Source organism: Alosa sapidissima, chromosome 5 (genome assembly GCF_018492685.1).
Source record: "Alosa sapidissima isolate fAloSap1 chromosome 5, fAloSap1.pri, whole genome shotgun sequence".
Taxonomy (NCBI): Eukaryota; Metazoa; Chordata; class Actinopteri; order Clupeiformes; family Clupeidae; genus Alosa; species Alosa sapidissima.
Window position 1 is genome coordinate 5,118,861 of NC_055961.1, and position 136,991 is coordinate 5,255,851.

General features: G+C 43.1%; 6 protein-coding genes across 15 annotated transcripts in view; 3 read left to right on the plus strand and 3 right to left on the minus strand.

Moving 5' to 3' along the window:
- Nucleotides 1-11,963: 11,963 nt before the first annotated feature.
- LOC121709069 lies at nt 11,964-37,105 on the minus strand. Its single transcript, XM_042092133.1, has 8 exons — nt 36,966-37,105; nt 36,405-36,590; nt 35,370-35,696; nt 34,364-34,780; nt 15,560-15,661; nt 14,995-15,129; nt 12,708-12,733; nt 11,964-12,607 (listed from the first exon to the last, which is right to left on the minus strand). The coding sequence occupies exons 1-8, from the start codon at nt 37,030-37,032 to the stop codon at nt 12,536-12,538; spliced, it is 1,332 nt and encodes a 443-aa protein (XP_041948067.1). The 5' UTR covers nt 37,033-37,105; the 3' UTR covers nt 11,964-12,535.
- On the plus strand, nt 22,498-31,409 carry LOC121709065. 2 transcript variants are annotated; one of them, XM_042092119.1, is made up of 12 exons: nt 22,498-22,509; nt 24,260-24,415; nt 25,083-25,167; nt 25,272-25,421; nt 25,514-25,665; nt 25,780-25,916; nt 26,027-26,120; nt 26,261-26,372; nt 26,480-26,706; nt 26,814-26,985; nt 27,866-27,993; nt 28,602-31,409. In XM_042092119.1, exons 3-12 carry the CDS (start codon nt 25,086-25,088, stop codon nt 28,917-28,919), a joined length of 1,572 nt encoding a protein of 523 aa, XP_041948053.1. In that variant the 5' UTR covers nt 22,498-22,509; nt 24,260-24,415; nt 25,083-25,085; the 3' UTR covers nt 28,920-31,409. The 2 variants fall into 2 exon arrangements, with proteins under 2 accessions (XP_041948053.1, XP_041948054.1); XM_042092120.1 differs by lacking the exons at nt 22,498-22,509; nt 27,866-27,993 and having other exon boundaries at nt 24,184-24,415; nt 28,602-28,775.
- Nucleotides 37,106-38,691: 1,586 nt separating the features above from the next.
- Nucleotides 38,692-47,425, plus strand: faxdc2 (fatty acid hydroxylase domain containing 2). Of its 2 annotated transcripts, none has more exons than XM_042092138.1 (9): nt 38,692-38,830; nt 39,193-39,242; nt 42,199-42,287; nt 42,498-42,601; nt 43,105-43,226; nt 44,308-44,513; nt 44,946-45,051; nt 45,668-45,834; nt 46,115-46,301. In XM_042092138.1, the coding sequence occupies exons 2-9, from the start codon at nt 39,195-39,197 to the stop codon at nt 46,284-46,286; spliced, it is 1,014 nt and encodes a 337-aa protein (XP_041948072.1). In that variant the 5' UTR covers nt 38,692-38,830; nt 39,193-39,194; the 3' UTR covers nt 46,287-46,301. The 2 variants fall into 2 exon arrangements, with proteins under 2 accessions (XP_041948072.1, XP_041948073.1); XM_042092139.1 differs by lacking the exon at nt 46,115-46,301 and adding an exon at nt 46,342-47,425 and having other exon boundaries at nt 38,694-38,830.
- Nucleotides 47,426-56,042: 8,617 nt separating this feature from the next.
- Nucleotides 56,043-97,015, minus strand: larp1 (La ribonucleoprotein 1, translational regulator). Of its 4 annotated transcripts, none has more exons than XM_042092110.1 (20): nt 96,309-97,015; nt 79,819-79,880; nt 79,544-79,609; nt 76,539-76,610; nt 75,352-75,505; nt 74,555-74,689; nt 73,359-73,511; nt 67,675-67,840; nt 67,306-67,450; nt 66,822-66,996; nt 64,252-64,409; nt 63,287-63,670; nt 61,249-61,372; nt 60,722-60,927; nt 60,257-60,363; nt 59,322-59,479; nt 58,948-59,092; nt 57,742-57,851; nt 57,491-57,618; nt 56,043-57,199 (listed from the first exon to the last, which is right to left on the minus strand). In XM_042092110.1, exons 1-20 carry the CDS (start codon nt 96,694-96,696, stop codon nt 57,083-57,085), a joined length of 3,153 nt encoding a protein of 1,050 aa, XP_041948044.1. In that variant the 5' UTR covers nt 96,697-97,015; the 3' UTR covers nt 56,043-57,082. The 4 variants fall into 4 exon arrangements, with proteins under 4 accessions (XP_041948044.1, XP_041948043.1, XP_041948046.1 ...); XM_042092109.1 differs by having other exon boundaries at nt 63,287-63,685; nt 96,309-97,004; XM_042092112.1 differs by lacking the exon at nt 76,539-76,610 and having other exon boundaries at nt 96,309-96,995.
- A 15,125-nt stretch (nt 97,016-112,140) lies between these two features.
- On the plus strand, nt 112,141-124,119 carry zgc:56585 (uncharacterized protein LOC393297 homolog). Its single transcript, XM_042093495.1, has 7 exons — nt 112,141-112,447; nt 112,613-112,736; nt 119,842-119,948; nt 120,891-120,987; nt 122,323-122,399; nt 122,633-122,796; nt 123,869-124,119. Exons 1-7 carry the CDS (start codon nt 112,355-112,357, stop codon nt 124,008-124,010), a joined length of 804 nt encoding a protein of 267 aa, XP_041949429.1. The 5' UTR covers nt 112,141-112,354; the 3' UTR covers nt 124,011-124,119.
- Nucleotides 124,120-126,169: 2,050 nt separating this feature from the next.
- The window catches only part of LOC121708396, a 38,517-nt gene continuing 27,695 nt past the window's right edge, over nt 126,170-136,991 (minus strand). For 4 of the 5 annotated variants that reach the window (XM_042090992.1, XM_042090994.1, XM_042090995.1 and 1 more), the window contains 3 exons: nt 132,224-132,474; nt 130,632-130,791; nt 126,170-127,390 (listed from right to left, as the gene is read on the minus strand). In XM_042090992.1, the coding sequence (XP_041946926.1) occupies nt 126,966-127,390; nt 130,632-130,791; nt 132,224-132,474 (836 nt within the window). In that variant the 3' untranslated portion in view covers nt 126,170-126,965. The remainder of the gene's footprint in view (nt 127,391-130,631; nt 130,792-132,223; nt 132,475-136,991) is intronic. The other variant, XM_042090993.1, reaches the window with a different exon arrangement.

Here is a 136,991-nt window from a genome sequence, read left to right on the forward strand (position 1 = left end):
TGACGTAGCATAGAAGCAACTGTGAGACTGTTCTCAGCGTCACGAATTGGCTTCGATGTGAGTGGTTAAAGTAGCACGTCAGTAGATGACGGACAAGTGGCTTCCAATGATCCAATCATATGCAAGGATTTTTGATAAGGCCCATAAGGTCCAATGGATCGATCCCAGATGGATGAGTGGAGCTAGGCGGAACGAAAGTCATCTGGCGAGAGTCAGGTTACATTTATTCATCTTCCGCTGTAAAGAAGTAAAAGATTCTTGAGCGCTGTAGCTGCACTGAAATCATTGGTCGGTATATTGTACAATTAATTATATAGTAAGTTAGCCTGGCTAACGTCAGACCTCATCTCATTGAGATGCGGTCTGGGAACTACACATTCAGTCTTGTATTTGAGACGTTTACGAATGCCCAGAGCCGTTTATTGGGCGCTACTAATGTCTATCAAATGCGCTGTACGTAGCTCATAACCGCTTCGGTGTGTCGTCATCGTCTTGCTGTCCCCCCTCTGTTCTGTGATTGGTTCCTTCACTCTAAAAAATACTGGGTTATTTTCTCAACCCAAACACTGGGTTGAGGCTGTCAGGTCATTTTGTGGGGTTGTTTTTACTCATGTTGGGTTATTTTCTGTAACCCAGCTTGTTTGGTTGATAGTTTGGGACAGTGTCCCTCCTCTCCCCCACCTGATGTTGAGTACAGCACCTGGGTGACTTTAACACAGCTGCATAGTTATTTGAGAGTTTGAAAAAAATAGTTATTCTTCCAACCGTCCAGTCCAGCAGCTGTCAACATTCAATGGAAATCAGGCGATTTCGGAAGGTATGTATCTTTAAGCAAGCAAAATTATGCTTTTTTATGTCAGTAGGGGAGAACCGGCACAATTGTAACACTTTTTTTTTTTCAGTTCAAACTCGATTTACACAAAGACGATAGACTTGAGAGCTGTGAAATTTGACCAGAACAGAGTCGTCTACTCCATGAAAGTTGAAACAGAATTTAAAAAATATGTTATAGTTTGTCAATAATTTAACTTAACAGCGACATGTACCTTTGTTACAACCTTGACGCAGCCATAAAAAAGTGCGTAACCAGATAAAACCAGTAAATGTAGTTTATAAACGGCTTATTTTTTACATGTCTGAAGCATTTGGTCCAACAGTGATATTTGAAGTTGCTGTTAACTTTAATTGGGTGATCGCGGCACAAAAATCATAATCCAGACTCAAGAAAGCCTTCCTCAGAAATCAAATTACTCTCTTACATCCTTAAAGGAGCAGGCACTCAATTAGACCACCACCAAAACAATGTAACGACATTAAATAATATTAATAGTTTAGCTCACAGGGGTGATAGTGGCCTATGCCATGAAGGTTTCATTTTTAATTCATAAAAATGTCTCGGGGAAAACAATGATTTTGTGATGTTGTGTAGGGAAAATGGTCCATTCATTGTGCCCACTCAAAAATTGTATTTGCCCCCCCAATCTGAGCACTCTGGATCCGGGCCTGCCACATATTTGTTAATTCTGGTGTCTTCTTTAGTAATTCTAATCTTCTTTCATCCTTTAGATCCTTTCACTTTCTTTTTTTGGCCCCACTCGAATGCTTTCTTTGACTGGACATTTTTGCTAGCTATTTCTGTGTCACTCTGATTTTTGTTCCATTGACTCACCGATGAAGCTCCCTGAAGCCCCCTAGAGGCGAGGCCCGGGGCTGCAGCCCCCTTTGTTAAGCCGGCCCTGCACAAAATAGTTAATATTTATGCAATCGCTTATTTTGCATTATATATTTTCAATTAATTAACATTACTTTGTAGAAATCTGCTTTTACTTAGCAGATACTTATTGTAAATTGTACCAAATTTGTAAATTATTGTAAACAAAAAGGCCAAAATAAATTGATCAAGATTCCATTTATGAAAGCAGTAAAATGGGAAATATCCAAGGGGGGGTGAATACTTTTTATAGGCAATGCATGTATTGGTACAGTAGGGTATGGACTCGGAGTAAACTAAAATTCTTTAATAACACAGTTCAAAGAGGAAAGGCAGTACAGCACATCATTATGATCGGCACTTTGTGTAGAAATGTACACTTGCACAGCATGCTGGTCCAACAGCTAAACTCTCTCTTTTAGCGCCACTCAGGACAACACTATATGACTTAATGGTATTATAATCAGTTGATTAATAGAAGCCTATAACCTATTTTGCAGTTATGACATATGCACACACACACACAGGATGGACAATCCCAGCCAGCTGTTGCAGAACCATACACCCCCCCCCCCCCACCCCCTCAACCCAACCCATCAGTCACATGACCACAAGGCTACAAGCTAGTGATGGAACACACAATATGATATACGAGGAATCTTGTGTGTGTTTTTTTAGAAGTAAGTGATTGGGTCCTGCAGGGTCTTGTTTTTCTGTAGGCCGTCGAGCTCCAACTTAAGGTCAGCGTAGGGAAGGCTCTGCAATACTCTGATGTGGATGTAGTCATCTCCACCCACATGCACCTGCAGGCAGGCCCGGGGTGGGTAATCGGGAGAATTCCCGGCGGGGCCGCTTCACTTTTGGGCCGGTCAAGGAATAACATATTGACATTTGTCACGTTAGTCTATCTTCTCTTAAAGTATGGGCTACTCACAATCCACAATCTATGCCTGACACCGCAGCCTCTGCATGGATTGTAGGCTACCATGTGAGGGAGTTCTCCCCTCCCAAAAAGAGTTGGTTGGGTCCATTTAGCCCGTCTTTTCCAAAAAGTTTTCTCAGATAGGCCTACTGATAAGCGTCAGGGAGGATGGATGGTATAAAGAGAGGTAAAAAAAGAAAGGAAGGCATTGGAGCAGGATGTTGCCAAATGTGCCAAGCTTCCAGAATTTTTAAAAGACAGACACTGGCAACTGGTAAGAGAGATAGCAATAATTAGCAACGTAATTATTGGGTAATATTGGACATTGAATAGCTGGACCAGCTGCCCACACAGCTCTCACTCACATCACTGCCAGGGGCCACCTGGATCAGTTTACCTTCGGGGGAAATATATCCACCTGATATCAGTGTTTAGTGGACACATAGAGAGTTGCAGAGCCCTGGCATGACTTAAAACAGGAAGCACTTCTGAGTCTAAATCAGAATGTAACTAATCTAAATCAGATTGTAACTATTCTAAATCAGATTGTATCTCTTCTAAATCAGAATAATTCTTCTATTCTAGATTTTAACTCATCTCAATCAGAATGTAACTCCTCTAAATAACAACTATTTTGAATCAGAAATTAGAATGTGATTATTCTTTTGTTGTTCTTACCATTCCTGAGCCCAGTCAAGCAAAGAAGCAAACCTACACACAGTACACTGGTCATTCTGGCATATCCAAAAGGTAATGACATGAGATGATCTTGCCTGAGCTGCCTTTGTGTCTTTTCCTGCAGATGATTGAAGTTTCCACTGCCAGTCAGGCTGCTGTACAACTATACCACAAACCACAAGTTCGACAGACGCACAACTACTCCATATGTGCAATAAACACGCAATCCACTTTATAATGCATTACTGTACTGTACTGTACTGTACTGCACTGTTCTGTCCTGTACTGTATTACTGTTGTGTTACTGTAAAGAGAAGCAGATTCTGTGGATGAATGCTAATCAGGCATCATGTGGACAGTTTGGTGGCATTAAAAACATCGAACGGTGTCTCCTGCTCTCACCACACTGGCCTGTGATGATGCGTGGCCTCTGTGGTCAGTGGGTTTGTTGTTCATGAAAGCCACACTGCCTGTCTCTATACAGGTGTGTTGAGCAGGAAAGCCACACTGCCTGCCCACAAGCACATGTGTGTTGAGCAGGCCTTAAAATATCTCTGCTCTAAAGTGAAGTAAAGAAATGGGGGGGGGGGGGGGGGGGCATCTAATAGGCTAGGATAATACAGGTTATTCATTCTATGTTTATGAGTTAAATGTAAGGTTATAGGCTATACTGACATCTTTACCGGTTAAACATGTTCTCTTGTCAAAGCAGCTGTGTCATGAGCTCTCTCTCTGCCTGGTAACACGTGCTGATTGAAGTCTGATGACCTCCACCTGTTCCTGCTCTGCTCTGCCTCACCCTCGTTACCTACCAGCTGCACTGCATTCACCACTCATCATGCCCTCTATATAAAGCCTTGCTTTTCAGTCCACACTTGTCAGATCGTCTGCAACCAGCACCAGTTACCTGCCTGTTTTTGAAAACGCCTCTGACTCTTTGCCTGTGATCCCGGACCCGCTCGACTACTTCTGTGTTCTCCAGCCCCGGTAATCTTGACCTGCCTTCCGTCCCTCTTCTACGAATACCGCCTAGTCCCTGACTGTACTGCTGCTTCGTTTCAATTGCTGTTGTGTGTGTGTTTCCCCCAGGACTTCCCGGATCATCCAGCTCCTGCCATCGCTGTTCGGCTACTGGGGGAACACACACACGCAGACTCTTGGAACTCCTGTACCCCCCCCGGAACCCCTGAAACCCCCTTAACCCCCAACCCTTAAATAAACTTTTGAACGTGACGCTTTTGTGGTCCTCGTCCTGTTTGGTGTCTGACAGTACGATCTGACCAAACATGGACCCAGCGCACGGTCGAACCAGCATGGAAACCGACGAACCAGAACCACCCACCGCCATGCAACGCCTGGAAGAGACAGAGAGAGAGGTAAACCGCAACACTGCTGACATTGCCTCCCTACTTCAAGCCGGCTTGAGCCAGCGTCAGCAGTTCCAGCAGCAACAGCAACAACTTGCAATGATCATTCAACTTCTCACCAACCTTTCTCCTCTGCCTGCTCCCACCGGCCCAGCCCCAGCCAGCCTGCTCACCGGCCCAGCACCCGAGTCTCCTGCCCAGTCCACTGCTACCGTGGCTGCCGGAGCCCCAGAACCCAGGATCGGCAATCCAGAGCGGTTCAGCGGCGACCCAACCCAGGTACGGGCGTTCCTGACGAGCTGCCGTGTCCAGTTTACCCTGCAACCCAGGACTTTTGCCACTGAAGGGGCGAGGGTCGGTTACGTGATCACTCACCTGACGGGCCGAGCTCGACTCTGGGGAACGGCGGAGTTCGAGCGCCAGACCCCAGCATGTGCAACCTTCAACCTATTCGCAGAGGAGATGCTCAAGGTATTCGATTTGGAATCCACAATAGCCGAGGCATCTCGGATCCTGATGAGTATTCGCCAAGGCAGAAGGACTGTTGCGGATTACTCCATTGACTTTCGAACTGTGGCAAGTCGGAGCTCCTGGAACATGGAAGCATTGGTGGATGCTTTCCTCCACAGCCTGGCGGACTACATAAAGGACGAGCTGGTTTCCCATGATCAACCCCCCACTCTTGATGAAGCCATTGGCTGTCTCTGGCTGTCCGCATCGACCGCAGGATCCAGGCCCGCCGTCATGAGAGAGGGCGCCAGAGTCCATCCACCAGCACACGGAGTGTCCCAACTGCCCTTCTGTCCGCACCTGCCACACCATCTAGCCAGCCGGACCAGTCTGAACCGATGGAGATCGGCCGCACCTCCCTAACCCCTGCAGAGCGCCAGCGACGCATCACCTCCAACTTGTGCCTGTACTGTGGTGGTGATGGTCATCGAGTCGCCACCTGTCCAGCAAAAGCCGGAGCTCACCAGATGTAGGAGGAATCCGGATGAGCTCAATGAACATTCAGCCCTCCATCAGCCGTAAACCCCTCATCCAAGTCTGTCTTCACCTGTCTGATTCCACCCACACCCTGGCAGCCCTGGTGGACTCTGGCGCAGAAGCAAACATTATTGACACAGGACTTGCTCGTCAGCTGGACTTGGAAAGCCATCGCTTGTCCACTCCTGTTCCAGCCCGGGCCCTGGACGGTCACGTAATTGGCACAGTTACCAGCATCACAGCCCCCATCTCAATGATGGTGTCAGGAAACCACCGAGAGACCATCCGCTTCCACCTGCTCAGCTCTCCAGGCCAACCCCTAATCCTGGGCTACCCTTGGCTCCGTCTCCACAATCCTCACCTCGATTGGGCCTCCGGAACTGTGAAAGAGTGGGGAAATGCCTGCCACCTGACCTGTTTGCGTGCTGCCTCGCTGCCCCCCGGCTCAGTACCCCCCAGCACTGCCCCCGACATTTCTAATGTCCCTGAATGTTACCATGGCCTCCGAGAGGTGTTCAACAAGACCAAAGCCACATCTCTGCCCCCACACCGTCCGTACGACTGTGCCATTGATCTCCTCCCTGGGACTGCTCCACCCAAAGGTCACCTCTACTCACTATCCCCTCCTGAAAGAAAAACTATGGAGGATTACATCAGGGACTCCCTGGCAGCTGGACTCATCCGCCCGTCTTCCTCTCCTGCTGGTGCCGGGTTCTTCTTTGTGGGAAAGAAAGATGGTTCTCTTCGCCCCTGCATTGATTATCGAGGTCTGAATGATGTCACAGTGAAGAACCGGTACCCTCTGCCTTTACTCACCTCTGCTTTTGAATTGCTCCAGGGATCCACTATTTTCACCAAACTGGACCTTAGAAATGCTTACCACCTAGTGCGAGTAAGGGAGGGTGACGAGTGGAAGACTGCATTCAACACCCACACCGGCCATTATGAGTACCTGGTAATGCCATTTGGCCTCACCAACGCCCCAGCGGTATTCCAGGCGCTGGTGAATGATGTGCTGCGGGACATGCTGAATAAATTCGTCTTTGTGTACCTGGACGACATCTTAATTTTCTCCAGAACTCTGTCCGAACACACCCGTCATGTCCAGCTGGTTCTTCGACGGCTCCTGGAGAACTCTCTCTATGTCAAGGCGGAGAAATGCGAGTTCCATGCTCAGACTGTGTCATTCCTGGGATACATCGTCGCTGAAGGCAATATCCAGATGGACCCCGCAAAGGTCTCGGCAGTTACCTCCTGGCCAGTTCCGGGGAATAGGAAGAAGCTGCAGCAATTCCTCGGTTTTGCCAATTTCTACCGGAAATTCATCCGGAACTACAGCTCCGTCGCCGCTCCCCTCACAGCTCTGACCAGCATCAAACACCCCTTTTTCTGGACCCCAGAGGCCAACACAGCCTTTCATACCCTCAAGGCCCGGTTCACCACTGCCCCCATCCTCCAGATGCCGGATTCAGACCGGCAGTTCGTTGTCGAGGTGGATGCCTCAGACGTGGGAGTCGGGGCCATACTCTCTCAACGGGCAGAGGAGGACAACAAGTTGCACCCCTGTGCATTTTTCTCTCGCCGGCTTTCACCTGCAGAGCGCAATTATGATGTTGGAAACCGTGAGCTGTTGGCTGTCAAGCTTGCCCTGGAGGAGTGGCGTCACTGGCTGGAGGGGTCCACAGTTCCGTTCCTGGTCTGGACCGATCACAAAAACCTCGAATACATCCGCAATGCCAAACGTCTTAACCCCAGACAGTCCCGCTGGGCCTTGTTTTTCACCAGATTCAACTTCACCCTGTCATACCGCCCAGGTTCTCGGAACACCAAGCCGGACGCTCTCTCCCGTCAGTTTCATAAGGATGACGCCCCTTCCCAGGAACCTGCATCAATTCTGCCTGATCCCTGCGTCGTAGCTGCCCTGACCTGGGATATCGAGGAGGAAATTCAAGAGGCCCTCCGTGACCATCCCAGTCCCAGTGCATGCCCAGACGGTCGTCTCTTCGTCCCAGATAATTTGAGGTCCCGGGTCATACAGTGGGGACACAACTCCCGCCTTGCCTGCCACCCGGGCTCCGCCCGCACCTGCCATCTCCTTGCCCAGCGCTTTTGGTGGTCGTCTTTGAGAAGGGATGTCCGAGAATTCGTCCGTGCCTGCCCCACCTGCAATCAGAACAAGTCCTCCACTCGGCCCCCCGCTGGTTTACTCCAGCCCTTGCCTGTGCCCACACGACCCTGGTCCCACGTCTCCTTGGACTTTGTAACTGGCCTCCCACCATCAGGTGGGATGACTGTCATTCTCACTGTGGTTGACCGGTTCAGCAAGATGGCACACTTCATTCCCCTCCCTAAACTGCCATCTGCCAGAGAGACTGCCCAGGCTGTTCTTGATCATGTCTTCCGTCTACACGGGCTGCCCAGGGATGTTGTCTCTGACCGAGGCCCGCAATTTACCTCTACATTCTGGAAGGAGTTCTGCCGTCTTCTAGGGGCCACAGTGAGTCTCACCTCTGGGTTCCACCCCCAGTCCAATGGTCAATCCGAGCGGGCAAACCAGGAGCTGGAGAAGGCGCTGCGGTGCATGGTTTCTCGCAAACCCCAGGCTTGGGCACAACAACTGATGTGGATAGAGTATGCTCACAACTCCCTCACCTGCTCTGCCACTGGTATGTCACCTTTCCAGTGTGTGTATGGCTACCAGCCCCCCCTGTTCCCCAGCCAGGAAGGAGATGTGTCCTGCCCGTCTGCCCTCGCCTATGCCCGCCGTTGCCGTCGTACCTGGTCACAAGCTCGTGCCACGCTACTCAAGTCAGCTGTCAGCTATGCCACTGGGGCTAACCGCCGAAGATCGCCGGCACCCGCCTACCGTGTTGGCCAGAAGGTGTGGCTGTCAGCCAAGGATCTCCCACTGCGGGTGGAATCGCGTAAACTGGCACCTCGATTCCTCGGCCCGTTCCCTATCCAGAGGGTCATCAGCCCAACCGCAGTCCGGCTCCAGTTGCCAACCTCCATGAGGATGCACCCTACTTTCCATGTTTCGAAAGTCAAGCCGACGCATGAAAGCCCGCTGGTCCCCGTGCCGCTTCCTCCTCCTCCTCCTCGCCTCGTTGACGGTGGGCTGGTGTACACCGTTCGACGCCTGCTTCGGTCCAGACGGCGAGGTAGGGGCCTCCAGTATCTCGTCGACTGGGAGGGCTATGGACCTGAGGAGAGAACCTGGGTGCCAGCCAGTCGGATTGTGGACCGGACACTCATCGCCGACTTCCACCGTCTGCATCCTGATCAACCTGCAATCCGTAGGGGCCGCCCCAGAGGGGTCCCTAACCGTCCTGCCCGCCCGGCTTCCTGTCATGTGCCTGACCCTGACCCTGTCTCGGTACCTGTCCCGTCTTCTGTCCACGACCCTCCAGCTCCCTCCGAGGATGAGGATGTTCACTCGGACCGCTCGGAGGAATTCTAGCCCTCCACCGGCTCCCCTCCGCCCTCCCGACGTGGTGTCACTCTTGGGGACTTCTGGGGCCGTCCCTTAGGGGGGGGGGTTCTGTCATGAGCTCTCTCTCTGCCTGGTAACACGTGCTGATTGAAGTCTGATGACCTCCACCTGTTCCTGCTCTGCTCTGCCTCACCCTCGTTACCTACCAGCTGCACTGCATTCACCACTCATCATGCCCTCTATATAAAGCCTTGCTTTTCAGTCCACACTTGTCAGATCGTCTGCAACCAGCACCAGTTACCTGCCTGTTTTTGAAAACGCCTCTGACTCTTTGCCTGTGATCCCGGACCCGCTCGACTACTTCTGTGTTCTCCAGCCCCGGTAATCTTGACCTGCCTTCCGTCCCTCTTCTACGAATACCGCCTAGTCCCTGACTGTACTGCTGCTTCGTTTCAATTGCTGTTGTGTGTGTGTTTCCCCCAGGACTTCCCGGATCATCCAGCTCCTGCCATCGCTGTTCGGCTACTGGGGGAACACACACACGCAGACTCTTGGAACTCCTGTACCCCCCCCGGAACCCCTGAAACCCCCTTAACCCCCAACCCTTAAATAAACTTTTGAACGTGACGCTTTTGTGGTCCTCGTCCTGTTTGGTGTCTGACAAGCTGCAATGATCTTTGGTCCAAAATTAGCAATCTAACTACTGAAAAAGGTAAAAACCTCATAGACAACACCATCTGGCTGATAAAAGTATTGTTATACTTACCCATGCACTGTATTTTGGTGATTATTGGTGATTCATAATTGTGGCACATGTGTTGAATGGTTAAAACAACAAGAAGAACAAAACATGTATTTCTTTATGAGAGATTTCCTTTTCTCAGAATGGATTTGCTTCCCTTAACTGTTGGACTTTTCCCTCATTGTTTTTATTGTGGGACTATGATAAATCACCAAAAACATGATTTTTGTATTACTCTTTTACTCAATTCAGCCAATAAATGTCATAAAGGCCATGTATAATATAGATTAGTGCATGCCATAAATTAGTGTTTTCAGCTTGTTTGAATGGTTACAAAAACATTGGAATTACTAAAGGCCAACTATTCTCAGAGATATTTTGACGTAAATATCCTATATCTGGACTGTGTAGTTATGGTCTGAGACTTTTTTTTGTTTTCATTGTAAACTCTGTCCACCAGATGTCACTAGCTCATCTCAACAAACCAGGCAAATCTCTTTTGGTGGTCCCTATAGGCAGCCAAGGCTCCGGAAACTGGAAACAAAGTGGGGGCAGCCTGTCCCTCAAACAAGAATGAAACCCTGTGTGGAGTTTCTCTGGGCATCCTGAAGAGAGGGGTGCTACAATACCTCTCTGGTGTGTTTCATATGGTCCTTGGTTAAATAATGTGCGTTGTTTTGGATAAAAGCATGTGTTAATAACTCTAAATAAAAACATAAACATAAACAAACGCAACTTCCTGCACCGTTGCTGACCTCACCTTTAAGCTAACAGACCTACAGGTTTACAATGGGGTAGAAACGCCTATTTCGTAACATAAACTGACTGTTACTGACACCTTGCAAATAACCTCAGACTTATTTTTGTGATTACAATAACTATAGGTCATTGGAATATACTGTGTCTATTTCTTAATAACCTTTACAAAACCTAAGCAAGAAAAGGGTAAACATAACATTAACGCAAATGTATGAAGACATTCTCAAAAATACTGCATTTCAGGAATTTCAGGAATAACATTTCACTCTAACATGTCCAAAATAAAAAACAGAAAGAAGAATATTGAGCATGACTTTATCCACTGTGAAGTTTTCCATACTTGAAATGTATGCAAAATATTGCATATTTTAGTAGATAACAGCTCATTGACACATTTATACATAACATTTCGGAAAACCTGCAATACAGAAAATGATTGACTTAATTTTGTGGGGATATCTATTAGTTAATATTTTTTAGTCTATTCAGCTGTAATATATCTGTGCATATGCATATAATTAACATACACAGGGTGGTAAAACACTCCAAGTACAATGCTATCACATATTTATTAATTCTAGAATGGTATACCTTGTCAAAAAGCAATGTGAGATGTATTATTATTCCCCCCGAATGGTTGACCAAAATTAGGGGGTCTGGCTCCAGGACTATAACCACTAGATGGCACTAAACAGCCTATGCTGAACTGTAACTAAAACCAGAGACTTTCTAATGAGGAGACACAGCACTCAAGAAATCCTCCATAGAAATGCATGGGGCTAGTTTGTAACATGTCTACACATATCCCACCCCTTCCTCGGCAAAACGTTGACATGTGAATACATTGAGCCAATCATATGGTGTGTTGTGAAGACATCGTGCCAATCATGTGTAGTGAGCACATGTGCAAGATTGGTGTCGTGAAGCCTTGCGCACGTGCATTTCTGCCGAATAGGATTCCCGATGAGTGCCCAAAAAGCGTTGCAATATGGCCGCCGGGTGGAGGGACTTGCCTAAAAGGACTTTGGTAAAACTGCCTGAGGCTGAACACTGTGATGCTCAGGCATAGACTACCTGTGATCCGTTCCCTCTGATGGCTGCATTAACATGAATTTGTGCCGGATGGTTTTTTGTTTTTTGTTTTAGCTTTGCTTCTTTGCATGTAACTGGATTGATTGATCGATTGATTGGTTGATTGATTGATCATTCATTTGTTCATTTAGTTATAGATAGATAGATAGATAGATAGATAGATAGATAGATAGAGATAGATATATAGATACTTTATTGATCCCCAAGGGGAAATTCAAGAAAAGTTATTTTAAATCAAGTTATTGCTTGATTAGTATCATGTAATGCTGCATATTCCTTTTCAGTCTTAAAAAAACATCATCTTAAAACTATACCAGGCATAAGACCCACCTTTGTTATATGTAGTTAGATTCAGTTAAGCTTTTGATACATGGGTATGCAGGTTACATCAGTATGTTTGGATATGGTTGTATAGGCGTTAACAATATGTTGAGTTGTACAAGGCTAACCACTGTTGTTCATTGTAAAGTAAATTACAACAATGCAGTATTTTCTCTTGTTAGTTATTTTGGTGATGAGTCAACATTGGCATTATTTCACATCACACTTTATTTCACTGAGTTTATGTTTTCTTCTTCTTACACGCTGTTACCAACTGTTAATACTTACAAGGGCATGATGTGCATCATACAAAAACGGCCACCATAAACAGAATAAACAGGATAAACATAATAAAGCTTAAAATCTAAAGTTTAAAATATTGCTTAATATTGCATACACTGTACCCAAACTATCAGGCTTTGGACACCACATGGCTACTCAAGAGGATTTACAACTATAAGGGCATAAACCTGCAGACAGAGTTCTGAGTCAGACTGCTCACAATAGACGAGATGAGTCTCTGTTAACTGCATGAATTCATCTTCAGTCCAGCGTATATGACTGTGACATCCTCCCCCTCAGTGCCACCAGCAGTCTAAACAAACACAGATAAATCACCATCAGTTAGATAAGAGAGCAGTTTACCTTTGCTTAGATATAGATATACTGTACATAGACACTGGAGATAAACTCACAGCAGGAGGATCTGTGGGTGCAACATCTGAAAAACAACAGAAAAGAGTACAGAAGACATTTTACTGAATTATAATAGATAATATAATTAACTAAATAATTAAGTTAGTTAAATAACTAACCATAATATGATGAATGTGTTATGATAATTGTATACAAACATCATGTGCACATATTGACAGGTTATAAATATGACATATTGACATAAACATGAAACGCTGTGACAGCCACAAAATGTACACAAATATAAAGATAAACGCAGATAAAACTGTGTGTGTGTGTGTGTGTGCATGTGTGTGTGTGTGAGTGTGTGTGTGTGTGTGTGTGTGTGTGTGTGTGTGTGTGTGTGTGTGTGTCTGTCTGTGTGTCTGTGTTTGTGTTTAGCTGCTTTCAGACACAACCTCCGCAGTATATGTAGAGCTTTGTCAAACGGAGGTCCAACCCTTCGGGTGATTCAGACATAATGCTAACTTGCTGACCTTATGCGATCATATATGTGAACGACACACACACACATAAACAGAATGTCCGTGTAGTTGAACTGGTTGAACGTGGTTGAACACACTCATGAACAGAATATCTGCATGTTCTTCGCTTTGTTCAGACACAAGCTCATTTACATAATGTCCGTCTGAAATAGGAGGGGAGTGTAAGAGCCGGCTAAGTTCGGACTTCCAAATGGCCGGTTATGTTGTTCAGATATACGGCCCAACCGCTTGACATACACACTTACACATAGGTCTGAAAGCAACGTTTGTGTATGTGTGTGTGGGTGTGTGTGTCTGTGTGTGTTTGTGTCTCTGTGTACTGTGTATGTGTGGGTGGGTGTGTGTGAATGTGTGGAATGTGTGTGTGCAAATGACTGTTCACACTTTCAAGTGTTTCAACCCATTGATTGATGTCTTTGGAAATGCAAATTAATTTACCCTTAAGCATTAGGTAACTGAATCTGATGTACCGGTATACAGTATATACTGAAGACAAAATTAAACTAAACCAAGTAGACTTTAAAAGGACTTTGCCTTGAACGTTGACTGTGTTTGTAGCATATTAGACACCACAACACACTCGTCTCTATATGTGAAGATCAGACCAACTTCTCCAAGTGTACATTCAAGACCTACAGGGAATTCACATGTGAGTCCACACTGCTTTATCTCCAGGTGAAGGCCACAGAAAGCTTAATATTCTACAACCCACAGGGGCCCTTAGCTGTGACATAATGCTGCTTAAAGACCATGATTACATGCACAGTCATCTCCAACTGACCCTACAGAGTCCAATCCAAGCCTACCTCTCACAAAACTATTATATTATTAATGTTATTAATTATTTAGATTCTAGATTTAGTATAATACAGCAGCATTCTAGAAGCCACCCCCCTGGCTGCTTCTTGCACAGATTAGATTGTTGCAACTGTATAGACTACAATGCAACTATGCTTTACCTTTGTTGATAGATTTAATCAGACTGTGATACCTGATCATTTGTATTAAAGGTTGTATCAGCGATTTCAGGCCCAAAAAAAGCCCAAACATAAACGACCACATTCATCTAACCTTTCCTAACGATCCACTAGCTGCCTGCCCCATAGGCCGTCAAAAAAAACACATCTCTGTAGGCAGCCTAGGCTCCGAGATCTGTACACAAAAACAATTGCTACCTACAAGTGTTGCCAACCACTCCAAGGCAAAATAAAGTGTTCCAACCAATAACCGATGAGATGCACGTTTAGGAGAGTTTCATTTGCACGGGAGGGAGGGGGAGGGAGTAGTGAGCTAACTCTCTGTTTTGTTTGAACATCAACAGAAGTGACGTTACCCCGCAATCACTGATACAACCTCTAATTTCTTCCTCTTCACATAATTATTTCATTCATAATTGAATTATTCCAGTCTCAGTACTATAAATGTATATTCACTTGTCAAACAAAGTGCAGACAGAAGTGACCTCTCTCCATAGCTGTTGTATAACAATAGTACAACTGTGCTTTACCTTTTCTGATAGACTAACAATGACTTTGCTCACACTTTTTTGTTTGTTTATTAACAAAACAATACAGTTTTTAACCAATTATGTTCAAACTCTTGAGGTGTAGCAATCTACAACTTATAAGTGTATGACAAACTACATCACTGTTGCTTCATAGTTTCAAATGTGACATATGTGTGTAGCTGAATATGAAACTGACAGTTCACAAACAGAAGGTGCCAAATTTTGAGAGGTTTTTTTTCTGTTGATTTAATTCAAACTGAAAGTTTCAAGTGTAGCGACAGAAGAGGAACTAACCTTTGCTCAGATCCTCAGTAGGTTTCCTCTTGAAATGCACCGATGCGTACGTCACACTCCCTCTGTGGGGCAAAAGCCCCTCAGCACACGCCTCTTCATCTGCTGTCCTACGCTCATCCTCATCCTCACACACTTCTACATCGGAAAAACACAACATCAACTTATAAGTTCAAACTTAACACACACACACACTCACACACACACACACACACACACACTCACTCACTCACTCACTCACTCACACACACACACACACATACAGAAACACACACACACACACACAGAAACACACACACACACACACACACACAGACACACACATGGACGAGCACACAAGATGCACTGTCAAATGTCAAATGTACGAGTTACATAAACAGTCAATTACATTTGTAGACCACCCAAATTACCAAACTGAAGAGTAAAAATAAAACACAAGATTTATTCAGAAGTAGAAGAACATTTGGTTGAAAAAAAGGAAGGCCTCAGAAACTTAAGGTTAATTGAAGTAAACAAACCGAAGAGGGAAGTAATTATACGCAGGAGCACAAAATAAGAGCATGAGTACCTTTATCTGTGCGTTTCCACAGCAGCAGAGCAGTCAGAGCCACCAAGATGACCACAACCAGGCCAAACACACTCATGACACAGACATGTGGGACACTCACTCCTGCAGGGGAACACAACAGCACTATCAGTCTTAGTAATGATCATCCGTACGATACAGCACTGGGGCAGTAGCAGTTACTATGAGTAAACACAGTTTCAGTAAATAAGAAGACATAGTCCTGACCAGACACAGAGACCCAACGCCACTCCTGCAGGGAGACACTACTGGAGCAGTAGCAGTGGATGGTAACAGTAGTCGTAACATCAATTATAACTATTAGTAACATGTTAATTTAATTATATAATGACAATAATATTATATAATAATAACACATGTTGTTTCTGTTATTGCCGTTATTGTTTTTTTTCTGTGAGAATGTTGCCTGTAAAAGTAATAGTATACAATAAATAAATATTTATAGTTTCCCCCAAACAATAATAATCTAGTGACTGATTACACATTGAATTTGAAATACAGGGCATAGTTTCTGAAACCTGTGAATCAAAACTAACATCAAGTCAGCAGAACTTCAAAGGTTTTACACTCAGTTTGTAATTACATGTCTCACACCATTGTCTCCAAAAGACACAAGACACACAAGAACATGGCCTATAAGGCATATTACTATGGCCAGACACAAACAGGAAATGTAGACAAACGTGTTTTTTTTTATCATACATGCATAGCATACTGCACTTTAATACATTTAATATTTATTGTGGGCATTTTTATCAGTGAGTGCATCAGGTAGCCTATTTGATATGAAGAGGTTTTGAAATTACACAAACATGTTTTTGTTTTAGAACTGGACATGTGGTTACAGGCTCGGACTGGTAATCTGTACAACCGTGGGCCGGTGACCTCCGGGATTTTTTTTTTTTAAAGTTATTTAGCCTATTAGGGGTTTGCACGGCGTGTCTTGCGTGGATTTCATACTAAAACATTGCGTACGCGCAAACCTGAAAAGTAGCGTACGCACAAAAAAATCCTGATGTATGAAACTGTGCGTACGCAGCATTCCACGCAGATTTTCTTTGTACATCCCAATTAACGTGAAATTAAGCGCACATGCACGAGCATTACACTCCACCCTCTCTCCTCCCTCAATCACACTCATTTTAATTTGCTAACTAGAAGGCCACTCGAGAGCGCAGACCTCTGCGAAGACAAAATGGCCTATCCCGCAATATTAATAACAAAGAAAACTAATCTGTGAATCCATTCATACTCAAACCTGTTGGAATTTGCAAAGTTTAATAATTGAAATCATCAAATGAATAAAAAAGTTTATTTCCAGCGAATGCGAGGTATAAGTGCTTATCTGACGAAATGGCAAGAATCTTATGTCTTTATCATCTGTATCAAAATACTTTATTGGTGTGTATTTTTGTATTTTAAAAATACTGCAAGCTAATCATCGCAAAGTGTTGTGCTAATGCTTGGAACAGGCAGGGATGTTATATTTAGAGGGATATTTAGAAATACATCAGAATGTATTTCTAAATAAAATACCTAATACCCTCATTTTTAATGTATCAAAATAAACTACAAAATACAGTAGGCCTAACCATATTACGTATGTATCAAAATAAAATACTGTATTTTTGTATTTAGAAAATACTCAAAATACTTTTTTCAAGGAACTATGGAAGCACTGCAAAAAAAGCTTTTTTTTATCCCAAACATTTAGCCTATTAAAACTATATAGTAAAAAACAATACAATTTGGCCCCTGTCTTATACCGTATGCAAGTTCATGTAGTGTGATCAGAATTAAGAATAATTCAAGAATTTACATTTACATTTAGTCATCTAGCTGATGCTTATCCAAATGACTGACAGAGCTTTCAATTAACCACATTATAATCAATAGGCCAAAATCATAATTGTGTATCTGTGCCAAAATTCATAATTCAAGTCCAGTGCAGAACTGAATAAGAAAATCATACGGCTATGTATCTTGAAGTTCCAGTATGTGAGAGACTTGACGTGCCTTAATATCTCCAACCTCAAGTATGCAGCTAATAAGGAAATAGAATTGTTATTTAATTAAACAAGGTGAACTTCTCCCCACTGTGGAATGCAGTAAAGGATGCTACAAGGAAGGGAATTCAAACACACTCAAAACCTTACCATCTATTGATGTCATTGTGGTTGAGATATCTGACATTTTTCTGTTAAAGATTGGCATGGAGACAATGGGACATGGTTGCCTTTGTCAGTGTCCTTATGTGAACTTGCACAGGTCAACTTGCTCATCTTTACTTGCGTACCACTTCACACCAGTGCTTCAGACCAGAGCTGATGCTTCAGCAATAGCCGTCACTGAAAAGCTGTAAGTGTTGTTGAACACAGCTGTTCTCACATTAGCTGATTGCGATAAACATAAACCATTGTTGCCTAATTACCAATTATTCATTACACCTGTCTGTAGTATCTACTTTTTTGTGTTTTTCACATATAGTATTTTGCAGTATTTTTAAAATACAAAAATATACACCAATAAAGTATTTTGATACAAAATACAGAGCCATTTCCTTCAACCCAATAAAATACAAATGACAAAATACTATTTTGCATTTGAAACACATATTACATGTTTCAGAAATACTACCCATCCCTGGGAACAGGCAGATTACATCTTTATAGTTGGCCATATAATGACATACTTAGGTTAATACTGTATTTCACCAGTTAGGGCACAAAAATGGCCAGTAGCTGCACTGTGTAGTATCTTGACATGTCTTTAAGTTTTGGGTTACAATATACAGGTAGTGGGCTCTCTGTTGATTTTAATGAGTAGGTCTAAGCCTAAAGTTACAGCATTTCTATCACAATTGACCAGACTTTGACCTTTTGTCTTCTTTTAACAAAATTCTGGCTATGATTGTTCCTTGTATTGCATCATGAGCCATCACTGCACCTATTGCATTCTACTGTTGTTAGCCTTAAGCCTAGCTCAGTCATTATGTTGTACCACATCACCCTCCATTAGAAGTGCAATGAGCTGCATTGAGCATAATAAACTGCATTTAGAATTCCAAATCCATATTTCCAGATATTTTGGTAAAAGTAACTTAAAAGTAATACAATAGTAGTGTAATGCCTTACAATTCAGAGACAGTAATATTATAATGTAATGAATTACTTTGAAATGACAGTAATAAGTAATACATAATATATTACGATTTTGAAGTAACTTGCCCAACACTGATTAAACCACATTTCACTGCTTGACTAAAGGAAAAATATAGGCTACTGAACATGCATGGAGATCGTCATAGTTGACAGAAATTACGATACTGATTATATAATAACCTATAGGTCCAAATCTAAATGTTTGGGTTCAGTTTATAAAGTGTTGCTACAACATGATACTGTGTGTTTGTTATTTATGGGGGGAGAATCAGGGGGGGATTTTGGTATCGGTGGGCTTGTGTGTGTGTGTTGGGGGGGGGGGGTGGGGGGTGGGGGAGTCGTCGATCCAGTAGTGGGCCGGTCCAGGAGAAAATTGCCAGGGCCGAATTTTGTTCCCAGTCCGACCCTGTGTGGTTATATACTTCAGTCCACATTCTCTTGCTCAGTACAGTGGAAATCCGAATGGAAAAATCCCAGATTAAAAAAAAAAAAAAATTGCAGTGTGTACTAAATGTAGGTGGGGGATTTTCTACATCATCACTTGAATATGAAGAGTTTTGAATACGCACGAGTTACAGAATACGCACACTGAAAATGCTAATGGGAAATACAAAGAGATGAAAGAAAACACTGCTTCTGCAGAGTGTAAATGCCTACATGAAGTCCACATTAAATTGATAACACTGAATAAAACAATTAAACATCATACACATTAATTAGCAATATAGATTTTAACGAATAATGCTGTTTATGCAAAACAATATTTTAGAATTTATCGGTATTTTTTTTAAATGTAGTGTTTCATTATGGAAGGGATGTTTGGTTTTTCTTTAGAAGTTTCTTTATGCAGTGTTATTTTTCTGGGCATGTTTTTCTGTTTTTTGACAAAATTATACTATGTTGTATACCGCAAAGAGCACACATACTCTGACTTTGCTCTGCACTGTAACGTATGACTGTATAAGTTGAGTTTCCATCTAGTACAGCATACGGTCTCAGGCTATCTGCTCTGGAAGTACATAAATATAAATCCAGTTCTCCCTCCACTATGATGTAAAGAAGAATGCAAGGACAATAGGCCTTTTCACACAGAGATCACGCTAAATTTGCGGGAAGAGGGGATGTCTTTTTGCCGTCTTTTTGTGTCTGAAAGCGAGGTGAAAATTTGCCGGCCTGCTGATCTGTTCACATAATGCGGCATTTTGGGGAGCCGGGAGGCAGAATCAGCTATAGTAAATTAAATTGTGACGTGCAACAGAGGGCGTGTAGAGTGATAGCCTTATGTGCGTGGGCCTTTAGATACAGCAGGTGTGTGATTTCAAAAACCATGGCGGGAGAACCGACTGCACTTTGGTTAGCTTGCATTTGCTTTGCTGTTGCTGTTAGAATGTTACATTCTTGCGATAGATGTCTTCAGACAATAAAACGTAATTTGGAAGGGAAATTGAAGAGAAGAGTTGCCCCTTGCCTTGGCCGTACAATGTACTGTGCGTACAATTTATTCATGAAATCGTTCAATATTACAACAATAAAAATAGCTTTACACTGTCTTAATTGAAACATGCTTCACGCACAAATGATAGCCTAGGGCAAAGAGAACATAAGGATGGACATCTCAACATAAGGATACATTAGAAGATGATGATTAGTGTAAACTTTGTCACACGACGTGATAAGCAGTTCTTTAAAAACGCAACGTTCCATTCAGTCATGAATCATTCAAGCGTAGGCCTAGTAGCTAGGATGCAATTCATGAAAATTGGGCACTTCTGGATACGTTTTTGATTTTTGGCAGGGTCTTAGGTATAGGCCTAAGGTTTTCAAAAATCCATGGATACAAGTTGGGGTGGCCCCCCTAGTGGCAGTTATCCATAAAATCCAAAATGGCCCCCTCCGAAAAGAAAAAAGGTTATATCTCAGCTTCCTTTAGTCTTAAATTGTTGTATAATGTATTTTCTCTACTTTGTTTTATACAAGGGATCCAATTTTGATATGTTCTTCTTATTTTAAGTCCATTCCCATGTAGTATCATAGTCATATTTAGCTCATAAACTGTCAATATCTCTGAAAAAGTCACATTGAAATAGCCTACTCAGGTCCCTAGACCCATATTTTTACCTCCAAGGTTTGCTTTTCTTTGTTGATTGGACAGGTCACTATCACTATAGTGTCAAAAATCACATTTGGGCGAAAATTGGGCGACTTGTAGCCTAGAAATCTAGATGCACCCTAGCGGCGGCAAATTAATTTGCTCAGCCTGTAGGCCTACGTCTAGTATCGAACCATAGGAATTTCTATTGGCTTAACACCGTGGATGTTCTCCAATCACAGCACTCTATTTCGTTAGAGAGTCTTAAGGCGGGCTTAACAGGATAACGACATCCTGCGACGGTGAACAACAAGGAAGGTGGCTATGGCGAACGAAGAGCGGTTGTTTGAATCGGCGTTGGCGTCAACTTTGGAGGAGTTGGACTTTTCTTTGAAAGTAGAGCAACACAATGCACTTAAGTCATTCCTTTCGAAGAAGGATGTATTTGCCGTTTTGCCGACCGGATACGGATATGGTCGTAGCGCTGGCCTATTGCATGCCTAGGCAGTTTGAAAGACAATTCTCTGCCCGCCCCTTGGATTAAGCAGGTGAATGATTCGATTCCAGACTATACATTTCAATGATATAGGATGGCCCGCCAGGCTAGGCGATTTGCGCAACGATGGCAAACTTGGTTTCGTTGAATCGACAGAAAATCATCTCCCTTCTCATGCCTGTTTCGTTTATGAACATTGCGTTCGCCCAAAGCGTTGCCCCATGATTATAGAAGTAATGACTGGCCTAGGCTATGTAATATCAGCCCATGTTAGGGAAGTAGGCCTAGATGTTAGATCTATCAGCTCAGATCATCATTTGTCGCCAACGTCATTGGAAGGCAGCCAGCTGCAGTAGCCTTCTGGTGAGATTACACCAAAGACAGTAGCTATGATAGGGAAACTAGGGACACATCGTTCAACAAGCACATTGATCGAAGGAAAGAGGGGCTACAACTTCATTCACAAACAGAGCAAATAATTCAAATCGAGCCATAGGCGTAGCCACAGTCTTGCCCGTCCAATTACGTTCATCATCTAAAAAAGACGCGCAAGTCAACACTGCTCTGAGAGCTCAAGAATCAGTCAAATCGCGAACAGGCGGCAGCTCCGTTTATTTGTCAGGTGTGAAATGCGTTCATAATCCACTTTTTATGTCATAGACGTTGCATGCCTATGGAAGGAAAGGCTTTGCAGTAGGATTGCCCAAGCTGTTGCTTCAGTTTGTGATTTAAGTTATGCGATGCACCATTGCTGGGTTCATGCCAGTTTAAAATGTTTAGCCGACTGCGTAATTTGCCATTTTTGTTCAATAAGTTCTACTTTTCATGTCATGAATGTAACATGCCTATGATACGGCTTTGCAGTTGTACAATATGGTCAATCTATTGTCTCAATTGTGTTTCATGTGACGCACCGAAGCTAGGCCTACATTCATGCATTGTTTTGCTCCAGTTTAAAATGTTTCTGCCTAATTTGTCAGCTGTGATCAAATGCGTTCAATAAATTCCACTATGTCATAACATGCCGATTAATGTTTGTATGGTGTATCTCATCTAGGCTTCTCTTAGGCTATGTTCAATCAAATTGGCTTTGCCCACCCTTTTCTTTCTGTGCCCACCCATTTGAACATTTCTGGCTACGCTAATCGAGCATAGGAGTAGAAAAAGATTCTGTTGCTCTGTCCGAGTGGTCATTTAAATATATATCTTTAGGTTAAATTTTGTGTGGTAAAGTTATAATCGGACTGGTAGGCCTAGTCCGATTTAACCATAAGCAGAAGCAGCAGCTGGCAATGGAAGTCAATAAATAATTTCTGGGTCAGAGCAATCGGAAAAAAATAAATATCAAAATCAGTTTTGGGCCTGAGGCCGTTTTTTAAACGTTCTACTTTTGATCTGATCATGAAATCAAAAGTCTGAAAAACAAAGCATTATTTGTTGGTTTGTATCACATTCATAAACAAATAATGAAAAAACAAATCCTTTTTTTTTCTCGTTTTTTCATTTTGGATTCTCAATTGAATATCAAATGAACGAATGATACACGGACCTTAAACATCATGTATTTATTCAAATATTTTGATCAGCATTTCTGAGATGTGGTGGATTGGATCAGGGAAGGCATATAAGGCATATAAATATATTACAATCCACCACATCTCAGAAATGCTGGGACCTCAAAAATGCCAAGCACTGCGCCTCTTCCACGCGTTCACATGATGTGACGTTGTATCAGCAATGTATGGAATTGGCAAAAAAAACTGCATGGATTGCGTGGGCAGCTTACCCAGAAGTCACCGACACCCTCATTCTGATCACCAAGACCCAACCAGCCTTACACTGGAATCAGTGCACGTGCAAGTTCTCAAATGCTGGACTGTACTCATGTATAGAAAGAACTGCTGTGTCGAGTTAGTCAATGAAACATCATGCCTTATTCCAGCATGGGAAGCGTGCCCTGCACACTGCAGCTTTTGTCTGGAAGCAGTCCCTCTCCAAAACTCCAGAGACTCCAGACCCCAGTGAGTGGGGTTGGGAATGGAATGACAGAACCAAAGTCTGGGTGCCATATTGGACAGATCTGGAAGATGCCAGCAAGTGATGCTCACTCCTCCTCAACTGTGGTTGCCTGTATGGGCAACTGTAAGTGCCACCGAGCTGGACTTTGCTGTACCACATTGTGCAAGTGTGAGGGAGGCTGTACTAATAATGATGAAGAGTGAAACCAAAAAATCTTTGAATAAATACATGATGTTTAAGCAAAGTCCTTTTAGGCAAGTCCCTCCACTCGGCAGCCATATTGCAACGTTTTTTGGGCACTCATCAGGCATCCATTTCGGCAGAAATGCGCGTGCGCAAGGCTTCACGACACCAATCTTGCTCCAGCAGAGATCACAACACACTACATTATTGGCTCAATGTATTCACAACACAGCACATGATTGGCTCAATGGATTCACATGTCAACATTTTGCCGCGGAAGGGGTGTGATTTGCGTAGACAACTGCCATATTGCCGTTACAAACTAAGCTCATGCATTTCTATGGAGAATTTTTTGAGTACTGTGTCTCCTCATTAGAAAGTCTCTGGTTTAAGTATGAATTGTTTTTTTGTGTTATTTGACTAAAATGTAATATTGATCCTTAACATGGTGAAAAGCCTATGTTAGCCATGTACTGTAACTTTTCACTGTGGCATAGTTATGAATTTGTGTTTATTTAAGGCCTCAACAATGGTCCTTTTGGTCACAACATGTGATTTTTGACACTATAGTGATAGTGACCTGTCCAATCAACAAAGAAAAAGCATACCTTGGAGGTAAAATATGGGTCTAGGGACACAGTAAAAAATGGAGTGTCATTATTGCAGAGTAAACCTATTTTCCTCTGGATAGAGTAATTATAACAATGTACAGAGTAAAATCGTCTAAATAGTAGTGTCAAAAGTGAGAGTTAAGTCCAACATGCACACAATGACCAAATCTACTCTACATGGTGATGATTCCCCGCGGAAAATCCTAGAACTGAACTGGAGCTCAAGCTGGCAGTGGCACGTTGGAAATCGTCTCTTTCCCCACTAGCAGACCTGTCGTGGTAAGTTTGTATGAACATTTGTAGGTTTTCACCATCTAGATATTTTTCCACTTACGGCCAACTTTTTGCAATACATTGACGATGGTAGGCGTATTAAGTTAAGCTAGGCATGCATAGATGTAGTTAGCTAATCAATATACCTCACTGACTTCAAGTTCAGATGCATTCGACTGCAATACCACGTCAAGAACTTAGAAGTAATACAGTTGATAACGAAATTCATTTAAATGACACATTTCAGACTTTATTTACTTGTTAACACCGTGCAATGTATGGGTTAGTGATAATTGAAGTTGTTCGGCCGGGTGGGTGACGTTGGGTTAACGTACCAAAATGTTAGCAAGTTAGCTTGACAACGTGGTTTCTGCCCAAGTTGAAATAATTTGCAAGATGTTTTGTTGTCGTGCTTGACTTGTGCCTGTCTGAAACCAGACATTGAGAGTAATTTCAACAATTGCTGAATGGCAAGAAAGTCATTAGAAAGACAGGAGGTTATACTCTCAGCTAACAAGTTTATTAGCACCCTGTATATCAGCCTATTGATACCATAAGTCCGTGAGTGTTTATTAGACCATTACGTTTTTTAATAACTTTGCTCTGATTCTTCAGAGAATATTTTGATGGATATTAACAGTTATTCAACCTTCCTTAAATTTAAATTTAACAGAAAATGCTGCTGCGTGTCTCGTTTGGCGGAGTGCAGAAGTACATCAAGCTGCCTGAACTAACATTCGGTGATTTCTTGAGAGAAGGTTAGTCACTAAATGTGGATTGAAAGTAGCCTAATCAAGTGGTGGCATATTGCAATTGTTTCTCATCAGAACATTTTGTGCACTGTTTATTTCTTTTACTCTAGTGAGTCTAAAATTTAACATTGCTGAAGACAGACGGTTGGACATCAAGGTTTATGACCAGTCTAACACAGAGGTCGACTCTGAGGTTTTTGAGGAGATCGTACAAGAGTTCCATGGACCTTTCCTAATTTCATTGGCCAATGAAGCACCTGGTAATTGCTGCCTACCTGCATAAGACTACACACACATCGTTGAAGTGGAAGTGTTGAACTATGTAATTGTGTTCTTATTTCCCAATGCTCAGGTAACCCTCAGTCCACATCATCTCCATGCTCTATTGCATCTGAAGACACAGTGATCCTCAACTTCTCGTTGTGTGACCCAGCTGAGGAGCCAGTTGCAGCCGAAGGAAGTCAACCTAAAAGGCCTTGCCGCATTAACTATGAAGCAAAAGCTGTGAGTTGTGTGTGTGGGGAGTTTGATTCATATGTTTAATTTGAGGTGCATTTTATTTGTTTCATAATTGCCAAGTATTTTTCAAAATACAATTCTGCACATTTTATTTCTTAGCTGATTGAAAAAATCTTGACAACAAAGCCTGGAGGTGACCGTGTCATGGAGGAGTATGCGAAAACAAAATCAATTACAGATTCAACCAGAAGACAGCTCATCAACATACTTACTGCAGAGATGACGGAAACACATGGGTAAGCATGGATCAAATATGTTATCATGAGACATTGTTTAAACATCGCAATTATTGTTTAGGTCATGTTGTTCAATGCTATCTATGAATGTTGATTATTGAATACACCAGGACATCTCCGCCCTGGAGTGTAAAAGTGATGTATGCACAGGGGATTGTCGCTCTGTTTCCATACCTTGAAGACCCATATTCACAGAATGGCTATGTAAGTAAAGGTTTTAAAATATATTTGCCCTTCGAACTGCTGAGATTTACATTTACATTTATGCATTTAGCAGACGCTTTTATCCAAAGCTCAGAGATCATATGAATGTATATATCTCACTGTGCATACATTATACATAGGAACATTACTACGATCCTGAAAGTGGTTCAGGCTACATAGCATGGCGGTTGAAGACAATTCAACGAAAAGCTGCTGAGGAAAGAGGTCCTGCAGTTAGTCAATCTCCTAAAGGTAATATTTATCATGAGGTGGAATTATCAACCTGTGAAATGTGTTTAAAGGAGGATATAAAACTCTGTAGTTATTAACAGCAACAACAAAATTGTCTTGTTCTAAAGTTGGTGGGCCAGGCCATGGGTGTACTAGACCCTTTACTGCCGACAGAGTCCTGACTGACGAGGAAGTGGAATGCGCTATTGCTTTGTTGAGACACACTGCTGATGAGGAGACCATCCGTGAAAAGATGAAAGTCACTTTCGTATACCGCCACGCCATGGTCAATGATGAGAACAAATCAGCAGAGGTCTTCTCAGTATTTCCACGGTTCCTAGACACACCAGGACTGGTATGGCATCTACATTCATTGAATACTGAGACATATTGTAAAATGTAGCACAAGGTACCAACTCAGGTTGTCCTCCTTTTCTCCTTTTTTTCTTTTTCAAACTACAGATAGAACAAGATTTTAGAGTGATGTTTGGTGAGCAGACTGCCAACAAGTTCCTGGAGAGGTGGCCTACCACTTTCAAAGCAGGAGTCATTAAGGAAAGCCATGGACTGGTCCCCTCCACAGACCTTCTTGATTTAATGCGCAACGCTGAGACATCTACTGAAGTTGAAAAAGGTAAGTCTTTGAATGTGGAGAAGCATGTTGCTAATATATTGAGGATGGTGGAAAATGATGGCATAATGTTAAAGGGATATTCCACCATTTGGGGAATTAAGCTCATTTTCCACCTCCCCTCGAGCAAAACAATTGATGTTTACCTTTTTCCCGTTCATCCAGCCGTTCTGTGAGTCTGGCGATACAACTTTTAGCTACAGCCTAGCATAGATCATTGAATCTGATTAGACCGTTAGCTTCTCGCCTGCTAGCATCACGTTTAAAAGTTACTAAGATTTCCGGTAATTTTCCTATTTAATACTTGTCTCCTCTCAAGTTAGAAAGTGTAATAAGACCAACGGAAAATGAAACGTGGCGATTTTCTAGGCTGATTTGACATGGAACTATACTCTCATTCAGGCGTAATAATCCAGTCACGTCTGCTGCAGCTCAACCTTGTTGTTGGAAGTTAGCTTACAGGGACTATTTTCAGGTGCAGCATAATATCATTGTGCTGCTGTGCCCATGGTGTTCCTTGATTATTACGCTGGAGTGAGAGTATAGTTCCAAGTCAAATCAGCTTAGAAAATCGCCACGTTTCATTTTCCGTTGGTCTTATTACACTTTCTAACTTGAGAGGAGACAAGTATTAAATAGGAAAATTACCGGAAATCTTAGTAACTTTTAAACGTGATGCTAGCAGGCGAGAAGCTAACGGTCTAATCAGATTCAATGATCTATGCTAGGCTGTAGCTAAAAGTTGTATCGCCAGACTCACAGAACGGCTGGATGAACGGGAAAAAGGTAAACATCAATTGTTTTGCTCGAGGGGAGGTGGAAAATGAGCTTAATTCCCCAAATGGTGGAATATCCCTTTAACCTGATACTTGTTGGCCTCTAGGCTGGGACAGTGACATGTCTGCCATCATACTGCTGCTACATCTGCTACCACCATCTGCACAGGGACGAAAGAGGCCAGGGAAGATATCAGCATCTAATGCAGTTGATCACCTCATCAAATTCCAAAAGGTACACTAGACCTTAATCAAACCTCATCCCTCCCACCACCACCCACCCCCTACCAACAACACCTCAAACTCCAAACATCACACCACCCCTCACCACACACCCTCAATTATCACTCCACTATCCACCCACCCCCTGCCATCAACACCACACCCCCCTCAAACATCACTCTACTATCATACACACACACCCCAACTCCACCCCACCCACACTCCACTATCCCTTTGTCAACACCACCCTACACTCAAACATCACTCACCCCCAAACACACACACTGCAGCCGTGCATCCCCTCAAACATCATTGTATCATTTTATCTATCTCATTTCTGTCATCACTCAAAGTTCTACAGTACACACACACACACACACACACACACACACACCAACGTTATACACCACATACTACTACGAGCACCTATCCCACACACAGCACTCTTCCCTTTGAACCTTTCTTTCTTCTGGAGAACCTTACAGTTTCACTGCATGTGCTTTGCGCAAGTAATTCTATGCATGTGACATAAAATTCTTGAATCCTTAAATTGTTTAGAGATTGGAGTGATCTCATGTTATTGTTTTAATAAATAGTGTTGTTGAATGTGTTTTGTTATAGACGGGAACAAGCGTGCAGCAGCATCTTGACAACATCGCTCAAAGCAGTCAGCCCTACCTCCTTGCTCAGGGACCCACAAAAAGCAGCATTCACTCTTTCTTCATTGCCATCGACAAGCATGCACTTCCATGCCAAGCCACCAGCTCGGTTGGAGCCCTGGATGAGCTCTTCAAGGCCCACTATGTGTTTGGTACATCTTACAGTCCTGTCTTGAACAACTTGTTCACTTTTCTGCAAACTACCATTTACAACATTGACGTGGGGAAAACTAAGGAAACGCCAAGAATTACAGAGTTGCGAGCGAGAATGATGCGTTAGGCACTCTTGAAATTAAACAATGAGGTGCTTTCTTTGCAGCAATGTCTTTGGTGACGCAAACAATCTAGTAAAGCACCTCAAAGTAATACATGGACTCTGTACGGGAAGGACTCTTTATCTTCAATGTGGCCAAGTGGGATGCTCACGTTTTTTCAATAGTTTTTCTGGTCTTAGGAAGCATCTGAATAAGTGTCATGTGAATAGTGCATGTGATGTTATTGTTGAAACTGAACCACCACATTGTCAAACTGTTCTTGATAGTACTAATGCAAATCCCGCAGAAGAGACATATGAGGCTGAGGTTGAGTCAGAGCCAGCATTATCGTCAGAACACCTTGTAAATAGTTGTGCCTCTGTCATTTCAGATCTAAAGGCAGCAGGTGTAGCCCAGTCTGTTGTTAATTCTTTTGTGACCTCTATGGAGGATATTGTGCAGGAAATTCATGAGCATGCAAAAGAGTCAGTCATACAGGGTGTATTTCGTGATCAAAGAGACACTGAAACATGCAAGAATGTGGAGGGATGTTTTAACCAATTAGAGAATCCATTCACAGCTCTAAATTCAGATTACAAACAATCAAAATTTATTACCAGTAAGTGGGAAACTGTGGAGCCAGTGGAGCTTGTAATTGGCTCAAGATTTGACTCGAGGCTCAACAAAAACACAGGAACATATGACCAAGTAGTTGTTAGAGACAAATTTATGTATATACCAATTTTATCGACATTAAAATCAATATTTAAAAGTGAACATGCTAGGGAAATGCTCAAAAGCCCAAATATTAGTGATTCAAAACTCAGAGATATTTATGATGGCTCTTTCTTCAACACTCATCCTCTATTTTCATCAGAGAGACACACTATACAGATCCAAATGTTTTATGACGACTTCGAAGTTGCCAACCCCTTGGGGTCCAAGAAGGGAGTTCATAAAATGGGTGGAATCTATTTTACTTTAAGGAATTTCTCACCAAAGTGGAATTCTATTTTGGCCAATATTCATCTTTGTGCCTTGTTTCATGCTCAAGATATTAAACGTTACGGTTTTAGCGCAATTTTAGATCCTATTGTTCGTGATCTTAAACAGTTAGAGAGTAATGGCATTGATATACCATTTTATGGTGGTTGTGTTCGTGGCAGTGTTATACAGGTCACTGGAGATAATTTAGGCCTACATAGTTTGTTTGGTCTGGTTGAGAGTTTCAGTGCAAGGTATTGCTGTAGGTTTTGTTTAGCCGAAAAAGAGGACTTTCAAACTGAATTCTCCGAAGAGGCTCCCAAAATAGTGTTGCGTACCAAAGAGGCCCACAGTGCTCACTGTCAAGAAATAGCAAATAAGCCTTCTCTTCCTTATGTATTTGGCGTGAAGAGATCATGCTTGCTAAATTCACTTACATATTTTCATACAACTGAGAACTACTCAGTCGATGTAATGCATGATCTTTTAGAAGGCGTCGCACAATTTGAATTAAAGCAGCTGTTTTTATATTTGAAAGAACACATTACACTGGCAGAACTGAATTCAAGAATATTAAGTTTTGATTATGGATTCACAGAGAGATGTAATAGGCCAGTGGCTGTGAATTTAAGTGCAGAGTCTAATGATTTGGGACTAAACGCAATTCAGTCATGGTGCTTACTGAGGAATGTTCCCCTTATATTTGGAGATTTGGTAGCCTCTACAAACCAACACTGGGCCCTGCTTATTTTGTTATTACAGATAGTAAACCTTGTATTCTCTCCCACGTTATCTCAAGGCCTGTGTGTGTATTTGAAACATTTGATTGTTGAACATCATAAACTGTTTAAGGAGGTATATCCTCAGAAAAAACTTTTACCAAAACACCATTTCCTAATTCACTATCCTCGCTGCATTCAGAAAATAGGACCTGTACTCCATAGCTGGTGCATGAGATACGAAGGCAAACATAATTTTTTCAAGAAACAACTGAAGTCCTTTAAAAATGTCACAAAAACATTGGCCAAAAAGCACCAAAATTATATGGCACACAAGTGGCGATCCTCAACAACGTTTATTCGCTTGGACATTGGTCCAGGAAAAAGTGTGTCTTTAAATATGATTAATGGTGGTTCAGTGATTGCTATGCAAATGAAAATGTCCAATTTTGATAAGGTTATTAAAGTGACGTGGGCTAAGCACAATGGGTATGCATACCGCCAACACCTGGTCGTTTGTGGTGAAGTTCTATGTGAAATGCCTCTGTTTTACCAGATTGAATCAGTTGTGATCATACAGAACAAACCAGTGCTGCTCACCATACCTTTATTTACAGTAGCTTTCCAAGAACATTTCTTTGCTTATGAAGTGACTAGGACTAAGAAAGATTTTGTTGCTTTTCAAGTTGATGATCTGCCTTATCCAAGGCCTTTTGACATACAAATGTCATGTGGAGAGAATGACACCACTATGTATGTTGTCCCATATTGTTATCTCTGAGGAGTTATCAGGAAATAAATGGTGCTACAGTACCTGATGGTGTGTATTGTCTTATATTATAGCAGTTAAAAACATTACTATTTCATTAAAATAAAATAAAATAAATATACACTATATAGTGTATTTTAAGAATAGCCTATTTAGAGTGGAAACTACTCTATGTAGTGAAATAATTTTACTCTAACAGTGTAAACAGATCACAGTGTTAAATGTTTTTACACATTTCATTGTAAATTGTGACACAAAATAGAGTAAAATTAACTCTGAAAATCTTACACTGGCTACAGAGTAAATTTTACACTAATTTAGGGTGGGACCAAATGTTATCTGACACAGAGTTAAATTCAACTCTTAAAGAGTAAAATTGACACTATGTTTTTTACTGTGGACCTGAGTAATATTTTAATGTGACTTTTTCAGAGATATTGACAGTTTATGAGCTAAATATGACTATGATACTAGATTTAACATAGAAATGGACTTAAAATAAGAAGAACATAGCCTATCAAAATTGGATTCCTTGTATCAAACAAAGTAGAGAAAATACATTATACAACAATTTAAGACTAAAGGAAGCTGAGATATAACCTTTTTTCTTTTCGGCGGGGGCCATTTTGGATTTTATGGATAACTGCCACTAGGGGGGCCACCCCAACTTGTATCCATGGATTTTTGAAAACCTTAGGCCTATACCTAACACCCTGCCAAAAATCAAAAACTTATCCAGAAGTGCCCAATCTTTATGATTTTTCACATATTCCTTCCCAGCTATAGTGCTCGTCGTAAAAAGAAAACAGCAGCTTAATATTTTTTAGGTGTTTACAGTTTTTCTCGATCGTTTTGATGGCTGTGTCAACTCTGACATCACATTCTCAAAACAGTTAACACCCGTGTCTGAACAAAAGCACTCTGGACAAAATGACACATTTTGCTTGCAAAAGGCTGTTACTCTCTCAAAACACTTAAAACATGCAGCAAAAGCAAATCTGGCCTTCAAACACTACAACTTGTTGCCAATTCAAAAACACTCTTTAATCAATCATTACACACTGGACAACAAAATGCAAAATCTAGTTCTCAAAATGAGCATTTTTGCTATGTCTGTTCCATTACTTTCTAATTTTTCTGGTATCAGAAAAAAACTGTGAAAAGACAAAATGTGCTGAATAAAAAAATAATTTATTCATTCCTCCCAAGATGTAACTGTCATTGTAAGATATACAGCAAACACCTAGTAACATACTGTAAATTTCATTGAACTACAACTTTCATCGAAATAGACCTACATGTATAATGAATGATTGCTGATTGAAGAATTGTGCAAAGGAGTTTCACACAGGTGTATCAGAGATTCAGACTTATATGCAAGGAATCTATACCACCTGTGAAAAGATGTTTTCCTTTTGTTTAGCATGGGAAAACCAATAGAGTTTGGGGCTTTTGAATGACACCTGTGTTAACTGTTTTGCAAAAGGGTGTGAGAAATGTGTGAACCCAATGAAAATGTGTGAACACATTCGCAAGAGATTACTTCTGCTGTGCAAAGAAAGTAGTCATGAAGACCAAGTGGGTTCTAGTTTACTTAAGCAGGTAAAAGCAATCGAGAAAAACTGTAACAGTAGGCCTAGGCGCACTGTTAGCAGTTATGCCGAAGGCAGTGAGATTATTAGGTAGCCTAGAAATCTAGACGCGCCCCTAGCGGCAGCGAATTACATTTGCTGCCAGGGCTAGTCTAGCAACTCTCCGTTGGCTTGTGAGCTCCAGAAATCGAAACTTAATCAGGCCAATGAAATCGTGTATAGAGTCGTTAGGTGGGCTTAACATAATGATTGATGGCAGAGTTGCAACGGTTTGGCTTGAAAACAAATAAGATGGATGTTGCTGCTGGCGAACAGTGTGACACGAGTTAAACTTTTATTAAGTTGGCAAACGTTTGAACTAGCCAACTAGCTCCGCTGGTGGGAAACGCATGGGACTCATAGCGCTGCCGCTGTCCTATTGCCTGCAGAGGGAATTTGAAAGACAACTGATTATCCCGCCCCTTGGACTGAGCACTGCGAACGGTGAGTGTCCAGACCCTACATTTTAATGTGGGTCTGGCTCGTCAGGCTAATTATTAGGAATTGCATCCTGTCACTCAGTTCGGGTTGATAATAATAACTTTAATTTAATCATATTTTTTTGCGCCCGTCTCCCTACCCATTCATCTTGGTGGAATACTTCGCGAACTTTTCCTCAACACATGACAAACCATATATCAGAATAAACAGCAGACCTTACCGAACATAAAGGTGTAAAGCATTCCCCTGCACAGTTAGCCATTCCAGAGTAATCCGGTTTTAAATTTGCAGCAATGTCTTTATGCATGTCTCCAACTTTGCGGTTCCTAATGTGTTTCAATTGTTCAATAAGTCTACATGATTTCATAACAGGCCAAATACAAAATAAATGTTACAAATATCGCCTAGATAAGCATTACAATCAGAGGATATACATATAGGGCAGACAGACGTTCAAGAGTTCATGCTTTGTTTGATATCGCTGGATTTTAAGATATATTATGGCAACTGATTGCATTCCAAGCTACAGTCAACTCTAGCAGGCATTGAATGACTGGAGACTTTGTGAATTTATAGATTGACATAATGTGCTGTCTCTGCGATTGCTGCTTTTGATCAGTTAGATTTATTTGCAATCTCCTGTGGTGGGCTGGACATAGCATTGAAATGCCCGCCCAGATTCCCCTTTCCGCCTTGACCCATTCACACTGGTGGCGGAACGAAAAAACTCGGCAAAATGTCTAGGGGGCTTGGTGGTAAATTTGGCAAGACACTTTGTCCCGCCGTTCCGCCTCGGTCTATGTGAAAGGGACAGTCGTTCCGCGATTCTGGTACATAAAATCGCGGCGATTTTGCCAGTGTGAAAGGGCCTAATAACATGAATTGATGGATGGGTGGATGGATGGATGGATGGATGAAAGACACACCTGCTGATGGATCTGTGTGTTGTGTTGCCGTGGTGTTTCTGGTATCCTCTGCATTCTCGCTGTGTGTTGCCAGTGGAGTCGTGGCCCTCCGCACCGGCGTTGTGTGTGTGGGTGGCGTGTGTGTGGTGGTGTGTTTGGACACGTTCAGCTGGACAGGCAGCAGAGCTCTCAGTGTGCCCCCATGGAAAACCGCACAGGCCCACTGGCTCTGGACTGAACTGACGATGCTCACGGTGTGATAGACAGCTGCTCCCCCAGGTTTACAGCGGTTTGAGTAAGTAGAGTAATGCTGACTGGAGTATTTGCTGTTGGAATCCAGGTGAATCCAGCATAACTCCCAAGATGTCTTCCAGAGAGAGACAGAGCAACACAGGGTCACACTTCCTCCCTCATACACATGCTGGGGCTCTGCTGTGGCTGAGGACACACACACACACACATACAAGCCGCTCTAATGAAGCCAAGCCACACCAGACTCAAAGCTGAACAGTGTGAATACACCAGACACTGCTCCCCTCTTCAAACTCGTATCAGTATTCCATGCTGACAACTGCACTCTGTACTTTAATTGAAGCGTTATTGAGACACATGCCAAAGGGTTGGTGTTGAAGAGGGATTACCAGACAGAGCTCAGAGTTTCACAATATCACTGCAATAACACAGCAAGAACAGTCTCCACACATTACAGAATGAGAATGCATTCCAAAACCTTAGTCATGGATAACACATTTACTTTATTTATCCTCCAGTTGGGCTTATCTTTCAGTCTTATGTGATCTTATCATTATATAACCCTAAACACCACACTCAGTGCAAATGTTATCTGATCTTCTCTACTTCCTTTGCCTAATAATTAAGTCATTGATGAATTCATTGAGAAAGTTTTAAATGTGTAATTGGCTTAAGTGTAATATTCTTGAAAACAACCAAGAGTAATTGCAGATTTTTAAAAAAGAATGAATGAAAAAATGTTTTTTTTTTGTGTTTGTTTTTGTAAATCACTCACCCTGAACAACCACCAGCTCGTAGGATGTCTGTTTCTTTGGGCCTCCTCCCGGCCGTATCAGGCGCATTGTGCACTGGAACTGCCCTGAGTCACCCCACTCCACAGAAGAGATGTCCAGCGAGAAGTCATTATCTCCCCCTCCTTTTTTAGATACTCGCCCTGTAAACGGCTCTGAGCTGTTAGAGAGGCGTCTGAAACCTCTGTTGAAGCTCCCATGATGTTTCCAGCTCCATTCCCCTGAGTACGTCTCAGCACCCAGGTGTTTGCAGAAGAGATGGACGGACTGACCCACGGCTCTGTACAGCAGGGTGGCGTCACCTGAGGAGGCTGAGAGAAACGTAAACATACATATGGAGCATCATCCTACATGTATATGCATATTACATATTTATCATCATCGTATTTATTTACGTCATTATCAGTAGGATATCAGAATATAACATTATCAGGAAAAAAGAGTACTTAAGAGTACTCTTAAAGTACACAGTTTACTCCGTGTGAGAATGGCCACATTAACACAAACAGCCCATACTCTTTACATTAAGATGTGTGTACTGCATTTGTGTAATTAACAATTATAAAAATGCAATTTATAAATTATAGTAATTTCATAAAAATTAGTGTGAAATTAATTTGTGGATATATTCATGGAATAGTATTGCTTATTTGACAAATGATTGCATAGTTGTGTACCAGACTGTTAAAATCAGCATGAAAATCGAATTTTGTGTTGTCTAATTAGCTACAATAAACGTTACTTTGTCTGCTACAGAATTTCTACCAAAAGCAAACTGACCAGTAAAATGCTTTCTATAGATTATGAATTTATGATAAATCTAAATACAATTATTATAAAAAAAACAACATAAAATGTACATGACATGACAATGCAATGAACATTTCAAAGTGATTATTAATATAAAATTACAACTGGCTTACAGATTGATTACCACCAAGTGTAATTGTCTGCAAATGTTATACTACTTCTACAGTTGATGAATCATCATGCAGAGTTGTGTACTTGTTGTAATTTACCATGTCTCCTCTCCAGTATAAGCTCTGTATCGCCGCATGTGTAACGCCTTTTGTCTTGAAAGTTCTGCACCAGGAGATGGGCCGTGCTGTCTATCTTCAGCTGTATATCATTGGTTCTGATTCCGTCCCAGGTGCCCTCACATTTCTCACTCACATCACTGCCAGGAGCCACCAGGATCACTTTACCTTCAGAGAAAAACACAATGACCTGATATCAGAGTGTTTAGTGAACACATCTGCAAAACGTTCTACAGAACGTGCATCACTTAGATGAAGAGAACACTTCTAATACTACTCTGCCTGAGCCTGATGCTTTATTTGGCTTAGCATTGCTCTTCCAAGTGCAAAAAAATGATAAAGAGAAAATGTAGATTATTTTATCACATCAGCAGACAAAGGTCGCTTCATGTTTAGACCACTTCAGAAGACAGGTAGACATGATGGAGACTATAGCTATACTGTAACAGACATGACAGTCGCCATTTGAAGCCCACCAGCGTGGAGAAATGTACGTGGAGAAAATGTGTATCATTTCACTACATGAGAGGATGCAATTCTTACCGTGTCTAAGCCCAGTCAGGCAGAGAAGCAGGCCTGCGGAGAAAAAGGTCCTCATTCTGGCGTACATATCAAAAGCATTCTGACATAATAGGATGGTAGATAGCACTGCACTAATACTGCTGGTGTATCTGCAGCTGTGTCTGATTTCCTGTAAACAGAAGTGTGAAGTTTCCATTGACACTCGTCCTGCTCAGGTCATACCCTCCACCGCAGCACAAACCACAAGCCTTACCAGACGCCCAGCACCTAAGCACACTGTATTTACAACAACCTACAGTTTTCATGTGGACACTGTGACATGTGAAGATCACAGGGTGAAGTGGAAAATAGAGAGAGGATTATGTAGACTGCTCCATGGCCCTTAGCCATTGCAACTGCAAATTACAATTAGCGATCAGTTAAAGTTAAAAAACTACATTTGACTTAGTGTAATTTCAATAATTTCAATACTTAATTAATTTGATTAGATATAATTTAAATAATGTATTTTTAATGTATCATCAAATTTCACTGACTCAGTAGATGCTTATAAGGCACACATCTGTACTCTGAGGTTGTATTTTTAGTCATGCTCAGTGGCTTTCCTGAGAATGGCAACCCCTCTGACTGCAGAAACGGAATGTTCCACAGCACACGTCTTCATCTTTTGTTGTCTAGATATTTAGAGATGAGGGAAGGCCCACTAAAAATGACAATACATAAAACAAATCAAGAAAACAAACAAACAAGTCAATACATGTAATAACAGCGTGAAGAATAAATTTGAGGTGTGGAATGTGCACCCCTTTCTCTCCTGACAAGCTGCTGGTGTTGAACTTTAAATGTTAGACAGGATGTGGGTTATGCTTATCTAAACAAAAGTGGTTAAAGCTCACATGAGCTTTATGTCGCTTGAATATAATATTCGGTTGTAGCCCATTGTAGCTGTGAGGAACAGCTAAATAGCTGATCTATTCTGGGCAAAAACACAAGCTGAGCTTTTTGATGTCAAAGGCCACGTCAGACACCCAACAGTAACTTTGCCATTGTAGGAGTGAGGGGTGGACAATCATATTCACACTTATGTCACATATGATTCAAATAATTTCAGTGTCAGTGAAGAGGTAGTAGAACACACACACACAGATAGAGAGAGAATCAATGTTGACTGCCACTTGTAGTAGCGGCCCTTGGAATTCATCTTATTGCAACACAATTAGATTATACTTATTGTAGCAAAATCAGATCAGAATAGAATCAGAACAGGAAGCCTGATTCCTATCACAAATATTTCTGAGGCCGGAGGCCCTTGTTAATCTTTTGAGAGGTAACGGAGGGGTTTCTGCATCTATACTGCCCTGCACCTGTCTACTGTCTGTGGGCCTACAATATTCCATAGCCCGCGTATGCGAGCCCGCACACACACACACACGCACACATAGCTAGACCCTGATTTTTAAGCAGTAGGCCTATAGGCTATTCCAGTAACTGACCTATAGAAATGTAGGGATCCCTTAAGACACTCAACACACTTAATGTGGAAATGTGTGATAGGCTAATAGGCCTAGACCTATATGCCCAATCCTTTCTTATCGGTCTTGTTATTCAAGTTCCTCTCGGGTTAATAAAGGTTGGATAAGACTGGCTTCTCAGAAATACATATGCCAAACCAAAGATTGTATGTAGGTGGAGCCTCTAATCATCTCCGTGATCGATTAGGCTACAGTCGACAAACGACCGGCACCGGCTAAGCGCATGTGGACGGGCGAACATGTGACTTGAAACACCACCAATCAGGACTCGTTTATGGCGCAGATACTGTCAACAAAAGTTGTGGATGTTGGGTCATTGGAGTTGATCGTCAAAGAGCTATCCCCACACTGCAGGTGAGTTTTGTTACCTGAATTCCGATTCGTCATTCGTCGATTCCTCATTCGCTCTTAACGAATTAAACAATGTCGTGTAGTTTTTGGAATGTGTTATTTTTGTCAACGCGATAGCTACTGTAGCCTACGTACGGGTGCGTCGTCAATTCTTTGACCCGTCCCAGGCATACACCGGCCGTGGGTTACTTGACTTTGACACTAATGTAACTTCTGTGCCTCGCAGTAGTTTAATGGATACAGTGTTTGATTGTCTATATTGTGTGAGCTGCAGAAACGCGATCGGATGCCAAGTGTTACTTGTAGTAGCTTAGTCTATGCGTGACCAAAGCAGATACACAAACTTGCTTTGTTTTCTCTTGCAGACATGACTAAACAAACGGTTCAATCCCAGACGGATCAATGCGTCAACCAGGTAAACACATGTCTTGTCTATGTCTGTCTTTGTGAAACACGTGAAAGCATACAGCTTTCTATGTGAAACACCGCGATGACTTTTTTCCATGTGTGGGGATACAGAAAGTGTTAATATAGAATGTCGGTGAGTGAACGTGTGTTTGTGTGTGTGTGTGTGTGTGTGTGTGTGTGCAGGGATGGGCAGTAGCATTTCAAATACAAAATAGTATTTTGTAATTTGTATTTTATTGGATTAAAAGAATGCCTTCATATTTTGTATCAAAATACTTTATAGGCGTGTATTTTTTGTAGTTTAAAAATGCTGCCAAATATTTTTGGTAAAACCAATACTTTTGGTGATAAAAGTAGCCTAAAAGTGCAAAACAATGCCTCTGACTGGTGAAGATTTGGGAAGGCGATCCATTGCAAGATGAGTAACAAGCAGGTTGCTCACACACACTCCTTCTCTTACACCAACGTGTTTCTTGAGAACAAACCATCAGCTTTTTCTTGAGAACTTTAATAATCCAATTGGAACACATGGAATCGGTTTTGTCGTTGCCCTGCAACATATCAAAAAGTTGCCCCATGCATTACCTGAAGCAACGCAATTAAAAATCCATATTTATGCCCCATGGTGTCAATATATAACACCATTTAGCACTTACACAGTACCGAGTTAGTTAAAAACCAACTAGGGCCATGGTCCTACCTGATCAACAGCATTACACAGTGCAATGTCAAGCATTCCTGGCATACATTGATACAATGTCAGAGACTTCATTCTCCGTATTATATGCCATGAGTTTGAAGTTGTTATTTGAAGGTAATAGAACTGCATTCTGCATTCTGTTGCTTTGCACCCACATTCTGTATCTCCCAATAGGTTCGGTGGTCAGTTTGTTTGTACCACTTGACAAGTTCGGTTGTGACTTTTTGAGTACATCTCTGATTCAGTAGGCTATGAGATGTACCAGGCAGGTCGGCATAGTTGATCTGTTGACTGTTTGCAGATTTATGGCATGCCTTGTAAGCAGAGAAAAGTGGTTGCTCTCAAACACTGTCCATTCAATCAACAGACTCAGTGTAGTGATAAAGGAATAGATTAAATAGACAGATACGGAAGGTTTGCAAAGGAATTTCATGCTCCCTTTAAAGGCACACTATGCAGGTTTTTTTGCTTAATATGGAAGTTTTTTAGCTTAATTTACCTTCATTTACCAGCTTCAGAGTCATTGGAATGGTTATATGACTTTTTTCGGGTTGAATGGTGGCCGTCTCGCTTCCCCTTAGCGCCTGTGAGTGGAAAAACCACCCTTGCAACTGTGGGCCGGCGGGCCGATGGCCTCAGTGTCAGGAAGTATTACGAGTGTAACGAATTGCTTTACTGCATTCAAATACACATACACGCCAGGCACCGGCTAGAAAAAGGTAGTGATGGAGTTTCTCAGACATTCGTCATGATGGAGCAAGTGAAAAATAAGCAAAAACTGAAAAAAACAGTAAGGAAATTGCCAATACTGCATAGTTTACCTTTAAAGAGTATTTTTTAGTATTTTCAAAATACAAAAATACAGTATTTTATTTTGATACATGGTGTGGCTACTGTATTTGGTAGTTTATTTTGATACACTTACAATTAGGGTATTTCAAATTTATTTTTTTTAAATACATTTTGATGAATTTTTGCCCATCCTTGTACTGTGTGTGTGTGTGTGTGTGTGTGTGTGTGTGTGTGTGTGTGTGACGGTGTTTTAGGAACAGAGTTCTGATGGGCGGTGTTAATCTAAGCATTTGAGTGAGAGCAGTTATGATTTGTGGTATGCCCTGTTAAACTGGCTTAATCCAGAGTGGGAGGAGGACATCATGTCCTCATACCATAGGTCATCTGGCAGAACTAGACTGTGTGCTTTGTTGTTTGTTATATTTGTAGTTGTGTGTGTGCCTGTGTGTGTGTGTGTATTTGTTTGTTTGTTTATGTATGTATTATATAATACAAGAAAAGATACCAACAAAGTATAGAATTGGCATGTTGAAAAAGTCCTCACAGTTTCTTTATTGATGACGTGACTGGAGACATGCTCTCAGTGCTGGTCTCTACACGCGGTGGGAATCACTCTCTATTAGCATAATTGTTTACAATACAGCAAGAATTCAGTGGAAATGCATGGATTCCAGTTGCTGCTACTGGAAGAAACTGGAATCCATGCATTTCCACTGAATTATTTTTGGAATCTGATCCCTTATCATACCTGTTCATTCTTACTCGTCGCTCGACTTATCGTGACTAAATTCAAGATGGCTGCAAACGCTAAACTTCGTGAAGATACTGTCTGTATAAATCGTCTTGTAAGTAAACTACCAGTGCTTTTTCAAAGTTCTCAATGTCTCGTTTTAAATGTCAGGGCCCTCGGAAGTCTACCAATGAAGTGTGGAGATACATTGAGCGTCGTAAATGGTGTAAAACAGTGATTTATTTGCATGGCTAGCCCGATGCCGAAGCACCACCATTGAAAAAGCTGTTGGTAGCATCGGCTAACTAGCGCCAGATTTTGGAGTGCAGGGGACAAGCCGAGATGGGCTATGAGACATACGTTCACAGTCGGTATCATGTTTCAATACACTTTAGGTCAATATCACACCAGAATTCTCCTTTAAGTAAATAAATATCACGCTACTGTGTCACAGTGGTATAATGCATTGTGTCATATATGGCCCACTCTTTATGTCTATGTCCTTGTGATGGTATATTTGACCTGCATGACCTTGTGATGATATGCATTTAAGGTACAGGTAAATGCTGAATGAGAGTCAGTATCGCGGCACTGGCTTGGACATTACAATCCATCATACTGTTCATTATAGGTTCACATAACCTCCCATTGAGTGGAATACTCTGACTGATCAATGATTGGTTGATTGGTTGATCGATTGATTGGTTGATCGATTGATTGATTGATTGATTACTTGTGTAGGGAGGATTATGGGACTCTATGAAGAAGGCAGCCTTCATCATTGGCTCAAGCCTCTTCTTCCTGGTGGCGTTCCGGAACTCAGTGATGTGGTACGTGTTCTACCTGACCCTAGCCCCAGTGTGTACAGGATGGGCATCTGCTTAGCTGCTGTTTATTTGTTGCGTATTTCATGATATGACACTTTGCCATATTTTCATAACAGCCAACAAGTAAAGAGGTGTGTGTGTGCTTGCGTGTGTGTGTCTGTGTACGTGCCTGCGTGTGTGTGTGTGTGTGTGTGCCCGTGCCCCCTCTTGAAGGCATCTGCAGCGGTTCTGGGGTGCATCTGGAGACTTCTGGCAGACCCAGTGGAGTAACCTACTGCTCCACTTTGAAGGTCGCGAGACAACGCTCTTCTTCCTGGGTGAGGCCCTGACCTGTGACCATTGTGTGTGTGAGTGTGCGTGCATGCGTGTGTGTGTGTGTTTGTTTGTGTGTGTGTTTCTGTGTGTGTGTGTTTCTGTGTGTGTATGTTTCTGTGTGTGTGTGTTTCTGTTTGTGTGTGTGTGTGTGTGTTTCTGTGTGTGTGTTTCTGTGTGTGTGTGTGTGTTTCTGTGTGTGTGTGTGTTTCTGTGTGTGTGTGTGTTTCTGTGTGTGTGTGTTTGTGTGTGTGGCTGTATGTGACCAAGAGTAGATTTTATTTTTGGCACAACAATGGAACAGGATACCGGATATATTCCTCTTCGATACCCATGTTACGTCTGAGTATCTGTGATGGCATCCTTATTCTCATGCATATACCATATTAAAACTGTGTGTGTGTGTGTGTGTGTGTGTGTGTGTGTGTGTGTGTGTGTGTGTGTGTGTGTGTGTGTGTGTGTGTGTGTGTGTGTGTGTGTGTGTGTGTGTGTGTGTGTGTGTGTGTAGGGACCATGCTGGTTCCCACCGCTGGTTTCTGGTTGTTGAATGGACTTTTCATGTTGGCTGACTCCACTGGAAAGCCAAGCTTCATCACACGCTACCGCATCCAACAGGACAAGAACAACCCGGTATGAACACACACACACTCAACTTTAGCCTACTTCCACCAAATCACTTGCTGAACAAATTCCAAAATCCCATCAGCAAAGGATGTGTGTGTGTGTGTGTGTGTGTGTGTGTGTGTACTAGAGTGTGTGCACATCTGATAAGGGCTGTTGGCTATGTTATCTGCTTGTTTGTCGTTATGATAACCCAGACAGACACACTCTATGGAGTGATCCCAGGTTACCCCACACTGGGTTATCACTGTGTGTGTGTGTGTGTGTTTTTTTTGTGTGTGTGTGTGTGTGTGTGTGTGTGTGTGTGTGTTGATAAGGTATTTGATAATGCACACCTAGCACAATATCTCAGGTACAAAGATCATTGAAAGTGCTCTATTCGCATTCATATCCCACAATCTCCGTCCATTATGTAGAGTGTCTATGTTAGTTATGAGTTTATATAATGACATGCATACACTCTAGATAGAAATCTGATATTTGTGTGTGTGTGTGTTAGTTATGAGTTTATATAATGACATGCATACACTCTAGATAGAAATTAAATTTGATATTTGTGTGTGTGTGTGTGTTAGTTACATTACATTACATTTGGCTGACGCTTTGTGTGTGTGTGTGTGTGTGTGTGTGTGTGTGTTAGTTATGAGTTTATATAATGACATGCATACACTCTAGATAGAAATCTGATATTTGTGTGTGTGTGTGTGTGTGTGTGTTAGTTATGAGTTTATATAATGACATGCATACACTCTAGATATAAATCTGATATTTGTGTTTGTACATATGTGTGTACATATATATATGTGTGTGTGTGTGTGTTAGTTAGTTATGAGTTTATTTAATGACATGCATAAACTTTAGATAGAAATTTGATATTTGTGTGTGTACGTGTGTACATATGTGTGTGTGTGTGTGTGTTAGTTATGAGTTAATATAATGACATGCATACACAGATAGAAATTTGATATTTGTGTGTGTGTGTGTGTGTGTGTGTACATATGTGTGTGTGTACATATGTGTGTGTGTACATATGTGTGTATGTACATATGTGTGTGTATGTACGTGTGTATGTACGTGTGTGTGTGTGCAGGTGGACCCTGAGCGTCTGCGTCATGCGGTGATCACGGTGCTGAGGAACCAGCTGTTCCTGTCGGCTCCACTGGTGGTGTTGACCTACCTGGCCATGATGGCCACAGGTGACCCCATGAACCCCCAGCTGCCCCTCTTCCACTGGGTGCTGCTGGAGCTCAGCCTCTGTGCCCTGCTGGAGGAGATCATGTTCTACTACTCACACAGGTACACACACACACACACGCACACACACACAGGCCAACACACGCGCACACACATGCCAACACACACGCACACACATGCCAACACACACACACACACAGGCCAACACACACATAGGCCCATAAAACACACACGGGCCCATAAAACAAACACACACACACACACACACACAGGCCAAAACACACACGCGCACACACACACACACACACACACACACACACACACACACACACAGGCCAACACACACATAGGCCCATAAAACACACACAGACCCATAAAGCACACACACACACACACACACAGACAGCCAGCCACTGTGGCTTACTAGAAGAGGAGCTCTTGTACTACACTCACAGCTAAATTAAGTGCTGTAAACTGTGTGTGTTGTGTGTGTTTTGTGTGTGTGTGTGTGTGTGTGTGTGTGTGTGTGTCCAGGTTGTTCCACCATCCTGCCCTTTATAAGCACATTCATAAGATCCATCATGAGTGGACGGCCCCTGTTGGAGTAGTTGCCCTCTATGCACATCCTCTGGAACATGTGGTAAGATCATAACACACACACACACACACACTCTCTCTCTCTCAGCCTCTGGCTTACTGGAAGAGGTGTTTCTCTATTACTCTACACAAAACACGGACACGCAAAACACACACTTGCACTGATACACACATTCATACTTTAATATTGCTTTTACATAGATATATTCAGATTTAACATGTAAAATACTTTTCTAGATAGATAGATAGATAGATAGATAGATAGATAGATAGATAGATAGATAGATAGATAGATACTTTATTGATCCCCAAGGGGAAATTCAAGAATTCTGAAATGCTGTCATAAATTATAGTGTGTTTATGTCCATATTCCTATTGAAGTTGTGCATACTCATGGGTAGCGGTTGTATTTATCTTTAGACTTCACTTTTAGATGTCATCTGATAGCATCTGATGCTAATATTCCTCCCACATCCTCATGAATTGTATTGTTATAATGTTACATCATTATAAACCAGTGTCTATAACTACACAGTCCACGTTTCTGTGGTGTGTGTGTGTGTGTGTGTGTGTGTGTAAGACTTCATCCTATGCATAGCGATGTGTGTAGTATATTTACACTGTATATTTACATCTGTGTGTGTGTGTGTGTGTTGTAGCTGTCCAACATGATGCCTGCTCTGATTGGCCCGGTGCTGCTGCGCTCCCATCTGACCACCACGGTGCTGTGGTTCACGGGGGCCTTTCTGGTCACCACCATCTCCCACTGCGGCTACCACCTGCCCCTGCTGCCCTCGCCCGAGTTCCACGACTACCACCACCTCAAGTAGGCACGCACGCACGCACGCACGCACGCACGCACGCACGCACGCACGCACGCACGCACGCACGCACGCACGCACGCACCTCAAGTAGGCACGCACGCACGCACGCACACACTGTGTGTGTGCATTAGTGACAGTTTAACACATTCATATGTGTGTATATGTGTGGAATTGTATTAATCACATATTCTTATTGTTGTGTGTGTGTGTGTGTGTGTGTGTGTGATTTGCAGGTTTAATCAGTGTTTCTTATTGTTGTGTGTGTGTGTGTGTGATTAGCAGGTTTAATCAGTGTTTCGGCGTTCTGGGTGTGTTGGATCATATGTGTGGAATTGTATTAATCACATATTCGTGTGTGTGTGTGTGTGTGTGTGTGTGTGTGTGTGTGTGTGTGTGTGTGTGTGTGATTGGCAGGTTTAATCAGTGTTTCGGCGTTCTGGGTGTGTTGTATTAATCACATATTCTTATTGTTGTGTGTGTGTGTGTGTGTGTGTGTGTGTGATTGGCAGGTTTAATCAGTGTTTCGGCGTTCTGGGTGTGTTGGATCGTCTCCATGGCACAGATGACAAATTCCGTCAGACGAAAGCATATGAGCGACATGTACTCCTACTCAGCCTTACACCCCTCACACAAACCGTCCCCGACCCACCCAAGAAGTCTCAGTGAGCACACACACACACACACACACACACTCACAGATCTGACTGACATACTCAAGAACACCTTAATCCACAAACACAGACACACACACACACACAACCTTGTACAGATATGACTGACACCCACACACACTGAAAAATACCTTAATCCACACACACACACACACACACACACAAATACACACTCAGGGTTATTTATACCTTACACCATACACACACACACACACACACTAATACTTTCCATTATGAATTAGAACAATAAGAGCAGAGGTTAGAAAATATTTCCTAAACCAATCTTCTGTTCCATGTGGTTCCACTCTTCTGTTCCATGTGTTTCCACTCTTCTGTTCCATGTGGTTCCACTCTTCTGTTCTGTTCCATGTGGTTCCACTCTTCTGTTCCATGTGGTTCCACTCTTCTGTTCCATGTGGTTCCATTCTTCTGTTCCATGTGGTTCTTTCACCAATCTCTTTATGTAGTGTCTATGTACACTAGCACAAAATGCAAAGGCATTTTCACACACACACACACACACACACACACAGAATCAGTGGCCATTGAGGCGTTTTACTAAGTGTACAGTCATATGAAATGCTAATATTAGAATGTTTAATGAGATGATGCACCTTTGCACTTTGGCCTTTGTCTTTACTCCTAATTGCCATCTCGCAGTCACACTAACAGTCTTTGTACTTTATCAAACAAATATTTTATTTTTCTCTAAATCAAAAAAGCACTTAATTTCATATGTACAGCAGGATATTATGGGGATTTTAAGAGGAGGATCTGTTGAGTGGATTGTTTCCTACTCTAATTTTTGTGAGATTTTATAGTTGAGAATGATGGCTCGTCCTGGGATGGCGAACCATGGTCTTTGTAATGTAAATGCACTCTCATTGTGGTGTCTTTTATGATTAAAATATTTAACTTTGAAGTATGCTTGTGTTTTCTTTTACTGAAAGACATGAACAATTGTTAAAAATGTAAAACACATGCAGTTGTACACACACACACACACACACACACACAAACAAACACACACACACACACTCAAATCTGCCTACATTGCATGTATAACCTTAACATTGTTCTCAATACCAATTTGAACCACTGAACTGACCACATTTCAGCCCTCTAGGTCACTTGATATGACTTAGAAACACAACTGAGCCCTAGCACCAGGTCTTGTGAAGCTGTGTGCAAAGTAGATCAATATAGAATTAAAATAGAGTACTTTAGACCATTATTTGCCAAGGTATGCTCATGCATTTTGTCAAATGTCTATGGAAACTCCTTATAGGACTTTTGGTTATCCAAAATGCATACTGACAATGAAATGCTTACTGCACATAAACCCTTTTGTGTAGAAGCATAATCTTGGTCTCAAGTGAAAGGTAACATGAGGTTTCCTGCGGACTTTTTGGATTGTATGTCAGGTGTTCTGATATAGAATAACTACACAAAATATGGAATAATTACAGAAAAATCTCTATTTTTGCATTTACTTCGTTGGTTCAATGGGTGTGTATAAGAGACTATACATCTGCACAACTAATATTGGACAAAACAACATGAAGATTACATTTCTATGGATTCCTGTGAATATTTCAGTACCCAATATGCTGCATCTACTTATTGCTAAGGGATATACACTGCAGCTAGAAGTTAGGGAAGCACCAAAAGCAGAGGGAGAGGGAGAAGGGCATTTTTGAATACATTTAATTGAGACATTAAATGTATTACATTTTAAATGATAACCTAAAGCTGAACTGTGTACAGGTGATGACTTAAAGCTGAGATCTTTGGACAGGTGATGTCATAATACCACCTCTTAGTCACCTGACCTTTCCCTTTGCCTGCGTGACAAAGGTGACACAGAGACATGTGCAAACATGACATACAGCTTACAGGAATATAGCTTACAGGCAACTGCTGTAGGATGCAACACCTAATCTACATTCAAAACTATTCATGTCAATTTTTCTTCAAGGAGATAATGAGGCTGTCTTGTGTCCTGTCCTTAAAGGAGAGAATGAGGGCTGTCTTGTGTCCTTAAAGGAGAGAATGAGGCTGTCTTGTGTCCTTAAAGGAGAGAATGAGGGCTGTCTTGTGTCCTGTCCTTAAAGAAGAGAATGAGGGCTATCTTGTGTCCTTAAAGGAGATAATGAGGGCTGTCTTGTGTCCTTAAAGGAGAGAATGAGGGCTGTCTTGTGTCCTGTCCTTAAAGGAGATAATGAGGGCTGTCTTGTGTCCTTAAAGGAGAGAATGAGGCTGTCTTGTGTCCTTAAAGGAGAGAATGAGGGCTGTCTTGTGTCCTGTCCTTAAAGAAGAGAATGAGGGCTATCTTGTGTCCTTAAAGGAGAGAATGAGGCTGTCTTGTGTCCTTAAAGGAGAGAATGAGGGCTGTCTTGTGTCCTGTCCTTAAAGGAGATAATGAGGGCTGTCTTGTGTCCTTAAAGGACACTATGAGGTGTTAACGTGTTTTTGCCACAGAGGGACCTGGTGAAAGTCCCCTGTTGCTCAGTCAAGGTACAGAAATGTGTCATCACTTACAAATACCCTCTACACTAGACCAAAGTCATTTTAGGTAAGTCCCTCCACTTGGCGGCCATATTGCAATGCTTTTTGGGCACTCATCGGGCATCCTATTCGGCAGAAATGCATGTGCGCAAGGCTTCACGACACCAATCTTGCTCCAGCAGCGAGTTCACAACACATGATTGGCACGATGTCTTCACAACACACCATATGATTGGCTCAATGTATTCAATCACATCACACCACATGATTGGCTCAATGTATTTACATGTCGTCGTTTTGCCGAGGAAGGGGTGTGATATGTGTACACAGTGTTACAAACTAGCCCCATGCATTTCTATGGAGGATTTTTTGAGTGCTGTGTCTCCTCGTTAGAAAGTCTCTGACTAGACTTACTGAACACGTGCCCTCACAAACCCCAATGTACAAACAGTTAATATCCACAGTTACTGTGGTTTAGGTGTCCGAAGATGACCCGACAATCAAAAAGTAACACGCTCAGAGCACTCCCGTGTGGACTGACACCCAGAAACAACTGATGCTCAGTTGTGTACAGAAATGTGTCATCACAGAGTAGGCTACATATACCGTTTGCGTGTGACAGACATGTACAGTATAGACTTAGTCAACACGTGCACTCATGAACAAACAGTTTATATCCGCAGTTACTGTGGTTTAGGTTTCTGATGATGACCAAATGTGAATCAAAAAGCAACGCTGTAAAACACTGTTTCTGCCAGGGAACGGACTGGACCGCGCAGGACATACTGCAGGACAGCCGTAAAAGCAGGGCAGCAGCAGGCAGCCCTGTGGGATCATCTCACCCAGAGGTGTTCACAGGCGTGCCTGCACATTATGGGAGTGGCTCTACGCCACGCCAACAGGGGGCGACAAATACACTAATGTATCAGACCACATACATAAAGTATTCACCCCTTGCAAGTGACGTCACGTTTTGTTCGCGCCACAGCAAAATAGCCTAGTGGACGGCAAGAACACGAATCAAATCAATGGGTTGTAATGGGACATATCGCACAGCTAGGAGATTATAGTGAGATTTAACCGTAGTAATGCCCTTCCACGACTGTTGGCTTATTGTTTGGAATACAACAACATCCCATGTTCTTGCATAGATATATTTTGGTTTGTTTTCTTTGTGTTTCGGGAGTATTTCAACCACAATTGCATGCTTATCTCCTCAGTGTATGAAGCACAGCAGCGGTTGCTATAGCAACCATAGACTCTGAACAGGACGGCAGGTAGCACTTAGGCAAAGTCTTTGGCAACATAGACATAATATACATAGACGCCGCAATGACCACTACTCCTTACTAGCGCTGACGAGATTTGGAGCCGCCATCTTGGACCGGTCATCCACTCCACTCAGTGTAATCTGTTTGGCCGGTGAGATGAGCTGTAAGCGCACTTAATTTATCATATCTCACTGAATACCGAACAGATTCTCACGCGGTTTTTTTTGCTGCAAAGGTCATACATGTAGCTATGATACAGGACACATGATTTAGCGTATTTTAATATTCATAGTGGGTTTAACAGTAATAGAATATTCTGATATATGATATAAAGTGACCTGACGTCCGATATCAAAACTGGGAACATAATCCATGTTTGACAGCATAGACAAAACTAGTTTGATACAAGTTTAATGAGTTAAATATAGTTCACAGTTGACAGAAAAGTTCCATCAACAGCATTATTCACAGTCCACAGAAAGGTTCCATAAACATTTAAAGTGAGATCAGTGCCATTCAGACATCTGAGGGGTATTCCAAGTAGGCCTATGTGGTTTAGTGACAAACTTGGGTAAATTGACTCAGAATAAGTTGTAAACCTCCCAGTAGAAAAGCTGTATGATACAGGAAACATGGTTGTGTGTATTTTAATATTCATAGTGGGCTTAACAGTAATAGAATATTCTGATATATGATATATTATAAAGTGATGACATCCAATATAAAAACTGGGAACATAACTAATCCACGTTTGACAGCATAGACAAAAACTGGTTTGATACAAGTTTTAATGAGTTAAATTTACAGAAAAAAATCCATTAACATTTTCAGTTCAGTGCCATCAAAAATAAAGTGATGAACAGACATTGGTGTGGCATAAAGGAAATGGAGTAACTGGGTTCAATATCAACAGCATTTGTTAGACAAGTTTCATAAATATTGTAAAGTGCAAGTTTGTAGGTTTGTTTCTGATCCTAAAAAACAGACATTGGTTTGGCATAGTAAGTGTAACAGTTCATCAATTCAAGACAAAAAGGTGACTTGTCACTTGTACAGTGTCAATGGGTTCATCAACAGCATCTGTTATTTACAGTTCACAGAAAGGTTCCAGCCCCAGTGAAGAGATTAAATAAAAAGGAATTAAGAAACATTTTAGAAACTGCTAAGATCAACCCGTTCATTGCAATCAGTAAAGAATCAGGGAGTGTCTTCACAGGCTCAGTAAGACAGAGTTACCGTCATGCAGTTGGTTCTATGATTTCGACAACTGGTGCATGTCATTTTGTATGTTCCCACCTTGCTAAAATTGCTTGGGTACACTTTGTCTGAGAACATAAGTGCTTCAGACGGCAGGTGGCATAGTAAACTGGGTAAACTCCATAAAAGAGGACTGAGTCAACCAGACGATGGGAAAATAGGACACAGAGTGGCGAATGCAGGTGATGAAGGTGGAGCTCATAAATCAAACATTCAGTCACAGTGTAGCAGATGCCCTGCAGTACTGCAATGAAGAGCACCTTCCTCAGTTCCAGGGGTGTGAGGAGACCGTTCAGTTCATTCAGTCTTCTTGAACAAGGCAGTTGTTCTGGAGAGATACAAAATAATAAATAAATGAATGAAAAGGAATTTGAGAGGCATCTTATTCTTGTTAGGGTAAATGACATGTGAATAATACAGTGTTGGGCAAGCTACTTCGAAATTTTAGTGAGCTAAACTATCAGTTACTCTGCCATGAATAAAACACTACACAAAACTACAACCCAGTCAAATGTATTAGTAGCCTAACACAAACACAGCAGTAGGCTAGTTCACTACATAGGAAGCTACTTTAAATTGTGCTAATTTCACATGACAAGAAAAGTGTAGCTTGTCTGGCTAAGCTACTTGATAAATAAAGAAGTTGAGCTATTGAAAAGTTACTTTATTCAGGAAATAGTGAGGCTACACACTACACACCAGGCTACACACCAACACACTTAGGCTACAAGTAGCAGCTAGCGATTGCCCAATAGGCTAGTCTATGCCACTTGTGTAAAATTCGCCGGCCAAATCTAGTATGATTTATTTCTACAATAGCCTTCTTGTGTCAGTTGTAATCTAAGTCAGTGTTATGGAATATGACTTATCAAGTCTCAGTTCATAGCCGGGTGAACACCGAGTAAACATAGCCTAGCTAGATTTTCATACAGTAATATCACAGATTGCTCCTTCTCAGCTCTCTGGTAATATTCTATTCACAAAATACAACCAATAGTACGGTTATGTTAAATCTTACTTGTGAAAAGTAAATCCCCCGAGTATGGTCCGCCGATTTGAGAAGGAACATGCTGCACAGTGCTGTCATCTTGTGTCTTCTGCTGCAACGCAACGAGGAGTATGACCGGTCCAAGATGGCGGCCGCATTTCTTGTTTCCAGCAGCCAATGCGGCGTCTATGTATATTATGTCTATGTTTGGCAAGATCTGAATGTAAACAGATAATACCGTTCAAGTTTTTTTTAAAATGTCCTATGTGTTTCAATTCTTTAACTTAAGACATGTAAGTAAGTTTATTCGCTGGGCAACGTACAAACTGACGAGTTACATTAGCCCTAGCACTATGAGCTACGATAAACGTTAGCTAGAATATCTAGCTTCTAAGTGTGGCAGCTAGTTATTATTTCATGTTCTGATATGACATTCTTAACGTTTTGACTATGTTACAACTGATAAAAGCAAGACAAATCAAGTAACCAAATCGCTTTGCAATATTTTAGTCCAGAAATACTTATGGGTGTTCATTTACCATAATGTTAATTACAGTAGCCTAACGTAACGTTATCTCCCCTTGCTGTTACCACCAGTTTTAATAACGCGATCATGACCCATTTCATCTAACATTTCATCTAACAACACATGACCCATTTCATCTTTGACTATCAGACCCCAAACAGCAATACATTGAACTACAAAGATGTTATAGTAATGGTGTTCAGTTCATCATAATCTTTATGACATAATGTAATTTGCCGTCCAGCATGGAGCCGTCACGTGACTTAAGTCACGTGTCTGCAAGGGGTGAATATATACTCTTTTGATCATGTGAGGGAAATTTGGTCTCTGCATTATCCCAATCCGTGAATTAGTGAAACATACACAGCACACAGTGAAGTTAAGCACACACACTAACAGTGAGCTGCCTGCTACAGTGGCGCTCGGGGAGCAGTGAGGGATTAGGTGCCTTGCTTAAGGGCACTTGAGCCGTGGATGTTGGCATGGGAAAGCAGCGCTCAACCACTTCCCCCACCCACATTTTTCCTACTGGGTCGAACCGGCAACCCCTCGGTTACAAGCCTGAAGCGCTAACCAGTAGGCCACGGCTGACCCATGTCATACATATCAGCTCTGCTAGCATATGGGCATATACCTCTGAAATCTGCCTACAAAAAGTTTGCCCACATAAGGAGATCTGGGTGTTAAGCTAACTACTTATGGCAAGTTGCACTGCTCTGGGGTAGCAAAAAATCTTAAGTTCGCCATCTTAACATACTGAAGATCACAGCACCCAGCAGAGGACAAAAGTGTAGAGAACAAAACGTCTGCATTTCAGACTTCCTTGTCCCCTCCTGAGTTTAACAGGTGCGATAATATGAAATCCCGGTTACTTTCCCATAGGAAAAAAACTTTCAAGAGACCAGATCTCCATGTATGGGCATCTTCAGAGGTCCTCTGCCCTCAATACGTAGCACCATCTAGAGGTGTTCCTGTGCCTTACATATTAACATGGTCTGAACTCTGAAGTATATCATTTCACACATGCGATCATGTCAACAAAACACATTTGCCCATGTGCGCGCGCACACACACACACACACACACACACACACCTCAGAACAAGAACAAAAGACCACACAAGAGACGTCTAGTTGGTGTTTAAGGTTTTTTTGTCCGTTTTGTGTTTTTTTTTTTTTTATTATTAAGGAAAAGCATAATTACTACAAATTACAAAGAACACTAACAGCGAATCACATCAGCCTACAAAGCAGATATTATGAATATTAAATGTTATGATACAAGATTCTCATTCAAGTATTTTACATTTTTCCATTTTATAGATTTTTTTGTTCCTTTTCTTCATTTTGATCAGTTTTCATGACGAGCCTAACATATCTGAACTGCTAATGCACCTATTAACATTTCAATGGATCATGTACAGCTAGTTTATTTATTTATTTATATGGCTTTATGGAATCTTTGTCCTTTTTTTTTTTAAATCCCCCAGTCCCTAGTCCTCTGATCTGTAGACATCGCACCTGAGACAGACGCACACACACACACACACACACACACACACACACACACACACACACGCACAGACACACACATGCATGCACAGACTCACACACAGCATATCGCTGGCCGTTGAGGCGCAGCAGCTCCTGCCTCAGTGCAGTTGGTTTCAGGTTTCCGTTGCTAGGTGATCATTATTCCTGATTGTGATTGGATAAAATGGGTGTGAGGTCATGCCTGAAGACTGGGAGCACCCACTAACCCCTCCTCCCAATCCAATGTTTTTTAAAAGTTTAGAAATAAGACAATAAAAAATAAAATTCATGTAACAAATGGCCTACTGCTAGACAAGGAGGGGAAAAAAAAGACATTTACACAGACATCACCATGTCCACTCAAAAAGACAGAAGTGTTGCCAAGAGCAACCACGGCTCCCGGAGACGTGTGCGTAGGCTGCAGAGCACGGACAGGCTCCAAGCTCCGCCTCCCTTCCGTTCCACTTCCTTCCTTGCAGCTTAGCAACTGTAAACAAAGGCCCACTGCACTGGAGGATCCCGGAGGTCACCAAACACCAGCATGCACCCCAGGTCCGAGCGCCCGACCTGGTGATGTCATACTTCCCTTTGATGGCTACGTGGACCTCGGAAGCTCGGAGGTCGGAGGTCAAAGGTCGCCGCCCTCCCCTACCTCTGTCCATCAGCTCCGGCTACTTGTCAGTAAATACCAGGAGATCTTAATGTACGCATGTAAGGCAGATGTGATCGTCAGCTTTGGGGAGATGGAGCACTGGTCATTTACAATTCCAGGTTAGGTGTGGTTATGCGACAACAGTGGGTTTGTATGGCCGTGTGCATGTGTGCGTGCGTCTGTGTGCGCATGTGTGTGTTTGTGTTGTTTGGGAGGGTCAAATTCATGCATTTGTTTGGTTTGTACATGCATGCGCGTGTGTGTGGACACAGGTATGCGTGTCTGCATCTAGGATGCAGTTTGGTCTTCAAGTATTCTGAATGATAAAGATGATACTTCCAGTCCATTATGAAGGAGGGCGCTTCTACTCTCTCACACACAGACACACCCCGACACTAAGGGACTTCTACAACAGACCTTATGATATGTGGAAGACTGAAGGTATCCCAGTTAAAGTGATTAAGAGTGTGTGTGTGTGTGTGTGTTCGTGTGTGTGTGTTCGTGTACGAGTGTGTGTGCGCACAGTTGCATATAGTCAGGGTAAATGCTGTCCATCAACATTAAGGTGACCGGCGCGAAATAAGCAGAGAACCATTAAAGTAAATAAGGCATCTTTCAGTCAGCTCCATCAGACAGGGAGGCGGGAGACAAGGAAGGCGGGAGACAGGGGGGGTCTTCAGCCTTTTTGTTCTTAGTTTTCCTCCTTTTGCTTCTTGTGTGTGTGTGTATGTGTGTGTGTGTGTGTGTGTATATATATATATATATATATATATATATATATATATATATATATATATATACACACATATATATATATATATTTAAATCCAGCCCCACTGCTAGTCAAGTTTTTTTTTTTTTCTTTTTGCTCACTTTTCAATTCAGAAGGTTCCAACATAAAAGTTTCTTTGTTTTGTTTTTTTTTCTTTATGCATTTTTTTTTTCTCTCTCCCTCAGCCCTCCAAATGTTCAGTTCAACACAAAAAGGTTCTCTCTCGTTGTCCAACTTAAGAATTCCCACACGGCTCTCAGAAAAGAAGTCGTAAAAGCACAGAGAGGAGGAGAGAGAGAGAGAGAGAGAGAGAGAGAGAGAGAGAGAGAGAGAGAGAGAGAGAGAGAGAGAGAGAGAGAGAGAGAGAGAGAGAGAGAGAGAGAGAGAGAGAGAGAGAGAGAGAGAGAGAGAGAGGAATGAGCGATGAGCGGCCGTTTCTGGAGGAGTCCACTTGCAGCGTAGCGCACCTCAGCTCAGCTCGGAGAAATGGGGGGAGGGGGCAGAGAGATGGAGAGAAAGAAAGAAAGAAAGAAAGAAAAGAAAGAAAGAAAGAAAGAAAGAGAGGGCTAGGGGACGGGCTCGTTCAAATCCAGCCAATCCAACGATCCAAAACTGCAGATCCAGCCAATCCCAGAGCAGGAAAATAAAAACTAACTACTCTGATATGACATCCCAAAGGAGGGGAAAAAAAAGAAAGAAAAAAAAAAAGCTCTCTCCAGCCCTTAACACCATCATCAACATGACGCCCTTTGTCATTTTCATTTTTAAACGTCGAGGAAATGGGAGGGGGAAAAAAAAAAAAAAGTAAGATAAGAGATAAAAAATAAAATGGAAGAGCTTTGATATTTTCCATCCGGGTGCTGCTGTCGTTCGTGTCCGCGTTACGTACGTTTGCGTTGGTTTGTTTTGGTGTCATGCTTGCTCAGCGCTGGCCAGCGGTCCTCGGGGGGAAAGGGGGCACAGGAAGTGGAGAGGTGCGGGGGGTGACGGCAGAGTCGTGACGCGCCGTGTCGCGGGGCTACTTCTGGGGCTTGGCGTCGAGGGCGGGGCTCCGCAGGGCGCTGGGTTTGGCATCATCGCGGGGGGGGCGGGCAGCCTGCAAGGGGGCGTGCGAGCCGTGGGAGGGGGTGGCGGCGACGGCCGTCTCCGCTGGATGAGTGCCTCTTTCGACCGCCTTCCTCCATCGGGGGCTGGACACACACACACGGGGAGATGGAGGAGAAATATTACATTACATTAGGCTGACGATTTTTAACCAAAGCGACTCACAACATAGTAAACAATTTAGTGTATCAGTGAATGCTATTTTCCTACATTAGTACACTACCACCAACTTTAACATGTACAGAGAAAACATGGAAGACCACACAAGACCTACACAAACCCCTTCCATGACAAGCACTTCTCCACCCACACAACCGTGCGCGCACACACACGCGCGCACACACACACACACACACAGCTCCTGTCTGAGCGCTCACATCCACTCTGAAGTCCTCCAGGCGTTTGAACTTGCTCAGATACTCTGAGAGTTTAGGGTCGATTTCCAGGTTCTTGGCCTTGGAGTACTTCAGGAAGGCCCAGAACTTCTCCAGTCCATACAGCTGGCCTGGGAAGGAGAGGAAACAACAAGGGTCACTAGACGCAAAAGGCCAATAACACACAGGCACACACACAACAGTAATGGTACAGTACAACGGTAACCTCACATAGACACACACACTCTTCTCACCAGCTTCATAGTCTTTCATGGTTTCCTCCTGGAAGTCTCTGAAAATGTCGGGCCGGAACTTCCTCTCTAGGCCGTAGCTGAAGTAGCGGAACAGGCACTCCAGGCCATACCTACACAGAGCGGAGGGTCAAAGGTCAGACAGCTCCAACACGGACGGACGGACGGACACACGGACACACACACACACAGACTGACAGACAGAAACCTACTACACAAATCAGACACACAGGCAGGCAGACAACACCTGAAACAACAAAACCAGGCAGGCTGCCAGAGCAGTCGGTGCTTACTAACCGGTACCCAGGCAGACTGCTAGGGCTGTCACTTTTGTGAAAAAATCCTGTTCGATTCATGAGACATAATTGTTCATTGAATCGATTGTAAAATCGATTTTTCATGTCTAAAGACATTTCAATTTTCAACGGCAAATATAGGCCAATCCACGAACAACTAACAGGCATTAGGACAAACGTAAAGGGGGCGCTTGAAGACGCACAATGGCGTGAAGTTTCGTGCACAATGACAAACAGGAGTGCAACATTCTCGAAAAACAATAAGCAGAGTGGACTGCCATAACATCGGTGAAAAACATTACTGCAGGCTTCAACGTGGCTGCGTTTACAATTAGAAATGTCAAACAAATGTTGCCTACGTAGAACTCACGACTGCACAGTTTGCATCCCCCTTTGTCCTTCTCCACAGTTTGCATACCGCTTTGTCCTTCTCCAAACCCCGAAGTGCTTCCATATCGAACTCCTCAAGTTATTAGGGCCCATCACTCGTATCTCTCATGTCGCACAGGTTGATTGCGTTTTCTTCAATTTTTTGGCAAAACACTAGCAGCACAGCAGCCGATTGAAACAGCTGTTTCCGGTGCATGAAATTGGTGGGAATTTTATTTTTAGCTTTCACAATGATTACTGCACTTCGGAATTCTTTGTTATTTTTCTGCTTGTTTGTGAGTTTTGTTACATCTATCTTTTTCATTTGTTTAAAATGAATAGTGTACATATTTGGTTAAAATCGATTCCCTATTTTAGTTTTCGAAACTTGTGTTGGTTGGTCCAATCGATTGAGCAATCGATTTTCGAACGTAAAGTGACAGCCCTAGTCGGTCCTTACTAACCGGTACCCAGGCAGACTGCTAGAGCGGTCAGTGCTTACTAACCGGTACCCAGGCAGACTGCTAGAGCGGTCGGTGCTTACCGATATCCAGCTTTGCCGTCCTCCACCACCAGCTGCTTGAACTCCTCGTACATCTTCCTGTTGAAGTGATCTCGCAGGAAGAAGGACCAGAACCGGAACAGCGTGTTCATCTCCTGGGACTGACCAATGCCCAGACGCTTCCGTTCTGAATGACAACACCAGTAACCAATCAGACGCAGCCAAGGAACACCACAAAATCCAAACTTCACAATCATATTTCAAAGACACAGTATATTACACGCAAAGGTATTACCCGAGAATTCCCACAACAAGTTACTTCAGGATACCACCACCCCCCCCTGCTTAAACGACTAAAGGTGTGTAGGAGTGTTCAGGGGTTCAGAGCTGACACACACACACACACACAGACGTACCGTTGAGGCAGCGGCGGCGGTACTTGTGGTAGACGTGTTGCGTGAAGCCGTTCTCCTTGAGCAGCTCGTGGGAGGGGTGCTGGAACTTGGGCAGAGACTGAGGGGTGCAGCCGATGTTGCCCAGGGCAGGAGTGCCCTCAGAGGGGCTGGCATTGGAGCTGGGGGGGGGGAGAGAGGGGGGGGGGGGGGGGCACCATTAACTCGCACAAAGGAACAGAAAAACACATGTGCAACTCTGTGGTTCTACATGGAAACTACGCTGGCATGAGAAACGGGTACTGTGCAATAATAAGCTTGTTGTTGAAGATGGTATTAGGGTTTAGACTTGGGCTTGCTGTTGGAGCTGTATTAGGATTTAGACTTGGGCTTGCTGTTGGAGGAATGTGTGTCAATGTGGTTATTCTTTTCTGCATGTGTGTGCATGCCAATATGACATGACTCATCTTGTGTGTGTGTGTGTGTCTGCATATCTGACTGTGGCAGAGTAGGAGTGGTCTGAGAGTGTGTGTGTGGGCTTTATATGTGTGTGTATCTATGTGTGTGTGTGTGTGTGTGTATCTAAGTGGGTATGTACCTTATTGAAGCAGTGTGAGTGTGTGTTTGCATGTGCGTGTGTATGTCTGTGTGTGTGCGTATCTGTGTGTGTGTGTACCTGACTGAGGCAGTATGTGAGTGGTTTGAGTGTGCGTGCGTGCGTGCGTTTTTGTGTGTGTGTGCATGTATCTGTGTGTGTAAACTTGACTGAGGCAGTGTGTGAGCAGTCTTGAGTGTGTGTGTGTGTGTGTGTGTGGTGTGTGTGTGTACCTGACTGAGGCAGTACGTGAGCGGTTTGAGTGTGCGTGCGTGTGTGTGTGTGCGCGCATGTATCTGTGTGTGTAAACTTGACTGAGGCAGTGCGTGAGCGGTCTTGAGTGTGTGTGTGTGTGTGTGTGTACCTGACTGAGGCAGTACGTGAGCGGTGTTCTCTGGAGTCCATGACCCATCCCACGTGACACTCCATGGGCGGGTTGGAGCTGTGTCGGGTCTTCCTCTTCCGTGGGGTCTGGGGGGGGGGGGGGGGGGCAACACAATCACATTAGTTTCTCACACACACACACACACACACACACTCCACAACAAACACACACATGCATGCGTACAACCCACAGAGATGAACACACACACTTTCCACCATTTTATATTCCATAATTTAAAATGCATGCACACATACAAGCCTGACAAACTACAAAGACAATCTAATCCCATTCTTGGCCACAGACCTCGTTCTCAAGCCCATCTGAGCAGGCCAGTGCACACGCACATACTGGCACAACAGAGAAAGAGGACAAACTCAAAAGCAGACCCCTGAGGACACGTCTGCGCCGGTCCAGTCTGGACCACGCCTCGGGTGGTGCCCTCACCTTGGCATCGACGGCCCGGCCCTCCTTGACGACGGGGTAGAAGCGTGGCGTCTGCGTGGGGTCCTTGAGGCGCGGCGTCCTGGGGGTGCGTGGGGTGCGCGCGCTGCGGTAGTTGGGGGAGTCAGGCACGGTGGTGGGCAGCGAGCGGGCGATGGTGGACGGCTCAGGGGCGCCAAACAGCTTGTTGGCCAGAGCGTCAGTGGGGACTGCACAGGGAGCAAACCAAGGGAGAGGAGAGCAGTTAGGAAGGAGAGCTGGCTAACGAGCTTCTCACACACACGCACACACACACGCCTTTAAAAATCAATACCCAATACAAACAATAAGGAGGGCTCTTAGACCAAAAGCCATTTACTGATTTAACACAAACACACAGTGGATACAAAAAAGGATCCAACACAAACTTAAGACACAACTCACACACACACACACACACACACACACACACACACACACAACTCACACACAAACACACAGAACTCACACGCGCACAAACACACAGAACTCACACACACACTGGGACTCACTGTTCTGTGGGCGTGGGGGTCCCGGTGGCACCTCCTGGTTGGGGTCTACGGGGGGCTCCGGGGTCAGGCAATCAAACTCCTCCCGGCTGATCAGGTGAACCTTCTTGAAGTTCTCCACCTCTTGCTGCTCACAGGGGGACACACACACACAGAAAGACAAGCATTACACACTGCTACACACACACACTCATTCATATTTACTTAGTCTCAAACACACACATTTTCCAATTTTACTCAAACACAGTCGCACAAACACACACAGTTGATTAGAAGAGCACTTGTCAATGCTCTTCAATAGCAGACATGCACTGGCCAACCCCAAACACATGAGGCTCCAACTAAATAACCATCTCATACCCTACTAATGCTCAAGTCCACTTCAACACACTATTACAATTAGCGTTCTACTTTGGAGAAGGCATGAAACCGTCACCAGTTCCAATCGGGGCAAAGGGGAATCTCATCAAATCCCACCGTCATAAATTACGAAAAAGTAACAACTTGTGACGTGTGTAAAACCATGAGAAAATTCTCTTCTGCAAGGCTTTACTGATGGCCTCGGCGGCCTCGAAACCAAGGACAATACCGTTTTACTTTCTCTGCATCTGAAGCCGAACAGGGAGAAATTATCCAGGGAAGGCCACTGAAGATAAACGCCACTGACTGACCAGCTCTGACTTTTTTCCCCCTCCTCTTCCTCAAAGCACAAAATTCTTCACCGCCTGCGTCAACACAGCACCTTCCAAAAATGACAACGAAAAAACCTCAAAAAAAACCCCCCCACAAAAACAAACTCCTTTAGGTGGTTATAATCAAAAACTCCTTTATGAAAAGTTATGCGCACATGGTAGGCTGACTGACAGGACAGAATACCAATAGTGGGTCAAACGGTGAGGCTAGAAAGAGTAGAAACCCGATATTGACAACCGGGTATCACAGGTCAGCGACCCTGCCGTTAACACCTTTTTGACGAAACGTATTTAGCCATCACCTAGCCAGTCCTATTCTGAATCAACACAATCACACACACAATGGACGCTGTGAGAGTAAGTTACCTCTGTGCCGAGATGAGCCATCTCTGCCATCTTGAGGTCCACCAGAGCCGACCCTTGGGACTTGGGGTGGTCAAGGGGGGGGTCTATTTATAAACACGGACACCGCAGCACAGAGCATGGGGGCTGGGCTGGGCTGGCCGCGCGTAGGCCAACGCTTTAGTGCGGTTAGCACGTGTCACCACACAAAGGAGTACACCACAAAGGCACCCAACCCACAACAAACGCCCACACACACAGAGACATTCTGTCCGGCCTCGTCCAGAAAAACCCCCAAAGGCTTGTTGGGTCTGGTAACCTCGCTCTCTCTCTCGCTCGCTCACACGCACACACACGCTCACACACACACACACGCATACACACACACACGCATACACACACACACGCATACACACACACACCTGGAACCTGTCAGAATCTCAAATACAAACACACACACTGGAACCTGTCAGAATCTTACACACGTGTAGAACCTTGCAGTGAAGTCTATTCATAGTCCCTAACGTTTACCTGGTAGGCCAGAAAAGACCAACAGGTAAAAAGAAGGGGGACACACACACACATGTGCATTGTTCAATAAAACCAAAAGCACAAAGAGAGAGAAAACGCTTTCAGGGTTGGTATTTAAATGCTCTTTTTTTGTGTGTAAAGTTTATATATACACAAACCTATATTTAACAAAAAATATCTAGAATTGAATTGACAAACTCAAAACTGCCCAGACAAGCAGTTCTCAAAGCATGAAAAAGGCAGCCGGAATAAGTTAATGGTCAAAGACTTTCATATCTTTGGGAAGCTAACCTCACATCTGAACCAATTACTAACACTTACGACCACTTCAGAATGAAGTCTTACAAATCAACTTGATACAACCTGGTCTCAAGACAGCCAGATTTGCAAAGAGAAGTGCTGACCTCTGGACCTCTGTCCAGCTGAGCCCACTGTGTACACATGTTAGGAGTCTGAGAGGCATAGGTCCGACTCACCTTGATGGTGGCGTACTCGGGTTCATAGGTGTCGTCCCACAGGTCCTGCTCGTAGTAGTAGAGTCCGTCGTTGATGACCTTGACCAGCTCGGAGGTGAGCTTGGAGCGCGAGGTGTGGTTGCCAGTGCGGTCTCCGCCGGGGTGCTTGCGCAGGTACGGCGGCGTCTGCGTGACGATGAGGATCTTGTTGACGTCGTGGTCGTCGATCTCGCCGTCAGTCTCCTCGTCGGACCAGTCGGTGAACGTGTTGCGCCGGCCGTCCATCTGCTCCATTTCCTCATCGAACATGAAGTCCAGCTCCTCCGGCTCCTCCGCCTCCTGGACTTTGGCCGTCGGGGTCGGCGTGGTGGGGATCACCGTGGCGATTGGGCTCTCCTCCGCCTTCTGCAACGAGGGGGTCTGCGTCAGCCGACCAATCAACACATGCATGAGTGGAGGGAGAGAGAGATGGACAGAGGGATGGAGGGATGGAAGGATAAAGAGGGGCAGAAGGATGGAAGGATAAAGAGGGGCAGAAGGATGGAAGGATGAAGAGGGGCAGAAGAGGCATGAAGGTGAACAACAGCAAACGTTACAGTAATATGAGAGAATGGGATGGTGCACTTCATGCACATATGAGAGAGAGAGGGGGGGAGAGAGAGAGAGAGAGAGAGAGAGAGAGAGAAAGAAAGAAAGAAAGAAAGAAAGAAAGAAAGAGAGGGGGGGGAGGGAGAGAGAAAGAAAGAAAGAAAGAGAAAGAAAAAGAGAGAAAGAAAGAAAGAAAGAAAGAAAGAAAGAAAGAAAGAAAGAGAGAGAGAGAGAGAGAGAGAGAGAGAGAAGGATGGCAGACAGGGAAACAATGAACAGAGTGACAATGAGGTGGAGACCAGGGGATTTACAGGGAAAGAGCAAGAGAAGGAGGGAGAGAAAGACAGAACAGGAGCGAGCACATGAAAGATAGAAAGTGATGGTCATCATTCTCTTACCTTGGGTCTGGCGGGCGAGGGCCGAGGCCTCTTCTTGACCTCGATCCAGGACTCTGAGTCGAGGTCAGGCAGACTGGCGGACAGACCTTTGGGCATGGTCTTCAGGTTACTCACGTCCTCTGGTTTAGACTGAACAGGCGTGGAGGAGCGTGGCGTGTCTGCAGGAGAGACAATCAGTTAGCTCAACACTGCCCCCAAATGGTCAAACTGTCTAATTGGTTTGAGAGCATCATGTACAATATTGGTGGGTGGGTTTATCCCCAAAATGGCAATGTACTTTCCTTCCAAACTTGAAAATGGACTCAAACATAACTCTGACCAACTAGCCAGGAGACAACTTGTGTAACCTTTCTGTAAACAGAACACTGAGCAGCGTCAAGCTCCACCCTCGGATCTGTTCAGTGGAAAACCCCTGGTAGATGAAAATTATGTTTGTCAACTATTTTCTCAATATGCTATGAGCTAGCAATCTATGGCTACTTTGCTTCACAATACGGCCAAACAGACTTCTTGCCTAACGTCTTTGTGAATTTGAAAACAAGTTGTGAAATATGCACGAATAAACATTTAATAATTTAAAGGCTGTGTCGCTGGCCAAGGTAAACACGTGAGTGTCTTGACAACTTGGTCCATGTTAACCAGGTCTCTTTAGCACGATGCTAACTTGGCCCACAGTATATGACATTTTCTGACAGTTTAACAGTTAAAAGTTAATATTGAATAACGTTGGCTTTCATCCTCCTGTGTTTAGTAATTTGACGTTAATTTACCTGTCAAGCATCAGACACTCCCTACTCATTCTTCAAGCAAGCTAACCTAAACGCTGCTAGCGACAACTAACGTAATCATGGCTAAATTCTACTTTTAGCAAGACAGGAGTCTTGTTACCTAAAGTTATACAAGTGCTGAAAAAACACTGACAAAACCTATAACATTACTTCAAGCTGGAAAACGATGGTATGAACCCAAGTAGCGCTGAGTCAGTCATAACTCCACTGCCAAACTACATAAGCACGAGGATGCGAGTTCTGTTTGATATAACCCACATCCACTTAAGTGGGTTAATACTAATGGTGTGTCGCGAACGAACGCGTCTTTAATAAGAACGAACGGAATTGATTTGCCTTTACACTTCTCAGTCGTTCGTTCCTTCCGATAAAATCGACCACTAGTTACTACAGACTACCACAACAAGCCAAGCGTAGCCGCAGTGACATGACTAGTTTTAGGCAAGGTAGTCAACTGATAGACCTTCATATAAAAACTAGGGCTGTCAAAATAACTGATTAATTTCGATTAATTCATTTGAGAAAAAAATAACTGATTAAAAAAAATTAGTGCAGATTAATCGATTCCGTATGACTTTTGCCCCCGAGCCTTTCTAGTCAGTAAAAATTAGACAGTAAAATGAAGGAGAGAGAAGAAAACGTGCTGCCTGGATCATTGATTGGAACAATTACTTTTAAAAAACGGCCTGATGGTGTTCATAAAAAATAAAGTGTTGAAAATAAAGTCCTCTGCAATGTCTGCAGCAAGGAATTTGCATATCACCGGAGTACATCAACTCTATAGTCGCACATCAATGCAAAGAAATAAGTGTTGAGGGAAGTTGTTAATTTATTTTCATTGTGTCCCCTAGGTTATATCTTTGGCCTGAAATGCCTTGTATGTGGAAAAAAAAACTTCCCGAAGCACTTTATTTTGAATTTATTTGAATTTGAAGCACTTTGAATTCATTTCCTCAGCATATTAGGTCATATCATAGATTATTATGGCAATTATTTGAACAGTGAAAATAATAATAAGAGTTTTTGAACTTTAATGTCACTAATGCTGATTATTCAATGATTCATTTGAATTTAAATATTTAAAATACTTTCACAGCAAAAAATATGCGATTAATTTAGATTAATTAAATCAGAGTATGTAATTAATTAGATTATTTTTCTTATCGATTGACAGCCCTAATAAAAACGTGTCCTGAAGTTAACCAAAACATGTTCTACGTTACTGTTGTATCATATTATAATTATATTGTATTATATTAAATTGCCTTGGTTGTCGATCAATTACTGTGTGAGGTTCCTAAACAATAGTACAAGGCATTCAACAGTCTTTCCTGTGTACAACTAAAATAATCAAACTTTGCAGAGCATCGTTTCCAAAAAGGGGTCCTGTACTACCCTAGAAAGCCAGAGTTCTAGGAGAGCACAATTTGAATTTGCTCAGCGATTCACTATGGCAATGATGCTCATGATGCTCATTACCTATGCCAATGGAACCGAGCTGCACCAATCACATCGGTGTATGATATAGGCGGACAAAAGGCGAGCTTAACAGATGACGACAGCGCTGCAACGTCGAAGTCCGGAATCAGTCAGTAAACATTGGTAGTAGTGTTATCCAATTGCGTGCAGTGATATTTTCAAATGCATGCTTGGTGCCACCCCTCGAGTTAGGCAATTTTCATTACTCATAGCCAGACCCTTAAATCTTTCTAGATTTGGGTCTGGATTTCCAGGCTAGTCCTGTGCAAGATCGGTATGGATTGTAAGATGCGAGATGCTTACTGGACTTTGGCTCCACGGATTGTCTGGGCACAAACTCGGGACAGTTGATGAGCTGAGAGAAATCCGTCTGGTTCTGGTCGGGTGCGGCCAGGCCAGGCAGCGGCCACTTGTCGGGTTCCTCTTTACAGCGGATCTTCATGTCAATGATCTCCACCACACTGCTGTCCTTCAAAGCCTGAACCAGACAGGCAAATCAGACTTCATGTTTTCACGTGTCTTCATGTTTTCAAACCTCAAGTGTCTATTTATGCTTGCAAAAACATGTGTGATTCTGTGTGTATGCAGATGTTGCTGTCCATCTCTATTTGAATACTTCTGGTGTATGCATGCAGGAATGTGTATCTGCAACCTTAAACCTGGTTCTGTGGTGAAATTGTGCATTTCAGTGTTGTGTGTGTTTTACCTCTACTACTGATAACTACCTATTTCTATGATCAGGTTGATATTTGAGGTGAGGGCCTGGACTTGGCGTGTGTGTGTGTACCTCTAGGATCAGGCTGATATCTGTGGTGAGGGCCTGGACTCGGTGGAAGCTGGCGACAAGAGTGACGGGCAGGAAGCCCCCCTCATCCATCTTCCTCCGCAGGAAAAAGTCCCTCTGCAGGTTATCCACACTGAAGTAGTACTCACTGGAGACACACACACAGACACATTAACACGTCGTCCATAAGGCGCAGCTGAGGGAAGAGCTTGTGATACAAGTTAAGCGCTGGTGTCATCATTTGACCTCACTTACTGTTAACTCAAATCTCATGTAATTCAATAGGTCATACATCTATGACTAGTGCATGTGTCAAACAAAGCATTCCTCTATGGCAGAAATATGCATCTACTGATGTACCGCCACACTCACATCTGTCTCTTGATGTAGTCCTTCAGCAGACCCTGGTCCACAGAGTACAGGTCTTGGCTGCTCAGGTTGTCATAGTAATAGGTGACGGAGCTGTTGGGGAACTTGGGGCCGTAGGCGCCGTCTTTCCCCTCGTAGCCTTTGTAGCCGTAATGATAGTCATAATGTCCTGGGTGAAGAACAAGGGAAGTATTAGCGCACATACATATAATACACACACATTATTTATATATATATATATATATATATATATATATATATATATATATATATATATATATATATATATATATATATATATATATATATATATATTATTACACACACACACACACACACACCAGGGCTTAAAACTCATTTTTCAAAATGAGGGGGAATTCCCCCCTTAGGTTATTCATGTAGGGGGGATTTACACAATTTGGGGGGGGGGGGGGGGGGGGGGTTGATGAGCTTGTGTAAGTAACCTTTGTGCATCACCTAATTTCATGTTTGTCTCCAGCCAGTGACCCATATTCTAGTTTCTGCTCCTTAAATCACATGACCTGCCTCTGCAGTGCAGTGGTGAGTAGGCCTTTTGTGCATGAGCAAAATCACCATTTTGTAAGAACAGTCAGATGCACAAGGCACAGCTGAGGACGTCATGGCCATCTTGCGCTTACTCTTAAAAGCATGTCTGTCTCTGCAAACAACTAAATCTTTAGGCAATTTGCTTCAAGCCCCCTCACTTTATAAACATGTTCTAGTCTGTTAGCCATCACATCAGATTAGTTCACTCTTGAAAGTGCAGATCTAACAATAGATCATGCACATGGTACAGTAGGCAGTGCTTCGACTTGGCCAGCTTCCCTCGCGGTCCTCGAAAATATAGAGCATATTAACCTCCGTTGCTCAGCCAAATGCCTTCCTGTTACGTCCTGTTATCACGGAGTTACAGGCGATAAACTATTTTTGATGGTCACAAGTTTACTTCATTAGCGTTTATTTCTTTGATTATTAAAGAGTGTTTTTCATTTAAAGGCTTGACTTCGTGCTTATTCAGAAGTGCATTTAGTGCTCTCCCCAATCCCAGACGTTCACATTGCATGTTTGTTTGTAATGGATGCAACCGCGGGATATACGCTTGTCATAGGTGCCGATACCGTGGGTGCTCCGTCTCTCGGGCACCCACTGAAAACATCGAGCACCCACGTGTGCCAGCTTACAGTCCCGGCTAAATTTACATTCATTTAAAATCAAACATCGCAGTTTATGTTAAATTCAGCATCTCTCAATGTTATTGGATATGTTGCTGTCAATTCCCTACATATACTAACCACCAATGAGAGCGTCTCTCGTATGAAAATTCCTGACACTTCCCACCTGAAGAATTAACGCAAGGCTTTGTCGGGTCTTCAGCCCCGAATGTTTAAAATGTATATAGCCCTGAATATCATTTTAAAAGTAGTCTGACAAAGCTTATTGTTTTGTGACACAGCTAAACACTGGTACCTCATAGAACGTCTATAACATAGCCTAGGTGGTCGCAACTCACAAAAGTAAAGCAGATAGAAAGAACTCACGCAAATCTAGCCTACAACACGCAGACAGCTTTATGCGCAGGGGAGAGAGCGCGCGCGCACTGTGCTTTATGATTGTTGCCTTCTAATGGTATCTTGCTAATTCACTGAACTGCATTAGGTGACACAAATGGTATTGCTTTTATCTTATAACTCCTTGTCTGAGCGACTACCAGGCCTATGGTTTTTAAAAGTCAGATGTTCCCTGACAAAGACATTCGAAAATTAAGAATGTTTATTGACTTGAAAAATACACTAATTTTTGCAAACTCCCTTTATTCAACCCTTGAAGACATGGCGGTCTGGTGCGCTATGTACCATTTAATTTCTCAGAATTTAGGTCTACTAGGCCTACAATAACGTCATCACCAAATACATCTTTTATTTTTAGTTGATCAACCACAAAGAGTAGCATAGGCCTACTGTGCACAGTGCACTGACTACTGTAGCAGCCCAAGGTAACCAGTTGTTGTAGATGAGAGGCAACTCCTTGTTTCAGATAGCCTGGACAACATGTTACCTGGGTGTTGCCTACGTTATTAATTAATGGTAGCCTACAATAGTTAATTGATTCGCGTAACATATTAGTTGGCTCAAAGAGTAGGGAATCAGGATGGAGAGAGTCACGCGTGTGTTGCTTTTGCGGGATCGAATCCAGTTTAATGCTAGTTTTTAAAACATATATTTTTTACATGTCTTTTGTCCGAGTGGCTGTAATGTAGCCGAGCGCTCATGGTGTATGAAAAGAGACTTCAAACCGCCTAAAACAACTTGTTTGTGAATGTCTGACAACTGCTGCAGAGCATGCACGCACAAGGAAAACAGTAGGTGGAGAAACCAGAAGGCACACAACACCGAAACGATTTTAAGGCTATTTCGCATAGGCTACTCAATGGTGCTATTTCACATGCATTATAGCGACCCCCACTCACCGGGGTTAGGTGGAAGGTGTTAATAGACGATTGGCGTAGCCTACAGGCTGTCAAAATTGCTCAAAAATGACGTTCGAATATCCCCTCTAAAATAAACACATGTATTCGAATATATTGGAATATCTAGGCTATATTATTTGCGCATTATGTCAGTGACGTGCATCATGTCATCCGTTTTTAACTTTTTGTATGGTTATTGCTTGACAGGGGGGGATCCCAAGCAGCTTTCAGCCATAAGGCATTTCCTTATTCACCCGACACTGATATTCAAAATGTTGAAACTATTTCGGCATAGCCTATAGCAGTTTAATTAAATGTAATGTTAGTTGTAAACAAACGGGCTACTTGGTGAGGCTTGGCCTCACAGATGCGCTCGTGCCTTAAATGGCAATACAAATCTTCACGATAGGCCTATTAACTGACTGCCCGATTCACGTTGGCTGGGGGGCAGGGGGGGAGGGGGGGGGGGGGGGGGGGGGTCATCAGACATTTGTTCCCAAGGGTCTATGAATTGTTAATCCGGCCCTGCCCCCAACGAACGCAACTTTCCACCTCTGAGACAGCTGAAAAGAAGTCTAGAGGACTCCTAACTCACTAAGACCTACTTACTGTAGGCTGCGCAAACCACAGGCCTTTTTTTTTGGCAAGCCTGCATTTGAGGCAGGCCTTCTGTTGAAGAATTTTATATAAATCCTGTGTTAACAGTAATCCTCCTACCCCCCGCTACCACAGCTGTGGATAGTGTGGCATGCTCACGCTTTATGTCTCCTTCTTGCAAACTAGGCCTATAGCCCAACCATTTACGTCTTCAAAAAATAACAACTTGCCAGATATGCCTTCATATTTTTGGGCTTCATTCAGCATTTTGTTCTTCCACTGGAAATGACTCTTCTACATTTGCTGCCTGCTGCATCCTTTCTGTTTGTATTGTTTAGAAAATGTTTGACGTCTTGAGTTAATGCATTAAACATTGTTTGCTGGTAACCAGCCACAAATAGCCTACAGATTCTTGCGTGCGTACATTCTCTATTCTCTCCAAAATGTGCCCGTTCTATAGGCTGGCCAAGTGCGTAATTCTGTGGCATAAAGCAGATGTATTTGTTTATTGTACAGAAAAAAAAAATAACCTGTCAAGCAGTCAATTGACTACATTGCAGTCAATAAGTAGGGCAAATTACAAAACCAAAACGTGGGTCATAGTTGTCTAAGCTTCTGCTGTGAGGCCAAACCCTTGAACAAAGACGCATTGATATCTGCAATAGAGTTTTTTTTGGCGAAACAAGCTCACAGCCGAACGAGTCATAGCACTGAAGGGAGAGGCAACTGCATGTGATCTTCCCACGGGCCAATGGATGTACAAGTTCTCCTGTGCCTACGATATTTAATCCAGTGTTTTGTCAAGTTGCAAAATGCTATTCGTTTTAACGAATTTTTATGATAGTATGAAGTACTTTTTGTATAGGGTACTATCTTAATTGCTTTATACTCAATATTTGACCAATGGCTATTGCATCTGTCTATTGAAAGTGAGAATGTGGCATGTGATCTGTGTAGGCTTCATAAAATAAAATAAACAGATTGCTAATGGCCTACAAGCGGATCTGGGGTGCGTTTCCCGTACAACTACGGAGGTTAGCTTTTTACTAACAGGATGCATCGTTCAACTAACCAACATGTAAGTTACGACTGTTTCCCAAAACTGTCGTACTTACATAGTACTGTAAGTTTGGACCATGATAGTTTCCAAAACTGTCTGGACTAAGGTGGTTAATGACGTTTAGTAGCACGTGAACAGGCACCTGCACATACTTCTGTGGCGCACTGCGTTAAGGCCGGCAGATGATAGCTGCCGTTGCACAGCAGTTACCAGTCCCCTGTCCAAGAGTTCGAATCTGGGTTAAGATTTTGACAACAATATTGATTGATATTGAATAATTGATCGTTGTTTACCTAAGTTTATCTTTTGTGCAGATCATATTATCAAAATCAGAATCAACCTTCTTGGCTTGGTTTGCATAAACTAACAAGGACCCCCCCCCCCCCCCCCCCCCTCCATGAAAATCAAAGGCTACATATTCTCAGCTGACTCATCAAAAAGTGCGCACCACCTTATTATTATCTGCAAGTGTGTGACTTTTACTTACGTGCACATGGCTGCAAATTGACTTCTGCCTTGGGCATTTGAAAATATGGATGTATGGTGGTTAGAAGTGTAAATATCAATTAGACACCAAAATATATTTATAATTATTAATTTGCAAACAAATAACTGGTGTCAGTGACGTCTTTGACATGAAGATCCCTGGAACTATGATTCTACTAGCATTCTACCACAGGTCGAATGGTGTAGTTGTAACTACACAACTTTACGATAGTGGTTGCGAACGTTCGTTGCTACTATGGTTTTGGGAAACACTAACGTAGTGTAACGATGCATTGGACTATGTAAGTTCCAAATATGAATGTAATTCTGCGGCATAAAGCAGATGTATTTGTTTATTGTACAGACAAATACAAATGACATGTCAAGCAGTCAATTGACTACATTGCAGTCAAGAAGTAGGGCAAATGAATTTACGAAACCAAAACGTGGGTCATAGTTGTCTAAGCCTCTATAGCGTAGCCTGTTAAAAACGTCGCAGAAGCCTACCCAAGGCTACAGATTAATTCAGAACAGTTATTTCTCTACTGGCTCAATTTTGATTTGCGTAGTTGCGTTAACCCAACACTGACAATAATGTAGACAGCAAATTTCGATTTCCGTTACCACCGTGTAGTCAAGCCTTAAGCCATGGCCCATACCCAAGTAGCCTAAATCGAGGTAAATCAAGCTTTTTCAGAAGGGGCGGCAGGCAGAGCGATGTACAGTGGCAGAGCGACGCACAGTGGCTGAAAGTGGTACTAAAGCTTCACGCAGCTTCACGCAGCTTCACGCCTCGTAATGCGCGACTGAAGTGGCCATTTGAAAGCGATGCCCACTGTAAACCATTTTGAACTTATTTTTATGTTCAGTAAATAAATCAGGTGTTTTCAGAATAAGATAAAAAAAAAAATATATATATTTATATTCACATTTATCTAGTGTGTGTGTGTGTGTGTATATAAGTATTGTCTTTGTATCATCACAATCAGTACTTGTATAACAGCAATGTGTGTGTGTGTGTGTGTGTGTACACATGTAGAATGTGTGTATGCAGACCTCTGCTTCCTCCTCTGCCTCTGCCTCTTCCTCTCCCTCGGCCACGGCCGCGTCCTCGGAACCCAGCACGGAACGGAGCACCCTCGCTCTTGACACTCGACACCTCGTCATGGTCGTCACGGAACTCACGCTCGTACTTCCCGCTGTGCCAATCTGATGAGCACAAACACACACACTTCAGAAATCACAGCTATTACAGGCTGGGTATTGTGTGTGTACTTGTAAACACTGCAGCTCTCTGACAGGAAGTCCCACCCTCTATAACAAAAAAAAGCCAAAAGCTTGGCATGAACACTAATGGAACATTCATCCATCTGTTTTGTAGACGGTGCAACCATAGAAACAGCTGTGGCAGGGAAACATGGTGCTGAAACAGCAGCTACAAAAACCCAAATTATTTTGATCTTTGCCCCACCTAGTTGAAGCAAATGTCAACAGGTTGTTTATGCAAGTCCTGTCAGATTACTTCAAGTGATTCCAGATATGTTCCTAAATAGTGAATTGGATCAGGTGTACATAATCATGAAATAATAATGTTCTGTTCTCCCTGGCATATTTGATTTGATGAAGTCTCATCATGTGCGACCGCCCGGATGTGTTACCACGGTAGCTGATGATGAAACCACAAGCTTATGATTGCTCAGGCACAGTCTGTGTGATAGACTTTTGACCATCTCGCATTAAACTGGACTGATCTAATGGACTCTGGTGGCGCCATCAGCACCTTCCTGGGTTCATCATCCACGGGCCGCAGTGAAGCCTCCCTGCACTGCACCGCATGTCCCGTGTTATTAAAGCTACCGCTAGCGATGGGCAAATGAAGCTTTGGTGAACCACTGCAGTGTGAAGCTAGCGACACTAGCAGAAAAAAAAAAAAAAAAAAAAAGGATGGCCACCACACCTTAATTTTTCAACATAAAAGTCCTTAAGTAAACCAGTATTTTTGGTTATACTGGTTTGGGTAAGGACATTTATGTTGAAAAATCTGGAAAAAATGTGGTGGCCATATTGGATTTTTTTTAATTAGTGTTGCTAGCTTCACACTGCTGTCTTTCAGTGGTTCTCTAAAGCTTCATTTGCCATCACTAGCTACCGTCACTTTGGGAAGAACAGGGTGAACATTTCATGAGATGTCAATCAATGCACAGCTCTCCTGCTCATTGGTCAAACAGGGTCATGTGGGTGTGATGTCGTACCGCGGAGGTCGTTCCTGCTGTTCGGGGGCATGCGGGAAGGCTCGTTCTGGCGCGTGTTGTTCCGGGAGGCGGAACGCTCTCGCGGGCCCTCAGACTTCACCTCAATCACCAGAGGAACCCACTTGTGCTTGTTACCTAAACACACACACACACACACACAAAATAATAAAATCATGAATTAGTCTGTCAGCTTTTCCATTACACAGAATGGTAGTTAAGATTTGACACCAACACAAATACATCAGACAGAAATGAGTAAACTGAGTACATAGAGCAGTTCCTCAGCTGTACAGTAGGCGTCACTATTGCACTAAGAGAAAGAGGGAGGAGCAGGAATGGTGTAAACTCGAGAAAAATGACGTGGCCCAGACAAACACACACTCGCACACGACACGAGCACACGTGCACACACACACACAGACCCCCAAAGCGAATAACTGCACTAACACACACACACACACCCAAGCAAATAACTGCACCAACACACACACACACACACACCAAATGACAGGCAGAGAAAGAGGGGTGGGGGGAGAGCTGACAGGGAGAGAGAGAGAGATGGAGAGCAAGCACAGCCAGCTCCAGTTGCCAGGTTCAGAACTAGTGGAAGAATTCACAAACAGTTCAGAGAAACCCCACAGCCAGACAGCCATGTTCTTACGCTGACGGCCCACATCGTGGCTTTATTTACAGATCAAATCACGTGTGAGCTCAGTCGGTCCACAACCTCCTTTCCCTTCCTCTCCCTCCAGTACAGGGAACCCCTTTCCCACTCCACAAGTTGCTAGGAGACCCACCTTTCTTTTTCTGGCCGTTTTTCTGGGACTCCTCGTCGCCGTTCTTCTCTTCTCCCGAGTCGTCCGATTTGGTCGTCTTCTGGTTCTCCTTGGTCTCCTCGATCTCACGCTTCTCCTTCTCCTTCTCCTTCTTGGCAGTCACCTTCTTCGGGACCTAGGGAGACACAACACACACATTGTTCACACATTCTTTATTTCTCCTCCACAAAGTACTGTGCATGTGTGCATTTATCTGTGTGTGTGTGTGTGTGTATGTTAGTGTGTCTAGTCCACTTGGTGTGTTAAAGAGGTAGCATGTGTGTTTGTGCACAGATATACATCTGTGTAAGTTCCCACCATGTTGGTGCGGTTATCTTCAAGGCCACTGTAAAACTCTTTTTCAGCACAGTGTGTGCCAACTCATTATTGCGTAACCTTACCATAACTGCACGCATAGCTCATCTTACCTTCTGCCACACAGACTAGTCAAACAGAGCACACACACACACACACACACACTGACTATTTAACTACAGTTCACATTACAATGCCATGCAGTTACATCCAGGGTAAATAAAGCACTTTCCTTGGAATGAGTTAGCTAACTGAAGTCAATGACATCTCAAACTGATGAAGTTTCAACACCTGTTTAAAGGATGTGGAACCACAGTGTGTGTGTGTGTGTGTGTGTGTGTGTGTGTGTGTACACTGTACGCATTGACATGCTGACCACCTAAGGTTCTGGTTAATGTTTCTGTGGTCTTCCACGAACACAGCAAATATCCTCCTCAGCAGTTTCAAATATTTCACACACACACGTATGACATCACTGTTGATTTACACGCACTGCTAAGGTCGTACATGCTTAACACACTTTTGCACACTGCTGTACAACACCATGCTGTCAAAATGTACGAAAGCCCGTCACTAAAACACACACACGCGCGCACACACACAGACACAGTCACAGAAACACACGCAAACAGCTAAAAACCCATGACTGCAGAGAAGTTTCTTTTAATGATCAAAATGTCTGGGCTGTCCACAATTTAAACTTCACATGCAAACCTTCAGTGCACACTTTTCATTACACAGACAGACACACACACACACACAGTCCAGCTGACAAGATGCAAAAGTTAGGAAGCATTCTGAGCTAGTCAGGGGAGATGTTAGCGGTCAGTACGTTGGCATCCTTGGGGACTTACTGAGGGGCGGCAGGTGGTTGGGCCTGCCTCACGAGTCACCTTAACACACACACTGCTCGCGCTACCCTCCGTCTGCACACACAGGGAGAGAACAGCGACTAAACATTAACGAAAGACACACACACCCCTAACATAACATAAACAGACCATCACCATGCAGGAGTATCTCAATACAGAGACAATCAATCAAGTCTGACTTGACAAGACGATAAACACCACACAAGGCTGACTTATCTCACACCCAAGATGAGATCAACACTGTGTACTATAGACAAACCCCATCAACAGTAAGCTAATAACGTCTTCTTCCAAACAAACACTGAACACACGGCAAAAACAAGACCTAAGGTCCACTTGGTAGTGGACTGACACACACGGTAAGAGTTTGAATTTGGTTTTGTAAAGATAGGGCTGCTTAACGGTCTTGCTGGCGGGGGAACAAATGAGCTCCATCGGCCTTCCTATACCCTGCTCTTATGTGACCATCCTTGACTGCCCTTCTGTGGACGCTAATTTGACCTTGAGGACGCTAATTTGACCTTTAAGGAAATCTGCAGCGAATCGAACACAGAATTAACCCAAATCAGGACAAACTGGAACTTTTAGGGGCCCTGGAAAAATGATGAAACTAGATGACAGAAAAAAAATAAATAAATAATTGAGATTAACTAATTTACAAAAGTGTCATCGTAACTTCCTCCACTGTCCATAAGAGAGAATCTGATGAATCTGACGAACCTGACCACCTCTTCCTGCTGCTAAAGCTCATTTCTCCAAAGCAATTACTCAGTTATCTCTAGCTGCCCCCTAGGGAACCAGAGCTGCTATTTTTAATTAAAAAAAACATATCGGACTGGGCTCCATTTTAAGAACTACAGCGTCCCCAGTGGTTTGGGAGGAATTAAGTTTAGCTGCTACAGAGGAACTCTGCAACCCACTCTCTGTGTGTGTGTGTGTGTGTGTATGTGTGTACGAGCGAATAAAATGTGTCTGTGTGATCTTCACCTTGTCCCTCGGCTAAAAGTATCTTTGTATACAAGTTGCTGTATGTTTGTGTACAAACAGGTTTCTCGTCGGATTTCTCTCCCTCACACATGTAGTCATTCTCTTAATAAATCTAAAAAAATCATACGCACACTCTTAACATCCACTCCCTACACGCTTATGGGGTGACCTCTTCAATTGGTTGGATTAGCATGCATATATTTGAGATGGATAAACCTCAACCCTGCACCCATGATGACCTTGACATTCTCAGATTCCTGGGCATCCCTGCACCTATGATGACCTTGAGATTCTCCGATTCCTGGGCATCCCTGCACCTATGATGACCATGACATTCTCCGATTCCTGCGCATCCTGTGGACTTCAGCAGGTGAGTCACGTTTTCTGTGTCCAAGGTTACATGATGACTAGTACACTTCAGAAGTGATGGGTGAATATCTTGACAATGTATTATTACCATTAACTATTGTTCACTAGGTTTTGTCGTCATCAATGTACAGCCTCTGTGCATGAGAGTGTGCATGAATATATGGAAGTCTGAGGAATAGCTCATATAGTGGTGGCTGCTTGCTGGACTCCTGTGTAGGGCACTGTGTGAGTGAGAGTGTGTGTGAGTGTGAGTAAGTGTGTGTGTGAGCGAGCGAGAGTGTGTAACATCTAAAATAACGGTGGCTGCTTACTGGGCTGCAGTGTAGGACACCATGTGTGTGGGACCCTAAGAGAGAGAGTGTGTGTGTGTGTGTGTGTGTGTGTGTTAGTGGAACATCTAAAATAGCGGTGGCTGCTAGCTGGACTGCTGCGTGGCACACAGTGTGAGCGGGCCCCTAAATGGCCATGCGTCTGTGGCAGCCGTAGCAGAGGGTTATTCACGGCTCTCCCTGACCTACATGGGGGGGTGGGCAGGGGGGGGACCTCAGCTGGCTAAAAAAAGGGGTTACGGGGGACGTACACACCTCCACGTACGCCTGTCCACCGACCAGAGGGCAGAAATAACCACCGCACCCTTTACCCCAGCCTGACAGAACCTAGCCCAAGCAAGGATTTATGCTTCTAAGAGGCTCATCTAAGAACACCGTGTGGACAATCGCAACCCAATACACTCAAACGACCAGCCAGGCTAGTCTGGTTCAGAAGGTCAAGAAATCATCGTGGGTGCAGGAAAGAGCAGAGGCTGGTCTCCAGCACCGACTGGCTTTGCAGCAATGCTACGAACTAATCTTAGCGCCGTCAGTGGAGGCTGACATAACGCGTCTGCCCCGGTCACTTCAGAGTGTCCAAATAAAAAACAGCATCCTGAGCCCTGGTGGTCGTCGCTAGCGGTCATCGCTAGCGTCCGAGGATGCTCGGAGAGCTCCCATGACCAGCCAGGCCCCTCTGGTCAGAGGAAAGGCACTCCACTCAGAGCATGGTACGGGGGGCCACAGTGGCTACGGTGTGACAAGTCACCGACCGCATACATCCGCAACTGGCGGGGATTGGTGCAGCACAGTTTTATTCGTTTTCTTTTAAGTATAGTTTTTGGGCTTTTTATGCCTTTAATCAGATAGGATAGTGGAGATCGACAGGAAGTGAGTGGGAGAGAGAGTGGTGGGATCCGGAAAGGACCACAGGGCGGGAATCGAACCCGGGTCGCCAGTATACAGTGCAGGTGCCCCAGCCAGTCGCGCCACTGCTGGGGCTGGTGCAGCACAGTTTAACAAGACTATAAAGACTGGTGACTTTATGGTTGATGCTAGAGAACAGGAACATGACTATTTGGGTAATGCTTAACAACAGTGTCCAAGCCAAAGGCACGCACAGCCATTCTTTTAAGAGCTATAGCTACAGAAACAGACAGTTGAAAAACTGTGCTATTACAATGGCTTTGCCTGTGTTCATCCATAAAGCCTCTTCTGTTGAAATTATTTAACTTTTTTACTAGGGTACAAGGTTGCACCTGTAGATTTTAAACAAAGTAGTAGATATTTGCAGTCGTGTGTGTGTGTGTGTTCTGGTCTCACCTGTTGGTCTTTTGAGGCGATCTCTCCAGGGGTTGGCCAGTTATTGGCATCTCCAAAGTCCCCAACCTTTACAAGATCAGTAAAATCATTTCAGCGCCATGGTGATACATCACCTCACACATATCAACAGAAACAGAAAGCATGCACACGCATGGCAGTGCCATAAATAGGAAGCCAATATGCACAGATTGCACTGATAGGTGGAGTACGGATGTCGTGCGTGTGTGTGTGCGTGTGAGAGAGAGAGTGTGTGTGTGTCTGAGAAAGCATCTTACCTTTCCTCCTCTCCGGGGTCTGGGGTTTCCTGCCTTCACCACCTTTGCTGGTCCAGTGGGCTCTGTAGGAAAGGAGTAACCCGTTAGAACACAACCCAAAACACAGATGAAGGGAAACTAAATCTTTAAAGGTTGTATCAGCGATAGCGGGGATACGTCACTTCTGTTGATGTTCAAGCATCAGCCCCCCCCCCCGCCTCCCGTGCAATTAAAACGTCGGTTATTGGTTGAAACACTTTATTTTGCCTTTAAGTGGGTTGCCAACCCTTGTTGGAAGCTATTGTTTTTGTGTACAGATCTCGGAGCCTAGGCTGCCTACAGAGAGGCGTTTTTTTGACGGCCTGCTTATGGGGCAGACAGCTAGCAGATCGTTAGGAAAGATCAGATGAATGTGATCATTTATGTTTGGGCCTGAAATCGCTGATACAACCTTTAAGGCTCCTAGACATTACGAGTCATTTCAATGTATTAAGATCTCTCCTCGTTCTCTCCTCGTTCTTCACCTCCCTCTCTCCTCTTCCTCCATCCCTCTCGCTCCCCTCTTCCTCCTCCCTCTCTCCTCTTCCTCCTTCCATCTCTCTCTCTTCTCTCTCCCTGTCTGTTCTCTCTCTCTCTCTCTCTCTCTCTTCTCTCTCCCTGTCTGTTCTCTCCCTGTCTGTTCTCTCTCTCTCTCTCTCTCTCTCTTCTCTTCACTCTCTCGCTTTTCTATTCCTCCTTGCTCTGCATTGAATCTTCCTCGCTTCAGGACTGCTTCTTATCCAGCACCTCTGTTAGCCTGGACACACTTCATGTTTTTGAGTGTGTTCAACAGTGGCCCAGATGGGTCAACCCAATAGAAAAGCCACAACATGATTTGCAAACATGAAAGCAAAATGTCACACAAATACAAATGCATAAAAAAATAAAAAAAAGTCACACAAAGAGGGTTTTGTCTGTAGCATACTTCCATTCCAGGCCCTGGGGGCCAGCACCACTTCCTTATTAACCCTTAAAGGTGTAGGTTTTTGAACGTTCTAAGTTCCGCAACAATTGAAGGTTCTAAAATTCTGTGTTGAATTCAATGAACCCAGATATTCTTTAGAACGTTCATTTCTCAACATTCCCGTCACACCGGTGTGACGGTACTCCTTTAAGGGTTAATGTGTACCACAGCCTACAGAGCATCACTGGGATATATAGCGGTGTGTGTGTGTGTGACCGTCATTAACCAACACACACACTCATTTCTTCCTTCCTCAAATATCAAGTTCCCACTCATGTCACCTTAAGTGTGAATGCATTCTGGCACAAGCAGTCTTCTCTCTCACACACACGATCCTGCTTTTATGCAATGGGGGAATCCTCAGGAAGACACCAGGGCAGACACATGGCTGATGACAGACAGACACACACAGACACACACACACACACACACACTTGGAGGGGACTGGGTGCGGAAACCAGTAAATCTGTATGTCCATGGAAACATGAACCAAACATTGACCTGACTGGACTGGAGGTGGGGAAAAGTGGGCGTGTACTAACGGATCACCCTACAAGGCCTACAGAGAAATCACTAAACCACACGAACCAATAGGAAAGGAGGCAGGAGGGGCCTCACCGCCACAACAGGAAACAGGAAACTGCCAACTGCCAGTGGGTGCAGCAACTGCTGCAGATGCAGAGACCTGTCGACAAGCAGCGCAGTGACCACACTCAGCACCTTTACTACCACACTGACCTCTTGACCTGCTGACGTTTGGTCACCCGCATAGGCGGTCAGGTATAAATGCCAAAGAGATTTTGCTACAGCTGATAACACATCAGCCCTACAGTGTGCAGATCCTTCTTTTGATTTTTACCTTCAATAGAAGTTTAATGGGACAGACGCGCACACACAGTGCCCATCGGCCAATAGACCAGACCTCCAGCACTGACTTCCAAGCATGCAGCGGCTTGGGGAGTGAATTATATTCCTGGTTCTTTCTAGTATTCTATGCAAACGATCTATAGTTTCAGTTATCTTTATACAGGGGAAAATCTCTGAGGGTAATTGTCGCAACATAGTGCGGAACTCTCGGTTCACGAACATTCTAATCCCATATTTGTGACCGTACTCCTCAGCAGGTTAAGGAAGCACTAGTCTTGGACCAGACACCTCCTCTGCCATTTCAGTGAGTCTAATGAAGTCCCCACGGCTGGGCAGATAGTGTTAGAGACCGCCTTCTCAAGCACCTTCATGTGACCGACTGCGTGTGTGTGTGTGTGTGTGTGTGTGTGTGTGAGATGGTGTGAGATATTTGGCCTATATGCAGTGCAAATGTGGGTGACCGCGGACTGACAGCACCTTGATAAGTGACTTTCTGTGCTTGTGAACATAAGCGTCATTTGAACGTATATAGCGAATGCGCATGTCTGTGGTCTACAAACTCTTAAGCATGTGCAGGAGTGCCTTCAGCATGTATGAGGAATGCCCATGCCAGTGTGCGTCACAGACATAAGACACTAGTTTAGATTGTGTGTGTGTGTGTGTGTGCGCATAGCGTCCACAACTTTTACAGAAGCGTGGCTCTGTGTGGTGCTTCTATAGGCTTATGTGTCTGTCCGCATGCACGCACACGCACGCACGCCTCAAGGGTACGTAACCATCAGTTCAGGAGTTGCTTACTGTGTCATTGGTTTAGCCCACCACCTAACTTAACAGCTACACATACATATCATTCATTTGGGGAAATAATTATGCTTATAGTTCTTCAAAGACCCAATTTAACCCTACTCACAATGAACATTACATTAACATTAATTAACAGTTGCCAGTAAACTCATAAAGCCTCAATAAAAAATACCAACAATGGTAATAGACTAAATAGAATTTAACAGAATAATACAAACCGAGGAATAATCAGTTAGATACAAGGTACACAGGTGAGTCTTTAGAAGCTTACTGAACATCCCACAACTACCACTAATTGAAAAGCATTAGATAAATCATTCCACCATTGAGGGATCACAGACTAGAAGAGTCTTGCCTGTGATCTCTTACATTTAAGATGGCAAGGTTCAGACCCAGCAAGTGCCCTGTGGGCCAGAGGGAGGGATTTGCATTTAATTCTGGGTTCTATACGAAGCAAATGAAAAGCAACTAACAGGAGTTACATGCGTCGTCTTTGGCTGACTAAAGACATGCCGCTGCATTCTTTGGCTGACTAAAGACATGCCGCTGCATTTTGAATCTTCTGTAATGGTCTCACCACACAAGCAGGTAGGCCAGCTAAAAGCTGCATTAGCTGTGAATACCAGAAGCTCTGTTTTGGAGATTAAGCTGAATGTGTTGATCTTTCAGACTGAAATATCTCTGAGGTATGCAAAAATCAGGGCAAAAACAGGCGTCATCAGGTGGGAGACAGGTAAAGTTGAGTCTCATCTGCATAACAGTGATACACATGACATATCCGTTGAAGTTCATGATCTCACCCAAGTGGTGTAAATGGAGAACTGAAAGGGGCCCCCAGTACTGATCCCTGATGTACACCTTTGGTGAGGCCAGGAGACTTTGAGATCTGTGTAACCCTTGCTGAAAGAAAAATGAACTTCCTTGTAACAGAGTGATGAATTAATAATATGCGTGACCAGGGGTAAAATAGTGGGTGTGATGGGATTTCAGGAGTGGATGGAATGGGATTCAGAAGGCATGCTGTTGCCCCCCCCCCCCCCCCCCCCCCAACCTGTTCCACTGGAAGTCTCCAAGTCAAACCCCATCAACCCCTTCTTCTGTTCCTCCTCTCTCTCCCCCTCCATCTTTCTCTCCATTTCCCAACACTATTCACCTGGAACTCCCATGCTAGTCACCCGCCCACTCTAGTTGCGTACACAGACTTATGACAGCTCATAAGTGCACAGGTTACCACATCAGATCCAGTCTAATTCCTGCATTCAGCAGCAGTCAGCCCTCTGTAATCTCCCATTCTGCTAAAATTAGGCAGTCTGCGCTGGCTTAATGCTATAGCCTGACCCACAAAAAACACAGAGGGGGAATTCAGGCCTGGGCAGGACCTCTTGCTTAGGCAGTATGACTAAGCAAACCAGAGCTCAGGAAGCTGAATCTCTTCACAGCTAAGACCGTACCCAGCCCTGTGACACGCAGGGGTGGAGACCACTAGGAGAGATAACCACAAACGCAACCGGAGACGGAGACGGAAGACAAGAATAAGAAAATTCAGAAGGAAAAGAAATGCAAGAACACAAGAAAGATCCACTGGAAGAAAAACAGGTTGGGTCACTTGAGGTTGAGGCTTAAAGAGAGACTAGTTCAGCTTGACCTTTACAAACATTCCTTGACCTTCTCCAGGTCGACCCCTGACCTTTCCCACAGTGCAAGCAGTCTCTGCCACGACCCAAGGTCAAACAGCCCAAACTTGAACGTGTGCACAAAGTGCTGCTCCATCAAGAGCCCCCACCTAGTGTACACATAAGCCATCTCAGAACTGTTGAAAGAATCAACTGATTAATTCCTAGATCTTCTAATCCTCACGTTAATCTAATTTTAACTTTCATATTTCCCTCAGAATGTCCCCACACACCATGCAAATGGAATGTGGTTCTTTGCTTATGACTCCGCCAAAGACGCTGTTACTATTATTTATACTCTGGTGTGTTATGTTGACACAGGAAGAAATATCAGCCAGATGGTGTGTTTTGGCTAAGAGCAGACAGTCTGGTCTGTTTGGGCGAGACGGCAGTGAGACGTTTACTCTGCACTCTTACAGGGTCCAGTAGGGGAGTTTCTCCTAGGTGGTACATTACCACAAACACAGGGGTCACAACCTACAACACTGCCTTTAAGTAACAGATCACCAGCCAGCTAGCCTGGCTAACGTCAGACCTCATCTCATTGAGATGGGGTCTGGGAACTAGACATTCATTTTCTCGTATTTGAAACGTGGTTTACGAATGCCCAGACCCGATGATTGGGCGCTACGAATGTCTATCAAATGCGTCTGTACATAGCTCATAACGGCTTTGGTGTGTCGTCATCGTCTTGCTGCCCTCCCTATGTTCTGTGATTGGTTTCTTCGTTGAGGTGAAAACGAAGTCCATAGAATCCAGGCTGCCTAGCAGCGTGAATAAAATCGCGCGCGTAAGGCAGCATGCGAAAACCCAGGCTACCAGCCAGCAGTATCTTACAAACACACATAACCTTGGTTGTAGACAAAGAAACAGAGTAATGCATTCAAATCTCAAGAAGCATGATCAAATAACAGTGAGACCACAATTTCTTATTTCCGATTACCCCCAGCTCTTCTTATGTAACCCTTTTGTAAATGGACTGAAAATATCTACTTTTATCGATTATGCTAGGCGTTAGCATATCTATGGGATTTCTCATATACATTAGCCATAAGCTAATGCATTAGTATCTATTCTGTAACTTGAATGCTAGCCTACATGATTGCTCTTAAACAAAACATTTAAGGATTAAGGATATAACTGATATGTACTCAGTTGGTCTGCTTAGTTTGACAGTGAATCCTTTTGAAAGGAACTTCAGCTTTAGACTCTCTCTTGGGAAGCTGTTAGGCCTTAAGGATATTGACTAATTATCATTATCGCCAAAATCACAAAACATAAGAGATATTATTTTTTGTCCATATCGCCCACCCCTACCAGGCACCCAAAAACAGGAAAAACACAGACAACACACATTTCCATCTTTCTCCCCAACCTCCTCGTGTGACATTTCACAGCAGCATAAGGGGCACCATCTCCCTTTGCAGGCCTGGAGGGTACTTCGAGTTTGGTTGAACCAGGCAATGAACCAGGCATTCCTTTGGCATGATTTTTTTTTTTTAAGTATATTTTTTGGGGATTTTATGCCTTTAATGCGACAGGATAGTGGAGAGTGACAGGAAGTAAGTGGGAGAGAGAGTCGAGGTGGGATCCGGAAAGGACCACGGGGCGGGAATCGAACCCGGGTCGCCGGCATACGGTGCAGGTGCCCCAGCCAGTTGCGCCACATGATGAATCAAGCTGATGAATCAAGCTGATTTGGGAGCTAGTTTGGGGAGTTGAAAGTGATAAGGCCATGATCATCCATTAAGAAACTTCCTTGCTTAAGACCTACCAAGGAATCATGTGCACATGCTGATTGCAACTCAACCTTCACACACCACCACATCCCATTTTCATTAGAGGGCCGATTCACAAAATCTCCTAGTCAATGCTACCCATCGGCTGAGCCAAATAAGTGCTTCAGCGTTCTACTGTACATGACTTTTAAATGAGGGACCAACCTGCTGGACAAGACGGTGCCAGGCAACCAACTGATTACTTACAGAAGGTCCGAGTTGGCTGCCATGACAACTGTACACAAGCCAGGCATGTCCTAGCAACCCTGATCAAGCTAAAGTCACCAGATGGAATGAAGTGTGATGTCATAATGTCACGGAACATTCTCCTGGCATTCCATTATATCTAGGTTACTGGAAGAGTCATCTGAGAATTTCCCATGGGGTATTCTGTGTTTCTCAACAGCACAAACAGGGGTGTGTTCATTCTCTATGGGTGGTTCTCACATTGAGAGCATCTAGATGAAGAGCAGAATGCCTCCCTTACTGTTGCAAGTAGCCCACACCCCGTCAACCATTCATTGCATTTTGTTGATTATAAGAGTAATAGATTTTTGTGAATATGATTAAGTTCCCTCTGCTTTCAATTTTTGTTGTTATAACGGTCACTTCACCACAAAAACAACAGTGACAAAATTGGGGGGAAAAAAGAATGTTAGTAGACATAAGAAAGTAAAAAGGGGGGGGGCACAAAGTTACCACAGCTGACAAAGGCATGCTGTGTTATAAAATAAATAAGACAACTAAATAAGTTTGTGTTTAATACCACAGAAACAAAATGGCACAATAAGAATGCTAATAGCCACACAACAGGGACGTTTTACACCAGATAGTGTGGCCATATCTGTTGTAAGAGCAACGGCAGCTGCAACAGTGACTAAGCCGTGACTATCAGTAGGATGGACACCACCACAAGTAAAATTAAGAGGTTGTTAATGCAATCATAGTAGTGCTGACCAGTTACAGCAGTAGAGCTAATACTGAAGTTCTAATCTATGCAGTAATGTGACCAATAGTACAGTAGTGGTACTCATCGCAATGATACTGGTCAGGAGTTGGTTGTAGCTAATAATGTCAGAGACCACAATGTGTAACATCAGCAGCTCTAAGAGTAGTCTACTACTCAGCGCTCTTGTAGAAGTACACATCTAAGTGTGCGCGCACACACACACGCGCTCACACACACACCCTCTGGAAGCTCCTGACTCGGATACCATATGCAGGCTTGGGCAAGCGCACCACCACACACACACACACACACACACACACACACTCCCTCCCTCCCTCTCTCTTTTAGGCATCGTTTGAGGATTGCAAAACTCAAACAGTAGCTAGACATCCTGGCCCTGTGAGGCCAAGTGTGATCAGAGAGAGTGAGAGATGAAAACAACATCTGATCACTGACCGTTTACTGGGATGGTTTTAGTAACACCGCGCACACACACTAGGGCTGCACAATTTGGGGAAAGTGTCCAATTGCGATTATTTTCTTGACAGATATTGCAATTGCGATATGATTTTTCAATGTCAATGAATTGATTCAGTTCAATATTCCAAATGCGTCTCTAATTTGTGCCGGCACCCCCGATTGGTGAGCACGCCTGGTGCACAAGAAGCACAGCACCCCCAACCGACTATGAAGCTCACCAATCAGAATGTCTGTGCCCCTCAGACACTACACACACAAACCAACCAGAAGTGGCATAGTCAAGGAGGATGAAATGAATATTAAAGTCAGAAATGTGACAAAATCAACTGTGCACAATTATTTGTAGCTTTTGCGATTAGGTAATTGTGTTAATTGTGCAGCCCTAACACACACACACACACACAAACAAACCTCTGTGAGGCCGAGTGATGCACATATAACCAAACCAAAGCTGATGGCTTGAATCTAAACTTGGGACATTCATGACTATTTCATATCAATGTGCTTCTGTCCAATCACTAGTGTGGGCTAAGGTAGGACAGACCCTACCACACACACACACACGGAAGCAGAGTGCGGCAGCGGCAGCAGCCCACCACACCCTCTCCCTGAGCTGAAGCCCTGCTCCCCGCTCACACACACTGCAGCGCGCTCCACTCTCTCCTGCCCTCACCACCAAATATGGAGGAACACACAGACCAACAGGAGGCTTTCTTTCACACACACACACTCAGTCTGGAGAACCCACCACCGTCACCACGATCACATGATCCGCCTAATGACATCAGTGCCCGCTGCTTAAGTTGCTTACACACACAAACACACACACACACACACACACACACAAAGACACTTGGGTAGAGCTTTCACACGCCAGACACAGGGGGTGGGAGTTGGGGTCAATCCATATCACGCTGCACAGACGTAGTCCTGAACAGATAAAGCAGGCAGGACCAAGTGTGCACACACACACACACACACACACAAACAGCAACAGAGGTCTCTGTGTGGTTTAAATCTCCAGCCTGTGTCCACCCTGCACAACAGACGGCAGACTCAGAGGCCAGCAACACTCAGGCTCTCAAACATCTCTTGATTTCATTTATATTTTCATGTGTTTTTAAAAATAGCCCAAAACACATCTGATTAAATGTGCTAGAAACAGATCATCTAATTTAGACTTCACAAGTGACCCGTGAACGAGTACATTCACAAACCGTAGCGTGTTGTTGAATACAGTGGTTTGACTGGAGCACAAGCATGCCAGGCCAATCAAGCAAATTAGCGGCTGTTTATGACCAGACTTCACACGTTTCCAGCTGTTCAGCAACACTTGTGAGGTTTAGGGAGAAGTCACGGCCCTGACATCATCATCATTAAGAACAGGAAGACTGCTGCACACTAGAGGATGGCACAGGAACCAATAACCATCAAACTTACAAGTAAAGCAAGAGGGCCAATAAAGACGGTCTATACAGCCCAAACCCTTGATGCTAGGAGTGCTGGAGCCAATGAGTGTGCTCCATACTGAGATGTCAGGTGGTGTGATGCGTGTGTGCTGTGTGCCGAGTGAGAGACAGGGCTCTGCTGGGTGCTCCAGTCACACAGCCTCACATCGCTACACACACGCGCTATCTGCTTTAACCCTTAACGTGCCGGAGCAGAGGGACAGGTTACCCCCCTCGGAGCACATCCTGTGTGCAGAGAGGAAGTGGACGGGTCAGATGAGGAGAGAAGAGAAACAGCAGAAGAGAGAAGGACACACACGAAGAGAGGACGGGAGGAGAGGAGAGGAGGGGAGGAGAGGAGGACAGGAGAAACGAGAAGAGACCAGAGGAGAGGAGAGGAGGGGAGAAACGAGAAGAGACCAGAGGAGAGGAGGACAGGAGAGCAGAGGAGGAGAGGAGGGGAGGAGAGCAGAGGAGGAGAGGAGTAGAAGAGAGCAGAGGAGGAGATGAGTAGAGGAGAGATGAGGGGGGGAGTAGAGGAGAGATGAGGAGAGCAGAGGAGGAGAGACCAGAGAAGAGATGAGGGGGGGCGTAGAGGAGAGGAGATGAGGAGAGACCACAGGAGAGGAGTAGAGGAGAGCAGAGGAGGAGAGACCAGAGAAGAGATGAGGGGGGGAGTGCAGAGTAGAAGAGCAGAAGCGATGAGGACGCATAAGAGAGAGGAGTAAGAGGAGGAGCAGAGAAGAGATGGAGATGAGGAGAGCAGAAGAGAGATGAGGAGAGGAGAGGAGAGCAGAGCAGAGGAGAGATGAGGACACATATGAGGAGAGCAGAGGAGATGAGGACGCATAGGAGAGAGGAGTAAGAGGAGGAGCAGAGAAGAGATGGAGAGATGAGGAGAGATGAGGACACATATGAGGAGAGATGAGGAGAGATGAGGAGACATATGAGGAGAGAGATGAGGAGAGAGATGAGGAGAGAGATGAGGAGACATATGAGGAGAGAGATGAGGAGACATATGAGGAGAGAGATGAGGAGACATATGAGGAGAGAGATGAGGAGACATATGAGGAGAGAGATGAGGAGAGAGATGAGGAGACATATGAGGAGAGAGATGAGGAGAGAGATGAGGAGAGAGATGAGGAGAGAGATGAGGAGAGAGATGAGGAGACCTATGAGGAGAGAGATGAGGAGAGATGGGGACACATATGAGGAGAGATGAGGAGACATATGAGGAGAGATGGGGAGACATATGAGGAGAGAGATGAGGAGACATATGAGGAGAGAGATGAGGAGAGAGATGAGGAGAGAGATGAGGAGACATATGAGGAGACATATGAGGAGACATATGAGGAGACATATGAGGAGACATATGAGGAGACATATGAGGAGACATATGAGGAGAGAGGTGTAAGAGAGATGAGGAGACATATGAGGAGAGATGAGGAGACATATGAGGAGAGATGTGTAAGAGATGAAAACCAAAGAGGATGGCAAGAGGTGGAGACTGCAGAGCAGAGGAGGAGGAAAGGAGGTGAGGAGCCGTTGAGAAATGCAAATAAGCATCCTGCCGAGCCAGAGAAGAGACCAGAGGAGAGGAGAGGAGAGGAGAGGAGGTGAGGAGCCGTTGAGAAATGCAAATAAGCATCCTGCCAAGCCAGGCAGGAGAGGGCCGACAACAGGAGGCAAACCCAGGAAGTAAGTGGCCTGCACAGTCAGATCCATCATTACTACACTACAGCCCGGGCACTACGCCTGACCACACGCTGGGCACAGGACATTCGCAGGATTACTGGGGAACCGTCTGTTTCACTCCATCAAACTGTTTCACTCGGTCTGTTAGTCTGATATTAACACCCCACAGTTTCAACTAATTGGCTTTTAACCGCAATACTGCCCCCCAAAAATGGTTGAACACCAGCTAGTTCATTAAACTGAATGAGGTGAGACAAAAATCCCATTACCAGCACTTGGTGCTTGCCTTCTCAATTTGTAGACATTTGAATGCAAGGTTTCCCTTGTGAGATTGCCATGGGGTGCCCCAGCACTCCACCGAGTCCAACAGCTGATAACAGGGTGGAATGAGGTGTGCTAAAGGAATAGAAATCTGCAGCCGCCTACACTTTTGCCTTGGGAACGAGATGCCGACTGATTGACCGATTCATGGGAACGAGATGCCAACCGATTGGCCAATTCTTGGTTACAAGATGCCGAGCAGCTTGATCCATTCTTCGTCCATCCGCCAGGGCGCTGAAATTCCTGATGTGGCAGACAATGACGTGCTCCTCTGGTGCTGTATGTTCACCGGAAATGTCAGAACACGAAACAAGCCGACAACCTTTGGTGTGGGGTTACCCCATCTTAGCCCCACACCATAAGAATTAGAACAATGGTGACACAGAACATCTTAACTGACACCTTGTTGAGACAATTTATGATGGGGCCTGGCACAAATAGCTTTTAACCCTTCAGCGGGGGTTTTAAACATTCTAACAAGATATTATGTTCCGCAACAATGTAAGGTTCTAAAATTCCATGTTGAATTCAATGAACCCAGATATTCTTTAGAACGTTCATATTAGAAACATTCCAGTCACACCAGTGTGACTGAACCGGCTGAAAGGAAGAAAGCTTGAGCATGAGGACAATTACATGTATTGATCAGAGAAACAGCTTTCTAGCTTACAGCCAATCAGAGGCGCTCTTACTAAAGAAGTGGCCAATAGCCTTACTGATTGCTCAATAAGCATGCTAGTCACTGGCCTAGTGTTCAACTGCATTCTTAACAGGCGTTACAGAAGCCATTAAACCACATGCTTTAAATACCAGGGGCTGCTGTAACATAATGCTGCCATGACACACATTTTCATGTTGTTTTTTTTACACAGACACACACGTAGCAAGTCATTTAATAGTTAAGCTCACAGTGATGACTCCAAAAGTTCAACCCACTTTGTATTTTTCTAATTGGCACATGGACGAAGACGGACTACATGAAGTGGCCAATGAATATCTCAGCCTGCAGACATCTTCCGATAGATACACTTCTGGTGTGTGACCACCCGGCTTTATTTATGCACAGAAGAGAAGCACTGCAATCAAATACTTTTTTTTTTTAAAGAAAATCAAAAAAACACATCTGCTGAATGTAAATGCCTATAAAAATGTTGCCAAGAGGGCTCGGCTGAAATAGAAGTCTTCTGAAGAGTGGATTATACGTGTCAAATTTAGGCCACGTCCAAACGAAAACGTATTTCTTACCGTTTTCCCACCTTAAACAACACTGGTTAAAAAAAATAAATAAAAAAATAAGACAGAAAGCGCTTTGGTGCATATGCCAGGGCAGTCGATGGAGCCGTGGCAGTGAAGAGGCTTCACTCCAATTCACGATGAAGAGACAACAACATTCCAAAAGCAGTCGCATGAGACAAGCAACTACGGAAAATTCAGTTCTCAATTCAACTGTAAAACAAATAAAGTTATTTTTTTACGTTTTGCACTGTGTCTGGTATAGAGCAAGTTACACTGGGAAAATTAGGATGCCATACTGGTGTGCTTCTAACTTAGCCACAAAAGGCTGATAATGCGTGCACAAAAATCATGACGAGGGGGGGAAGCAAAAAACATTTTAATAGGACAAACAAATGGTTTGGTTCTGACGAGCAGAGTATCAGGTCAAGTGTAGTGGTTGAGTTTAGGGGTGGGGCTATGTCTTCATCGAAAATGCATCCACACGGCAAAAATTAACCGGCAGTTTAAAAAAAGATTGATTTTGGGCTCCTAAAACGCCATGGTCGTGTGGACGCACAAAAAAAAAAAAAAACAGCCTCGTGTGAACGGGCCCTTATTTAACACACCCGCAACCACCCCCTGGACCCCCCCCCCCCCTTTCAACCAGAACTACAAAAGGCCAGAGGTAACCAAATAAAGAGTAAATGCTAATTCAGCCTGAGGAAGCTCCAGGGGTGGGTGGGGGGGGCATCTCTCACCTCACCCCTCTCCTGAGGACTGTGTGTGCGGTTAAGTCTCTTCCTGCTTTTTCACACCTGAATAAACGTGTCAGGTAATGACTAAGCTCTCCTTTGCATCTAGATCCACATACTACACCCTTGCAAACAGGATCAGTACTAGGCTCACAGGTCACAAAAAAACAACTACTTCACAAACATCTGCACAACTCCTGAGTGTTATCAAACTCCATATATCACACAATGCACCGAATAGTGAAATGTAAGCCTTGATGCTGCTGATAAAAAGAACTGTGTAGTGTGTGCCAACCAAACATTACAGGGAACCTACATCGGGCATGTAACCAACACATTTCTAACACCAACACGTATAATACTTATATACGTTTCATTTGCCTGCCGCAGCAATTAGCTTCCACTACAATCAATAAAATTGCCTACATCAGACGTGATAGCGAACCACTTTTAAAAAAATTAGACTAGTCTCCTAAAACATTTTTTTACGTTACGCGAACAGAGAGCTTCAGTTGCGGACATGTTGTAGCCTCCCTGTTAGACTGAAACACACTTAAACAGGCTCTGGGAGAAAAGAACAGAACTCTATGGCTACACCCAGGTGGAAGCATATTTTTGTCAAGGTTCATAGTGAATTAAACATCATAAGATTATATCAAAACAAATCCAATCCAGGAGAACAGGAGTAAGATGCAGACACAGAGGAGCGTGTGCCCCATGAGAAATGTAATTTGGCTTGCTGCGGTCCAGACTGGTTCACTCTGACAGACAGAGCTCATAGGTGGAGTACAGGCAGTCCACAACAGCCCTAGAGCTAAAGCCTAATGCCTGGGGGACTATTCTCATGCCTGAGGCGGGGACACCCTACTTCTGCATGCATACACACACACAGTGTGAGTAAGGGGCCCCAGACAGATAGGTCGATCCATCCGTCCTGACCGGATGGATCATGTACAAAAAACAAATTCACCCAAGCCAGCCCTGATAGGTCTTCTACTCAAGCAGGTCCATGCAACACTGTCCTTATAAGCAAAACAGCCACTGCCTGCTAATCTGTCTGTTGACTTCAGTACAACCATGGCCGTGAGGAGGGGTTCACTACTGCAACAGGTGCCCTCATCTCACAGCTATTACCAGCAGGGCTCACACTCTGGGATGGCTGTGCTACATGTTGAACAAACCACGTATCAGAATGAGCGCTGATACAGAGTTTGTTCAAACTGTTTCAACACATTTTGTATTATCTAAAACCTTCAGCAATCACTGACCATAGGTCAAAAACTGGGTAATATGATTATCACAATGGTAAACTACCGGGTAGGGTATGATCTGAAGGAAGAGGGTGAATGCTCCGACAACTGAATCTGACTGCAAGCTTGAAGAGAAGGTGAAGGAAGTAGGAACAACTTCCTGACCAGTGTTTCAACACTGGACCACATTCAACTGTGTTTTATACGGCCAACGGTTTAGCATCAGTGTCATGCATCAGTCTAGACGTAAAACACGTGATAAAGCAGGGGGTTGATGCCACTTTGTCTCTTTCATTCAGGCACAGAATTACCAATAGATTTAACACAATCCACACTATAGAATAGGCTTGCTCCGACAAAGAGCACTGCCACGCCACATGAATTCGATTCACACGTTCTGTTTTCCTGTAAATGGAGGAAAAAACGGCAGACTCTCCCTGTGGCCAGCATGCATCCCCGTTGTCGAAAACAAGCGACTGCCTGGCTAGCCTGTTCTTCGTGACATGGGGGAGGGGAAGACAGACAGGCGAAAACTGTTTTATCACGCAGAAATGTCGCGTTAAAGGATTGATCCCTGCAATCTAGCAAAGTTCAAACGCTGTCTATGCTTTTCATCGAACTAAAACGAAAAGTCATTAAAAGCATAGCAATAATCGTGGGTAGGATTCCTCCACCGAAATCACATGGCTTTCACCACGTTGTCTCTAACTCAAAGGATGCTGGGATAGAATTCTAGACTCGGGTCTGATCTCGTGGCCGTGCAGTTTAGTTGGCAATTATGGAGAAACGTGTATATTATTTGGTTATCGGGCTTTTACATATATTGTTGACAGAGCAATACAACAGATTGCAAGGTCCATCGAGAACACGTCGTATTACTAACGTTAGTATAATCTATAGTAGACTCTTCCACATGAAGGCGGTTCCTGTCAGTTAAAAGTCTAGCTAACTAGCATTAGCCTAGACGCTAACATGCTAGCAAGCTTGGAGGAGAGTTCTTCGTGACATGCTGGTTTGGCAAAGAAACAAGATGTCATACACGACGTTCTTTTGCGAATCAATATCACTTGAATGATTAACGCCAACACTGAATCAACCTTTGTGAGGCTGTATTGACAGAAAAAATGCAATTTTAATACTGTATATGGCATTGTCCATCATTTGGACGAACACGTGGAAATCACACGTGATGTTCCATAACAAATGTGTCAGCTTTTTGGCTTTTGTTGATTTCTGAACTCCGTTTCAGTAATCAACAGCAAATGAGGATTCGTCATTCAATTGCAGTTCACGCTTCTCACAATGACAGCACAGCCTTCAGAAAAGTAATGCATTCCCTGCATTTTCTCAAGAATATGGTGGCTAGCAAGTACCATCAGGCCTAGTAATGCTGAGCTATTGTTAGCCTGACCCAACTAGCTAGCAAGCTAGCTGACAAGCTGTAACGTTAATGACTCGGATATAAGGGCTTTAACGATACCAGACTGGGGAGCGTCCAGTGTGTTCAAACAGAGGCGTCCATTTGAGAAGCTTAAGTGCAATACTACTTAAACCACTGTCTGAATGTATAAATCTATATACTGTTTTCCGGCCACATTTTAAGTCACCTTTTAGTACTGACGTTAGGAAATGATATGGGTTAGCAAACAGCGACACGCTTGCCAACGTAACTAACGTTTGTTACATTACCCTGAATGTCATAATTGGCTTTTTATGTTTTCTATCCACTGACACTGGTCATAAATAATTTGCCATCCAAAACGACAAACATTAATGACGACAGGTTTGGGGAGGCCAGCTCTCCCAACATAACGAGGCCTGACACTTGTAAAGTACTCCCAACATTGGCTAACGTTAACTTATGCTAGCTCACCCCCTGTCTTGCAGCCATCTTTCAGTACGGTAGCAGCATTAAACCTTTTATTTACCAAGAAGACACACCTTTACACAAGGCCCTAGACGACTTGTTCTGGCATTCGTGTAATTTACAATTAAATCGCATTAGCTTACGGTCTCCAGTACTCCAGAAATAGTGTTTGGGCCTTGTTCTATATATAGCTAGGAAGCAGGAGACAGTCTGAGAGTACGGCGTCAAGCAAGCTGGCTCGTCTTAACACGTAATACCTAGCTACAGACAAACTCTCACTAGTCCAGTTAGGATGAAATCAATTACCTACTTACACTCAAATGCACTTAACACCTAAATGCAGGGCATTCGGACAAGTTATTAAATGCACATCTAGATGGAAAAAAATGACATCAAATGGAATACAAACCCTGATGTGCCTGTCCGTTTACACTGACCACGGTGACGGCGTTCATTTTCTTAGTCCATGGGTTCACCTTGGGCGGTGGAGCCTCCGTAAACTCCTTTTTGTTATTTTTGACATCTTCCTGGGAATCACTGAGAGATTCTTCGGGCGAATTCAATTTCCCTTGGTTGTTGATCTCTTCTTTCGCTTGCTTTAAACACTGTTCGTTGGTGGTGCACCCACCCGACTCCGCATCGGTTCCCTTGACGGTGCTCGAATCGTCCGAAACGCCCGTCGTCTTCGGCCCCTTCTCCAAACGGTCGTCACCATGTTTGATCTGGCCTGCATGCCCACGGTCCTCCGGGTTCAGCAGAGGATTGTTCGGCAGGAGAGCCTCCACCTGCGTGGCCATTTCTCCTTTTCCCTACACGATACCCCCAAATCCGCTTTCAACCTAGCAACAAATAAGGTGTATCCCGTGAATAACCTCTTGTCTTAGCTCTCTCCACTCCACCCCTAGACCAAATAGCCTTCAGTCTAAGACGCAGAGTGGTTTCTTTAAGTTAAAACATTAAAAAGCCTCGGTAAACCTCTAATATTACTAGGTAATCTCCACTACTCCCAGCAATATGGATGACCACCACCACGCGATAGGAGGGAGCGCGCACGCACACGCAAGGAGGAGTGACCACGCACGGTAGTGTGTGCGCGCAGAAAGTTGAGACCGAGGCTGCTGACGTTGGTCCCGTCCTTTTCGAGGAAAACAGGCATTCGTGAACTGACTGCTCCGCCGTATTTCACCGTACTACATTAGAAAGCACGTGTCGGTCTATGGAATAGCACGTGTGTCTTCATGCTCCAGACATTATTCGTTTGAGGGAGAAGGAGCGTGCGTGGAGTTGGTCATTGTCCTCTTGTTTCTCTGTTCTGGGCGAAAGCAGAATTGTTGGCCATGGACACGACAGCGCTATCTTGCAGTGTGGATCCTCCCTTGCTGCCTGGGATCCTCGCTCTGATCTCATCAAAGTTTATGGATTGCATCCAGCAGCGAGCTCACCTCTCAATATAACTTCACGCTTCGCCTAGTTGCATAGAAATAGAGTTCCCACTCATGATTTTTAGGATCTTTGACTTTGACAAATGCCTAATAAAAACATGTGGTAAAAATGTTACATTATGTTAGGCCTACATCATCATCCTCACGTCTAGTCTTTTTTCAGAATCAATAGTCCACAGACTCATCAATTTGCCCACCAAATCAATCATGAATATTTATCATTATTGGCAACTATGTCCACCAAGAAGCATATAAAACAAACTGACTTGACTGCAAACATATAAGATGAGTTATCAAAGCAAAATGCACTTTTGTTTTGCCAATAATATGAATTGGCTGTAAGAGGGACACAGATGTACAGCTGTGTCATGACCAGAGTAAGAAGGGCTTGCAGGGATTATTCAGTACCCTTGGTATGCAGAGGGCAAATATAACACTTGAAAATCAGCTTGTACCTCTACACGTGCCCTGGGCAGTTTCTGTATGTTACCATTAATGCATTAACCACCACAGCCCTGTGGGAGTGAGAAAGTGTGTGTGTTGGGGGGGGGGGGGGGGGGGGGGGGGGGGGTTACTGAGACTAATGTGTGTTGTGTGTTGCATGATTTCAGCTGTAAGAGGATCATAAAAAAACATTTTTTTAAGTTACCAACGGGGGTAAGAGGAGAAGAGCCTGGCAGAGCAAGGTGAACAGATAGGAGAGTCAAATGGGAGTTTCTTTGGAAGTCATTCAAAAACCACACCCAACATGTCCACACACCCTCTCTCATACCAGAACTGTGCACATTACTATCACTACTACAACTGCCTTAAGTGCCGCAATTAAATACTAAGAGGGAGTTGTGACACAGTCCCACAGTTTGCCGAGGGGAAGAATGCCTTTGAGCCAATGAGCTTTCAGAACAGAGACAACCAGCCAATGAACGAGCACACAACAGAGAGTGGGTGTTTATGTGTTTATAGAGGCAAAAAAAAACACACAGCCTATTGTCTCCAAGGTAATCCATGTCACAGTGTAGTCGAGTTCATATGGAATTAGGGGCGGTACTCACTGTTGTGCCCCGATCAGGTTTAATTTGAGCACAAGTATGAGAATGTGTTTGAGTGAGCAAGTGTGCAAAGGAGTGTGTGTGTGTGTGTGTTTGTGTGAGCGAGCGAGTAAGTGTGGGTGTGTTTGTGTGAGTAAGAGAGTGAACGAGTATGTGAGTGAGCGAGTATGTCGGTGTGTGAGCAGGAACGAGATGAGCTGGTAACTGAGTCTTACTCCAGGCTGGAGCAGTGACCGGGAGGAGCTCTTTGCGTACTGCAGCTCCAGATGTGTGTGTCTGTGTGTGTGTGTTAGGAGAACAAGCTGAGATGAGCTAAGCTGAACTTGTTTGAGCAGCCAGGCCATGACATGTTGCTACCACTGCTGTTGCCACTGTATTAGTGAGCAGTGTGCAAATAAGTGTGTGTGTGTGAGGGACTGAGTGTGTGTGTGAGTGTGTGTTTGAACAAAAGAGTGTTTGTGAGTGAGCGAGTGTGTGAGAGCAAATGAGTGTGTGTGTGTGAATGAGCGAGTGTGTGTGTGAGCAAGTCTGAGGGAGTGAGTGTGTGTGTGAGGGAGCGGCCAGGCCTCGACATGCTGCTGCTCCTGCTGATGGTAAACAGAGGGGCATGGGGGGCTGCAAATAGTCAAATGTCACATTATATTTGTGCCAAAACAAACTTAATGAAAGAATATTTGTTGTAAGGGACAGCAGAAATGTATGAAGACCATAGTGGTCTCTACCAAATGGAAACTCAAGCACAAGGGGACCATGCCACCTGGGTTCACTCCATTTGCACTTTATGACAACATTTGAACATTTTTAATGCAGAATTTATTTTTGAGTTATTATTTTTCTTTTTCTTTTTGGGTACAATTGTCCCTTTGAGTAAGTTAAAGACTGTACTATTCAGACTTTATCATAAATAGTATGTTAAAGCAACACCAAAGCACTTTTCCTCTGTCGCACACATTCTATTTGTTTATCCAGCACTGGCTTTGCAAATAACGATGTCCACAGACAAGGTAGAGTATGTTGCATGATTTTATGAAAGTATGATGTATTGCAACATCAGAAGCAAGTCAAATTTGTAGTTTATGTCTCATTCCATCGAACTACAGATCTGCTACCCGGTCTGGCAAACTTACATAGTGCGGTTATAGCCGATAGAGGGCCGCGAAATGAAAGCAGAAGTGCCGATCACCCTGTTACAAGTTTATGAACACTAAACGATTTTGGAAACATTATTTTAAGGTACAAAAAACCCTTTGGTGTTGCTTTAATGCAATTTTAGCATCCTGTGTAACATTTTTAAGTACACATTGAGGAGTACTTGGTCATTACCAATGACTAGAGATGGACATAGTGGCCATATTGGTCATTACAGTCCATAACCTTTCCTCTAATGTCTTGTTTTTGTACCCTTTCTGACAGATGCATTCTGCTTCATTCCTGTTCAGTCTGTGGTTTTGAGAGTAATTTTCCACAGCAGGTTTAGCCCTCCTTAGATTGCACATAATAGACAGACAAAGCCTTGCTTCAGGGCCTGGGCCTGTCACACTGACCACCTTTTGCCTCCAGGCCTCAGCTGGAGTGTCCTCCACACCCCAACCCACCCTGCCAGTCCACAACAGCCAACCGCCCTATAGGCCCCCACAGCAAGCCTTCACAAGAAGCCCCCACAACATCCCGGCACAAGAGCGCGACACAGCAAGCCTTCAAGACACAAGAAGCCCCCACACCAACCTCTCACAATTACAACAGCCCAGCACGACACAGATGGCCCACTGTACACAATCAGTCATCCAATCAATCAACAAATCAATCAATCAATCAATCAATCAATCAATCAATTAATCCCTCTGATCACAAGTTTTCACAATTATATCAATCATAAGTTATACATGGTGCGGGGTTGGTTCTGCCCCAGAAGCCCCCACAACATCCCGGCACAAGAGAACGACACTAAATCAATCAATCAATCAATCCCTCTTATCACAAGTTTTCACAATCATATCAATCATAAGTTATACATGGTGTGGGGTTGGTTCTGCCCTGGGGGAATCCAGGTGGATGTGCATCTGCTCTCATACAGGGGGAAGGGCAGATCCTGATGATCCGGATCCTGTTCTTATGGGAAAAATACACTCTTATCATGATACACTAACAAGTTTAAACATGTGCGTGTAATGTGTCTGTGTGTGAGTGTGTGTGTGTGTGTGTGTGTGGATGTGCATGGGGGGGGGGGGGTTCTCATATGAGCAGTCTCCCTTTCACACACACACACACACACATACGCATGCACTATGCACACACGCACACATACACACATATACCCTCGCACACAAACACACACACACACCCTGTCCCCCTCCCTCCCTCACTGCCGAATCCCTTTCTGTCGGGGGCATGACATCACTGGGGCATTAAGCCTGGGCCATTGTCCAGGCCCGCATGGCGCTGCAGGAGCATAAGCACCTGCCACTGGCCCACTGGCCCTGGCTGAAAGCCTCCGGTCAGCAACTGGTCAGCACATCAGCACAGAAAGCTGCCCTGTAAGCAGGCCAGGGCTGGGGCACACCGCGGGGCTATGGGGGGGGGGGGGGGGGGGGGTGGGGGTTATGGTGAAAGAGAAAGAGAGAGTTGAAACAGAAAAGCTGTATGTGTGTGTGTTGTGTGTGTGTGTGTGACAGAAAAAGAGAGAGACTGAGTGAATAGGCAGGAGCTCTTTTTATGTGTCATTGTGTGATGTTGTTTTGGAGCCAGTGCCTGCTCCTAAGAGAGGATGGAGAACTAAAACTCATTAATACAAAGTAATACAAAGATGAGAAGTCATTTACTAAACAAACAAACAGCAAAACAAATAAACAAACAAATATGAGCACATTCATGGTGGTTCAGTCTATATGTCAGATAAATGCATTAGCAGTTTTGGAAGTTAAGCCCATAGATAAACATATATCACAATCACAACAACAAAGAAAATCAGTGGTCACCTAGTGGTTACCTAGTGGTCAGTCAGTCACCTGCCCACGAGGCCACGAGTCCTTTGGTCAGGTCAGAGAAGATTCCAGAACCTCCACGCAGGAGTGGGGTCCATACAGCCTTCTCTCTCTGTTTCTCTCTCTCTCTCTCTCTCCCTCTCTCCCTCTCTCTGGCACCCACTCTTTCACAATGTGACCTTTGGACCATTTACAGAGAGTTTGATCCGGATCAACACCACGTAGTGGACATGGGGAGAAACTAATGACTCCTCACAATTATTTGTCTATGTTGTTTATTGTGGTATAAAGTAGATAATAAGATTCCATTATTAAAGTCACCATGTACATTCAGCTCACCGCCAAGCTCCTTTCATCAAAACTTTTATTACAGATATTTCTACACAGTGTGTTGTGTGTTTACATTATAAAACATTACTAGCCTACGATACTGAATAAGACTCTGATTATTAAATAATTAGGCCTAATTATTAAACACACTTTATCGTGTTTCATGGTATTGGTGCAGCCAAGAGCCCGACAGTATGGTAGGATCTAATCTGATCTGGTGAACAGAGAGAGCGAGTTCTATAGTAGTCAGGCAGATTTCTCCGCTTTTGGGTGGAAATCCACCCGCAGAGACACGCCTGCACTAGAAAATGCCCTCAGGCAGCGTATGTGTTTTAGTGTGAGAGTGTGTGTGTGTGTGTGTGTGTGTGTGTGTGTGGGTGTGTGTGTGTGTGTCTGTATGAGTGATGAGGAACATGTAAAATACAGTACAAAATGGCACACCCACTGACACACTTACAATATTAGTTGAGCAAGTATTATAGCGAGTATAAAACATCCAGATTCATTTTCAAAAGTTAAAGATGACACATTTCTTTAAAGCATGTGCAGAATGCAAGATTCTATGCAGAATGCAAGATATCTATGTTTTGAAAATAATTAAATGGCAAAAAAGGAAAAGAGCCTAAAGCAAAACTAACATAACATAATGCCTATGGCAAGTATCACAGCTCGAAAACATGTTCATAGCAGCTAAGAATCTTCTGATTCTTTCTGGTGTGATACCCCCGAATAGTCTTCGTAGGCCTCTAGCTCTAAGATTATTAAGCCGTCTCTCTTGTACAGTTCTTTTGCTTTATCCACAGATGTCTGCTGGTGTTTTGGTCGTGGGTAGGACTGTGACTGAAGGGCACGGTAACCTTCCTGTTGGACTTCTGGAGGTACCCCTATCTCTGCCCTTTGAGGTTGGCTGAAGTATGTCTGGAATCATCAGCCTGTTGTAGAAGCTGTACTCTTTTCATCCCCAGCTTTTTTACACACAGTGTGATGTCAGTGTGATAGCATAATGTCAGTGTGACTGTGTGATGCTCGCTTCCAGAACTTTCTGGTGTTTAATTGAGCCCATTCTTTCCTCTGCTATAGAGAAATGTTCCCCACTGCTATTGGCTACAACACATGCCCAAAGCATGATGGATCGATCAAACCCTGCTGTTCTTTTCATGAGCACCTGCACCCTGGTTCTGTCCAAACCTTTCTTATTGCAACCAAACATTTCTGTTTTAACTTCATCAGTCCACATGGCGCATTTCCAAAATGCATCAAGATTGTTTATATTTTCCTGCTCCAGTTCACTGGAGGAACTCCAGTTACATGGATCTTGATCGCTAGACGTCGCCGAGTACTGTCAATAGGAACAAAAACGACCAAAATCGGTGCTACCACACTGGAGTAGCTGCAGTTAAAGGCACACTATGCAGGTTTTTTTAGCTTAATATGCAAGTTTTTTTTGCTTAATTTACCTTCATTTACCAGCTTCAGAGTCATTGGAATGGTTATATGACTTTTTTCGGGTTGAATGGTGGCCGTCTCGCTTCCCCCTAGCGCCTGTGAGTGGAAAAACCACCCTTGCAACTGTGGGCCGGCGGGCCGACGGCCTCAGTGTCAGGAAGTATAACAAGTGTAACGAATTGCTTTACTGCATTCAAATACACATACTGTACACGCCAGGCATCGGCTAGAAAAAGGTAGCGATGGAGTTTCTCAGACATTCGTCATGACAGAGCCAGCGAAAAAGAAGCAAAAACCAAGAAAACAGTAAGGAGAATTGCCAATACTGCATAGTTTACCTTTAATGGCCAGTACTCCCAGTCAGCTACAACGCTCTAAATGGGCTAAACTTGCCTTCTTTTGCCCTTGGGCCCTTACGTGACAAAACGATGCGTTTTCAACTCATTCATTGTGAAGAAACTGTTTGAATTCGAGTTGACAGTACTCAGCAATGTCTAGCCAGATTTCTCCTTGAAGGGCCTGGCCCTATCTGACCATTTTTGTGTTTTCTTTGATATTTTAATGTCACTTCACACTCAGAAGAGCATAAGGGTTCAAAAGCAAATGATCAGCGATCATACTTGTGCTTTTTTTGAACTGGAGCTCTCTCTGACCCCTGTCTTATCAGGCCCAGCAACTGATCTACTTGAGAAATCAAATTCTAGGGCATATCATGACATTGCCCCGCTTAAATTCAAAACAGTCAGAGAAAAACAGAAAGCACCTTGTCCACCAGATCCATGAAGAAATGCTCCGTACAATAACATCAACAGCAGTCGTGTGCTTTTCTGAATTTGTATTTCATTTACTTGCTACAGGCGTGCTTCAAATTGTTAATGTATCGCTAAGTCTGGCATTTTCCCTAAGTCCCTGAAAACAGCTATAGTTAAGGCCTTACTCAAAAAGAAGAACATGGATGCTTCTATCTTAAACAACTACAGGCCCATATCCAACCTGCCTTTTATTGGTAGAATCATTGAGAAACTAGTTTTTAATCAATTAACTATACCTTCCTGATATCAAACTGCTGTTTTGATCATTTTCAGTCAGGTTTTCCTGCCAACCACAGCACTGAAACAGCCCTCATCAAGGTTTTAAATGACATACATGTTAATACTGATGCAGCCAGAACCTCAGTTTTAGTGCTTCTGGACCTCAGCGCAAAGTTTGATACTGTGGACCTGTCGTGCTAAAATTCTGGATTGTTCAAAAGGCAGAGTCAGAAATCTCAGAGAGCTTTATTCACAGTACCAGAGACCTACGCTGTGTCGCTAGTCTAAAGACACAGAGAAAGGGCACACTTCTTATAGGACTTGTCAAAGCTTATCTCCCCAAGCAAGCGCAGTCTAAGATACAGAGAAAGGACGCACTTCTTATAGGACTTGTCAAAGCTTACATCTCCCCTTGTAGCATGTGAAATATTCACTGACCACATCACCCAAACTCGTCCAACATTGAACACAAGGATGTATCCCTTAACAACCGACACCAGTGACATTTACCCAAACTTTGGCCTAACTGACATACATGCAGGCGCCAACCTCCTTAGTGAAGATGGCAGCTCGATCTCAGGGCCCTCTCTATCCAAACCAGCACGTAGGCCCAATCACCTTGAGAAAGAATGTCATAAATGCTAAACATCTCTCATCGTCCCAATTTCTGTTCACTTATACACTTCTGTGAATAACTTGCTCACAAACAATGCTAAAAGAGCATATGAGTAAAATATGCAGAACAAACATATGTGGTTTTCTTGCACACAGATCTGAAAGGTTAAAATTTCCTCCTACAGACCACAACATACTTTTTGCACAGACTTGAACATCGGATTGGCTGCTCAAAGACACTTTTAAACTGGCTGAAGTCATACCTACAGAATAAGAGTTTCTCCGTTTCTGTGACTGTGTCTCTACAACAACGTCCTTGACCTGTGGTGTCCCCCAGGGATCGATCCATGGGGTCTTTGCTGTTCAACCTCTATATGCTCCCACTCAGACTCAAAAATTAAGAAAAATGATTCCTACCACAGAAATGCTGACGACACCCAGATCTACCTAGTCCTATCACCGAATGACTATGGTCCCCTTGACTCTCTATGTAAATGCATTGACAACATCACTTAAGTCCTTGCACTGGCTCCCTGTCACTAGAATTGAGTTTAACGTGTTGTTGCTTGTTTTTAAATCACTTAAAGGGGTGGGTACTTATCAGACATGCTTGTACGATATCCCTCCCAGACCTCTTAGATCCCAAGAGAAGAATTTGCTTAGAACCCCCACTGAAGCAGCATTTGCCTTTTATGCAGTTCATCTCTGGAATCAACTTCCAGAGAAGATAAAAAATGCACCTGGGATGGAAAACATATGGGTATCGGTAGATAGAGTGTAGTAGAAAAATGAGTCAGGCCAAAGTAGCCTTATTAACTGCTACCTGCTATAAATCTAGACTGAAGACGAATCTGTTCACAGTGGCTTACTCTTAGTCAGATCATTTATAGCCCCTTTTAATTACACTGTGTGCTATCACTGTTTTTTATCTTTATATTTCATGTATTATTATGACCGCCGCTCAGCGAAGCGGCGGTCATATAAGTTTAGTCAGATTTATTTATTTATTTATTTATTTAATTTTTTTTTCCGCATGCCCAAACACTGAAAGACCGGGGTACACGAAACTTGGTGGGCATGTAACCCCACATGGATAGCATGGAACCATCGTTTTTCGTTTTGATCTGTAGCCCCCCCGCTGGACTGGACCCCCCGAAAGGAGGGTAGGGCAGACACAGTTTTCTGTGAATATCTCGAAAACCGTAGGGTTTAGGAGGACCATTTTTTTTGTATGTTGATCTCAAGGGGCCATGTCAACCCATTCCACAACCACTCATTTCATGTATAGCGCCACCTAGTTAAACACAAAAAAGTAAAAATTAGGTGTTGTAATTGAAGGTATCTGTGACCTAACATAGTCAAAACTGCACGAAATTGGAAGTGTAGGATCATTACGACACCCTCTGTATGCACGCCAAGTTTTGTGGAATTCCGTTCATGGGGGGCCACACAATAAATTAATTTATGTTACTATACACCAACTGGCCTGTAGGTGGCTGGAGACAGTTTTCTGTGAATATCTCGAGAACCGTAGGGCCTAGGAGGTCCACCTTTTTATGTATGTTGGTCTTAAGGGGGCATGTCAACCCATCCCATTACCACTTATTTCATGTATAGCGCCACCTAGTTAAAAATTAAAAAGCAAAAAATTAGGTGTTTTCATCACAATATCTCTGGCTGACAAGGTCAAAACTGCACGAAATTAAAAGTGTAGGATCATTATGACACCCTCCGAATGCATGCCAAGTTTTGTGTACTTTATGTGTACATTTAGTGACGTACACCAACAAGGATTCCCGGGACACTGAAAGACCGGGGTACACGAAACTTGGTGGGCATGTACCCCCACATGGATAGCATCGAACCGTAATTTTTCGTTTTGATCTGTAGCCCCCCCGCTGGACTGGACCCCCCGAAAGGAGGGTTTTTTTCCGTATGTTTGCCTCCAGGGGTCATGTTAACCCATTTCATGTGCACACATGTGCACAAACAGATACACACGCACACACATACATTCACAGTAATCATACATATGACACATACTCACACAGTAGACATATGTACGCTTGCATGCACAGGCACATACGCAGGCACACACACAAGCACACACACACACACACACACACACACACACACACACACACCCACACACATAACATAAACATAACACAAACAATCAAGAATTTCTCAGAATTATGAACAGGCAAGATGGAGGTGGGGTTGTATAAAATGAATTTTACATGTGAAATCTATGAACTAATCATGTTTTGGTACTTGTTGTCTAGCAGATACCAGTGAGAATTGAGTGTGGATAATGCAATTTAGTGAGACAGTTAGAATCATATAGGCCTTTCAGCGTGATTTCTTTTTGTGGAAAAAATGTGCTGGACTGGGCGGCGGTCATATTTTGTACCGCTCTGCGGTACATCTAGTTTTGTTATGCAGTTACATATTTATTTGTTTTTTTATACTTGTTGTTTTACTATTTTTATTTCATTTTATTTTGTTTTTCTTTATTTTTCTATTGATTTATTCTTATATCATGTTATGCAGTTTTATTCTATTTTACTTGCACTCAGGGTTCCTTTAATTTATTTTAAACTCTTGTTTTATGGCTTTTATCTCTTTTTATACAATGTCTCTGGGACGGGGATTATGTGAAGCACATTGAGTTGCCTTGAGTACCTTCTGACAGCCTTCTTCTGCTTTGAGATTCATTATTTCAACTTTCAGTCGTACACAGCTGCTTAGAGGAGCCCATACTAATTAACTATTCCAGCAAGGTTAGAGGAGTCAATCAGTATATGTTTAATTTAGTTTATTTATTTAGGACACATTAACATCAATGGTGCAAGGAGGGAACAAAGCCCAATGGGGTTGTACAAGAGTTCCACCTCTTAAAAATATATAGAAATCTTTGAGGCATGCATCACCTACTGTTCCCCAATAGTTGTGATCCAATCATATATCCCTCACAAACTAATTCATGAAGCAAACTAAGTCTGAAACAATTTATTTAAAAGCTCAAATTTATTTAATCTGAACTATGCTTCTTTCCTGTTTTACTCAACAATTAAAAACAAAATGAATACCCTAATTGTGTTTTCGTCTTTAACTTTAAAGGTTAATCTACTATCTTAGCTATGCACAAAATGACATATGTTTTGAGCAGAAGTGCCCATACTTGTGCATGGCACTGTGACATCAAGTTCATGCCAGGTTAAATGCAGGCTGTGCAAGTAGTGTGCAAGTAGTGTGTGTGGAGTGGCCTAATCTTTACATGCTAAGGAGCTCATATCAGGGTGGAGGATAAGCATTTGCATGGAGATAAACACCACACACACACACACCACACACACACACACGAAAATGAGAGACTTGACTTGACCTTTCTTTACCCCATTTTAAAAGAGATTTGTCATAACTATATAGGCTAATTGTCATTCTCACATTTAAATCCATCTCAAAGACATTACACATTTTTGCCTGTCACTTACTTTAGTGATTAATCACCCGACTTCCTCTGCAGCTGCTGCTATAAAATAACCAGGCAGAGAGTTAAAAGCCAGTTTTGAGGAGTTTTGAGCCATTTAAGCATGGTATAATATAAGTTGTTCTAAACTGCAACAGGACGGAAATCGACAGCTGATTTCTGCCACCTAGTGGACAATACTCTGTAATACAAATACTGTCATCAGGAGTGTGTAAACAACAGAGCCATATAGACAGGGTTGGGCCAACTAAAATCTTGGGCACCACGTTGGATACCTACATCAGATGACTTGAGCGTAATCCTATGGGGCGAATATGCTATGTTCAAATAAATTGCTTATTTTCATAATTAACAGGCACACACATTGCGGGGCAGCCGTGGCCTACTGGTTAGGGCTTCGGGCTTGTAACTGAAGGGTTGCCGGTTCGATCCCCGACCAGTAGGAAAAATGTGGGCGGGGGAAGTGGTTGAGCTCACATCCCATGCCCACATCTACGGCTGAAGCACCCTTGAGCAACCCCTCACTGCTTCCTGAGCGCCGCTGTAGCAGGCAGCTCACTGCATCGGGATTGGTGTGTGCTTCACTTCACTGTGTGCTTAGTGTGTTTCACGGATTGGGATAAATGCAGAGACCAAATTTCTCTCACGGGATCAATAAAGTATTTATACTGACTTGCTTATTAATGAATTATTATCAATGTTTGTCAATATGTAAAATAAATATTCCAGTGTATATTTACCTTTTATATAAAGGGTATATTTAACTTTTAGAGTGGGCAGTCGTGGCCTACTGGTTAGGGCTTCGGGCTTGGAACCGGATGGTTGCCGGTTCAATCCCTGACCAGTGGGAACGGCTGAAGTGCCCTTGAGCAAGGCACCTAACCCCTCACTGCTCCCCGAGCGCCGCTGTAGCAAGGCAGCTCGCTGCTCTGGGTTAGTGTGTGCTTCACCTCACTGTGTGTGCAGTAATTCACGGATGGGATAAATGCAGAGACCAAATTCCTTTTATACGTAAGTATACTTGACCTAGAAACCTGATTTACATTTACATATCTGAAATGGGCCTGTAATAGGCTATGCCTAATATGTGGCCAGTGACCACGTCTCCTAGTCAGTCTCAGCAGTGAAAAGAACAAACTGGAGGGATAATAACTACTCAATACTGTGGGAGGTAAATGTCCATTTTCAGGCCTACACACCAAAAAATACCTTTCTTTTCCTCTTCAGTCTCCTGAGTCCTGACAAAGCCTTTTGTAGTTCACCCATTGCCAAGGACAGGTTAAACTTACTCCATGACGAAAATTGTAACTGTAGTAGGCTAATGCATTGTAATTTAGGCCTACTGCATTGTTAGTAGCCTAACAGACATCGATAAACTACGGAACCCTGGAGAAGTAATTGCAAGAAATGTTTTGGTGCCAAAAAATATTTTTTCTGCAGCCAAACACGCAACAGTTGGGCATTTTATTTTTTGGTAATTCATGTTATTTTTGTAATAATTTATTAGGCTATATGTTTTCCATTATTTACTGCATTATGTCAATAGGGATCTGATGAATGTTGGTAGCCAACTGGCATAACGTGATAGCTCAGAACATTCGATTCCCTAGTTGGCCAAACTCTCTCTATATACTGGTCTGATAAACAAGGTATTTTAGCGTCACCTTGTGGACAGATAAAGTTATGACTACACACTGCAACAGAACTGCTGTTCTTAATACCTTCTAAAGAATGATAGTTTTCCTCAGATGCTTTGGTACATTTCTCAAATCATCGTTAACCTTTGCTGCATCGCATAGTATATTGCCTTCAAAAGCACATAATGTCATGCTCATAATGCTCTGTTTATGTCTCAAAAGCAAGTATTTATACCAATTAAATTGCAATCAGAATAACAAGTCCTGACACAATTGTTTATGTCAAGATAGTCAAACTGTTTTTGACCTGATGAAACCCATGACTAGCCTTAGCCAATAGTGGCGCCGCCAGCCGTAATCCTGTACGTACTGTGCGTACAATTTTTCGCTTTATTCATGAAATCATTCAATATTACAACAATAAAAATAGCTTGTATAGGCCTACTGTCTTAATTGAAACATTCCTTACTCGCAAATAATAGCCTATGTTTAATGGAAAGAGAATGGACATCTCAACATTAGAAGATGATGACTGGTGTAAACTTTGTCACGACATGATAAGCAGTTCTGGCGCTTAAAAACGCAACGTTCCATTCATAAATGATTCAAGCGTAGTGCGCGTCATGACAAGAAAACAGCAGCTTAATATTTTTCAGGTGTCTCACAGTAAAAGGCGCACTGTTGTTAGCAGTTATATGCTGAAGGCAGTGAGATTAGGCATTGCATCCTACAGTCACTCAGTTTGGAACATCGCAGTTCGGGTTTCAATATTGATAAGATTCAGTTAATGCGTAGAGTATATGGATCATCTTAAAGTTTGGGACAACCAAACAGCAGTGTAAGCAAATCCTTATTGTTAGGTTACCAGAGGTGTCTTTTCTCAAGGCCTAGACCCAGTGGCGCAAAAAGTGGGTATGCGCTATATGCGGCGCATAGGGGCGCAGCACCGTGGGGGCGCCAAAGCGATGGTAAAAATAATAATAATAAAAATAATAATAATATATTTGGTATATTCTATATGTAGTTACTGTTGTACGTTTCTAAATCATTTCTGCATTTCCTCAATGTTAAATAACATTTTAGAGGACTAACAGGCTAGAGTAGGCGCCCTAGCCTATCTCATAAGATTCCATCATAGAATTTTGACATAGAAAAGGGAGTGGGGGCGCCGTGAGCTACGAGGTACGAGTAGGTACGAGTAGTGAGTTTTCGTCTATGAAAGATGGATACAGCAAAAAAAGAAAGAGGGAAAATGAGATGGCATGTCAAGGGATGCACAGTAGTTAAATAAGTGGATGGTGAAAAGCAACAGGTAGGATTTAAAGTATGACGTCTGTGCTTGGAGGCTTGCAAATATTCATGTTAACAGACTAGCGTTTGCTAAGCATACCGATTGAAACCTATTCCATTAAGATAGCTAGGTGGCTACCATGCTCATACTGAACTTTTAATGGCAAACTGCAAACAGAAATGTCACGCTAGCAACAACTCATTACATGTTTCCATTTCCTAACAATCCTAATATTAATAGCTTAATATTGTGCTGATAATGTGGCAAATAAAGGCTAGAGTTGGATCAGCCTTATCCTTTGTGAGCAACAGCTGGCAAAAGGACGTTATGAGAACCGTTTAGACTCTCTTAAAGACAATGCACCATTTGACAATACTTCAAGTTCAAATTGGCAGAATTTCTTTAAAAATAATAATTTACACTAATAAATAATGTAAATTATTGGCCTTTTGTTTTACTTTAGTTGTTTGCGGTTTTTTTTTTTGGGGGGGGGGGGGGGGGGGGGCGCCCATTTGTTGTTGCATACCCCTCATAGGTCCCCCTTCCTAGACCTATGGCAAATCGCGACATAAGCTCATTGGTTTCTTTTATTCTTTTCTTCCCCGTGTTCGCGTGTTGGGTAGTAAATGCATTTAAAGCAATGTGAGAGCCAGAGCCGATATAGCCAGAGCAGCTTGCTCTGTTAAGGTATTTGCGTTAAAATGGGGTTCAGCAGCCAGAATGTAAAAAAAAATCTCCCTCATCCCATCTCCCTCATTCCTGAACTTTTAAAAAGTGGGGGGCTGGTGCGTACTATGGAATACAACCCATGTCGGCGCCCCTCTGCGCCAGAGGTTTTTGCATTTTCTCCACCTACACATCTGGAAGTTATCGTTAAAATTTATCACCGACACAGTTATGCTGCTAACACGCATGTGCAATATTCTAGGCTACAGGATGAACTGGACGTAATGAACGCCTATCATGACGTTATAGCCAGCCAATAATGTGTAATGTGTCTGTCATAGCCTACTGTCAGTATCAGTGTGTCTGCAAAACAAAACATTCGGCGGCTTGAGTCAAACTTGCGTGACGGAGAAAAGGGTTGAGTTTTGGCCTCAGGCACCAAAGCAAACACTCAAGCTTCGTTACCACTCTGCGATGGCACTGAACGGGAAAGTAGCAGTTGTTACCGGTGGCGCGCAAGGTCTGGGAAAAGGCTTTGCTGAAGTTCTTCTGAGACACGGAGCTAAGGTTGGTTTTTCAAATGGATATTTGCTATAGCTTATTGAATTCGGTATCCAGTTACTCTATGGCAGTGATCTTGTCTGATAAGATGAGAAATCTACATTCTCAGGACTAGGCTGCAAATTAAGTTTATTTGAATGAATCCGTAAATATAGACTATTATTTTCACAGGTGTCCCTTTTTGATGTGGTTGAAGACTCGGGTAACGCCACTAAGACTGCCTTTGACAAAGAATTCGGACCAGACCGAACTTTGTTCTGTGTTTGCGATGTGACCTCTGAAAAACAGTTCACAGGTAAATAGCTCTTTAGCCTATAAAACTCTTAAGCCCTGTCGCTTTGAAGCAAGGGCGTAGGTTTGGTCTCAGCTTTGGACACATCCACAACTCCTGTTGTCACGATACCAACATTATTGTTTCAATACCAATAGCAAGTGAAGAATCTCGATTTCGATACTATTGCGATTTTTTAAAATTTGATTTGGTTTGTGTGATTTGTGAGATCATTCACATCAGTGGCAATCATAGAATTTGATTGACCCTCCACACACACACACATAGAAAGTGATGGTTGTCATAGGTTTCTTTTTCATATTTTGTAATTCATATAAACTATACATTTATATTGATAATTATTTGTAGTATTTTATGATCTACATGATTACTAATAGCTAAACATATTTAGTAATTTGATTACATCATATTGATATTTAAATTATTAGGCTACACTTGTCTATATCATCACATTTGGTGTGTAAATCTAATTGAGTGCCTGTCACTTTAAGAGGAACGTGAATGCTGAAAAATAGTTTCGCAAGTGCAAGGATATGTGGATTCAATTCAGCATTTTTGCTATGTCATTAGATAAAATAAATGTTAAAAAAAACTAACAAGAAAATCTTTCTGGGATGAGATCATAGAACAGATAAGTGTCTCGCAATGTTCATTTCTATGGAGTATGGAAATGCACCAGTATTTCTTTGCATTGTGCAGGCTATATTCACAAATACATTAGCCTACATAAACAGAATATAGAAACAGGAAAATGTCTCGGATCCATTGTTTATTGCGACTGCAAGATTGGTAGCCCAATTAACAGTCAGTGATGGTGACTTATAGCCTATGTGACTGTCCGTGCGACACACCCTTATTCAACATGACTCCTAATTTTGGTTGAAAGATTATAGAAGCTAGCTTAGCTGTGACAATATCCTGGGTAATATCCTAACAGCTAATGCTATTTTACACCTGGTCACCAGGTGCCTGTTTTTTAGCCTGGTCACCAGTTGCCAGTTTGTAGCCTATGGCTAATTATTTTGCCTAGACTGCAATGAAAAAGCTTTGTATTTTGGGGTGGCAAAGCTGATCTACAAACCACAAAAAGAGGCAAACATGTACATGCTGAAGGGCAAAGGGAATATCACAATGTTTTACTCCGGCCTTTTTTGGGATAGGCTATGTATTGGCAGTCAGCCCTAACTTACCGTTGTCTTTGACACACCCGCTCGCTTGACTGCCGGCGCAAACAAGTACAGTAGCCTTTGACACTCTCAATGCGTGTAGGCCTACTGTAGCGTGCATGTCAGATAACCCTTCCCCCTCCCCCTCTCCCTCTGTTTTTCAGCAAATCATATGACGACGTTTCTTGTAGCCTACTGTTGTGCTGGCTGTCGGAATGATCAGCAGCACAAATAAGTTCGCTAACATATTGGTGGGGACAATTTTGTCATCTTAAAATATTGATTAGGACTAGTCCTATGCTTTGAAGTCAACGTAGCAAGTCATTTTTAATAACATTTAATCGAAGACTGATTAGTCTAGGCCTAAAGTAGGCTATAGTTGTCCTGGTCAAAATGATATTGCTTGTTAGAATGGAAGGCATGAGATGGCTTTGTTACGAAAATAAATTGTATTTCAAGATCTCTAGGCTATTTGAATTTTAGTCTACAAACTGGTTTCCAACTTTACTCCATGGGTGGATCTAACATTGAGGACAACTTACTTGCCTATCTTCATCATCAGTCATTTACACTCTTTTGTAGAGGAATACAAAAGCTGGATCTTGCTCAGTTGTTCAGAAGTTTAATTATAGGGTACGAAGGCTATGACTAATAAATATGTCACATAAGTCTGCAACTTGAATGAAATGGCATTTTACTTGTCATCGTCAAGAATGATGACCAAGAACGGTTAGTGGGGCAGTGTTTAAAAGTCAAATTTGATATCAGTGATAATCTTATATGCTATTCAAAATGTAATTTGGATATTCAAATATCTGGAATGGTTTTTAAATATAGAAATTTGAAAGTAGCTATTACCAGTAGCCTAACAATTACATGGGAAATGGAATGATGTTTGTTTATGTAATTTATGTATTTATTTTTTTGTCAAAAGTGATGTGTACAATATACTGTATCTTTCATGACAATTGCAGGAAGGACTAATTTTTAAAAATATTATGTTGTTTTTGTATTTGTGTGTCGCTTTGGACAAAGGCGTCTGCCAAATCCCATAACCATAACCATAAGAACAACTTTATCCCTAAAGACACCACTTGCTTGATCTGATGTTTTTTGGTTGTTTAACCATACAGTAGCCCAGTGGTTCTCAAAGTGAAGGGCGGGCCCCACTAGTGGGGAATAGAGACATGACAGGTGGGGCGCGAAGAACAAGAGGAAATTGTTCGTTTTTTTGATAAGGAAGTCAAGTCAAGTCAACTTCATTTACGTATATAGCGCATTTCATAAACAGAGGTCATTCAATGTGCTTTAGATAAACAAAAGCAAAAAGCAGAAAGCATCTGAGAACAGTTTGGTCTTAAGTCTAGATTTAAATCTGGCTACAGTTGGGGCCTTTTTGATGTCATCCGAAAGTTGGTTCCAGAGCTGAGCCGCATAGCAGCTAAAAGCAGCTTCACCATGTTTAGTTCTAACAGCAGCTTTTACTAACAGGTTTTTCACCTGGGACCTGAGAGGACGAGAAGGTTTGTACTGCTGAAGCATGTCTTATAGGTATTTTGATAGGTATTTAGGTCCTGCTCCATTTACTGATTTATAAACAAGCAGTAGTGCTTTAAAGTCAATTCTGTGACTTACTGGAAGCCAGTAGCCTAGAAATCTAGACGCACCCTAGCGGCAGCAAATGTAAATGTAATTGAGCACAGCGTTAGTTCTGGCAGGCCACGGAGTCAAGCCAAGCTGTCAGCTGGTTGATCAGCTGGTTGATCAGCTGGCCTGTCAGCTGAGAGTACCCTTAGCTCGTCATTGGCTGAGAGGCGATTAGGCCCTACTTTTAAGCTGCTCTAACATGGCTGGGCTTGCCGTTCCCTTTGCAAGCCACTCTGCTACCCACCTCCACCCCCAACTCCATCTGATTGATTATTGTCTTATTCAATGTTGTTGTCATTGATGCTTGCTCTGTTCTGTATTCCTTATGGGGGGGATACCTTGCTGCGGGGTATACTACGAAGCACGTTAGACATATCTAGGCTATGTAGACATATCGAGGCTTGACAAAGCCTTGACTCAGGGGTATACATTAAGTGATACTACGATTGCAGTTATGTGATATATTTCATAGTACAGTGTCCTTGGGCCTATTACACAAAAGCAGAATTAAGACATCCGGGATAAGTTACTGAGCTGCGCTCAATGAATCCAAAACAAGAGCGTACAGGCTTAATTGGTTGCACAACGAGCAAGCCAGGATGAGCAGACACAGATCCATCAAGCCAGGTGAAACCTATCCCAGATAAGTGCGCGCTCACGGCTCCCTCAAATAGACCCCGCCACCGATCACAGATTCACCATGGCAACTAGAGCGGCATCATTGCTTCTTCTACGGTGTGAAGTAGGTAGCGATAGCCTTTTCACAACAGCAACAAACAGCAACACCTCTGTTAAGGAGAATATTGCAACTAGTTCCGCGACCACCACGCGCAAAATGGTTAGGCACTCCCGTGACGTCACATTGTCGCATGACAGGTCGGGAATGGCGAGTATGAAAAAGTTAATTAATGATCACAAACGTTTAAATAATGACAGTGGGTCTAGGTATATGTGATAACAATGTGTAGTGGGCAGTGGAATAACTATTGGTTTCCGTTTGTGGTGACTGCTGACTGAGATAAGGGATGAGATTAAATAGATCCTGGAACTTAGCCTGGTCAGGAGCAGGCTAGCTCCACAGAATAAGTCGCCATGGTAACTTATACCATAACATATCCTGCTGCCCCCTATCCCGCTTTTGTGCAACTGGATCACGGATAAATTGAGCCAGGATAACCAAGATATCCCAGCTTAATCCCTTATCCTAGTTTTGTGCAATAGGCCCCTGCTCTCCCTGCCTTAGGCTTTCTGTGTTGGCACACGAAAGGGTAGGGAGGTCCCAGAACAGAGCCATACCGCCAAATGTAACTTATTACATATCAATAAACTATTTTGACTAAAGTGGTCCTGACTGAAATGTAACTTGCTGCCAGGGTAATCTAGCCACTCTCCGTTGGCTTGTGAGCTGGAAAAATAAAACTTCGATAAGGCCAATCACATCGTGTATAGAGTCGGTAGGTGGGCTGTTTAATAGTCTTTTTAGGAAGGCCTGTGAACAGTCCATTGCAGTAATCAACCCTGCTGGAGATAAATGCATGAATGAGTTTTTCTAAATCATGTTTTGACATCAACCCTCTAAGTTTGGCAATATTTTTGATGTGGTAAAAAGCTGATTTAGTTATTGCTTTCATGTGTGACTGTTGGAATTTAGATCACTGTCAATTACAGTTTTTTCTGATTGCTTAAGCACATTTTTTGTAACTATGGCTTTTTTTGCAAAACTCTACACACAAATAGGAAAGCCTTTCACCCAATCAGCAAAACATTCTAGTTCTCTTGCAAAAGCCAACACACCTTGCTTAACTCTTCACACCTTCGTAAAAATGGTATTTTCGTATCAAACAGTAAACACAAGCCATCACAATAATAAGCACACAATGTGCCAACTGCACACTGATGGTATGAATAAAAAACACATCTGGCTTTTGCTTTCTCTGTGCACAAGGTAGACTATGTCAGTTTGAGGTCATACATTTGTCATAGTTCTGTAAACATACAGGGATCCAAACTTCAAGTATTGGTGTTTATTTACACACATCAAAACAAACACAAGTGTGTTATTCCAAGTCAAAACACAAAATAGCAATTTCACTGAGACAAAACAAATCTGTCTACGTCGGGTTGTCTCTCTCAAAATTTTGTCTACATCACATGCAATGTCCTAGTCCAAGGCACCAGGGAAAATATATTCTGGAATGCCGTATCCAGGCCTGACATGACAATATCCCCACATGTAGACTGATTTTTTTTGCCTGTAAAAGGGCTATTTTTTTCTCTTCTTACCCTTCCTCTTCCCCCTCCCCATCCTCCTCTTGCTCCTCCTTGTCCTCTTCCTCTAACTTCACCTCCTTGTCCTTGTCATCCTCTCCCTCTCACTTCTTCACCTCTGCATCCTCTTCCTCCTCTTCTTTCTCCTACTTCTTCACCTCCACGTCCTATTCTTCGGCCTCCTCTAATTCTTACTCTTCCCACTCTTCCTGCTCCCTCCATTGTACCCATACATTACCTGTGGCTTATTTATAGTGCTTAGGCTGATTGCAAAGTGAACTAATTATCTAAAACAGTTTTCACATGAGAAAGTGTGCCAGAGAGTTGGCAAAATAGTGTTAATAGTGTAAATAATGTGTATAGATTTGCTAGGAGTGTGTTGATCATTTGGAATTTGAGTGTAAAGCAGTGAGTTGTGTTTACAGTTCCGCAAAAAGAGTGCTGTACAGTGGATTGTGCCTCCAGTTGTGCAAAGTGTGTGTTACAAAATTGCAAATTGAGTGCAAATCAGTGTTCTTTGTGTGCTTTTAGTTTTGCGAACTCAGTGAGTGGTTTTGCTATAAGAATTAATAGTTTTAGAAATTGTGCTATAAGAATCACGGTTGTGTTTAAGCATTCAGAAAAAACTATAATACACCAAGATTTTTACTGCAGGAAGATCATAGATTTAAAACAAAATAGCCACACACAAGCATAAACAGACCAACATATGAAACATCATCAGATCCTGCGGACCAAATCAGGAAATGTAACGTGGAACCAAAATGCGAAAATAATATTTCAATGTTACCATTTTGCCGGGGTGATGGGGTCAGGTGGGGCTTAACAATTCCCCACCTCCAAAGTGGGCAGTGACAGAAACAGTTTGAGAAACACTGCAGTAGCCTAATATAGACTACAGACTACAGAGTCTGTAGTTAAAGGTGGTTGTGTTTATGTTTATATTTAAATTTGTTAGCAAACGCTTTTGTGCAATAAAAAAAAAAGAAGTTAAACCAAGGGCCAAACTAAACACACCAGCTCACCTTCAGTACTCCCAGAGAAACTCCATGCAGGGTTTAGTTTTAGTTTGGGGGACAAGCTGGCCCCACTCTGTGTTTTTACTCTCCGTTTTCAGTTTTCGGAGCCATGGGCTGCCTACAAAGACTGTTTTCTTTTTTGTGTTTTCATGGAATGCAAACATGCACAATATACCATATCCCTGCCATACACACACACACAATATACCTTTTTAATTACTACGTTTAATGTATTCTTTAAAGTTGAGCTGGCTCTTGAGCAAAAGAATTTCATTTACTCATAATTCCTTTTATGAATACATGATAATAAATTACTTGAACTAATTGAAGTTGAATGGGCGGTTAGCGGTCATGAGGAGATAATTGGACAATGTTGCTTTGGACAAAAGTGTCTGCCAAATCCCATAACCATAACCATGATTGCTGAATGTGACAAAAAATGTTATGGGGTTGAAATCGCGTAGAATCCCTGATTGCACCTTTAACCATAGTAGGCCTACCACCTGACATTTGACTGAAAAAATAGTACAAATGTAAAACAATTTGTCAACTTTTGTAACACAAGTTCACATGCCATGCCACCCAGATATCAGACATGTCAGAGGCAATATTTCAGTTCAGCTCAGCCCTGCCCTTATAAGAGATTAGTGTATGGGGAACCACTTACGAGTGAACATGTAAAAAGGTTTGTAATTGGGGAGAGGACAAGTAGAATGTCAGTGCCGATATCTCCACCTGCCTTTCTGACAAATTTGTCATTTTGAGTAAAGGACAACGTCATCATCGTTGATTGACATATGAAGGTAATCATGAATGATTTGGTAGCTTCTGATGAAAACTCAGTCTGGACAAGTATCTGATGAGGATGAATGATCCTGTTAATATTATTAATTAACAGTAGCCTACATTTTTATTGGCTGATATATTAAGTTCCTCATGCTAAAGATGCTGTTATGTGATGTGTGGTTTTTCCCAATCTGGAAATAAAAAGGTGAATGTTCCTTACAGATGCTTTCCAAAAAACCGTGCAGACGTTTGGTGGCATTGACATCGTTTGCAACAACGCGGGAATCATAAACGAGACGGACTGGGAGAAAACTGTGGCCATCAATCTGGTACGACTAAAGGGTTTCGGGTGAGGGGATGACTAAGTATGAGACAGACACTGGGTTTATACCATCTCCAATAGTTCATATGTTATGATGATTTACAAAGCTGTTTTATGGTCTCTGTTTGTTCATATGTTATGACGATTCACAAAGCAGTTTCTCTTCCCCATCTGGTGAGTTGCTTTTGGGGCACAGGATCTACTCATTGGAGAAATGATGTACACTATTCATTTTTCCCTGTGATGAAACGCAGGGTCATTAGACAACACATGTACAGAGTTGACAAGATATTGCAAAATGTTCCGTTCATCACTATTACACAAGAACATCCTCTATTGTCATTTGACAGCACTGCTAGTTCAAACAGGGGGAAGTGAATCTGGCAGATTTAGACACTACAAGTCGCCTTTAAAGCTTCCTGTGATGTGTCTCCATTGGTCACTAAAGCCAGAGTATATTGACAACTCACTTCCTGATGATTAAGGTCAGGAGAGATAACGAGGGAGGGAGCTAAACAATCAAGTTTAAGGAGATCATTAGTTTCATTCTGGGTACTGTATGTGAGGCATGTCCAGGCACCTCACGTATCACAGGACTGCTTGTGTGATTTGAAGCACAGCAGCCATGTCAACTGCAACTATGACTGGTCACTTGTGTGTCCAGTAAAACCTGTACTGTCAAGTGGACTTCCTGTAAACACACCTGAAGTCAAACACCGCTGATGCAGGTGAGGTTCAGTGTGCATACCTGTGGGATGACACACAGTAAATAAGGGTTACCTGTTAGACCACACCTGGGTCTTTAGGATGTCCGGGAGAGAACTGTGAGTCGCTGCATCTTAATGTAAAGGGCAGAGGTGAAGTTCAGGGAGCGCACTTGTAAATACAGGTGCACCTGTTTGAGTTATAGAGCACCTTTGATCTGACAGTAAGTGGTTGTCTTGTGTAGAGTGGCGTGATCAGAGGGACCTACCTGGCTGTAGAACACCTGAAGAAACAGAATGGGGGCAGAGGGGGCGTCATTATCAACATCGCCTCAATGGCAGGTGAGTGGACACACACACACACACACACACACACTATACAACTACAGGTACACTCTGCAAAATGATTCCCAGAGCGGAAATGACTCAGACCAGGTTGTTTTTCCTGCATTCTTTATTTGAAGTAAACACTCCAATTCCTTCAGCACATGTGTGCTTGTTGGTAGTTGTTTGTAGTGGCAGTTTAGAGGAGACCAGCAGTAACTCTGAGCAGCTGGGAAACAGAAAGCTACTCTGCCAATGAGTATCATGTGTTGAACCATCCCAGTGGTGGAGTGGAGGAGTGGCACTTGGTAGACCGCTGGGGTTGCCTCTCTCACACACACACACACACACACACACACACACACACGCACACACACACACACACACACACACACACACCCCTTCCCGGCAGCTTGGACATGACCTTTGTGACGAGCCTGTTTCAGTAATGTTCCTGTTGCTCGTGGTGATCAGGAAGACTAAGCTGTGAACATGTCATCAACACTTGTATGTGTGTTTCACATTCTTCTAGGGCATATCATGGTACCATGTCAGCACATCAGGGCACAGATTATTTTAGGGCACATCATGTAGAAATATTTGAATCCAACACTAACCCGGGTTGTAAATTAAGCTTTCAGATACCAATTTAGCAGTCAGTTTGGGTTTAGAGCACAGGTTTTGTATTGTTTTTCTGTTAAACTGAACAGAAATAAATTCAGGCACCTATGCAATCTGGCAATCCAGTCTTGGTTTTCTAATTGGCAGGCTACTGTAATACAAGTTAGGGTATGTAATTGGGCCCTGAAAGATCTCTCGTACAGAATAAACATATTTTTTGAATGAGTGTTTTCCTTAATATAAGGGCTGGTAGATTATATACCGCTGTCTTTACTTTACATGGCGAGTCAAAAGGGTCATAAATGCATTAATAACTAATCTGTTTGCATAAATAGTCAGGTGTGTGTGTCTGTTGTCTACTTGACTGGCAATGTGAAGATAACTCGCTTCATTCTCTTGGTGGATGGCAGAGATACCCCCAGGAGGAAGTGGTTGTTGTGGGTGTTACGTCTTTGCAAATAGGCCTCTGGCCGCACTGTGTGGGCCAATGGCTGCTGCAAGGCCTACATTAAGATCAATATGTCAGTGGCGCTGTGGTTAGACTGTAGCCTCCCAAACTTCCGCTGTGCAAGATGTGCGAGGGGGAAACTGGTCAGGGTGAAGAAATGTGAAGTATAGCTCAAGAGATTCAAGACATTCTTAGATTCAAATATTTTTTGTGAATAATCAGTTAGAGGATATAGATATTTGGTCCTGCTGTGAACTAAATTAGTGTGTGTGCGTGCGTTTTAGGTCTTGGTCCTCTCCCAACATGTCCTGTCTACACTGCTACCAAACATGGGGTGGTTGGCTTCACCAGAGCCATGGCGGTAAGCATGAGCAGTTGCACCCTCTGAACTCTGAGAAAAACAAACATGTTTCTAAATATTGTTCCTACAGAACGCTGCACAGCGTGCAGTTTAATGGAGTATGGCAGCACTTTCTGAGGCTGTGTGTGTGTATGTGTGTGTGACTGCATGTGTGCCTCTGCTGTTCACATGGTCTCATAATGCACGGTTTACCTGTGTGTGTGTGTGTGTGTGTGTGTGTGTGCGTGTTTCAGATGGCCTCAGAATATGGCGGTTACGGTGTGCGTCTAAACATGATCTGCCCCATATTTGTGCGGACGGGGCTGTTGTCTTCTCTGGACAAGGAGGAAAGGGCTGGAGATTTTTACCACCTCAGAGATGTCAACCAGAAAATCATGGAGAGATTCGGCACTCTTGAGTAAGCCTCACTGCTGCTACACACACACACACACACACACCCATTTGCAGTGCAGAGAACCTTTTTAGCTGAACAGGGGTCACATGAAAATAATCTTGTCAAACGTGTTTGTTTTTTAGCTACATTTCTACAAAGAATGTGTGTGTGTGCGCGTAGGGGCGCCGCTAGGGTTGTATTCCATTGCCCAGGGCACTAAAAAAATTTAACGGTGGCTAACCCTATTTTTTTTTTAATTCTGGCTGCTAAACACACCATTTTAACACAAATACCTTAACAGAGCAAGCAGCTCTGGCCATATTGGCTCTGGATCACATGACATTGCTTTAAATGCTTTATCGCTTCCCTACCCAACACGCGAACAAGAGAAACAAAAGAAAAAAAGAAACCAATGAGCTTGTGTCGCGATTTGCCATAGGTCTAGGCCTAGAGAAAAGACACCTCTGGTAACCTAACAATGAGGATTTGCATAGGTCTAGGCCTAGAGAAAAGACACCTCTGGTAACCTAACAATGAGGATTTGCTTACACTGCCGTTTGGTTGTCCCAAACTTTGAGATGATCCGTAGGCTACTCTACGCATTAACTGAATCTTATCAATATTGAAACTTGAACTGCGATGTTCCAAACTGAGTGACTGTAGGATGCAATGCCTTATCTCACTGCCTTCAGCATAACTGCTAACAACAGTGCGCCTTTTACTGTGAGACACCTGAAAAATATTAAGCTGCTGTTTTCTTGTCATGACGCTCTACGCTTGAATGATTTATGAATGGAACATTGCATTTTTAAGTGCCAGAACTGCTTATCATGTTGTGACAAAGTTTACACCAATCACCATCACGTATCCTAATGTTGAGATGTCCATTCTCTTTGCCTTAAACATAGGCTATTATTTGTGTGTGAAGCATGTTTCAATTAAGACAGTACACAAGCTATTTTTATTGTTGTAATATTGAATGATTTCCTGAATAAAGTGTTGTAAAATTGTATGCACAGTGCGTACAGGATTACGGCTGGCAGCGCCACTGTGTGCGAGCATATGCCTGTGTATTCATGTGTATTTGTGTTTGCAGGGTGTCTGATGTCGCCAAGGCGTTTGAGAAGCTGGTTCTAGATGAAAGCAAAAATGGAGCTGCTCTCTACGTCAAAACGGAGGGTGCTGATTATGTGAAGTTTCCAACTCAAGAAGACATAGAAGAGAAAAGCAAACAGTAACATACTAACTCTCTTACTCACACACGCACATGCACAGCCACACACACTAACCCTCTCACTCACACACACACATGCACAGCCACACACACTAACCCTCTCAATCACACACGCTCAGCAACACACACTCACTCATACACGCACAGCCACACACACTGACTCTCTCACTCACACACGCACAGCCACACACACTAACTCTCTCACTCACACACGCACATACACAGCCACACACACACACACAAGCCAGGGAGGAGTTACGTAAGGGATAATGTATAGAACGCCGGTCAGTACTGGGAAAATAAGTCCCGACAGGGCGAACCGGACCCAGACGAGCAGCGGATGGAGGATGTGTGGAGGGATGGGTGATGTTGTCACTGTTTAATTCAATTTTAACATGCCAAACACCAAAGAAGCTGTAAATCCAACAGACTGGTCCAAACATGTCCAGTAAGATTACATGCAAGCAAACAAAAAGCATGAATGTAAATCCATTGAGTTACTGTTGCACTAAAGAAAGATAAACCCCTGGCATGATTGATTGTTTAATGAGCAGAAGTGGACAATTTTTTCTCGGTTTGCCTATGGTGTTGTTCCAGTGTGAGACCATCTATAAACTTTGCTTGATTTATAATCCAGCTGGTCGTTGTCACAACATACAGACATATCAACCATATATTTTTTTGAAAATAACATATAGCTTCTACACAGCTATATGCTTCAGATTTACGAATATGCTTTTTAAAAATATTTCAACCGAAACTCCTTAGTGTTTCAGACCAAAACTTCTGGCTGGCAGCTCGTCTCGATTAGCAGCTGAGTTTTATACCGCGCTAGACCACTGACTTGTCTCGTGAAGGGACATCAGATAAAGAACTGCTCTGCGTAGAGAGCATGACATGGACTGGTGGCCCCACACCACCTTCGCAGCATCTCTGATATCTGTCCTTTTTTTCCTCTGCTTTCATGAAGTATCTCTGTTCAACTGCCATGGTGATCATAGTCATGACTGGGGCTTTTCCCCTCTCAAAATCAGGCCACCTGCAATTACTTGCAGTTGTGGCTTGTTTTTTGGGCCCAAAGTTGGAAGTGAGTCACTGTTTGAGGGACTTGTTTTGATTAGCGTTTCCCAGGGAGGGACGTGGCCCACTGATGTTGTTACCCAGATGTTGCGTCTGGATGTTGCCTTCAGCGAGGCCCTTATGGTGAGCTAGGACAGAAACCATCTGGAAGTTTTTCATGGGTTCATTTAGCCATCTTAGAAAATGGAATACCTAGCTTCATCTTCACCATCTTTGCCTTAGTCTTACCTATCTTCACAATGAACCAAATTGAAGAAGTGTGTGCTTGTTTCAGAAAAATCTGAAAAAACACATTTATATACAAATATATACTTTTATATTTGACGCATTTCACAAAGTTAATAATAATAAAATATTACTTGTGTACTTGCAGGAAATCATCTTCGCATGTCTAAACGATAGCGAGGTTGTAGTAATAATAACAACCTGGTTGATCTTATAAAATCAGCATTATGTTATTATGTATGAGGACATAGACTGCAGGTTTATTAACTGTAGTCTCAGTATATTTAAATATATTTAATTTTTATTCTAATAAGGAGACATGTTTTAGTATTCCATCAGGTGGTGTACTTGTTAACATACTATGTAATCTCACCATTGCCATGTATTTGGAAGTTCTAATGAACAAATTAAAGACTATTCTTCTCATTGGTCTGTCATTTTTATCAAGGTGTAAATCAGAATTGAAATTTCATAGAATACCTTCATGTCCAAAGATAAAAATTTTTTCAACATTCAAGGTTACTTACCACATTCACCGTTAAGTCACACTGAGCAAGTGTTTCAAGGCTGCAGGATACAGACAAACCTACAGGACTCCTCAAATATGAGTCACCACGACGCAATCTCTAATACCCAATTCAGATTGGGATTTAACCCAGATTAACTGTTAAACCTTTGTCAGTTTTCAATACGAAATGTATAGATCTGAATTGACTAAACCTACTGGTTGGCTTGATGTAAGTGCTGAATCATAACTATTTTTCAGATTCTATACAGTGGTAATCAGTGTCACCAGTGGCTAATCATTTTACATAGGTTCATCGTTTTTGGTTCTTAAAAAGATTAATTTACAAAAGGTTGTATTTGTCACATTATTTTTTTTATTAAATTAAACAGAGTATGATGTGCATGTGTGTGCTGTCTCTGTAATCGGACCTCAGAGGTCCACTGCGGGACCTGTAGACCCAAAACTGTACCTAAGCCAGCCAGAACCGGACTAGCTCTGATTGGATGTCTTTGGGTCTGTGTCGGCACTGATGTAAATGGGAATGAGAACCCAGACCAGACTTGAGAAAAGTGACTTAAACAACGCAGCCAACGATAAGAAAAAAACAAAACAAACATGCTCCAGTTTGAATCAGTGGCTACATGGACCATACGAGGCAGGCTATTCAAACCGCAGAGACCGCACAGAATGCACAAATACAATCATGGATGTGCTTTTCATCAAAGGTAAACAAAAACATGAACAGAGAGAATACAGCGATCATAACAATATACCGATAAACAAATCAAACTCTTTGTTTTTGGGTTCGGACCTTGAGGAGCTGTTTAGCTTATTTTACATGTGAAACAGCATAATGGCTAAACTGGATTCAACTGATGTCTTTTTTTTATATATATAAACCCAGAATGGCTTTAACATTTAAGGTATAGTCAATCATGACTATTTGTGCCTTTACCCCGTAAGGTTAATAATCTTGTGATAATAATAATAATAATAATAATAATAATAACAACAATACTAATAATAGTACAAATGATATATAGACTTAAATATTGTCATTATATGGCCTTACTGTGTGCCTATGTACATCACTGCTGCAGTGCTGACGCATCAGTGGGCTGGAGAAGTGAGAAGCGCCGCGGTCAACTACAAGTTCAGCCGGACGTTCCTGGGGTCCATCAGAACCGGCGCCGACGACTGGAACAGGGTCCAGCTGTTCTCAGGCCGGTTCAGGTTTGGGTCCATCTGATCGCGGAGCCGCTCGGACTCGGTGGGTTCGGGCGCCCGGGGGTCTGTCGTGCGGGGCCGGTTCTGGGCTTTGTTGAGGTGGTCGGGCAGTTTTCGGGCAGCGGCGGCGGCCGCGTCAGTGGCGGCGGAGCTGGCGCCAGGGGGCATGGGTTTGGGCGGCTGGAGGCCTTTGGCGTGGTCGGGCATGTTCAGCCCACGCTTGGCCAGCTCACGCTGTTTCCTGCCCCCGTCGCGGTCTCCGGCCAGATTCAGCCAGCGGATTATCAGCTTCTCAATCTCAGAGTCTGTGGTTTTTGTGTAGTGGGGATTTTTCCGAACACCACCTACGAATAGTAAAACAAATCAAAGCCAAGGAATTAAAGAACAAATCACATGATCATGAATCACATGATGTTTGGGCAGCTGTGGCCTACTGGTTAGCGCTTCTGACTTGCAACCGGAGGGTTGCCGGTTCTAACCCCGACCAGTAGGCACGGCTGAAGTGCCCTTGAGCAAGGCACCTAACCCCTCACTGCTCCCCGAGTGCCGCTGTTGTTGCAGGCATCTCACTGCGCCGGGATTAGTGTGTGCTTCACCTCACTGTGTTCACTGTGTGCTGAGTGTGTTTCACTAATTCACGGATTGGGATAAATGCAGAGACCAAATTTCCCTCACGGGATCAAAAGAGTATATATTAGGGATGCACGATATATCGGCGGCCAATATTTTATTAGCCGATAAGTGAAAAAATGAAAATATTATTATCGGTCCGATAACAGAATTCTGGCCGATAATTTGCGCCGATATTTTTTAAAGTCCTAATATAGGCCTACGTAAGGTCCGTCTGGCTACACTGAGCTAGCCTACTTGAGCTTGGTTGGCTATACTTTTTCCTTAATATAATGTCAGCGGTGTGAATGTATTTCACCACTCTAACAAAATCTGTGGATATGCGTTCATTTGGGAATCTGTGCATCTCAAAATCCTCTCGTGAATGATCCGCCATTTAACCTTAACAGAGCGGAGCTCAGCCCTATCTAGAGCCATCTTGTGCTGGTGTGTTTGCACTTTACCGTGCTGGTCGGGGAAACAAATAAACAAACTCGTTAGTGGGACAAGTACATAAGTAAGCCTAGTTCTAAGTTGTGTTTTAGTATTATATTTGCATTACTTTAGCTTGGGTTTTGTATTATTACCTAGAAATATGCTAACCATTCGTGCTTCAGTTCCAGACAGGTCATCATAATAAGTTATTAAAACCTTCGGGGCTAACGCCTTTCATTTCTGCTACAGCAGGTTGTGCGCAACAGAGTAGACGGACATAAGATACAGTCTGAGGAGTTGCAGCTTTATTCAGTTACCCGCGCAGTTGAAACTAAACGGTATACAAAAGGTATATTATTGTGTACCATAAACCGACATTGTAAGTCACAAAAGGTATATTATTGTGTACCATAAACCTACATTGTAAGTCACAAAAGGTATATTATTGTGTACCATAAACCTACATTGTAAGTAACTGTGCAATGAACTAAAAAAATAAAAAAGTTAAAGGATTGCAAAACGCATATATAATGTGATATCCTCTACTTTTTCATTGTTTAGGTTTACACTGCAAAAAGTATATTATTGTCTACCTTTACCAGGTACATTATTATAGATGGATTCCACTGTCTTGTGTGGCATAGGTGTTGGTGGTACAGTGGCTAGCCAGTTGCTTTGGAAAAAGCGTGTAAGTGACTGCACCTACACCTGACTAGTACTGCATTCCTGGGCATGTTTCTTGCAGAGACCCCACAACTTTCATACAATATACAACAGTAATATTGAAAAAAAAAGACCCAAATAAAAATCCCGACCCAGTCTTTGGGAAACACTGCTCTAAAGAACACACTAAGGGCCTGTGTCCACCAATCGTGTGCTGACAGCGCACTCAACCTTATTTTCAGAGCGCTTTGGTCAAGTGTTTATTGTTGCTTAGTTTTGATTGGTCGTTGAGAGAAGTGATATTGACAAGCCCAACGCTGTTCTAAAAGTTGAACAGATTTAAAACTTTCAGTGCTCTGAGCGCTGCAGAAAGAAAACAGTCAGCGCTGAGGGCTTTTTTCCGCTGAGGGCGCTGAGCGCTGTGAGCACTGAACTTCATAGGATTTGTATAGAAAATAGCCGCCGTCGGCCCAAAAAATGCGATTGGTGGACACGAGGCCTAAATCATTATCTTTCTCATTTCCAGTGCATAGTTTAATTTGTACATCCAGCCAGCCCATTTCTATCCTTAGTGATCTATCGGAATGTCACATATTACCAACCGTCTCGTATGTCCAACCTCTTACATGTATGTGTCACTTAATATTCATTTCTATACAAACCAAGACAGCGGCTTCCTAAAGAAACGCAAGCACCCACACCATAAGTGTATCTTAAATAGCTATGTACCAAAAATTACATTTTACCGTGAATCGGTGACTGAACAGTCTTGTAAGGCTGCATGTACAAATTCGCTTGGAGCTCCAGTGGAATTTTGAATTGCGACGAGAATTCTCGGGCTAACCGTTGATGTGCCGTGAGAAGTTTGGGAATATGCACCCACCAGCCCAGCACTAAACTCAGAGCGTGGTACATAAAATCGGATATTTCAGGCAGTAAAAGCCCCGGTAAGAACCAAACTAGATTTTGTTCAAATCTACACACCTATGGCTACTGAAAAATGTAAGGTTCATTTATCAAATGTTATTTAGAAGTATTAAAAAACATCATTGTTTTAGAATTTTCGAACAAAATGGTTGGTAATTAGCACGTTTACAATACTGTTTTGGCAGGTTCTGAATTTGAATTGAACTGCTTTGTACAGAGTATCTAAATGTCTGCAAAATTTGCTGTTGTTCTACAGAATTTTGATGGTGGTGAACATTGACTGAGAGAGGCATTCATGAATTTTAGAGGAAACAGCGACTGATTGTATTTTTCTATGAAAGCAATGCAAAATGACACACCGATACGGTGAATGCATTCAGTGTTTTGAGTGTGTTTTGTGCAAGTGGGCATGGAGACGTGTGCAAATGATTGTAAAAAAAAACAGGTGTGTAAATGTCCGACTTCAGAAAGTAAAAATCCTGCCACATTTTTGTTCCAACCATTCACTTAATCAGCTGATTCTAATTAGCACAGCTCTTAAGCCAGGTAGAACAGTTAATTAGTGAAATCACCTGTGTTAAGCGCACAGGTAGAACAATACATGGCAGGATCTCTGGTAAAACAAACCCCAAAAAACTGTAATATTGACGTCTCACTGTAATAAAACAATATCAACATCTCACTTTAATAAAGAGAAGTGCAGGATGCAATGTAACGGCTCCCACACACAGCTGCGTTCCGTCAACGCATTCCAGTGGGTGTTCCCGACTGTAGCTACGCAAATGAATGAAATAAAACCGTAATGTGATTGGTTGGTGCCGGCACCAGCAATTTAAAGTGAATGGGATGAGTCTCCAGCAACGCGATGCACGCAGCTGCAATATCAACATCTCACTGTAATAAAGAGAAGTGCAGGATGCAATGTTATGGTCTCTCATCTACTCTACTCACGTATGATGACAGATTTGAGCAACAGGGAGCTAAAGGCTCGCTTGTCGTTCACCCCTTTCCAGTTGAGCTGTTTGCCCAGGTTGTTATGAATCAGTGTGGACATGATCTTCCACACGGTGGTCTTCAAGTCCTTGCCGCCGATGGCTCCAAGGTATGCAATCTACAGAAAGACAAATGCAGTGTGTAAGAGCAATGCTACGTTCTCCACTATGTTGTGTTACAACATACTAGTGTAGACTTAACCCAGGTATTTTATTTATCTAAATTTGATAAATTATCAATGTAATGAAAACATTAACAGTACCACAATTTAGCATAGTATTCTCAGCAGCATTACAACAGGATTGGTGTTGTGGTTTGCCAGCATCAAAAAAGTGGCGTCATTGCAGACTGCTGTTAACAGATCTGACTCATCAGACTCATGTAGTCATCTCACCATGTAGTTATCTCACCATGTAGGTCATCTCACCATGGTGGCCCACTTACAAGGAGACTTTGTGCATATCCAAGCTTGCATGCTGTACCTGCAAGGGTTAATGAATCACTGAGCTGACTCCACCCCTCTAGACAGGTGATTTAGATCATGTACCAAGCCAAAGTCCTTTTAGGCAAGTCCCTCCACTCGGCGGCCATATATCAACGCTTTTTTGGGCACTCATCGGGCATCCTATTCAGCAGAAATGCGCAAGGCTTCACGACACCAATCTTGCTCCAGCGGCGAGTTCACAACACATGATTGGCAAGATGTCTTCACAACACACCATATGATTGGCTCAATGTACTCACATCACACCACATGATTGGAGGGAGGAAGGGGTGGGATATGTGTAGACAACGGCGTTACAAACTAGCCCCATGCATTTCTATGGAGGATTTTTTGAGTGCTGTGTCTCCTCGTTAGAAAGTCTCTGACCAAGCAAGTGAATCTGAGGAAGACCGCAAGGTCGAAATGTTATCTGCCAAATCATGAGAAAATAAACTCAAAAGAGTACCAAGGAGTGTGCAAACTTTTTTTTTTTTAATGAAAAAACTCACCATGGTGGGTCAAAAAAGCAGCGTCATTGCATACTGCTGTTAACAGATCTAACTCATCAGACTATCATGTAGTTCATCTCACCATGGTGGGTAGGTCATCTCACCATGGTGAGTTCAGACTCCATCATGTAGTTCATCTCACCATGGTGGGTTCAGACTCCATCATGTAGTTCATCTCACCATGGTGGGTTCAGACTCCATCATGTAGTTCATCTCACCATGGTGGGTTTAGTTCTGATCTGTTGCTTTGTGTTAGCTCTGCTCACCAGAGTGAGTATGTAAGAGTGTGTGTGTGTGTGTGTGTGTGTGTGTGTGTGCGTGTGTGTGTGTGCGTGTATGTGTGTGCGTGTGTGTGTGTGTGTGTGTGCGTGTATATATGTGTGTGTGTGTGTGTGCGTGTATATATGTGTGTGTGTGTGTGTGTGTGTGTGTGTGTGCGTGTATATATGTGTGTGTGTGTGTGTGTGTCTGTGTGTGTGCGTGTATATATGTGTGTGTGTGTGTGTGTGTATATGTGTGTGTGTGTGTGTGTGTATGCGTGTGCTGGCTCCACTCACCATCTTGGTCTTGGCCAGCGTGTTGGCTGCGTTCTCCAGCCAGACCTCCTGCTTCTCCAGCTCCCGCAGGTCCATGAGCGGGTAGGAGATGTCCTGCGGCATCTCGGCCGGGTCCTTGGAGGCGTCGCCGGCAGCGTTGCGGGCGTTCACGCGGCCCTGCAGGATGTTGATGATGGTGTTGAGGGCCACGGCGTGCTGCATCTGCTGCTGCCGCAGGGACTCCATGATGTTCAGCAGGTGGAATTCTGCTGCTGTGGTCAACCAGTGCTTAGCGGTCAGGTCCTCATCAACACAACACAACTATTACATCCATTTCAGTCAGTTCGCCCTGCAATGCATATTTTCCTGTTTTGCTCTTGTCTTGTCCCTACTGTAGGCCTAGTTCCTTGTGTTAATTGATTGGACGAGCCGGCGTGTGAGGACCTGGTCATGGCGTGACGTGCGGGGGGAGAGTGGCTTGTTTTGTGTTCTATTTGATTCTTTAAGTTTGACGCTTGTGCTGCTGCACACTCTCTGCTGCATTTTTCTTACTCTGAGCCAGTTGTAACAAAATGGGGGCTTGTTCAAATAGATTTCCGCCAGCACCTTTACCTGCGTCTATTGTTCTAGGAGTCTGCACTTTTATTTTGTGCTTAAAAGGAAATGGTTATTGGGCTTATGGTAATATCACTGGCCTTCCCATTTCATGTTCTCGTATGGTCATTGAGTTTGCGATAATACCTAATGTTGAGTCTTAATTGCTTGAAGGAAGGGCCTGTCGAAAAGTTTGTGGAAGAACCTTTTAAAGGCTTTTTTTGATGCATTGACTAAAGACTAAAGAATAGAACTCGCTGGTCATTACAACATAGAACTTACAAGTAAACAATATAAAGAAGCACTTAAAAATATAGAAGGATTTGGCCCCAGCCGTGGCGCAACTGGCTGGGGCACCTGCACCGTACGCCGGCGACCTGGGTTCGATTCCCGTTTGAGTCCTTTCCGGATCCCACACCGACTCTCTCTCCCACTCGCTTCCTGTCATTCTCCACTGTCCTATCAAATTAAAGGCATAAAAAGCCCCCAAAAATATACTTATATATATAAAATATATATATATATATATACTTAAAAAAAAAAATAGAGAAGGATTTGTTTTATTAATAGGAAGAAAAGAGAAAATTCCTGTAGAAATCCTGTGTGACACAGTAGCGTCAGTATCTATTGTGTCTATTTTCTTCTTTGTCAAGGTCTGGTAGGTCTCTTTTGATTAGAGGTATTGATCTTAGTACTTTTGAAGTCCCTTTACACAAGGTTGTGCTATACTCTTGAGTTGGAAGAGGGGGAGGTTGAGTTAGGAGTACGTTCTACCCTCCCTGTTGATGGGTTATCTGGAAATAATCTGGGCAATGGATGTGTTTGACAGAGTAACTCTGTTAATGTCTGTGGTGACTACTAAGTTCAAGTTACTTTATTGTCAATACAATCACAGTATGAGTGTGTGTGTGTGTGTGTGTGTGTGTGTGTGTGTGTGTGTGTGGGTGGGGGGGGGGGGATCTGTGGTTCTTTATATAGAATAGTGCTGCCACTAACAACTAATTTTCTAACGACTAATCTTTCGACTAATTTTTCGATTAGTCGACTAATCTAAACGACTAATTTTTTAAAAAAATCAAGTGTTTGTTATTTTGTTGTGTCCGTTTTATTTTGAATTCAACTAAAGGGAAAACATAATATATATACACATCACTTTTGTTAGAAGCTGTATTACTGTAAGTAAACTGTTCAAAAACATTATGTATTAAAAAAAACACCCATTTAAAATGCTACCTTCAGATCTAATGTCAGACCTTTGATAGACTTTATTTGTATGCAAGTGTTGCCATGGACATAGACAACTTCTTTGACCTGAGGCCCGGTCATGGCATACTTTGGGGTCATAGGGCCCACCTACATGAACCCACCCCCCATCAAATTATCCTTATATCACATCACAATTATTATTGTTATGCTATATTGTTATACATGCACTTCAAAGCAGCCAGTGTTTAAAGTGCTAACATTGTTCACAAAAACTTTGTGAAAACATGTACATCAGAGGACTGCTTTACTAATGTTTACTAACGCTGGACTTTGAAAGGCGACAGGAGTTGAGGACTTTGCATCAGCATGTTCAAAGCAAGTAGGCTACAGGCACTTTGCGTGTCTTACCACATAGGTTACCTCACTTTATCAGTTGGCTTGAACTCTAAAAAAATATGCCTTGTGACTTATTGACCATGGAAAATGACGCGCACCTTGATTGTTGATATCACGGGCGGCGGCATGTTCGTTGTAACGTTTTTTGGTATGAATGAATTACAGTAATGACACGCCGTTGCGTTGTCAACGTGAGACACTCTTCACTTCATTTATTTAAATTTCCACAATACTATATTAGTCAGAGTCTGGACTAGCGTAACCTACTAGCTTAGCTCCCCCCACTTAGCTCTGCCTAATAATGAATTGGGCTGAAAGCAGGCAGGTACGCAGCTTTGCTGCTGGCGTACAGTTTGAGTGCAGTGCATAGCGGGGTTTAAAACATGACTGCCAAAGTCTTAGCCTGTTTGACATCCAAAGACAGTCATTGTACGTTTCAAGAGTTAATAACATAGAGTTAATTAATATAGCATTACAGAGACCAAAATAAATAGGCGATTTGAGACCAAAATAAATAGGCGGTCAATAGTAAAATGACTCTTCGACTAAAAAAATTGCCGTCGACTAATCGCGGCAGCACTAATATAGAATTAAGAAGTAGAATGGCTGTAGGTACAAAAGAGTGTTTATATCTGTTGGTTCTGAATTTTAGGAGTTTAAAGCGTGATCCAGATGGAAACATCTGAAATTCAGCCTGTAAGGGATGAGAACTATCCGACAGGATAGATTCTGCCTTTCTGCTTGAGCGTTCAGCTGAGGAATGAAACTAATGACTCAAGAGACTAATGTTCAAGAGTTCCCTAATGTGTTTGCTGCTTGTGCTGTGACCTGCACCACCAGTCGTGCAGCATGCAGATCATTCTCTAGTGTTTTGAGAGTATGGCTCATGGTTATTCTGTTCAAGAAGGTTTGCTGGTGAGAAAATGGACACCTTTCACTGGCATTTCAGTGGGGGAGCCATGTTGTGTCTTCCACCATCCGATACTTGGTGCTGAAGACACTCACTCAGTAAAATGTTTCGCTTGTGTGTAGAATTGAATAAAGTAAGTGCATTATTTACTAAGATGAGTGCACCATTTATTAAAATAAGTGCGTAAAACTTGCGCACTATGTAGCAAAAGGTGTGCACACATGGGCGGATTATCAGATGGGAAATGGGCCCCCCAGGCACAGATGTTAAATTCAAAAGGTTGGTAACTCAGCTTAGTTAGGTCTGGGTCTGGGGGCATGCTCCCCCAGAAGAATAAAAAAAAAAAATGAAGCACTAACACTAACTTTGATACCTTTAATTTTTCATTGTATACATCCTATATCTTGTTTTTGTTTATTTTTCAGGACAGTCTGGGATTTGTACCCATCTTGCCAGTCACTCAGTACATATATCTCGTAAATTGGTGAGCCATAGAATATCCCACTGTCAAGATTATTATATTTGAAAAGGACAGCAAGTTCATTATTTTTTGTTGCTATTACATTATGGTGGTTGGCAGCTCATTGTCTGCAGCAGTCCTGTATCTTTAGAGAAAAAAATATGTGTAGTATACTCGCTCACATTGATAACACTCATTGATAATAAACTAATTTCATTCATTGTCATGGTCCATGAAGGCTCAGACGGGTGTCCCGGGACCTGATGAACACGCCGCTAAAAAGCACAAACGAGTGCGAAAGTTGCAGCCGTGACGACAGGGAAAATACAGGCAGAATGATAGGTCGTATAAAATGAACGTTGCTGATGTCTGGGTTACACAAACCTACAACGACATTTCATTATGTTTTCTTAATGTCCGACAGTTTAGTTTAGTTTATAAATAGGAAAATAATTTTGCCATAAAGTAAGCTAGGCCTACAGCGTTAGTGTTCGTAGAAAGGCCTGATTTACACACACACTGTTAAAGTGCCATAAGTAGGCTGGTTTACCAAAATAACAGTTGAATTTCTGAATAAAAATAATTTTGGTGCAGTTTTGACATCTTAAACGTGTAACCCCACATAAGCGCACAAGCATAACGTGGTTTCAGGGAGGGGATGTCCTATTTTGGAATTTTACCCGGATACAACGAACACTATTTTTTGATTGGATGTCGGTGGCTATTTATGTTTTTGATTTTGCTGGTGAGTGGTGTGCTAGTTCTGAACCCTGTGAGATATCCTCTCGTATCCCTGCGCGTCCTCTAATACTTACGCAGATACCTTGACATCCCTAGTGATATTTCTGCGTGAGAAATGCAAGGTGTGGCGTGTGAGCGTGTGAACTTGTTGAATTGCGTGTGTCTCACGCCCATTGCGCCCCCTGCTGCTCACACTGACAGACATGATCGCATTATGCGTCATTTCTATTGGCCTAAATTAAAGGAGGATGTTGCAGCCTATATTAAAACCTGCCACATATGGCAGATGACTGGAAAGCCCAATCAGGTCGTTAAGCCTACGCCATTGCAACCAATACCGGTGGAAACTGGTCCATTTGAGCATTTGCAGTTGGACTGTGTAGGGCAGTTTCTAAAGGTGGGTCTAGGTATTTGCTCACAATCATGTTTCAAGTGTCCCATTGTCCTGCTACCTAGTCTACCCACTATGCTCTATTATAACC

Excerpts from the sequence above, each read along its gene's own strand:
- larp1 (XM_042092109.1), bottom strand. The coding sequence starts at position 96,696 with ATGGCCACGCAGGTGGAGGCTCTCCTGCCGAACAATCCTCTGCTGAAC. Across the intron at positions 79,610-79,818 it reads GACCCCGGAGAGGAGGAAAG|GTTGGGGACTTTGGAGATGC; the intron begins GTAAGATGCTTT and ends GATCTTGTAAAG. Across the intron at positions 64,410-66,821 it reads ATCCGTGGAGCCAAAGTCCA|ACACGCCACGCTCCTCCACG; the intron begins GTAAGCATCTCG and ends TCTCTCCTGCAG.
- zgc:56585 (XM_042093495.1), top strand. The coding sequence starts at position 112,355 with ATGGCACTGAACGGGAAAGTAGCAGTTGTTACCGGTGGCGCGCAAGGT. Across the intron at positions 112,448-112,612 it reads TTCTGAGACACGGAGCTAAG|GTGTCCCTTTTTGATGTGGT; the intron begins GTTGGTTTTTCA and ends TTATTTTCACAG. Across the intron at positions 119,949-120,890 it reads AAACTGTGGCCATCAATCTG|AGTGGCGTGATCAGAGGGAC; the intron begins GTACGACTAAAG and ends TGTCTTGTGTAG.
- faxdc2 (XM_042092138.1), top strand. The coding sequence starts at position 39,195 with ATGACTAAACAAACGGTTCAATCCCAGACGGATCAATGCGTCAACCAG. Across the intron at positions 43,227-44,307 it reads AACAGGACAAGAACAACCCG|GTGGACCCTGAGCGTCTGCG; the intron begins GTATGAACACAC and ends GTGTGTGTGCAG. Across the intron at positions 45,835-46,114 it reads CACGACTACCACCACCTCAA|GTTTAATCAGTGTTTCGGCG; the intron begins GTAGGCACGCAC and ends TGTGATTAGCAG.
- LOC121709069 (XM_042092133.1), bottom strand. The coding sequence starts at position 37,032 with ATGTACGCCAGAATGAGGACCTTTTTCTCCGCAGGCCTGCTTCTCTGC. Across the intron at positions 36,591-36,965 it reads CCTGACTGGGCTTAGACACG|GTAAAGTGATCCTGGTGGCT; the intron begins GTAAGAATTGCA and ends TTTTCTCTGAAG. Across the intron at positions 15,130-15,559 it reads GTGGAAACGCACAGATAAAG|AAGTGTGTGAGGATGAGGAT; the intron begins GTACTCATGCTC and ends TTTCCGATGTAG.
- LOC121709065 (XM_042092119.1), top strand. The coding sequence starts at position 25,086 with ATGCTGCTGCGTGTCTCGTTTGGCGGAGTGCAGAAGTACATCAAGCTG. Across the intron at positions 25,168-25,271 it reads CGGTGATTTCTTGAGAGAAG|TGAGTCTAAAATTTAACATT; the intron begins GTTAGTCACTAA and ends CTTTTACTCTAG. Across the intron at positions 26,373-26,479 it reads AGTTAGTCAATCTCCTAAAG|TTGGTGGGCCAGGCCATGGG; the intron begins GTAATATTTATC and ends CTTGTTCTAAAG.